This window comes from Ixodes scapularis, unplaced genomic scaffold (genome assembly GCF_016920785.2).
Source record: "Ixodes scapularis isolate PalLabHiFi unplaced genomic scaffold, ASM1692078v2 PGA_scaffold4__175_contigs__length_147842914, whole genome shotgun sequence".
Lineage (NCBI taxonomy): Eukaryota > Metazoa > Arthropoda > Arachnida > Ixodida > Ixodidae > Ixodes > Ixodes scapularis.
In genome coordinates this window covers 56,311,823-56,456,001 of record NW_024609879.1, presented here as the reverse complement: position 1 = coordinate 56,456,001, position 144,179 = coordinate 56,311,823, and the positions used below count along the sequence as shown (strand labels likewise).

The 144,179-nt window shown below is 46.5% G+C and overlaps 1 protein-coding gene across 1 annotated transcript; it reads left to right on the top strand.

Moving 5' to 3' along the window:
- Positions 1-50,480: 50,480 nt before the first annotated feature.
- Positions 50,481-102,672, top strand: LOC8031386 (G1/S-specific cyclin-D3-like). The gene is made up of 5 exons (XM_002405345.4): positions 50,481-50,675; positions 51,289-51,504; positions 72,354-72,510; positions 100,498-100,637; positions 102,472-102,672. Exons 1-5 carry the CDS (start codon positions 50,481-50,483, stop codon positions 102,670-102,672), a joined length of 909 nt encoding a protein of 302 aa, XP_002405389.4.
- The last annotated feature ends 41,507 nt before the right edge of the window (positions 102,673-144,179 follow it).

The window sequence follows — 144,179 nt, the reverse complement described above, 5'->3', positions numbered from 1 at the left end:
ACACACACGGGAAGCCAGCACTTGCGATCAGCTGTCGAGCACCATGTGTCGTTTGGCCAGTTTGTACATGATTATACTTTTGGAATTTTTCGGATGCCTAGAGCTATAAAAGGAGTTATCACCAAAAGCAATCTCAGAAACCTCCTTTAGTGCCCCCCTAACTTCATCGCTGAAGAATGTTGTCCCCGCATAAAGTATAGAGTCCTTTCCAGCGTGGAGTTGTTCGTAATCCCAAAATTTTAAGTTGAATGGACTTCTCCTTGAATGGGCTATAATTTTGCGTTATGTCAAGTACTTGTGAATCCCTAGTGAGTTTCTGTAAATTCTGCCCGAAATAAAGTTGTCAATTCCCTCTCGCCAATGCACACACTTTTATATTTCATAGACAGCACACCAGCCGAATGGAGCAGTCCAGGGTGCGCTGCCATTTCTCTATGAAGTCAGGCAAACGAATGTAAGTGATTGGTCTACTTTTTTTTTCTTTTACATTGTTTTCGTAAGTGATTCTTCTAAAGATTGAACTGCTACTTAAGGCTGAACTCCAATTTTGATCCGCGGATTGTGTGTCGCGTGACGCTGTGTCGCCGATCCCTGCCACTCGTGTTTTGCCCATGGGTGAAGGGGATCGAAATAGGCGAACTCTTTTTTCTGTGATAACCAACATCAAAAGTGTTTAGTCCGGCAACAATAGGAGTTTGATAAAGATAGTTGCCAACCGCCACTCGGCTTTCTTGAATAGAAGGCGTTGTGGCAGAGTGAAATGATCAGTGCATCACCGCGTTTTGTCCTGCAATCTCCTCTCTTTTTTTTCTTTTCTTTTTTTTTTGGGGGGGGGGGGAGGTTTACAGTTTTGTAGGTATCTGGTTTCAAAGTTCTGCTTCAGAACTTGCGGCACAACTAAATTCATCGGCTCTAGCACGATGGCAACATTGATGGCGTCTGCCGAGGAAATGCCTTGCAATGATCATCATAGGTACTGCTCGACGCTTTGCGGAGCGTTCAAGTACAGTCTGACGGCACTTTAACTGCTCGCTCTTACGAGAAGTGAGGCGCGTTCAGCTTTCGCCGTCAGTGTTGTCGTTCTCTTTCGAATGGTGTTTATCATGTGCATTCTCTAATGCTTGAACAAAACTTTGGTGTTCTGTTTTTAATCTGCTGCCAACATCAAGAACTTGTACGATGGCAAGGCTACCTCGATTTTCTAATAAAGGGCGAAAGACACCTTTTTGTGATGTTTACAAACAAAAGATGGAATCGGAATAGAAGAGAAAAACACAACTTGCCCAAGGATTCCAAGAAAATATAAAAACCAGCCGGGCTTTGTGCAACTGGCAGTTCCAATATTCTGGGTTTTTCAGATCAATTAGAGTCCGCGAAGTTGTTACTGGCGCGTATTTTTCGGATTTTATAGGATTTATCCGAAAAAACTATAAGCAAAGGAAAAATGCGTATTTACACAGAATGTGTCATAGGGCTAGGTCATGCGAAAAATCTGCACTAGTTGCAACGTTTTCTTGCAAGGCTGGACCGTTAATCCTTGGACTGTGATGCAGAGTCTCTCTCTTACCCTCCGCCCTCCTTTCCCAGGATATTTCGTGTCGTCGTCCAGGAACCTCCTCCTCCCCCTTCTTTGCCAGGATCTTTCGTGTCGTAAACTGGTTTACATAATAAAGTGCAACCCACTTTGACGATAATGCGAAAACTCAAGACTTCAGTCGTCATAACCGATTATCGTATCTGTACTAGAAACTGATCATTTCCAGTCTAGAAACTCTAAAAACTTATCATTGTAAGCGGTACATTGTGGTATGTGGTATCATAGTAAGTGGTTTGCACTGTAATATTAAACTGGCTTACATGTGAAATCTAGCCCCAATGCGATCTTAGTGCGCAGACATTGTGGACTTCAGCTTTGTCAGCATGACCAATAATTGGCCCTTTTCTTTTGCTTTTTTAAAGTATTATCTCTAAAAATCAAGGCGACTAACTAATTGAATAAATAATAATTAAAGGGTGGTGATCAAACATGTTAAAAGGTTCACTCTATGCCCACTTCTAATATATATATAATTTTTAAGATTAACAGAATACAATCCTAAATTCCATGTAATGCTAAGCAGTGAGCAATATATATACTTCTAGCTAGTAACTACTGATCCAATTTTCTTTCAGATGCCCTGAGCTACTATATCCACCAGCATTCGAACCCCGAAGCTGCCAACCTGCAAGAGGACCACGCTGTTCTTGTGCGGCAGATGAACAACACCATGAAAAACTTCCTCTCGGATCTAGACTGCACCAAACTGTGAATGTTTTTGTTTTTGTTTTTTTCTTCTTTTATTCGCTTTTAAAGGAATTTTTTTAAATTTACGGTTTGATGTTGTGCCACACACTTCGAAGTTTGTTATTGTCTAGCCACACTTTTGAAATCTTTACAGTGTGGTGCCTCGGCCATGTTTGACCAACGGGCGTTGCACCGCACCATGAATGTTTTTGTTGTTCATCCCAGCCAATCCACCGTTGAGACAGCGTCACGTTTCCTTGAGCTCCGCCCAACCAGAATGTAACGTGACACCCTCCCGGCGCTGCATTGGCTGGGGTGATTGTAGCCTCCGCTGCGCTCGGACGAAAGGTGAAACAATGTGTTATTATTAGGGTTTTATGTTGCGTCACACACTGAATGTTTTTATTGCCTAGTCAGACTTTTTTATCTTGTTTAGTGTCTCAAGTATATTTTGAGAGCACCACGCAATGTTTCTCATAGTTCTTGTCTAGTCAGACTATTTTTAGTGTTATAGTATTGCAGGCATATTTTGAACATGCCCGAAAATTCTAATATGAATAAGGCATATCAAAGTATTGGTAAATTCAGGTTTGTAATCAATATTCGAAGGCTCTAAATGACGTGTTTTGCTGTTTGCCTTTTAGAAGAAGGTAAAGCAGGTTATGTGCGAGGTAAAGTTTAAAACAAAACATGTTTTTATTAAATTTTCTGCACTTTAGAGCATGACCTCAACAAAAGAAAGTTATTGGCTCCTGGATTTACCAATCCTTATTATTTTATTTATTCGTGTTAATATTTTCAGGCACATCCAAAATATTACCGAAATCGTCAAGTTTTTGGAATAGAATGACCCTATACAAAATTACTAAACTAAAGTATTGTTTAAAGTTTCAATGCAAATAAAATGGTTGCGACAGTCTATGGCCTGTGTTTTCAGTATGGTGAAACTGGATTTACTGAGCATATGATAAAACCAGCCATACTGGCCACACAGGTGCACTGGCTGTACCGGTTACACTGGTGAAAGCGGTAGAACCGGTGTACCTGTGTGTCCAGTAAGGCTGGTTTTATCATATGCCCAGTAAATCCAGTGTTACCAGTGCATCCAGTACACCCATGTTCGATAATCCAGTTTGATACTGGTCCAGTATCCTCAGTAAAACTACCAGTATTCGCACTATATCCGTTTAATAATCCAGTTTGATACCGGCCCAGTATTCGCAGTAAAACTACCCAGTTTGCCCGTCCAATAATCCGGTTTGATACTGGCCCAGTATGTCGAGTATGGAATTTTTTTCAATAGGGTGAGATGGAGGTTAATGAAATAGGCCTGTAGTTTTTCACATCTTTCCTAGAATCACCTTTGTGAATAGGGACTATGTGAGCAGTCTTCCAGTTGTTTTGCAAGAGACTCACAGATAACGACTTCGCATAAATAAATAAAGATAGAGTGAAATCAGAGACCCTTCCGGGTCCCGTTTGGAAAGAACGCAACTGCAAGACGGAGGAAGAGGGCTTGGCTGTCATAGTAAAACGGAAAGACTTCGAGCCCAATGCAATAAGCAAGCTTTGCGAGGCGAGTCCCGAGAACAGCTGGTTCATTTCGCATACCGCGGAATGAACCAGCTCCGTCAACACTCTCTAATGCATGTCACTAATGCCTTCATACACCCGTCGACGCGTGGACCCAAGATTGCGGCACTATGGTTTCGTTTTCAGCGCCGCGCCGCGGTTCTAAAACGAACCTTCGGAGTTTCGTTACTCTGGGAACCCATAAAGAGCCGTATATGTAGAGAGTTTGGCCATTCGTTGGGAAGTATAGGACACAAATGAGGAGGCGCCATTGGCCGAAAGCAAGCTGGGCGTGTTCCAGGGTGTCTTCAGATATTCGAATGTGACCAATCAGAAGCCGGAAATAATACCCTGGCGGTGGTCGCCAGAAACAAACCTGATAACTGCATTGGAGTAACTCTCGATGGCTGAAAATATGGTACACGTGATGTTTCAATCATGCTCATCCAAAATGATGGTGGAAGAGTGCGACTAGCGGAGCGATCGACATAATCCGTACGCCAAACGTAGAGGGCCGGGAATCGGCCGTCCGAGCGGTCACATTCTGTCCGCGCAAAACAGAGTTGAGCGGCGCATTCGTTTCTTACACCTTTCTGCATGATCATAATCAAAACAACACGTGCACCCTATTTTCAACCACGAAGAGTTACTACACCTCACTCTTACGCGCTTATTAAAACCATATACGAACATAGACCTTTGATCAGAACTGTTTCTCGCTACCACCGCTAGGGGGTTCTTTTCGGCTTCTGGTTAATCAAGAGAGTATGCCAGGCCCTGTTTCCGAGTCTGGTGCACGCCCTGGCTCTGCCCGCGCCTCCCATTGACCAAACTCTCTACATATACGGCTCTGAACCCATACAGTGACTCTAGTTTACATGAATGCGCACCAAGCCCTACGCGATGGTGGCGCGACGCCGTGTTAAAGCTCAAAGTTAAAGCTCCGTTTCCGGCACCAGCTCACCACGTGACCACTTTTTCCGGTGCATCGTACGTGGAGTCCTCAGAGGAGTGCAACTTGCTTTACTGCCCATGGAACGCGAAATGGTAAACCCTGGGAGTTCGCAGCGCCATTTGAATCCCCTGGTATCCGGAGGGCTGTACGAAACTCAGCATGGCGGCACAGCGAAACGAAAGCCAAAATCGCACGGCAGTGCCATTGTGCTTGGATGGATGGGCGGTAGCTTGCGCCACCTAAAATAAAAATAAATATTGTAGCTTTTTATTTTGTTGCCCGGTTTGCGTCTGGTTTTCGCGTTTCAATGCTGGTTAATGTGCGTTGAAACGCACACAAGCCAGCACTGAAACGTGATACCAGGAGCAAAGCAGCAGAAACCTAACAAAGCAACACAAGTGAACATACACACAAAATATGCAATGCTTGTTCTTTTGCGTTCACTTTTATTTAACAGGCAGTAGACAATACAGAAGAAATTTCTCACTATTTTTCACACAACAATCAAAGAAATGAACAGAACAGGGTAAAACGTTAAGGTTACGTCCGACGAAGCTGATGCGTCCTTGCAAAAACACTTCGCAAATTTAAATAAACTCTCTGTAGGTTCGTGATTCTTTTCGAGCTTCTTGGCGTACACTCACAAGCCTTTCGCCGTTCAGCAACAGGCGTGGAGCCTAGAAAAAAGTTGAATTACTAGCTTGATTGGCCTTTACGTGCCTGACATGGTCATAGGAAAACAGCGAGCATATTCTGTACCTTCTTTAAAAAAAAAAAACGGCACTTCAACTTCAACACTGCGACCCTAAATAGCCGTTTCTCCTCTCTGTTTGTCTCCTCCTTGAGTTAAATGCCTCCGCGCTAAATTGGCAATCATTTAGAATTTGGTTATAGATGTAAGCACAAGACCGACGACGGTGTCTTGCACCTAAAGGAAACTGAGCAATGAGGTTAAGAAAAACAGAAGCTCAGCTCTTTGGTACTGAGTCTTCATCGAGAACCTGTATTATTTTTTAATATTATCACTTAAATTTAGGAGTGCGTCACAGCTAAACAAAACGGGAAACCCGTACGGATCGCTCCACCGCTCACCCTCAGTTATTCGAAAAATATTTAGGCTCATTTCCGCTCATTTTCACTCCTCAAGAATAGAAGCGTAAATCGCTGACAACAATCCCAAATAAACAGCTCACTGCAAAAAGTTTACCGTCTTTTGAAGTGAACATGTGCTCGATCTTAATATTACATAGTGGTCGCCAGTTATTTAGCAGGGACATACTTCTCGCGGCGAGTGAACAAGGGGAATCCTAAACAATGATAGGGTTTGGTTCTGTGATTCGAAACCATCGCAGCTATTGCCAAAATCAAACAAATAATACTCACTACCATTGCGACATTTAGGTTCTGTTGCAAATATTTAATCAGGAACTTAAGCAAGAGGAGAAGACCAAAGCAGCTTACCTTTCGTCCATTGGAACTCGAAACCTTGAAAGCATTGGTGTCCCAGCTTTCGGGAGCAATTGTTTTCCCACGAGTGATGCACGCGCCCCAAATCCGAAATCCAAGTTCCCGCGCGTCGGCGAACAGCAAATCCGGCGTGAGGGACGTTGCTAGGGTGACTGTCGTTGCACACTCTCAGAATTTTGAGAATGCTTTTAGGAGGTTATAAACGCGAAAAACGCCCCATTCACTTTTCAGGTTGCCCCAGTTGTCGTTTTGCAATCTTTTTGACGCTTACACACAGTAAAACATCCCCCTCTTTCTTTTCTTTTTTTTCGCTTACACACACTAAAGTAACCTCCTCTTCCTTTTTTTTTTTTTTTTGTTTTTTCGCCTGCCGCGTTTGGCGTTTAGGAAATCGGAAATATGCTTACGGTTCCGTTCCGGTTCTGGTTCAATATCAAATGTTTGATTTCGGTTACAGTTCAGTTCAGATTCAGTTAGAAATAACGGCTTTGCTCTGGTTTTCGGTTTGGTTCGACTCCTTGGATAACAGCTACATGCTAATCGTGCATGATTACAATAGCTGCTTTGTCACGTCTCGCGGCGCCAGGAAAGACACCTTGTCCCTCTACAACTATTCAGTTTTGGCTGCTTCACTGACGGCGCGCCATTTTCATCATCGACGGAGTATACACCAGTGAGACAATCGAGCCATCAGACACCTCCAGTGCAATGATGCTGTTTCAGGAGACAATTTACTAAGAGACAATTTGCCACACCGTAACGGATTGCGCCATTAGCCCGTATGCCCTAAATGAAAATTAACGCAGCTGGCATAAGAATTGAGCCCCACTCCATTTCCACTCCATTCCGGGCAAAATTTATCCATTCCCATTCCATTCCTCCAGCGCTGCCGCCATCCCATTCCGGGGCCCCGAAAGTGCGGAATGATTCCGAAATCATTCTAATTCCGGAGTGGCAACTTGGCAACACTGACGTATATACAATACACCCTTTCTGGTGCCGAGTGCCTAACGAAGGCGATTGGATAAAAGAGTCATGACGAGTTTGAAATCGGAAATTAACAACGATATCGGGTGCCATATTGACGGGTCGGAAGGCTGGCTGTCCGGTTTTTGGGATCCTCCTCAGCAGTCTCCAAGTGAAGGAAGAGCCCCAACAAGCAGGGGTGGTGAAAAGGTGGCGCACCAGCCGTAGAGAGTACTGTCGGAGTGAACCCCAGAAAATCCTGTAAAAGGTGTGGGGGAGCCCGTCCGGACCCGGCGCAAAGTCGGGCTTGGCAAGTTTCACGACTTCGTCAAGATAATCGATGTTGGCCTCTCCGCAGAGCAGATCTTCCCAGGTGTCCTCAGCTGGGGAAAGTCCCGTTGCACAGAATCTAGAGAAGGGGGGAAGGGAGAGAAAAGGGGGGCGTTGGCGGTGGCCATTTTTTTTTTTTTTTTCAAACATTTTCCAAATTATTGCGTGAAGTTAAGCAGATAGTCCTCGTTATCCACAAATTGTTGATTTTGTTGGCGTGTGGCACCGCCGTTGGGATCCGTTCGGAGGTAACGGGATCTGCTGTCGATTGGGATTGGAAACGCTCCACGGCGAACCGCCAGCGATGTAGTACGGAGGAGCTCCATGTGCTGAGCTTTTTTCTTTTTTTTTTTGAATACTGCGGAAGTGTAGTATTTCAGATTACAGCGTTTTGGTGACATTTTATTTCATTTCATTTCATTTATTGCTCCCTTAAAGCGCCCGTGGGGCTTTAAATAAGGGGGGGCTTTGACAGCAAACAAAAGCAAACAAAGAAAGGAAAAACACAGGGTTAAAGGTTTCTAAATATCGAGAAAAGTAGCAAGTGCAGCTCTGAATCCAGATGAGTCTTGAATTGTAACAATATGGTCCGGCAGAGAGTTCCATTCTGAAAGTGAAAATTGCAGTGGAGAGAAATTAAAAAGGTTGGTCCTTGGTGTTACCAGATGAACTTTCTGAGAATGGTCTGTACGAGGAGAAATGTGATGAGCCGCACGACAGTACAATTCTCTCTTTAAAGGGGCCTGATAACACAAAGCCACGAATGAAATGAGTCTGGTCAGTTTCCTTCTCTCCGCGAGCAGTGGAAGGCCGAGTTCTTTTTTTAGCGTAGTAATGCTAGTCTGTGTGTAGTTTTTAAGAATGAACCGAGTTGCCCTGCTTTGGATCGACTCTAATTTCTTTATTAGGTAAGCCTGGTGGGGGTTCCATGTTGTAGATGCATACTCGAGCTGCAGGCGAACAAGGGCAGTGTAAGCTACGAGTTTTGTCTCCCGGTTAGCCATATGTAGTGTTCGGTTCGTCTCAAAAAACCGAGGCTTTGGTTTGCCCTTTACAACGATGTGATTAATATGAGCTTCGCATGATAAGTTTGACGTGAAATGAACCCCAAGATATTTGTACGTGTGCACATGTTCAATGGGTGTATTAAAAAGAGAGTAGCTAAACACTGTGGCACTTCGCTTAGTGTTGAAGTTTAAGAATTTTGTTTTTAAGATGTTGATTTCCATTTGCCACTTTTTACACCATGTTTCTAGGGTAATCAAGTCATTTTGAAGTTGAATGCCATCACTAATGCAAGATATTTTCCTATACACCACACGATCATCAGCGTACAAACGGATGGTTGAAAGAATACTATTGGGTAAATCATTCACGTACAAAAGAAAGAGCAATGGACCCAGCACGGTCCCCTGCGGCATTCCCGATTTTACTTTCTGATGTGATTAAGATTTGTAATCATAACAGACACTTTGCGAGCGATTGAAAAGAAAATTCGATATCCAGTCTATCACGAATGGCTCCACTTGGAAACACACGTAATTTTAGAACTAGTCGATGATGCGGCACCTTATCGAATGCTTTTTGGAAGTCAATAAAAATTGCATGCGTCTCAGTTTTAAAATGTAGGTTACTCTGTATATCAGTTACGAATTCAAAAAGTTGGGATTCGCAAGAGTGAGACCGACGGAAGCCGCGCTGGTTTACAAAAAGTAGGTTGTTTGCTGACAGGCGATTCATGATATTCGAAAATAAAACATGTTCCATTAATTTACTCGGAACACTCGTCAGAGAGATGGGTCGATAGTTCGTGAATTTATTCTTTTGACCATTTTTAAAGACAGGGGTGACTTTTGCCATTTTCCAATCAGCAGGTATTTGGCCACTAGTTAGGGATTGCTCAAAGATAGAACAGAGGAGAGCGGAAGATTCACATTTGCTAAGCTTAAGTAGCTTCGTCGTGATATTGTCAGGACCGGGGGCAGAGTTTGTGGGGAGATGCTCTATTAGTTTCTGAATCCCGCTCACAGACATAGTGATTGGGCACATTTGGGTGGCTATGTCGTAACTAGGCGAATGCTCTGGTAAGGGGAAAATGTCTTCAGAAAACATCTCGCTAAAAAAACGACTGAATTCCTCGCACACTGTACCCACATCGAGCTCGTCTCCCGCAGGATTAGTGAATCGGTGAGGCTTCGACACTTGCTTAGGGTTAACCGCTTTCCAGAACTTTTTGGGGTTAGCTGTCATAAGGCTGCGGAGGTCTTCGTTGTAAAACTTGTTCTTCGCTCGACGTATCTCTGTCTTGCATACTAATCGGAATTCGTCATGCTTTGTCCACGCAGAAGGGGACAAAGACAATTTAGCTGTTTGAAATAGTCTCCGTTTTTTATTCAGTAGTCGTTTAAGGCGGTTCGAAAACCAGGGTTTCTCAATAGAAGACTGTATATTTATTTTTTGAATAAATTGATCGCATAGATCAAGTAGCTTTTGTTTCAATAATCTCCAGTTTCCGTGAACTGTCCTAGAGTCAAAGCCAACCATGTAAATACTTGAAAAGGATTGCAAGCTACGACAGAAGTCATCGACGTTAGCCTTGGAGTAATCATAAATAGCTTTTACCAGCGGACTGTGCTTTTGCGTAGGAAGAGAAAGTTCAATATTTAGGGAGGTATGATCACTGAGCGGTTCCATAAAGTTTACCGAAGCTATAAAATCTGGTACCGAAATAAAAAAAAGATCCAAGAAAGCAGAGTTACGAGTTGTCTTGTCAACCATTTGAAAAAGAAAGAAGGCGTTTATCACATCAACAAAATCCCGACTTTGCTTTGAAAGTTTATACCATGCATCAAAAGATATGACATTTGGAAGAACCGGCCATTTTATTTCGGGGTAGCTAAAGTCACCGGAGAGAACTATGAGATCATTTGGATAAGAACGAGCAAGGGTCTCTAAGCAATCATAAAGTAATGGCGGGAAGTCTGACAAGTGAGGTGGCTTATAACATGCGATTGCTAAAATACAAACAGTAGGCGTCCTAATCCTTACCCAAACACCTTCAAAACTTGATACTATATCACACTTTTCAACATGCAAAGTACTTCTAACAGCAATCAACACTCCCCCTCCCCGCCGCTCAATCCTATCTTTCCGGATGATAAAATACGAGTCACTTAGAATTAATTCGCTATCTGCAATATCCGGAGTTAGCCAAGTTTCACTGATGATAACAACGTCTGCAGAGCAGGAGTGGACAGCAGAATGCAGCGCTTCTTGTTTGGCATAAACGCTTCTAACATTGGCAATAAAAAAGTTTAGGGTTGATAATGGTCTTTTCTGTTGTTGGGAGGATGACTTTCTGGTTTCCTGTAGCTATGCGGGAAGCTGCATAACACGTGCGGTTTCCCGGTCAAAAATATATCGCAAATTTCCGATAATTAGTTTATCGTCGCGAAGTTTGAAGTCACGAGCTTGTGCTTTTGCAAAAGAAATGAGCTCTTTTCGTGCTTTACGGGTCTCTTCCGAGTAATCATCGCTCAAACGAAAATCTGTACCTTTTAGCCTGTTTGCTTGTGAAGCACGAGTTCTTTATCTTTAAAAGAATTAAATTTTACGATGATGGGCCTGACTGTCGTGGAGTTATCTTTGAAAAACCCAATTCTGTGCGCCCGCTCGATCCAAAGGGGGAGTATCTTGACACCAAGATTTTCCTCGCAAAAGGAAACTATTTTTCTTCAGACTGCTTCCAGGTCTCACCACGCGCATCAGGTAAGTTAAAGAAAAGCAACTTGTTTCGTCGCGAGTGATCCTCAAGAGTGGTAAACCTTCGTGTCATTTCTGCTATCGCGGGTGTGTTTGTTGCAGTGATTTTTGATACCGCAGCCACGTTTTCTTTGATTGTTTTAAGGCTCGAAATTTCGCGGTCGATGTCGTCGATCTTAGATTTGAGGGTTGCCAAGACAGAGTCAGTATGACGTTGCTTTTCTTGCATAGATTTAATTTCAGCTAGGATTTCTGTTTGGCCGTTGGATAACTTGCTTAGTAGCGTTATGATTTGATTTGGCGATGTGTCGTCACAAGGCTTGTTATCGAGCCCAGGGTTGGCCTCAATATCTCCGGAAAAGAGTAGTTTTCTTCTCATGCTATCAGCAATTTGACACAGGTCAGACACAAAAGAAACAAGCCTGGAACGCGCTGACGACACACAATCATACACACAAGGTGGGCACGACACCGCCATGATGCACACGTTATTGCATCGGTAGGATGATGATGAAAAACCAACCTGGGAATGGACAGGATGTTTGAGACACATTCCGGCGGCGGTGTCGTGCCCAAGGCACTCAGACGGTTGTGCCCGCTTTTGAAGAAATGCTCCGAGTAGATAGGGTTGCCCGGCTTGCCCCGGTTGCCAGCACCGTGGAAGGGATCCAACTGAAGTTGACGATGGTGGACCGAAGGTTTGAAGGAGTGGCGGGGTTTCTCCGGTGCGATGGAAAGCGGGATCCGGTGCCGACCAAATCGGCGAACCAAAAAGAAGAGCACAGGTAACAGCCACAGCAACCTGGGAATGGACAGGATGTTTGAGACACATTCGGGCGGCGGTGTCGTGCCCCCTTGTTAATGAATGTGATCTCAATGATGTCGATATGAATGAATTTAAGTTGAAATTTTTTTACGACGTTGATGTTATTTATTGTGATTTCGATGCTTAGCTAATGTCAATTATAAATATTTTGAATATATATATATATATATATATATATATATATATTGTCACGAAGGACAAGTGATGAGGCGGCGAATAACTGAAGGAACTAAACGTTTAATAGGGCGAACTTGTGCCCAAACATAGAAAGGAACCAAACGATAACAGCAGAACGTCGCGGGCGTCGAAGTCGGCGAAAGAGCAGAGTCGAACGCTGGGGCGAAACTGACTGTAGATTGCCACGCGGAGCCCCTTATGTACGCGCGTTGGCTTCTGGAATAATCGGCCTAGAATGTTCGGCGACTAGAACATTCGGAACTCGATCAGACGAGAATGTTCTCGAACTGCCGAGAACTCAATGTTGAAAGAATAAAAGAGCATTCCACTGACAGGAATCGAACCCAGGCTTTCCGCGCGACAGTCAAGCGCAATAACCACTCGGCCACGCAAGTGGTCGCTCGCCGACGAGCGTGGCAATATATATATTTAAGCTCACGCTAAGCTCGCGCTGCAGAACCCAGGTATCCTGGGTTCGAGCCCCACCTCTGCCCGTTTCGATCGGGATGAGCATCGTACCGGCGTGCGGTCGTGTATCACTACTGCGTGGTGCACGTTAAAGACCCCAGGCTAGCGGCTGTACCGCACTGGCTAAATTTCTCATCTACAGCTAGGAGACTCGTCGCCCCTGTGAGGCAGACCAAGTTCTAGGCTGTATAAACGCACACACACAACCCAATTTTTTTTTTAAGCTCACGCTGGTCCTGCACACAGTTGACTGCTTTCAGAAGGGGCTGATGACCTCGTCAAAAGACTTCTTGTCTCCTTTTTGTCGCAGCCCCTCAGACACATGTATATCTGAAAATAAAGATTATTATGTTGGTGCTGTCCCCATGGGATCAGTTCTCCATTTACGCGCTAGGAGCGCGATGGTTGAACATTTTCCCCGATACTCGTGAGGCCCCTAAAAATAAAATAAAATTGATTCCAGTGTTGTTGTTGTTTTTGACGTCCAACGTTCTTTGGCTATGTTTTCGTCATTTCGTGAGCCTGGATAAAAGCGTGGCTGCGAGGTTCGACACTGATTGGTTAATGGGTGGGAGACGAGGAGTGGAGATGCTCGTCGCTGATTGGTTGACGGGGGGGGGGGGGGGGGGGGAGTCATGTGACCAGAGGGGTAGCCGAGGAAGAGTGAGTAGGTGAGAAGGAGCTGCACCCCGTATGCGCACTGAGAGAAAGTAACTCGAAAGTAGGGTTGTACCTGAGGTACAAACCTAGGTACTTTCATTTTTCGGTATCTGTATCTGTACCTTAGGTACATTTTTCAGTAACTTTTAAGAAAGTTAAGTTACTTTCTGCAGGTACTTTTTCATTCACTTCGTCAAAATGGTAGCAACTATAAATCTTGAGGTATTGCCACACCACCATGTGCCGTGAATAACATTCAGTTGGGTAGGACCTGGGAGGCACTGACTTCATCGAACGACATTTTAGCGAACCAAGCCCCGCCCATGATGTTTTATCAAACAACACTTTAGCGAATGGAGGTGTTCATTTGAGATTACGGTGGATTAGCGAGGCCGTTCTAGCGACAACAATTTATCGAATCGCTTCGGAACTCTGTTTAGGGAAATTAGCGACCGGCTTCCTTCATCTCAAACCTAAACCGAATTAGTTGCGTTTTTGAAGCTCCCCTGACAGCTATACAAGGCAGGATAAAACTTTAAAGATGAGCGCAGTTTCTGTTGCCTGTATCTTGTCCAGGTCATAGCTCTCTTCTGCCATTAATAGATTATAAAATATAATTACAATCGTAAATGCAATGTATCATCGCCCGTGTATAAAACAGTTTCCACTCAATAAATCGGACTCAAATATTACAGTTATCAAAAGTGAAAAAGGTCAACAACGAAAAAAACTTATTTTTCTTCCGACTAACGAAAGAAAACAACAAAAAAAAACGAGGAAACTTTAAGCCTTTCGCTTGTCGTCGCGAAAGTTAGGTACATATGCACTTGACTCACGCGTTTGTTCATGTGGCCGAAGTCTTCTGGGCCCGTCGACGTCAGCACCGTCTCCGAGGGCAAGAACGTCAACAAGCGAGTTTCGGCGGTTTCGGCATGACATGATAAACATGGGAAGCTTTAGTCTCGGTGAATCACTTGGAGCTTGGCGATAAGGCAAGTTAGGACTCAACTCCGATGTGGACATCGCATTGACACCAATGAAACACATTTATCGAACTCGTTTTTGTGTGTATCCTCAGTATAAAGAGCTTTCCTTCCAATATACTCTGACGAATTTAAGGAAAATAAATACAGAAAGTATCTTTGAAGTAACTGTATTTGCACCTAGGTACATTTTTAAATGGGTACCTAAGTACGTACCCAGGTACCTTTCCGTATGAGTAACTGTTACTGTATATTAGGTACATTTTTGAAGTATACTTTTACAACCCTGCTCAAAGCAGGCACGTAGCCAGGGGGGAGGCCCACGGAGCCCGCCCCCCCCCCCCCCCCGAAATCTTCCATTTTGTATCGGTCCTCTTCTCCCCCCTCCCCCTCATACAGCATTTTGTCATGAGTGGGCCCCCCTGAAACAAAATCCTGGCTACGTGCCTGGCTCGAGGGTATGGAAGGCTCTGGAAGATCGCCAGACTTATCGGCCCGATTATCGGTTGTATCGCTTCATTCTAGGAACGACTATCAAGTGTACACATGTTACGCGTTAAACTATTTGATGATGAGTGCCGTAAAAGTAGGCGTCTGGCGTCTGGAAACTCAGTGTCGCTAAGCGTTTCTGATGCTACAACGTTTCTCGTATGTGAACCAATTGCCTGGCGAATTGCCCTACTTCTCTACTTTTCTTTTTTTTTTTTTAAGGTTTAACAAGATTTGTTACGAACACCCGTTCACCTCGAGGCATCGATTACGAAACTGTCGAAGAAAGTTTACCTCCTCGCTCCGCACGTCGCAAAATCGCGTCGCACTGCACGTGGCTTCGTAGGGCACAGGTATCACTTTCCACTAGAATGCATCAATGTTGGCGGATAACTTTCCGCCTGAGAAACTTTTTGCGCGCCTGCTCGGTACCGAAAAGCTCTGCTACAGATCGCGCACGTGGCCCCGGATTCCAGGAAATAATCGTCCGAAGTGACAATGACCGTCGTCGTCGAAGTCGGCATTATGAATCGGTGGCTGCCCTGCTCTTCGGATGGCGAATTAGTGTTAACGCTAATAAGGGAAGGCTTTGACAGGGCGATGGATGGTGAACAGGTGCTTTAGGATCGTTGGTGACGGCAATGGTGGCCTAAATTTCGCTTTAAATTACACGTAAGAAGTGTAAGTGTAACGCCTTGTGAAAAAAAAAAAAAGATTATGTCGTGATTTGTTTTGTTTTTTTTTTGTTTTTTTTACTGCGCGGGTTGTCTCTTTCGATATGGGTCCGGATGTCTGGCAATTTTCGCATTGGAGTGTTCGGTTTGTGCCCTTTCGTACTCGAATGAAAATTAAAGCCTATTCAAGAAGCTACGTTTTCGTATACGCTTTTGGTAGCGCTACACACTACTCGAAGTATTGGCTTTGCGCGAACTTCTTGGTTTCCAAGTAAAGAAAAACATAATTACATTGGATTGGATTGTGGCGGTTTAACCTCTTGTATCGCACAATGATAAGGAAGGGTGGAGGTGCTGGTGGTGCTGGTGATGATGATGATAGCGGTGACTAAGCAGCGTCGCATGCGAGATGACAAAAAAAAAAGAGGAAACCGATGGAAAACAAACAGGAAGTTCAACGATAATGCGACGGCGAAATATACTTAATCCCGGCCGCTCGTTGTCGGTGTACGTGGCTGATCTAACCGCAGGCACCACTCTTCCTAAGGCCCGTTCCTCCTCATGACGCATTGTCAGATTCAAGCGATCAATGAGCATTTGCAGAAAAGGATCCACTTACACGTGGTTTCGTTCAACGCCGCTTGCCCCTTTAGGTTAGTCAGCTCTCAGATAAAAACCGCAGTTGCACTCGCGCATACATAGACGCCGATAAAAGCCGATAACCGCCGCAATCTGAAAACCTTAAGCAGAAAAAGGGCCACCGTACTGTCCTCGAGGAACAACGACGATGCAGACTACAGTCACTAAATAAGCTACGCTTCAGTCGCCAGTTATTTGAAGCTTTATCTGTAATCATAGGAAACGCTCTTCCGTCCCCCACAAATGTTTAAACTTTTCGTGACAGAGCAAACCAATATCATATGAGCTTCCAAACATTGAATCTAATGCTGAGGAAGTCGTACTTTTGAATCATGACAATCGGCAGTTGCGTCTGCTCTTTACTAAGCTCCAATATGGCGGCGCCCACAACATCAGGAAACAGCAAGTCGATACTCTAGGCCAGGGGTCTCCAAACCGCGGCCCGCGGGCCAAATCCGGCCCGTGGAGGTCATCCGACTGGCCCGTGACTGACCGCAGTCCTTTTACTGAAGCAATGTAAAGTGAATAATATCACGAGAGGGCATGCCTTGCTAACAATTTTCCTATGGTTAATATTATTATTTTTTTTAATGTTGCGGCGTCATTTTTTGACGTGCGCTTTTGCGTCAACATTAACGGGCCCTTTAGCAAGCCTGCTGCTACCGGCGCCAAAGCGTGAGGAAAAAAATGGCGCCGCAACATAAATATGCAACAATTAACAAAAGAAAAAAACAAAAAACCTACTAGGAACATTGTTTAGTAAGGCGTTCCCTCTCGTGGTATTATGCATTGGACATTGTCAACACCAGCACCACCATTTTTAGTCTTCCCTTCATATCTGTGTAACTGCTTGTGGTCAAAATTCCGTTACGTTCCCAAGTGTATTGAACTTAGAGTCCTTTGTCGTATCTGTTGCATAATGTCAGCAACAGTTTCTTTCATTCTCACAAGTCTTCGTCTGCCTTGTGGGAACATTTCAAAGTTTCTATGAGCTTTGATTTATGCCTGGTGGGTTTTTTAACGTCCCAATTATTGATTGTTTTAATAAAATGAAGTATATGTATTCATCCACCGTTGAATATTTTTTACTATAACTTTTATTTTATGTTTATTTATATGCCCTTCCCATATAATTCAGTTCGTTTTTCCTCGTTTATAATGACCTATTTATTTACCGGCCCTCGAGACAGCGAAAGATCCCTGATCCGGCCCCTTAGCCAAAAGGTTTGGAGACCCCCGCTCTAGGCTCTAGTACAGATCAAGGAGAGGCGAAGAGAAATTTGTCGACACTTAAGGCTCGTTCACATATTTCCGTAGGAGTGCGACTGACTGAGTCACAGCCACCTGTAGCCGCTTGCGACGAGAGACCTCTATGGGACCAGCCTGGAAACACTTGCCATTTACGTATAACTATATAGGCTGAAGTTTCTTTAGCATTTCCGAGATAAAAGAATCTACGCACCACATACCGAAGAAATAGTTTTTGAGAAATTGTCAAAATTATTTTGAGCACACCGTAAAAGAATGATGCGTAAAATATCCGTAGATCACATGTGTTTCAGGGCTACCCTATAGGTATCGCCAGTGTGGTCTTTCGCCGTAAGCCGGCCGATTCATTACAAATATCTCCGTTCTAGATTTACCGACTTTGATCCAGAATTGAAGCTTTCTTTTGCACTACTTCAGTCCATGCTGAATTCGCCACCTTGCGCACGCGGGTTGTCCCACACACAACACTAGTGTCAGTACTTGCAAACGTTCGCGGAACGACGCCCCTTGGCATAATGAGAAACGAAGGGTCCTGCCTTCGACGGCGGCGCGCGCGTTCCCGCTTTTTTACGTGGCAAAACTAGACTTGGCATTTTTTTTTTTTTTTTTTTTTTTTTTATGCGCGACGATGCTGGCCGAAGACCACGCTGCTTGAAGCCCGTCCTACACTGGTGTCTCTGCACGTCCTATCCCGCCCAGACGTCGAAATTGGTCCCGCAGTGACAACGAATTGCGTTTCAAGACCGGCGTGTCACGATGTCGTATGTCGTAGTCCTGGCGGTTGGCCGTAGAACTTCTGGCGAAAAAGGCGAGCAAATGCTAGGTTCTCTGTCGTCGCAGAGTCCCGTCTTGTGTCTGACTGCCAGGCTTCAGAGCGACCGGGGTGTAAGATAGGCAGGTGGGGGAAGCGACCACTGACACCTGCCGCATCGCTGCAACCGGATTATGTCCTCCTGGCAGCTTACGCTCAGCAGGCACCTCCAGCATACGATAGATGGCGCGGCGGCATACGGAATGCGATTGGCTGGAATTTGTATGGAACTCTGCAAGAGACCGAACCGCGTCATCGATATCATATAATTTAAAGTTTAATTTACTAAATCCTGGAAAAACAAAGGTACCACACGATTATTCATAGACATTTTTTCTTAACTTAAATGTACTTTCCAAGCCGCGTACTTCACAAGCCGCGGCCGGCAATGTGAAGTCGTCTGCGAAACGTATGCCGTCCTCTGTGCTTTTAGTTTTGTTTCTTTTTCTCCCGAACGCTCCTGGAGCATTTGGAGGTTGCAGACGAAATTGGTGGTAGCAGACGAAATCGGCATTTATGGCCGTGTTTTGGCGCCTAGGGACGGCCAAGAGTCTTGAAGTGTAGGCCGCTACTATTGTTACTATTGTGTTCCGAGCTGTCGGTTGAGTTACAGCCCGAAGAAAGAAAAAGTGGTGATATTTAACGCGGGCGATGTTGTGTTCGCATGACTCTGTCGTGCTGGGCACAGTGTGACCGCAGTGGTGCGACGGCGTATCACTGGCTTCAAATCACGTCGAACTAAAACTTACCTTACTTGCACGTAATCAGCGGAAAAGTGTAAGTTAGATCACCGAACACATCCGCAGGCGAAGTAGACACGACGCCGTCGACGTATTCGCGGATCACGAGCACGACACGCTTCAGCTCCTCAGCTGACTTCTCACCTTGCCATCATTTTGTCACGTTGCGCGCCCCCTTGATTATTTTGACTTGTAATGTAAAACTACAGGCAAAACAGAACCTATACACTAAATATATTATTAACTTTCTCGATTAAACTTGTGTGCTTCGAGCACAGTTTACGAAATAAATTTCCAGTGGGTCGCGTTTCCTGCAAAATAAGTGAGGATATTTTCCTTGGCCGAAAAATCAAAGGGGAAAGAGAGAGTGCAGGCAGAGCCCAGACACAGTTGCTGAAAGTGATGATGATTATGATGATGATCGTTTGCGGCGCTTCCCTTTTGAATCGGGCGGTCCCGTAGAGTTTAGGAACTAGCCAGTGGGGATTCGGTTATCCCTGTTGGTGAACTAGCATCCACCAGTTCACTAATCTTCGCTTCGTGGTTTCCACCAGCTCACGCCACCCTTTGTTGGTTATGGGTGTAGCGTCGGCGTTGTTGTTTCCCTTAGTCCCACCCGCGGAGTTTACCACTGAGCTGGAAGCAGACCCAAAGCCGAGTGCCTCTGCCAGTGCGAGCTCCCGGGTTGCATGTCCACACTCCGCCGGTTGAACTGGTTGCAGACGGGTGCACGACAGCCCAAGATGTTCAATTGTTTCATCCGCCTGACCACACACACGGCATGCTGCAGATTCTACCGTCTGGTCGAAGCGACGGTGATACACCAGAGTTCGCAGCCCTCCTGCGCTTGACTCAAAGAGAAACCGGCAGCCCAGGCTGTCGTCGTATAGCCTAGTCTCTGCCGAAATTTCGTGCTTATATCGATGGTACATATATAGCGTCGACTTGGACTTTGCCGTTTCTGCCCACCGAGCTGCCTCCTCCTCTCTCACCCTGTTTATTAGCTCCATTTCCCACTTGCTATCTGATCTAATAGTTACAGGGTTTGAAAAGAAGCCGTATTTCTTCTCTAACTGATGCAACCGCTTCCTTCAGCAAGTCTGCACTCCCGTGAGATACGTGTAGCCGAAGAGTCTCTTGGCCCCACGGGCCGCGGTCCATGAGACGGAGACGGCTGTCGTAGATTATCTTACTGGTTGCCTCCCTGGCTTCAAATGACGACCACCCAAGATCTGCCTGGACTGCTTCGTTGGCCACCATTCCGGGCGCCCGGAGCCTGCCTCCCGACCTCTCGTTGACGACGTTTCATCACTTCCCGCACTGTGCCGGGGACACAAAGAACCGCGTTGGCGAAGGTTAATTCAGGCACCAAAACCGCCTTCCAGAGTTCGCGATTCACCAGAAAACGATTGCAACTCCAAAGATTACGTTTTCGGAGTACCATCGTACCTCGCAAGGCTGCCTGTCGGAGGTGAGCATATTGCTCGGACAACTACTCCGGCTTGTTGGTCAGTACAACTCCCAGATATTTGTACGACTCCTGTGCCTGTACTTGCTCGCCGCTCAGCATCAGACTGTTTTATTTAGCCTCATCGGAACCGGCTAATTGAAGGACTGCCGACTTTTTGGTGTTGAACCGAAGGCCCAACGTGGAGCACTGCGAACCATCCTGAAACGGGGACACAATCAAGTCGCTCAATCTGCTCTCGTTTCCTATCTTACACCCTGAGAGCGACCTACAGCGCGACAGGCGTCTGCCGCGTGAACCTGCGCTGCTCTGCCGCCGCCAGGATCGCTGCAGGCAACAGTATAACATAGAAAGCCTAGATTGCAGAGAAGGTTCATCTCAAACCACGGAGAGCGTTCGCAATTTAATACCGGCGGCCTCCTGCAGAGATTGTCGCAAATGCGCATGTCCGTTGCGTTTTCGCGTGGCTAGGAGAAAAGCAGGAGGAAGGGCACAGACGCCCGCAGACGATCAACGCGTCCGTCACCTCCTCGCTGCTCGTATTGCAAACGCTGCCCATAAACCACGTGACCCCAATCGAACAGTTGGACACACTTTCCGATACAGGCTCTCTAGCACTCTAGCATGACACAGAGAGCCTCGATTGCAGTGTGGGTTAAGGCCCGTTCACACATGCAGCGCAGCGCTACAAGCATAGCGCTAACCTCGCGCTAAGCGCGTGCTGACGGCAGCGTTCACCAGCTTTGTATCCCACCGTCAAAACTGTTGCTCATGGCATACGATAAGTAGCTGATGGCACGTGAGGAGCGCTACACCAGCGCTTCGCTGCATGTGAGAACCGGCCTTTAATCTCAAATCACGGGGAGCGTTCGCAATTTAATGGCGTACACATGCTGCGGATATTGGTCACAAGCAGACTTGTACCGTACGCATTACAAGCAATCAAATTACTTGTAATCGATTACTTTCTGGAGTAATTTTGTAATCAGTTGATTAATCTTATTAGGCAGTAATCACAAGAGTAATCTGATTACTTTTTGAATTAATAAAATTACTTGTAACCGTTACAATTTGTCCGCGGAACCCCCCCCCCCCCTCCGGGCACAGGCCTTTTTTTTATGTAATGAAAAAAATAAAATTTGCCTTTTCTTTTCGAACGGGGAAAAAAAAAAGATTTTTGCGGAGCTGTAGGAAACGAGGTCAATCTCTTTCTATGTACCGTTTCTGTGGAATGCCCTTTTTTTTTTCGAGCTGGGACTGGGAGTGGAAAGCCCCAGGGAAGCCACAGTGCGTGACAAAGGCCATTCAGGGCGGAGTTTGAGAAGCAGAATTTAGCTTTGTGAGTCCTTCGTTCAAACTAGCCCCCTCACGCACACACACACTGAAATAACGAAATAAAAAAAATTCTGCGTAGGGTAGCTACTCGCAGCCCGTAGGAGAACCAGAACCGAAGAATACCTAAAGCGGATGAAATGAAATATTTCCCCATTTCTCCTACGTGGTCCTTGTGATAAGCAATGTTTCGAGTTGAGAATGCTGCACTTTTGTATAACATGCGAGCTCATCCAATTGTGAATATTAAAAAGAGTAACGCAAACTTTGAGCTACAACCCTTGCTCAAGCTTAACAAGATCTAGAACCCCCTCCGCCCCCCCCCCCCCCCCCCCCACGCACACACACACAAACTGGCGAACGCCCAAATCATTAAACGTCTTCAAACGAATTCTATGCTTGTGTCCGCATTGTGAAGGTGCAACGACCATGAAGAGGGAGCCAGTTTTTCTTCTTCAGTACTTGTACAGATGTGAAATATAGGTTGGAAGTTGTTCATTGTTATGAGCGCTAAAGATGTGTCTTCACACAATAAAGTAATCGGAAAAGTAACGATTACTTCTTTAAGTAATGTCCAATTACTTCTGCCGTCGAGTAATCAAGTAATATAATCGAATACCTTTTAGCCAAGAGTAAGAGTAATTGTAATCGATTATATTTTTTTAGTAACGTGTACAAGACTGGTCACAAGTGCGCATGCGCTGCGCTTTCGCGTGGTGAGGAGGAAAGCAGGCAGAAAGGCGGAGGCGTTTGCTGACGATCAACGCTTTCTAGACCTACTCCCAGCTCGTATGGCAAACGCGGCCCACAAACCACGTAACCCTGCTCGAACAGTTGGAAACTCTCTGAAATATCGGCTCTCTAGCATGACAGGTCTTTGGACAAAAATCAAGGGGCCACTTTTGAGAACGCGGCGGTAAACACACCACACACCAGTGGGAGACGGGTTCCAGGGATCCAATTTTGGTCAAGGTGAGTGCAAGACCATTCTCAGCTGCTGATTGGACGTGGTGCCACAGCTTTCGCGTAATCAACCAGTGGGGCAGTTTTTAACCCATGGCCAGTTCAAAATTGAGCAATCCTTTTGGTGAGATTTGGTGAGAACGTCTTACCAGCCTGAAAATGCAAGGGAGGTCTCGCGGCCTTTGATGTGCTTGTCTGTAGTACTTCTTCAACCACCGGTCGACGTCACCTTGTGTACGGCAGCAGAACTATACTTTGAGGTTTGTGAAGGGAGCGCGGGTTTTCAGTGGCTTCCAGCGTGAAATAACGGACAACACAATTTCCGTATGCGTCCGATTTCACTCTCTGCTGCGACGCTCGGTTCGTATAGCATATGATGTTTTTTTTTGTTTTTTTTTTTTCTCTGTTAGCAAATGACGTGAAGTGTTTTCTCGTTTTATTTACGTCTCCGGATGCGTGAAGTGTTTTCTCGTTTTATTTACGTCTCCGGATGACGGTTCGTAGCGGACGAACCGCGTTATTCACACGCGCTAGCAGACGAACCGCCTACGAACTCTATTTTCGCTCGCTCCGCGCGAGGCGAATCTCGCTCTATACACCTTTTCCGCGTAGTCGTCGCCATCTTGCGTGTTGCAGCGACAGCCGCGCCGTCTGGCGTACGGTTGTTGTGCGCCCATTTTGGTATGCGGAGAGCAGCGTTGTTCCTAGCTCCCGCGTTGTCCCCATTGACCCCATGCATCGTATCTTCATTGTTTTCCCTTTAGTGAGTTCTTTATTTGTTTGTTATTGAAAGTGTGAATTATTCTTGTGTCCTGGCGTGTTTATTCGCCTTCATGGCGCCCGTTGTTGCGCCAACAGCGCCGAGAGGTTCGTCGCTAGCGTCGCCGGTAATCGAAATCGGAGTTATGTTCACTTTTCCTGAGCACGTTTACCAGCGTTTGCTCCTCGCGTGTTGTTGTTTGTGAAGAATGACAGCCTTCTGCGAATGACTAACGGAGGGTTTCTATGCGCGAGCGAGGGCGACCCTGGGCATAGAAATACTCACAATGGGAGTTGGCGACGCGGGCCGAACGGTTTATTGTTATGGTGCACCGTCGAGGTACGATCGCTAGTTACTGGGACATCTCTACTTCGTATGACGCCCAGATGCGTCTGAACTATTCAGGAGATGGGGGTGAAAGGGGGGGGGGGGGGGAGGGCGACGACGATTTTGCGCTCCCTTTTCGTATTGTTTCAATTAACGTCTTTTAACGGGCGGCGCTACCGAGCAACACGCAGGATTATAGTGCGCATCCTCGTAGGAATGAACGGAATGAAAAACAAAACTTGAGTAGCCAATAACAATCATTGGCCTTGCAAAGTTGCCGTGGGCACGGCAACTTTGCAAGGATCACGTCGGTTGACATGCTACTGTTATTTACCATTCAGGTGCTGCTGTTGTTGGCCCAGTGCTCTTCGTCGGCGGCAAAAGCAAACCAAACGAAGATAGGATTCAGCGGAGGCCCCGTATCAGCACCGGTCATCGTTAGCGGAACATCGCCCTGGCATGATGCTGCACCGGTCATCGTCAGCGGAACATCGCCCTGGCATGATACTGCACCTACGGCATCGTGGGACGACGGCCCAGCTGTTTTAAGAACTGTACCAGACGCGACAAGCTTCAGTGGGCACGGCAACTTTGCAAGGATCACGTCGGTTGACATGCCACTGTTATTTACCATTCAGGTGCTGCTGTTGTTGGGCCAGTGCTCTTCGTCGGCGGCAAAAGCAAACCAAACGAAGATAGGATTCAGCGGAGGCCCCGTATCAGCACCGGTCATCGTTAGCGGAACATCGCCCTGGCATGATGCTGCACCGGTCATCGTCAGCGGAACATCGCCCTGGCATGATACTGCACCTACGGCATCGTGGGACGACGGCCCAGCTGTTTTAAGAACTGTAACAGACGCGACAAGCTTCAGTGGGCACGGCAACTTTGCAAGGATCACGTCGGTTGACATGCCACTGTTATTTACCATTCAGGTGCTGCTGTTGTTGGGCCAGTGCTCTTCGTCGGCGGCAAAAGCAAACCAAACGAAGATAGGATTCAGCGGAGGCCCCGTATCAGCACCGGTCATCGTTAGCGGAACATCGCCCTGGCATGATGCTGCACCGGTCATCGTCAGCGGAACATCGCCCTGGCATGATACTGCACCTACGGCATTGTGGGACGACGGCCCAGCTGTTTTAAGAACTGTACCAGACGCGACAAGCTTCAGTGGGCACGGCAACTTTGCAAGGATCACGTCGGTTGACATGCCACTGTTATTTACCATTCAGGTTAGTACTGAAACTTACTCAACCTGTAGAAGTGATAATCGGTACCTCATTGTCCTGCCGTGCCCCAAAGTGTTTTACGGTTGTGTCTTGCATTGCTGTGAAATGATGGTGCTTCTGCTGTCAGGTGATGTCGAGCTAAACCCGGGCCCAGAAACAAGGACTGAAAAAATGATGTTCGAAATGCTAGAAACCCAAAAAAGAATAAGCTTTGACATTAAAGAAATCAAAGAAAACCAAAATAGCTTCCATAAAAGAATGGGCGAACTCACAAAAAACATTAAACAACTTGAAACTTCTGTCAAGAACAGCGACGCCAAAGTCAGTGGCCTTGAAGATACCGTTAAAAAGTTGAATGCGACCATTCAAACCCAACAGGAGAAACTTGTCGAACTAGAGGATTATAGTCGAAGAAACAACTTGGTAATCTTTGGTATCGCTGAGAACCAAGACGAAAAAAACGAAGATTTAAAAGCAAAAGTAGTCACAGATGTTTTCCAAAATCGCCTTGGAGTTACAGTAAAGTCGATCGTACGAACGCACAGAATTGGACGGAAGCAACCCAACGAAATTCGGCCAGTAATTTTGAACTTTGCAGACTTCAATGAAAAAATAGAAATCTTTCGTAACTGCAAAAAATTGAAGGGCTCAAGAATCTCTATTTCAGATGACTTTTCACGGACCACGATAACCAGACGAAAGTTGCTCTGGGAAAGCGCGAGAGCAGAGAGGGATGATGGCGCCCGAGTAAAGCTCGTTGGAGATAAGATGAAGATAAACGATGATTTCTACTCGTGGCATGACGAGGATGACTGCCGCGTTAAACTTAAAAGGAATAGATCCGATAATATTGAAGGGTGACTCGCTGAACAAAAAACCGCGGAATTACGTGTCATAAATCTAAACGCACGCAGTTTAGCTAATAAAGTTATTGAACTCGAGCAGGTACTAATGCTTTATAACCCCCATGTTGTCGTAGTAACAGAAACATGGTTACACCCAGAAATAAGTGATGGAGAGTTACTGCCACCGGGGTATAAGATGGTAAGAAAAGATAGAAAGACGAGAGGAGGCGGCGTAGCATTGATTCTTAGAAATAATATCGACTATGTAGTAATGAAAGACATTCAAGACGTTGAATGTATATGGTGCAAAGTGAACTTTTACAATACACACTACGTAGTCTGTGCATTTTATAGGCCTCCGGATGCTCCTAATTCAGTCTTGGAAGCACTACACGACTACCTTAGTACTAACATTAGACTCGGAACCAGACTAATTATTGCTGGGGATTTTAATTTGCCTGGAATTAATTGGGATGAGCTTGATACAGGACATATGGATGTAATTAATAGCGAACTTCTTCTCGATATTGCGTTCGACAATTGTATTACGCAAGTTGTTACGGTTTTCACTCGTGAAGTTGGAAACAGCTGCTCGTTGTTAGATTTAATATTTGTAAGTAGTCATTTACTCGAGTATGATGTGTCTGTTTACAAGGGTATCTCTGATCATAAATTAGTATTTTCATGTTTCAAAACTGCTAAAATCTGCAAACAAACAAAGTGTTCTATCCAAGTGCCTAATTTTTCTAAAGCGAACGACGAAAGTGTGCTAGATTACCTCGATCTGTCATTTTCTCAGTTTTCAACTTTCGATCGTACGGGTGACGTGGATTTTTTATGGGCTGAATTTAAACGAATTGTTACCTATTGCTTAGAACATTTTATACCCAAACGGAAGAAATCAATAAGAAAATCGAATCCATGGGTAACCCACGAGATCGTACAACTCAAGCGTAAAATAAAACGCAAACGTCGTAAAAGAAAGGAAAACGAAGAAGAGTTCCTAGAGCTTTCATGTCTTTTAAAGCAAAAGTTGAGTTCAGCGAAGGGACGTTATTTTTCTGAAACCCTGCCGAATTTTATGAGATATGCACCCGACAGATTCTGGCGTCACTTAAAACCTCGGAAAGAACGATTAGAATGTATCATTGAAAACAATGAAATTGTGACCGATCCAAAAGATATCGCCGATAGGTTTAATAACTTTTTCCATAGTGTATTTGTTAATACAGATGGCGCTACAGAGGACTTGAGCTTAAATGCGACAAGTAGTAGTATGGGGGATATAATAATCACTGAAGAGGGAGTCTTTTCATTACTATTAAACTTAGACGTAAAGAAGTCAACCGGGCCAGATGAAACACCCAACGAGTTTTTAAAAAGATATGCAGAATGGGTTTCAAAATACCTTACCATTATTTTTCAAACATCACTAAAACAACACCAAGTACCCCCCGATTGGCGCAGTGCGAGGGTCGTACCAATCCTTAAAAAAGGAAGTAAGCATAATATTGAAAACTACCGCCCCGTATCTTTAACGTGCATAGTATGCAAATTATTTGAGCACATTATTTCTAAAGCTTTATACAAGTATTTTGAATCCTCTAACATTTTTCATTCTAACCAACATGGGTTTCGCCTGAAACTATCGACGGTCACGCAACTCATAGAAACATTTGACGATTTTTCAGCGTCTTCTAATGAGAGAGGACAGATTGATGCGATATGCCTTGACCTTTCTAAGGCGTTTGATAGAGTACCACACACTGAACTACTTCATAAACTTTCTTTGCATGGTGTAAATCAGAACGTGATATTCTGGATCAGGGCGTATTTATTTAATCGGGTGCAGTATGTAGAGGTTAACGGTGACCGTTCAATTGTATCTGAAGTGCCTTCGGGCGTCCCCCAGGGGTCAGTACTCGGGCCAGTATTATATTTAATTTACATTAATGATATCGCGGCGGAAATAAATCAAGGGGTTACTGTGCGACTATTTGCGGATGATTGTCTGGTATATTCAAAAATCGAGGAGCAAGACGACCAGCGCAGATTAAGTGCATCTGTTGGGTCTATTCAGGACTGGTGCTCAAAATGGAAGATGAAAATTAATACACAAAAAACTGTTTTCGCACGAATAACTAACAAAACTAAGAATGTTCTTTCTTATACTTACGAGCTTGATGGGAGTTCTTTGGTTGAAGTTGATAGTTTTAAATACTTGGGTGTGACACTTTCTAAAGACTTAAGTTGGAGTAAACACATAAATGAAATATGTCACAAAGCAATGAAAAAGCTTTGGTTTTTAAGACGGAATCTTGCCAGTGCTCCGCCTAAAGTGAAGTTAATGGCCTACACAACGTATATTCGGCCTACCTTGGAGTACGCTGCATCGGTATGGGACCCCTATAGAAAAAATCAAATTGGTGAACTCGAAAAAGTTCAGAGGAAAGCGGCGCGATTTATTCTATCCAAATACAAGCGACTTGATTCTGTCACAGATATGCTGAACAGCCTCAACCTCCCCTTACTTTTTGTCCGTCGAAAAATTGCTCGACTAAAGTTTTTCTTTATGTTTTCTCATCACCTGTATAACATTAACCCGGATTCTAGATTAACACATCGCGCATCGAGAGAACTCAGATACGTTAGCACTAATCAGTTTGAAGTGCCCAAATGTAATATTGACGCTTATAAGTTTTCTTTTTTCCCTAGAACTGTGAAAAACTGGAATGATCTCCCACAAAATATATTGTCATTGTCTGTTTAAATGATTTTGAGAGCGCCCTTTTGAATATGACTGGTTTGGAATGATAAATAGTAGTTAAATATTTTTTGGAAACTTCGTTAAAGCTTTCGAGTGCTGAGTGTTCATTTTGTTGAGTGCTATATAATATATTGAATGTTTGTGCTATTTCAGCCCCTTTATTTTAAGTGAGTGTCGCTAAATGTGTACTGTATTGCAGTCCTGATGTTGTATGTTTCAGTGCTCTTCTATACCCCACACCTGTTAAAGCCCCATACTTGGGGTGAACAGTATTCATAAATAAATAAATAAATAAATAAATAAATAAAATCATTACACCCAGGGTCTTAAATTTGCACCACAAGCTGCAAAATTCGTTCTACATTTGACTTCTCGAGGCCTATTACTGCACTTGTAGATGTCCGTTTCTATTCTGCCTATTTGCTTTTTTTATGTGCTGATATTGCATCGCTTCTCCGCTGATATCAGCGGGGAAGCGATGCAAAGTGTATACGTTGCAGCCGCATTCGCTTTGCGACTTCTTGTGTTCGGTGCACAATTTGTCGCGCGCTATCTTCCGTTTTCAGAAATTGCTGCTGCAGCCAACGACTGCGCAGTGGCAGCCCGATGACCAAATGTGCGCGGACATGATACATCGACGTATTAACCCACCTTATTACAACTCACTTCGCTGTCAAGGGTTTCAAAACCCATTTAACGCGCACCACTTCAGCTCCTTGTCAGCCGGCTAGGCCTGCTCCCGCATACCGGAAGTGTTAGAACCGGAAGGACTATTCCCGCTGTGCGCCGAGTCGCCGAGTCGAGGCTACGCACGTTACGCGCTGGGTCGAGGTTAGACAGAAAAGGTGTATAGCTCGCACTGACCAAAATCGGACCCCATGGCACCGTGTTTGTCGCGGTCGATCGCAAACACGAACGTGTGAACCATGACTCCAGAGGCAATCGAAGAGATTCCAGAACCCGACACGGTGACGTCGATATCTACAGCAGGCAGTCGGTCGAGCTCCGTCGGTTCCTCCGCGCTGAAACACGCTTCTAATATCCGGCTCAAGACTGAGCGCCGCTTAATGCAGACCTGGGAACCACTCTTCTGCTTGACGGGATACGTTTATTAGTGCCCAGGCGATCGGCGTCGCCGTATTTTGTTGTCCGGAACGGACACCTGTGTGCGTGTGTGGGAGAGTATTTTTTGTTTGTTTTTATAGTGACACGAGCTATATACCGCCTGGTGTGGCGAACATCTGCATTTGAATCAGGTGCGTTTGGTTTCATTATCGGCGCGGTTATGACGGTCCTCGGCGTTTCGAATTGGTAGCAACGAAACATCGTAAGCCGAAGCTTCCCTCGCTTTGTGACTGAGCATCGATGCGTGTCTCTGATCATCGTCTCGGTTGCGCGATCAGAACAATGACGTTTCGGGGTAGGGAAACGGGACATGGGCAGGATCCGCTTGCGGTCAAGGGGGGCAGAAATGGACGGTTTCCGTCCGTGTTCTGCATGGAACAAAATTCGGCATGAGGCGCCTCTGTCGGGAACCTAATCTGGACACTTGGTGAAGTCGGCGAGAAATTCGACGGCCGTGATTGGCCAACGCCGCGCTCGACCTTGGCGCCGGCCAATAATAGCCGCCGAATTCCTCGCCCACTTTTTTTCCTAAAGTCTATAGTAAGACCCCATGGAACTCTCGATGATATTGATAATATTAATATTACTAATAATGTGAGTATGCTTATTTAGCCGGAATTTAATAAGCCTCAGTTGGCGTCTGATATCTCAGTTGTAAATGAGAAATTTACCCAGTGTAGTACAACCGCTAGCCTAGGGTCATAAACGCGCAACTCGCGAATACACTCCAAAAAAAGCCCGTGCGTCTACTTTTCTGTACAGCACGCGGAGAGCCAATCACCGCAACTTAGGGAGGCAGCTCAGCGAATTACAATGCCGAAACATATGTTTAGACCAAAACAAAAACGCAATCTGAGTTGTAACATTAAGCAATGCAAAACGTCACGCTTGCGTTGCTTACATGCGTTCAGACACGCTTGCATTGCGAAACATGATTAGACTAAAAAAACGCAGTCTCAGTTGTGACATCAAACTCGGACTGCGTTTTCTGGTCTAAACATCTGTTTCGGCATAGTTATTCGCTGAGCTGCCTCCCTAAGTGGCGGTGATTGGCTCTCCGAGCGTTGTGCAAAAACGTAGACCCACTGTTGTTGTTTTTTTGTTGTTGTTTTTAGAGTGTACTGTTACACGAACACACGCCGGTACCAGGCTCATCCAGAACGAAACGCGCTGGGTGGGGATTGAAATCGGGATCCTGGGTTTATAATATTTACGCTTCGCCTTTCTTCGAAGTACCGACAATCATTCTTGTGTGAACGTGCAAAACGGGGTACTTGGAGGGATCGAGTGCTGTGCCGCCATTTGCTTTTTAAAGAGATATTGCCATGCACGTCGCCGAGCGAGAGCGTGCGTGGCCGAATGGTTCCCGCGCTTGACTATCGCGCGGAAATTCTGGGTTCGGTTTCAAATAGCGGAATGTTCTTTTATTTTTTCTTTCTACTTGTCGTTCTCGCAAGTTCGAGAACTTTCCCGTCTCATCGAGTTACGAATGTTCTATGTGCCGAACGTTCTAGGCCGAGTGTTCCAGAAACCCGCGCCGGTACAAAAGGTGCTCCGCGTGGCGAGCCGGAGTCCGTCTGGCCCCTGCCTTCGACGCCTGCGACGCATCTAGTGCTATCTTCTGTTTCCTTTTTGTTTTCGCCACAAGTTCTCCCAATTAAACGTTTAGTATGTCTACCCTTCGCAGAAGACGCTGACGCCAGAGCAAGCCACCGTACCAAAGGCCAATCCCCGAATTTCGGGCCCCTGTCGAAGAAACCAAAGAAGACCGCGGCGATGACCACTCCACCCGTCGTTGTCCTACCCGTCGCTGCCCGTGCGCCCGCGTCCTTCCATGGTGAGCCCTATGAAGACGTCGAGGACTGGCTACAGCAGCACGAACGAGTGGCCCAGCACAGCCGATGGACGGAACAACAGCGCCTACAGAGTCTTTACTTCGCGCTCGAAGGAACGGCCAGGTACTGGTTCGAAAATCGTCAAACTTCCTTGACCTCGTGGACCGCCTGTAAGGATGAGCTGAGACGGACTTTCACCAACCAATATCGACGGGAGAGGGCCAAGGACCTTCTTCGAATGAGGACCCATGGCGCAAACAAGACAATCACCAGTTTCGTCAAGGATGTTCTGCACCTGGTCGCTCGCGCTGACCCTCAAGCCACCGACGAAAAGAAGCTGCGTATCCTGATGCGAGGTGTAAATGAGGACATCTCCGGAGGCCTCGTCCGCAACCCGCCGACCACCGTCGAAGCCTTCGTCATGGAGGCAACCAACATCGAGCACCCCCTCCAAGCGCGCGCTTCCCACTACCAATGACATCCAGGCATCGCTGTATCAACCCTGTTCAGCGGAAAAACCTCCCCTTAACCCCGGACATCCGCGAAATTATCCGGGACGTCGTCCGGGAGGAACTGAGCAGGTTGCTGGCAGCCTCGAGTCGTCCAGCGGCGCTCTCCATCGCCGAGGTTGTGTGTGAGGAAGTCAGACGGGCGGTACAACCTGAAATTCCCATCAACGTGACGTCGCGAGAAGAACCGACATTGAGCTACGCAGCCATGGCCCGACGACCGCCGCAAGCTCCCCACCAGGCCCCGGCGCCACCTTGAAGAGACGCCCCAATGTCGCGATATCCTCAGCGTCAGGAAGAACAAGCTCAGTACGTCAGCCCGGAGCGACCCTCGACGATGAAGACTGACGTGTGGCGAACGGCCGACCGGCGCCCGCTCTGCGACCACTGCGGGAAAGCCGACCACATCTATGGCGGCTGCCCCTACCGTCGTTTTGGCTGCGTGGCTTCCACCCGAACGACCCATGGCCGAGGTACGGCGAACCCTCTCGCGACATCGAGGAGTACCACCGACGATCGCTTACCTCAGTGCCGTCTCTCCGCCTTGAATCTCGCCCACCATCGCCACGACGTTCAGCGTCTCCAGCGCCACGACCCCGCCGAGAGAGCCTGTCTCCCCTGCGTCACCGGGAAAACTGTGTGCGGCAACGCCTGGAGGTGGCGTTGCCGAAGACGACCAAAGTAAATAGCCTCCAAGAACGCCACAGCGCTCCCACTCTCCCGACGCCACGCATTGCAACGACGCTCCTGCAACGGAGCCCTGGGGGCAGTCGCCTGGACAGGTACCAAACCAGTGGGGGCATGCCCCCACACTTTATGCTGTTCCGACCCCTTTCCCCCCTCTCTTCTCTCCTCCTACAGCCGTTTCAAGTTGTCAGTCATTGTCCAATATGTGCGTTTTCATAAATAAATCTCCGAAGATTGTATCAGACTGCAATCTTCATTTTTCTGCACTGCGCTTCGTCGGTGGTCGTTGATATATATATATATATATATATATATATATATATATATATATATATATATATATATATATATATATATATATATATATATATATATATATATATATATATATATATATATATATATATATATATATATAAAGAGAGAGAGAGGTGAACTACACGATGCTACACGAGCCCCCAGACGCCGCCCCCATACATCAGATATACTTCCAGAGACCCTGGTTGCGAAGCCTCACATCGTTACTGACGACGACGCGCTCCCCGTTCATCGATCGCCATACCGATTCTCCGTCAAAAAAAGGCAGGTCATCCAGGATCAAGTGCAAGGAATGCTGAACGACTACATAATCCAGCCTTCAAGCAGTCCGTGGGCCTCTCCAGTCGTACCGGTTAAGAAGAAGGACGGAACGTTTAGGTACTGCGCGTACTACCGGCAGCTGAACGCGGTGACAAAGAAAGACGTCTACCCACTCCCCCGCATGGACGACACACTAGAGCGGCTGCGCCACTCTCGATATTTTTCATCGATGCACTTGAAGAGCGGCTACTGCCAGATCGAAGTCGACGAAGAGGACCGAGACAAGACAGCCTTCGTTACGCCGGATGGATTGTAGGAGTGCAAGGTGATGCCCTTTGGACTATGCACGGCACCAGCAACTTTTCAGAGTGTCATGGACACCGTACTGGCAGGACTAAAGTGACAGAGCTGTCTCGTCTACCTCAACGACGTCGTAATGTTTCCCGCTAACTTCGACGAGCACTTGCGACGACTCTGAGCTGTTCTCCAAGCCATACGGACCGCCGGACTCGCCTTCAAGCCGTCAAAGCGTCGGTTCGCCTATGACAAACTGAAGTTTATAGGTCACGTGGTTAGTAACGAAGGCGTTCGCCCAGACCCAGAGAAGACTCGCCCCTTCGCAGCATTTCCAGCGCCGACAGAGAATTATGAAGGCCTTGCGAAGGTTCCTTGGGCTATGTGCCTACTATCGACGCTTCGTTCGGGATTCCGCAAGGATTTCCGCATCCCTCACAAACCTCACGAAGGACGCCGAGAAGTCCGAATGGGCCGAGGAGCAGCAGCAGGCATTCAACGAGCTGAAGCGACGATTCCGGACTCCTACTGTTCGTTGACATTTCGATCCGAATTTCGAAAACGACATTTACACGGACGCAAGTAACGCAGGACTAAGGCGTTCCCTTGTTCCCCTTCTCCAGGGATTAATTTCGTCATCGCCTACGCAAGTCGGACAGTGTCCAAGGCCACGGTGTAAGATACACTCTTTAGATGAGGACACGGCGGGACTGAACGCCCGGCGCGAGGAATCAGATAGTGTTCGTTCGACGGGCATCCGAAAGGCTGCATCATTCCGCGGCCACCGTGCCCGCGGCTGACAGTGTCGCCAGCAGCCAAACGGCGAAACTGTGCGAGAGCGAAAACAATTATCTCGTTGCCATGACACTCCGGTACACTGTGGTCTTTCTGCGCGAGCGACAACCTCGCTGGAGCTCTGCGCGTGTGGAGCATGAGGCGGCACGAGCCGCATTTGCCGTTCCCACGGGTCGACTAGAGCCACTCTATATGGCAGCTACGCTGCCATATCGAGTGGCTCTAGGGTCGACGAGTCATCTACCGGCGCCGCGCTTGACACCATAGTGAGAGAGAAAAAGAGAGAGAGTGAAAAGCGAACTTTATCTGCACTGCGCGAGGAACGCGCTGTCTTCACCTGAAGAGTATTATCTTACACCGTGTCCAAGACGGAGAAAAATGACTCCGCGACTGTGAAAGAATGCCTTGCGGTCGTCCTTGCAAGCACGAAGTTTCGTCCGTACTAGTATGGGAGCCCGTTCCGCGTAGTCAGGGGCCACCACTTGCTCTGCTGGCTTGCGAACCTCAAGGACCCGTCAGGACGCCTCGCTTAATGGAGTCTCTGACTACAAGAATTGAACATGACTGTGGTCTACAAGTCAGGCCGCAAGCACAGCAACGCCGACTGCCTGTCCAGAGCCCCCATCGATACACTTTCCGGCAGCAGCGACGACGGTGACGACGAGTGCTTCATAGGCGCAGTGAATACCAATGACATGGCACGACGTCAACGACACGATCACTGCGCGCAGTAATAGAGCACCTGGAAGGGCGCGGAGGTACCATGCCACGTGTTTTCTCACGAGCCCTGCCGACCTTCGCCATTCGACAAGGTGCACTCTACAAAGAGAAGTTCGGGGACAACAACTCGCCATGGCTGCTGGTAATCCCGACCGAACTTTGAGAGGAGATCTTTCAAGCCAGCCACGACGACCCAACGTCCGAATACCTCGGTTACAGCCGGACACTGGCCCGTATTCGTGAAAAGTATTATTGGCCCAAGCTCCCCAAAACGGCCCACCTATGGGAGGGATTCACTGGACGCCATATTTGAGGGCGATGTTTAGAGCGCATGCTCAGAACGAGCTCACATTAATAGCCTGCTAAGACCGGCAACCTTGATGGCGCTAAATGCACGCTCCAAAAGGACTGCGGAAGCTGGCCGTCAGCACGCGCTCAGCAGCAGCGCACACGGATATGGCCGTTAGTGAATACTCCCTATAGGAAGCATTCACTGGACGCCATATTTGAGGGCGATGTTTAGGGCGCATGCTCAGAACCAGTTTACATTAATAGCCTGCTAAGACCAGCAATCTTCATGGTGTGGAACGCAAGTTCAAAAGAACTGGGGAAGCTCGCCGTCACCACGCGCTCAGCAACCAAGCACACAGATATGGCCGCCTATGAATACGTGAATACTCCCTATAGAAAGTATTCACTGGCGGCCATAGCTGTGTGCGCGACTGCTGACCGCGTGCTGATGGCTAGCTTCCAGGGTTCTTTTGCAACGTGCATTCCACACCGTCAAAATGGCCGGTTTTAGCAGCCTATTAATGGGGGCTCGTTCTGAGCATGCGCTGTAGACAGCACCCACAAATATGGCGTCCAGTGAATACTCCTTATACACACGATCATGCCACGAGCGCCAGCGACGCAAGAAACCTCCGACGAGACCGGCCGGTCTCTTGCAGCCAATTCCTCCGCGAACTGCACCGTTCCACAGATCGGAATGGATCTACACCTCCCTTTTCCGCCACCGACGTTGGGAAACCGCTGGATAATCGTTGCCACAGATTATCTCACCCTTCCTTCAGGGACTGCTGTGGAACACGCCACGTTTTTCATCCAGTCCATCGTTCTCCGGCAGGGCGCTCCCGAAGTTCTGATCTCAGACCGTGGATCATCGTTCATGGCATAGCTGGCGCAAGATATCTTTCGTCTCAGCCACACCAGCCATCGTCGCACCACGGCGTACCACCATAAGACCAACGGGCTGACGGAGAGACTCAGCAAGACCATCGCCAACATAATCTCCACGCACAAGAAAGGGACGAGGTGTCGCCGTACGTCACATTTGCCTACAACACGGCCGTGCAAGACACCCACCGGGTGAGACCCTTTCAACTGGTTCATGGTCACAAAGTAACGATAATGCTGGACGCAATGTTACCCCACGAACCGGCTGTCTACGGAAGTGGCGACGCGCAGGTGGTTGCCCAATGGGCAGAAGAAAACCGTCAGCTGGCCAGACTCCGGATTAAAGCCCAACAACTTCTCGGCACTGGACGCTACAACCTTCGTCGTCGGGACGTCCACTTCCAGCCTGGAGATAGGGTGTAAATGTGGACACCGATTCGCCGCCGTGGTTTCAGTGAGAAACTCCTGAAACGGTACTTCGGAGCAGTGTTGGAAGTAACGGCGTTACCGGTAACCGTTACTTTTTTCGGTAGTATAGTAATGTACTCGTCACTACTTCAAAACAGTAACGAGTAACGTACTTACGGTACTTATTTCGAGAAACGGGTAACGTACTTACGTTACTCGTTACTAATTCCCAAATTAAAGAACAGAAACTACGCTTCAATTTCTCTGTGTTTTTAGGCGTCAAGCCACGTGAATTTTCGGTTTTTTCGCGTTTTTCTTGGCTTTTCCTCCCGTGAGTATTTAGGTGAAACCGTAAAAAATGATCAAATAAATATGTTAAGTTTTTCCATGAACATGTTTCTTGAAATATGGCGCTTATGCATACCTGTACTGTCAAAACAGTGAATCCTGTTAACTCATAATTTAACAAAAGTAACGCAGAAGTAACGTGCGTTACTTTTTATCGGTAATGGTAACGGTAACGTGTTCCTAATACTGTGAGTCAACGTAGGTCGATAACGCGTTTCTTTTATTTGCAAGTAACGAGTAACATATTTCGTTGCTTTCTTCGGTAAAGCCTACAACAATGCTTCGGATCCTACAAGGTACTTCGACGACTCGGAGATCTGAAATATACGAGGTGATGCCCGACGGAAAAAGAACATCATCACGCCGCCCACCACGACCTGAATTCGCCCACGTAGTGCCTCAAGCCGCACTATGATTGATAGGACTGTGGTCCTGTGCTACGTTTTATAGGACAGTATTCTACCAGCCTCCGTATTTTCCCATTCTTTTGTTTGGTTTGCTCTGTTTCCTTGCAGGTTGCATCGGGACGATGCACTTTTTTAAATGGGGCTAGTGATGCCGCGCGGGCAGCTGGCCGAGTAGAGCGCGCCCGTGACCGAACGGTTATCGTTTTTGGCTCCCACGCCAAGAGCCGAGGTTCAATGCCTATAGCGGAGGCACCTTTTGTTATTTTTTCTAATTGTCGCATTCTGGTAAATTCGAGAACTTTCTTGCACGTTCGAGGTCGGAACGTTCTACACGCCGAATCTTTTATGCCGACCAATTGCTCGAGAAGCACAGGTGTATACAAAAGGAGCTTCCTCGTGGCGAGCCGTAGTCAGTCTCGCCCCAGCGTTCGGTCCTGCTGTATCGCGCATATCGACGCCTGCGACGCTAGCCTTTCTCTATTTCGTTTTTGGCACAAGTTTGCCCCATTAAACACTTACTTTCTTCAGTTATTCACCACCTCATCATTTGTCACTCGTGACAATATAACACGCGAAAATACGCCCACGCGCGCACATTCAACCCAGATACAAACGGAAACCCATACGAACATATTGTCGCGGACGACAAAAAAGTACACGGAGTGAAATTTGAACCTTATCATTTAATGGGGTGAGCTTGCGCCTGCAACTGAAACGAGAGGGGCACCGTGTATACGTACACGCATTCCATGACGCTGTTATAGTGCGAACAAAGCATCGGCGGTTTTCTCTGCCTTTCTCTCGGCATTCAAGGACTGTAATTAGAACTACTATAGCGGTGCTGAGCTGAGGCCCTAACTGGTAAACTTTGATGACCGCCAGTAACCTCTAAAAGTCAAAAGCTTAAAAGCGTCGATGTCGTGTTCGTGCTATTAGCCCCGAGAGCGAACACAAGCGTCGCTGCGGTCGCCGCGCCCTGATTGGGTGAGGTGTACCGTGACGTCAGGGTGATGACTCCGCTCCGCGATCTCGCATCGGCTCGCTTCCCAATCCCAGCACCGGTTTCCTGCTTTGGCGTTGTGTGCCGCAAGCTCTTCGAGGAGCTGGACTTCGTTAACCTGGTGTACAAAACGTTGAGTCAGGCTGATATTGACGTGCTTCCGTACATTTTATAAGCCTGCTTGTCCCTTTTACCTTTAAAATTGGGTTACAAATCCCGAAAGCTATCGGCGGAGGCCATTCCGCCGATGAACCTCCCCGTCCGTCCACACGACACAAGGCAATTTTGCAAGGTTTCGGTGAAGCGGTGGCGCAAGTGTTTCAGACGCTGCAATTCTGTTCCTTGCATGTTCATGATTTAGGACGACATTACATTCCGCTTTCAAGGTATTTGAGGTGGCATTTATATCATAGGCCTTTGGGTGGTGCGGCAAATTAGCTCGCGACCCCGACTTTGCGCTGCCACTCTGCATGGGTTCGCAGATGTTTTAAAGGCCCTGTGTCTGATTATCTTTGAAGAGCTCGTGGAACAGAGTTGTTTTACGTAAATGTAGCTTCTTCGTGAATTAATTATATAGTTTATACACGTATACAGGCATATTTCTTAGAAGATGCACAACTACTGGAAATTAGTATGGTAGCAGCAAAAACGGCCTAATTGCTCTAGTCGCCTGTATGATATGTATTGAACTGCCCAAAATATGCAGAGCAATAGTGCCGTAATTTGGAATGTTTATACTTTTTCCTGACATTTTTATTCCAGCTTTGGGTATTCGTAAAATACACCGTTTAGTCTGAATTGTCATTTCCAATTAAAAGAGACTCTGCTGCAGGTCTCCAAAAGCTTCCTCAGCCTCCAAACTCCCGAGAGCTGGACTCTCTGACAACGCAGGAAAACAGGAGTAAAAGCAAGCATTCGAACGTCTGCCCAGTGGTAGATGCAGCCCTAGTAGCCGAAAATGTGGAACCTGGGAAGGGCGACAGTCTGCGTGAGGAAGCTTCTAGTATTTTAACTTCAGAACAATTCGATTTAAGTAAAATCTCAATTTTAGGGCTCAAGGGACTATTAACGAGCTAGACACCTTCGCTTACGTTTGATATACACTACTTGAGGGTTGATAAAAACAAGTCCGCAGATATTACCCGTATAGTCCATTGAAATACTATCCGAATGCAGCAAAGTTTAAATGCGAGCAATATATATAATAAATGTTTCTTGTTTTTTTTTACTTTGACCCTGCACTTGGGCTGTCTTGTGATTCTGTCCCCATGGCCCAGACTATATTTAGCATGTTGCTCGAGCGGTATGCAGCTTTTCTGCTTCGGCGATCTTGTTTAAAAAGAGAGATACAAAAAGAAAATAGTATACATAATCTGCCAATTCATTCAGACCATCAGCAGCATTTCTTGTGCGAGATGTAAATCTATAGTGATGCTCCTGCAATTGTGGCCATATTTCTTTATTTTCATATACCAGTTGCGATTCATGCGTTGCCTGCCCTGTCAACCATGCTTAAAATGTTGGTTGAAGTATCGCCTGTAGCTACAGACCATACCTTAATAAAGGCACATATAAAAATTTACACTTCCTACGAAAAACGCGCAAAAAAGAATTTAAATAGAAACGAGCGCGCCGACAGCTAGCGTCGTCACGGCCTCCACAGGGCGAGCAGGGCGAGTCGGGGAAAAATTCTCTCCTCGCCGTGACGTCACTCCGGTTTGTCATAAGGGGGCGCCACGCGAACTTCTCGGGGCTAATGGTCAGTTTCAGGTTAAGAGAAGTATTCGAGGGAAAGGAGGGCTGGTGAGGAGGAAGCAAACGGAATGCTGAAAAGGAAAGAAGGAAACCTCCTCCTCTCTCCAGCGTTCCATCTGGAGAGACGGAACGCTGGAGAGAGGAGGAGGTTTTTCACCAGGAAACGTGGGACGATGACTGACCAGAACTTCCAACGACAACTGCTGTGAAAGCTTAGTAAGGGGTGAATGACAAAAAGAAACGAAATGTAACCACTTTGAACACATGTATGTAGAGTGACCACCCGTCCCGCGACTCGCGGGACTGTCCCGCATTGAGAGCGCGTGTCCTGCGTCCCGCAAGAAATACCAAAATCTTTAAAATGTCCCGCATTTCACATTGTCGTACCATTCACTACGCAAATTATGGTGCTTCCGAAGAACGGGCCACGGGGTAGCGCGGAGGTCGCTGATAAACATGTGAATATCGATGGTATGCCATTTTCTATACAAGTCGTTCTTGCAGGAAAAAGGCGCGCATGTGCCGTTGTGCCTCTCCCCTTGATGGCAAAATATTCCGAGCGAAAATTGTTCGCCAAAAGTTGCAAAATAACCTATTGTAAATATTTGCCAATCATACTGTGTCATGCCCAAGGGTTGTTGTGGAAAGCTCTTTTTTTTTTAGTAAAGACGGCCACACAAAACAAAAAACCTGCAACTCACAAGGGTCGAAAAAACAACAACGTAAGGCTCTAATTTTGTGTGAAAGCATGTTAGTATAAGAGTAAGTATCGACAGGATACAATAGGCCGCTAAAGATTTACTATTTCTTATTTCCATTTCATGCATTGGGGTCTGCTGCAGTCAATTTTTATGTTTTCAACTTAGACACCCATAATAAAATATTCACCATTAAAATTACACAAAAATACATCACTGTCAATGAAAATTATTGTAGCTTCATTGCCGCCACACAATTTTCAGGTATGCTTTCGGAGAGCACAGGATATCGGGGTACGCGTGATGGTGAATTTTTTTAAATACCTTTTTTCTTGAGGGATGAAAATAACGTCCTCCTTTTACCTTCCCCGTCCCACCCGACCCCCTCCTGCTCCTCCCCTCCCTCCCTCCCTCCCTCCCTCGCCCCCCCCCCCCCCCCCCGCCGTTCATTGTGTCCCGCATTTCGCCTGCCAGAAGGTGGTCACCCTAAATGTATGCCTTTTTTAGAGCGCAGCTCTTAGGGGCCCGTTCCCGGCTTGAGCGGCGTCGCCGTCGGCGTCGGCGTCGGCGTCGGCGTAACCGCAACCCTCGTAACCCTCGTGAGGGTTACGAGGGTTACGAGGGTTAATCTCATGAGGGTTACCCTCACGAGGATCACGAGGGCCACGAGGGTTACTTACCCTCGTAACCCTCACGAGGGTTACGAGGGTTTGTTACCCTCAAAAGGGTTACCTTCACGAGGGTTACCCTCACGAGGGTTACTTACCCTTGTAACCCTCACGAGGGTTACGAGGGTTAGTAACCCTCGTGAGGGTAACCCTCGTGAAGGTAACCCTTTTGAGGGTTACGAGGGTTAGTAACCCTCGTGAGGGTAACCTTCACGAGGGTTACCCTCACGAGGGTCACGAGGGTTACTCACCCTCGTAACCCTCACGAGGGTTACGAGGGTTAGTTACCCTCACGAGGGTCACGAGGGTTATGAGAGTTACCCTTACGAGGGTCACGAGAGTTACCCTCACGAGGGTCACGAGAGTTGCCCTCACAAGGGTTACTAGGGTTACCCTCACGAGGGTCACGATGGTTACCCAGGTCGTGACCCCCCCTGGGGTCACGTGACCTGGGGATACCCCCCGAGGTCACGTGACCCCCCGTTGACGTCATAGGCACTGATGACGTCGTCAGTGACGTCACTGATGACGTCACCGGCATCCGCATCGTCATCGTCATCATCACTGATGACGTCATTAGTGACGTCACTGATGACGTCACCGGCATCCGCATCGTCATCATCATCACTGATGGCGTCATCAGTGACGCTACTGATGACGTCATCGGTATCGTCACGTGGCCCCAGGTCACGTGACCCCCCGACGTCACGTGACGCCCCAAGGTCACGTGACTCCCACAAGGTCACGTGACCACGTGACTCCACAAGGTCACGTGACCCACAAGGTCACGTGACCCCCAAGGTCACGTGACCCCCCGCCCCCCGAGGTCACTTGACCCACCCCCCAGTACCCTTCCCTCCTCCTCCTCAAGAGCTGCGCTCTAATTCGGCGTTACAGGGAGTTGTAAACGGCTTTCATTTTTTATTTCGTAATGTAAAGTTAAAAAAAGCAAAGTGTAAAGTACCCAATCAATTACAATCTGGAATTGTTTACTTTTGTTACTTTTTTTATGCTGTAAGCGATTACTGTAATCAGTTACAGTTTTCAATAAATTAACTTGTATTTGGTTAGTTTTCTTCAATAACGCATACACTGATGCGTGCACATACGAACACAAACGGTCACACAAACATCACGCACTTGGGCATACATGCATGAAAAAAAAATGAAAGCCGTTTACAACTCCCTGTAACGCCGAATTAGAGCGCAGCTCTTGAGGAGGAGGAGGGAAGGGTACTGGGGGGGGGTCAAGTGACCTCGGGGGGCGGGAAGTCACGTGACCTTGTGGGAGTCACGTGACCTTGGGGCGTCACGTGACGTCGGGGGGGTCACGTGACCTGGGGCCACGTGACGATGCCGATGACGTCATCAGTGACGTCACTGATGACGCCATCAGTGATGATGACGATACGGATGCCGGTGACGTCATCATTTACGTCACTGATGACGTCATCAGTGATGATGACGATGCGGATGCCGGTGACGTCATCAGTGGCTATGACGTCAACGGGGGTTCACGTGACCTCTGGGTGTATCCCCAGGTCACGTGACCCCCCCGGGGTCACGTGACCTGGGTAACCATCGTGACCCTCGTGAGGGTAACCCTAGTAACCCTTGTGAGGGCAACACTCGTGACCCTCGTGAGGGTAACTCTCGTGACCCTCGTGAGGGTAACTCTCGTGACCCTCGTGAGGGTAACTCTCGTGACCCTCGTGAGGGTAACTCTCATAACCCTCGTGACCCTCGTGAGGGTAACCCTCGTGAAGGTAACCCTTTTGAGGGTAACTAACCCTCGTAACCCTCGTGGCCCTCGTGATCCTCGTGAGGGTAACCCTCATGAGATTAACCCTCGTAACCCTCACGAGGGTTACGAGAGTTGCGGTTACGCCGACGCCGACGGCGACGCCGACGCCGACGCCGACGCCGCTCAAGCCGGGAACGGGCCCCTAAGAGCTGCGCTCTAAAATACAGACTCACAAACAGGTACGTACGAACACAAATACCAACACGTAAACAGACTGACTCCACAGAGAGACACACACAAAAACACTCAGTCTCACGAATGCAAACACCGACAAAAAGTACCCTGTTAAGGTGCTTTCCAGACTTGTGCCTATCTCAAATACTCTACTCAAGATACTGTATTTCAAATACTCTTTGAAGTATCTCGGTGTCTTGCAGATACTTTTGATCGAGAGTATTTGATACTCTTCTCTTAATAACATTTCTGAGTGTCTTGTACTCATTATCTTAAATACATTTTTGACATTTCGCTATTTTCCAAGTTTTTCGGATGAAGTGGTGTGGGCGTGCCACGCGCAAACGTGAACATTCTTTCGAGCAACCAAATCCTGTTGCTAGCTCCGATTAGCTACGTAGACTTAGATTGAGCTCGTGAAAACATCGCTTTTTTAACTCTTAATTCAGCCCAAAATTCGTACAATGAAGTTTTTCCCCTCGCCTTCCCAAAATCGCCTTTTGTTTCCTAGAGTTTCCCCCGAAAAATCCTCAAACAAAGGGGTGGTTTTACACAAGTAAAGATCGCCAAACTAAGGCGCAAAGCAGACCAGGAGAGGACCTACGACAACAATGCAGACTTGAGTGCCAAGAAAAAAACAAATAGAGGAAAATAAGAAGTGAACAAAAAACTTTTTTTTCATTTTGCTTTTTGTATATTTGACCCCGCTACGGCAAACGTCAAGGTTTTCTTCTTTTTTTTTTGTCGTCAGTTTGTCATTTATTGGTCTCGCGAACACTGTTCCCCAACGAACATTGATAAGCAGAGAACAGGACAGGAAACGAAGTATGAGCTGGATGGCCTCTCAAAATGCCAACAAAGCGTCCCCCAATGTTGAGAGCCTTTCTGAACGCAAACTACTTAAAGAAGGTGCGAAGACTGCCGTGGCTATTATGTGGGTTCTCTTTGTTATTCATTCACTCATATCCGTATCCCAAGTTCGTTTATAATTAACTTCCCATATAGGGAATATGGATTGTAGTTAAACGATGCGTCTAAAGTGCGCCGCAGGACGTGATATTCAGCGATGTCGTCACCATTGGCGAGGCGCTCTAACCCGTTTGTTGCGCTATACACCTCGTTGTTTACCCAATACAAGGCCCGTACACATGCCCACAGGCCTTGTGTGCATGTTCATGTCATCTTCTTTAATAGAGCGCGGGGCACAGTGTAATGTAAAAACACTAACAATAAGCGAAGTGGCGTCAAGTGCCACATCTCTCCCCAGAGCAGTCGTCAGAGGATGCGAGCTTGACCTACTTGGGATTTTGTGCTGAGCTGGGCACTTTGCATGCTACATTGTTCATGCAGGCCGGAATGGTAACAAAAGAGACCCTCCTCCCCCTCACCGGAGAACACGAACTCTAGAACATACCCGAACGCTGACGCCGCGTTCGGGTATCTCAGCCGAGCACCGAGTCATTGTATTCGTTGTCTCGATCCGTGTAGTCCTCAAGTTAACCGCTTGGGGCGCCACGGTTTGATATCCTCCGCAATAGCTAAAGCGACCTCTTTCTTGTTGTCCCAGGAATGCTTTTTAACTAGGATTCCGTGTCTTATGGGTTTATTTCTCGTGAAATTCGGAGGGTGTTTTCGGAGTTTATTTTTCGCTGAGAATTCGGGGTTCATCGGAGTTTTTTTTGGTGAGATATCCAATTTTTTTTTAAATTCCGAGTTCTTTTTTTATTGCGTAAAGTTAAAAATAATAATTAAAAAAAAGGTCCGGGTACCATCACCCGTTGTCTCGAAGGAACCTCGACGTGTTTCAAGGCAAACCCCTCTCGACAGTAGTTCTAGATTTCAAAGGAAACTGAAGTGAAATCTCCTCGGGACCACTGACCCAGTGCTTTTATAAAGTTTAGTTGTAAAACTCCGTCTTTTTTGCTGTTTATTTTGCCGCTACGACTTCGAAATTCTGAGATTTTCGCACAAATCCTAATTGACGCAACATATACCGGCGAGTGTTTTTTTTTTTTTTTTTTTTCGGATTTATCCGAAAACACAAAAGCCTATTTAGAACATGTATCAGTGATTGCCACGCGCGTTGCCGAGCGAGCGCATGGCCAAATGGTTACCACGCTTGGCTCTCGCGCGGAGTCTTTCGGTTCCATACCAGGGGAGCGGACTCCTCTTTTATTTATTCTTTCAACGTGACATTCTCGTAAGTTCGAAAACCTTGTCTTTTGATCGAGTTATGAATGTGCTACGCGCCGAATTCGTTCTCCGTCGAACGTTCCACAAACCCACGGGGGTACAAAAGGTGCTCCGAGTGGCGGTCCGGACTCTCACCCCAGCCCTCGATGCCGCTGTTTCGCCGACATCGACGCCTGCGACGCTATTCTCTGTTGTCTCGGGCACAAGTTCGCCCCCTGAAACTTTTAGTTTCTTCAGTTGTTCGCCGCCTCATCATTTGTCATTCGTGACAATGTCCTGCGTCTTTTGCGTGCTAATGAACCATTCTGGTAAACCAGATTTGCGCAGATGTATAATTGTCGTTGTTACTGACGTCGATACAAATTACGCAATGCGGAAATATCTTCAAAGGTAATTGAACTACATTTCTATGTATTTGTACTCTACTCAAGATACTTTACACTGAAAGTAACTTGAGCAGTATTTTACATACTTTATGAAGCAGGTATCTAGTAACTTAACTCGATTACTTTTCTCGAGTATTTTGTCCAGCACTGGTGTTTTCACAGCGGCGTTGGAATCGCAACCGCGAAGCGGATCCGCTTGTTTTCGTCATCAAGCATGCGTGGAATTCTATTGGATCTTTAAGCAACCGCGTTCGCATAGACCATTCGTTGTCGAGCAAAGCGGAAGGAGAGTACTCTTTCACGAAACATTTAGGTTTACTCTAGTTGAGAACCGTTATTTATTACGATCCAACCAGCAACTTCTGCTAAAAAGACCGAAAAAAAGAACGACTGTCAACGTTAAAGCGAGGGATTTATTAATTAGACGATGGTCGCGACAATCCTCGACTGAGAGCCGCGGAGGAACAGGTGCGGCGCATAGTTTCCCAACGCTGCCAAGGTAACGCGTACGCACACCCAGCACAATACCGTTTCACCGTAACGTACGCGCAAAGAAATTGAAAGCACAAAGTGCACAATAGTGCTCTATACTCCGTTTCACAGCGAAGGCACAAAGACCACGAGTGCCATGAAGATGCCCTTATGGCGAAGCTCCATTAGCTTCATGGTCAGGTAGAACTCTCAAGATTTGGCGAGCAAAAGAAAATATTTATCGGTCGTGCTTCGATTGCGTGTCATTACGCTTTTTCACATTGCTCGCGGAAGGTTAGCTGGCAGATCTTTATTGGTGAAGTAAGATTTCTAGGAAAATTATATCGAGAAGAAAAAGAGCTGCAAGAAAAAACACTATTGTCGTTTCCACAGCGCGAGCACCATTATTGTTTTAAGCCTGTTGCGTTATTTCGGATGTTCTGTTACCACGCGAGAATAGATGCTGACGCACGCTTAATTGTGAACGACCGTGACTCGTGCGTAATGGAATGCTGCACTGAAGACTGCTGCAGTGCACTGCAGTGGCGCCATGGGCGCCCCCTGGACGAGAGGGCAAGCCCGTTGAGTAGTAGCGTCGCTTTCAGTCGGACTTAAAGTGAATCTAAGTACGCGCCGAGAAGCTAACGAAGAGTAGGAGACGTGAACTCGCAGGTACGTCAAAACGCCGAGCTCTGGAATGATTGGAATGATTGGTGGGTACATGTAGGGTGCCTTCATGTCCGCTTCGCCTCGGGATGATATGCCATCTGGCCATTTTGTTCCGAACATTTTTTTTTTTTTATTCGAAGGGCGTGATAAAGTATGTCCCTCCACGCGCTCTTGGCGTTGACCGTGCTACGGGAACATCTTCTTTTTAAACCATTTCCTTGTAGTTTTCCTCCGAACGCGTGCTGTCGGCATCGGGCACTACAAAGGCTGGCATCACTCTAAACAGAAGGGCATTGAGGCATTTTCGGTAAATCTAAATCTTAGGGCTGGGCGTCCATTAAAAGTTTTAACCCGATTAATCGCCATCCTTTAATCGATTAATTAATCGATTAATCGGTCTGGTTCATTTTCCTGCATAATATTTTTAAAAAGTCAAAATTAATATTTGTTTCTTCTTTTTTTGCTTTCGCTGATTATGGGGTAAAGGCCACAATATACAATTTTGATTGTGAATCAACCTCGATGTTTAGTTAAGAACATGTTCAAAGGTAATTCACACACAGATTATTACTCCTGCGGCATGAGGCGAAGAGGACCGCTGGCATTCTCCGGCATGAGCGACCTCCATTGATTCTTCACGATCGTCTCTGCTGCGCTAAATGGGCACTCGACCGGCGTTCAAGTGGCCGGAACACGTGTAACCTTCTGCACTGGTGATGAGTTACGAATCTTGCCTTTACAGTTTAGCTTAGGCAGAATTTTGACCTAAAGTGTGCCCTTCATACAGGTATACTCGTCCGTCTGCTTGATGAAAGTCTGTAATTTTTACTTTTTTTGATTCGTAAAAATTTTACCGGTTAACCGGTTAAAAAAATTAATCGCGTTTAAAGCATTAGTCAATTAATCGTTAGGTTAATCCATCAATTTCCCAGCCCTACTAAATCTATAGAATATTTACTGGACGCCATATTTGAGGGCGATGTTTAGGGTGCATGCTCAGAACGAGCTCTCATTAATAGCCCGCTGAGACCAGCAATCTTGATAGTGCCGAATGCACGTTGCAGAAGCACTGCCGAAGCTCGCCGTCAGCCTGCGCTCCATTTCACAAACAACTGCAGTGCAAACAAAGGCATGAGCACGAGCGCGTGGCTTTGGAAAGCGCCTCCTATATGCACGAGTTCTCGTACACACAAGAGCATTCGGCTGAGCTATATAGGGTCACGCGCCTGTGCCTTTGTCTTTGCTGCAGCCATTTGTGAGATCGAGTATCGGACTTTGTCTCCGTCGAACGCAACAAAGCGCCGACCGCTGGCGTTCGGCATTTCGCTTCCGCATTCAAACGCGTTCGACGAGTGCAGTGGAGAAAAACGCAGCTAGCTTTCTGTCTACCCCCTAATCATTCCAATCGGAGCTGGCCGTTCTGACGTCCGGTGCGCGCTCTCGTTTCCTTCTCTTCCTCAGTTTTTGCGCGCATATACACTTCGTGAACTACGATGAAATCAGGTGTCGACACATAATTGACATCAGTGGCGTAGCAACTTGTTTTTGAGTGGGGGGGGGGGGGGCGCAAACCAGACCCCCCCCCCCCTTACCCCCCCCCCCCCCCCCCCCCCCGGACAGGGGACGGTGCCCTAGGTATCCCTGTGGCGCCGCCGGCTAGTGTTTGCCCTGCCCAGTGGTGGCTGTCTCAGAGGGGGGGGGGGGGGGGGGGGGCAAAACACATGCCTTCCCCCCGGTTGGTACGCCCATGATTGACATCCTAGTGTGAGCGGCACATCCGGGTTTTGTGTCGTTCTCGAAATAGCAGTCGTCGAAAGCTGTCTCGAATTGCACGAAGGTTCATAGGTGGAAAACGGGTCTGCCTTAAAAATGGAGTCTGCTTGTCTCAGTACACTCGTTTCAACACCCCAAGAAACAACATTCGAGTTCGCCATTTCTTCGGCACGAAGCGTCGCCGAACACCGACTAGCAAGGCACTCGCTCTCAGTATACGAGCTGCGCCAATTTCACGCCGAACGCTTGCACGGCCCTTGTGTCCACTACATGCTCAAAGCACAGGCCCTAATAATGGCGGACTCGGACCATTAGCGCAGTAGCTACTAATGGAGCGGAATAGAGCCACTAAATGAGCTACGCTTAGAGTATCGGCACTCCGTTCCCTGACGTTGTTGTCGGCGCCGCCATATTGGTGCTTGTGCAGAACAGGCGTAACTGCCGATAGTCATGCTTCAAAAGTGCGACTTCCTCAGCATAAGAGTCGGTGTTAGGAAGCTCATGCAATATTGCTTTGCTTTGTCGCGAACTGTTTAAACATTTGTGCAGGACGGAAAATCATTTACTGTAATTTCAGATAAAGCTTCAGATAACTGGCAACTATAATTTCAAGCCACAATATGGGCAAGTGTCGTTACTCTGAAGCGTGCCATATATAGTGGCACTAACACGGACTTTTGAAGAATGTATTTTTGAGGCAGTATTTCGTTACATATATGGAACGTATCACGATAAAAGAAAAAGAGAAATATCGCAGCACAGAGTCAGTGTAAACGAGATATCCACAGAATGTCGATAACGACTTCAGCGCGACGGTAGAGAAAGATATCCTAACGGTAGGAGCGGTTTCTTTGAGCACTTGCGCGCAAACGCCTGCGCAACTACACATAAAAAAAAGAAAAAGAGAAACGTCCCGCGGAGCAGCTTGAATGAAAGCGTACAACTCCGTGTACACGTTCTTCTCTCTTCCTCGTACGGACCAATCAGGAGAGAGCGCCGGCAGCGCCCCCCTCTTCATCCTCCTCCTCCTCCGTGCGAGCGCCAGGAACGAAAAACGCGAGCAAGCTCGCAGACGACTTCGAGCCGCCGTCGTCTGCTGTCGCGAACCTCCAGCTCGGCACGGCACGGCTCATTTCGACCGGCTTCCCCGCTACTTTGGATTACGGAAAGGAACACCGGTTTCCTCGCCTCTTCTCTTCTGTGCCCGCGGCGTTCTTAAGCAACGGCAGCAACCATGGACCTCATGTGCATCGAGTCTCCACATTTCGGCAAGGTTTTGAGGGCGCCGTCTGACAGCACCATCCTGGGTGACAGGACAGTGATGGCTGGCATGTTGGACCTCCAGTCCAGGTACACGGTCACTTGTGACTACTGCCGACAGATTCAGACCGAAGTCCTACCCCCGATGCGCAAAGTCCTCGCCCAGTGGATGTCCGAGGTAAGCACCCCGAAGCTTTATTTTGTTTTCTGTCTTTTCGATTTCGAAGTTTTAAAAGTAGTCTGCGGTTTTGGAAACTTTTTTTTTTTTTCGAATCTAATCGTACGACACCGTTATCCCATACTGCGCTTGCGCAGCAACGGGCAGCCGATGGAGACGCTTAAAAGGGCTGGATTCGTATGGGCCGATTGAAAATTGAATAGATCATAGTGACCGATCGAAACATAATAATATTAGTAAAAGTAATAGTAATAATCTTTAACAGCTCAGGAGAGTCATGGCACCGCAAAAAGACGACAGCCCGTGCCACGGTGACCCGCGGTGCCACGTCTAGTGAGGGTGATTTTGAGATGATATAATATACGACATGCAAGATGAGGAAGACTTGCTCTTGTAGACGTCGCCCGAAACCGGTGCGCGAATCTCGGGAGGTTCGGTGGCGGTTCATGCGAGTCAAGGTAACCTCCGTGGGGCTGTACGATGAAGGTTCAAGATGGTAACGCTTTGGTGGTTTGATGGCGGAGTCGCTCACTCGGGTGAAGGTGGACATGTTCTAGCAAAGTGCCATGGAAGCGCCGATGAACTCACGCGTGTTTTCTTTTTCTTTCGCAAGGTGTGCGAAGAACAGTCCTGCGAAGACATCGTGTTCCCCTGTGCGATGAACTATGTCGACAGGTTTCTGGCGAGGACAGACGTCAAGAAAAGCCAACTCCAACTCCTCGGTGCCGTGTGCCTGTTGATCGCCTCCAAGATGAGGACGTCTCGACCGCTGGCCCTCGAAGCACTCGTCTACTACACGGACTATTCGGTCACGGCGGAAGAGCTTAAGGTGAGCTTCGCTCAACTTCTGTTACCCTGACTAAGCTATTTATAATTTCTTGTCGGGGATGTGTGTGTGTGTGTGTTTGGGGGGGGGGGGGGGGGAAATAGGTGGATAGGCAATGGTGGCCTAGTTTCGAATTTCAGCGATTCGAAAAATCACTTTCGTGACTGGTACGGTTACGTGGTGAAGGTTTCCACGAGTATCCCTTGTAGGAATTGTACAGCTTCAGCAAAACTAACAGCGAAGTCGATTTCGCAGGCGCGTTCATGTGGTTTTGAACGACGCTGTCACTTGACGAGCGCGCTCGCGCACCAGGTTCGCTCTAAGCGTGGCGCCCGCCCAAGTACTATACTCCGTTTCACCTTACGTTGTACCGCAGCGAAGGCTAGAAGCGCGAGCTCATAGCGTTGGCAGCTGCCCTTGGTGCACGAGAGCTTGTGCCGCCGAGATGTGCTCTAGAGCTAGGAGCTCGCGCTTGTAGCCTTTCCTGTGGTACAACACAAGGTGAGAGAGTATAATACTATGTATTTTTATATTTTGTTTTTGCTGCGTATTGGCGTACACAGCCTTTGAGCTTTCGTTGCGTTCACAAATTAAAACTGCATAATCTATGTTCTCCGAAGAGACACAATTAACGATGTTGCCCCGAAAAGCTTCTTGAAACAGCTGAAGCCTGACAGTACGTAGTTTTTGTTTTCAAACTCAAAACATTACACGTCCAACAAACAACTCCCCCCATTTACGCACTTCTGCTACGATCACAGACAAAGAGAAGAGACAAAAGGCGCGATGAACGAAAGAAATGAGGCAAGAAATAATCAAGAACAACGCACAGACAGCTTCAGCTTTGCAATACCGTAGAAATCCAGCCACCAGCACAACCCAAAACAAAACTTTTCGCTCTCGGCGCGCCCGGCAACAGTGCAGCAATGCCAGTGCAGAAGCTGGCCTTGGTCTCCGCCACCGTGGTTTCCCCCATTCGTGCGGCACGTGGGCAGGCACGTCGCGCCCTTCTGAAGTGCTGCACCGCCGTCGAAGCACCACCGTTTTTTTTTGTTGTTTTTTTTTCTCTCTTCTCGCGCGTACTCCTAACTTTGTTTTTTCTTTTCACTTATACGTTCAGATGAGTGCAAAGTCCGTTCGCGTTTTCGCCGGCTTAGCTAGGAGAGGAGTGCAGTACTAATTAGCTGAAAGCGCTGCCTGCGTCTCCGAACTTTTCGGCGCTCGTACGGGACAGCTGTGTGCTACGTGGAGCGCGCTTCGTATTTATATATGATGTTTTAGTATATACTTTATCACAAAGGTGTAATGTCAGAGATTATTACTAAAAGGGTATGAGTGGTGAGACTGATTGTTCATCTCGTAGAACATTATTCGACGCCCGTAACCGCGTTCAACTGCTTTCTTTTTTAAGCAGAGATTTGCAGTTTTGATTTTACAAAGGAAGAGCAGAGCCCAGAGATTTCTCAACCATACGAGGTATAAGGTGATCCCATTGAGACACACTACAATTGCATCGTTTTGTTTTCTTTGTGGCCAAAGCAATTTATTTTTTAATCTTAAAGGTCGTTCGTAGCTTGGAGCTTTCTGTTTAGGTCGTTTTGTTGACTTGTGTGTACAAGTAAAACTGCATCATCGCAGATGCCTGGAAATTCGACCGAATGTAACCCCAACCCGTTAAGTGCGAGGCTGAAGCTTCCCTCGATGCTCAAACTAAACGCTCTGACAGATTTTGTTTTGTATTATTATTAAACAATGTAATGCAGGGTCCGCAAGTTGATAATGAATAAAAACTGACGCACAATAAGGTACGTCAGCTTTCCTTTTCGGCCGATTACGTTGCGATGATATCGCGATGTTATTGAACGAGCACCTGTAAGCAAATGATGTTATCGGGCGACGTTTACGTGACTCGCGGAAACTATAGCGGTGAACGGGATGAGCCCTTCCCACAAAGTCCTCCACTCATTCCACCCTGGCAGAGCGAACACCGGAGAGGTGGCAAGGAGAGACTTGCCTCCGCTCTAGCGATCGCTCTGCTCAGGTGGAAAGGGTGTAGAGCTTTGTGGGACCCTCCATAGGACATCATTACTGCCGCTTTCATTGATTATTCTTTCCGTTGCATACAAATCAAAAGAAGCGCCATTGCTATTTTCTTTCTAAATCCCCTGTGAACAGCAACGAGGGTAGAGGATCTTCAAGAATCTAAAGATGCGTTCGTTCAAGTGGCTTGCGATTAACTCGGACGCCTTCTTCCAGGACTCGGGGTTCCGATGAACCGGAGTTTGAGCCCTCTGCGATGGCGCAGCCCAGCCTGGAATGCTTCCGCGTCGTGCCACACATCCACTGCGCGCCGTACTGAAATGTGCAGACATTTTTCGTTGTTACCTTTTTTTTTTTTTTTTTTTTTTTCTGGCGCATTCAGCTTTTGGTTTCCGTCAGCTGGGCGACTCTTTTTCACTCTTTGGGCTTATCAGTATGTGACACATGATCGTATTGAGAAATCGTCCCGATTTCACGAAACGTTGAGTATCTGCCGTTTTTTTACGCAAGACCTCAAAAAATATAAAAATAAACGGAATGCGTGCTTTAAAGTTTTTGCCGACCTTTTCTTTTATTGTGTATTAAACAACGCACGAGATGGTTTTGTTTTTCTGACAATCTGGTTTACGGCTGCGTAGCACAAACTTTTGCGTCCATGAAGCCTCATCGTTCTTTTCTTCTTTTTTTTTTCCCCTCTTTTTTCTTTATGACCTAGTTTTTCTATAAAAACGAACAAACAAATGTCTTAACTATGCTTAGTTTGATCTTTCCGTGTCCTCTGAGGATGCTGCCCTTAAAAAGCCGACTGAAGCGTAGTAATTTCTTACCGATCGATGGATATTCACGTGGTTATGAATATGGATAATGTCGGGATTATCGAGCGATTGATAATTCTGGTATTACCAATCTATGCACAATCCTGCGATTATCAGTCGATAGATTATCCTATCCTTACTAATCGATGGAGAAATCGGGAACTATATCGATATTAACACATGGCTATGAGGGGATTATCGGCGATAGTGTGGGGATTATCGACAGATAACCTGAGAATTGATTCGCCGATGGGTACATGCATCCAGCATCGTGTAGTTTCTGACGCAAATGAACTTTATTATTAATAATATTTATATTATGTGACAGTTCTTCGGCGGTGGTTAATGCGACCTGTAGGGATCACGGCAGGGAAAGCTAAAGGCGGGCTACAAAGATTGAAAGAAAAGATAAGCGTATATTTTTCCAGCTAATCGGCACATGTGGCGGACGCGTCTTGGGAACATCACGATTACGTTATCTCGACCATCCGATTTCCCACCAGCCAGGCACCCTCCATTCCGCGTTTCGTTGTTTTAGTAAAGCCCTACGAGACCTCGCAGACTCTGCAAACTTGATCGAATCTAGAAACTCGATAAAGAAACACGGGACTCGTGATTCGGAACTAACCGATTAAGGAATGCGTTTTCACGCTGCGTCAATTATAATTTCCCCATACTACATGCGCCTAAATATGCGGTCGCTTTCGCTCTTAGGCCTATTTTCGACAGTACGATTATCACGTGGGCGCTTCTTAGGTCGGTGTTTAGCAGAGTTGTAAAAAAAAAATAGAGAGGTGCAATTTTTTCGGTTTTTTTTTTATGTAGTTTGCCGGGCGCGTAGTGCAGCTCTGCTATACTTCGTTTCAGCTTTGGTCCGAGCGTGGCCGATGTTATGACCCAAAGGGCCAATCAAAGAGCGCTAAAAGCGCAACGTCATGGCGTGCTCTCTGCGCTTGATAGGACTAGCCGGCAGAAGAGCGCGCACAAAGAGACGGCGAATCCCGGCTGGTCCAATCAACTGCAGAGAGCACGCCATGACGTTGTGCCTCTTTCGCTGTTTGATTGGCCCCTCGGCTCATAACATCGGCCGCGCTCGGACCGAAGCTGAAACGAAGTATAGGAAAGCACAAGGCCGCTTTTGCCAGCCCTCTTGCTCGGCTATACTCTTGGCTTAGATTGGATTGGCTTAGATGGTTATCTAAGCCAATCCAGTGCCGCGAGTCATGTGACCTTCAGGAGGGGCGCAGTCACGTGGTACTTTCAGAGGCGCGTAGCGGCTGCAGCCGGCACATATGCTGCTAGTATTGGCAATATAAAATAATTGTAACGAAGAGAACTAACGAGTCGTAGATCAAAACGCGTATACGATCTTTGGCCTATTCACGCAAGGCCGATGACTAACGAGAATGGTGTATCTGACGACGATAATAGGCGAGAGTTTTGACAGATGGCATTAAAAACGGTATACGTGAAAACGCAAAGTAAGTTTATCATATTAGGGAGTTCTCGTAGACCGCGTTTCTCCCTCCGCTAAGCCGTCCGCATGGAAGAAGCCGCTACTGCGCCTGCGCGCCGATGGCCTTGACTGTAGACTTTCGGTTATCGTAGCGAGTTACGGAGAGCGTTGCGGGACGGCGAAAACCATCTACGAAAACTCCTTATTTAAAGACGTCATTTGCGGGAATTACGAATGGTAATGCTAGTGATGCTAATGTTCAACAAATGATAATTTGAGAGATCGCGCGTTTTAATGCAGTTTTCTCTGATTCTTTCGCGTATCTTAAATTTCGCTTTTATTACGCGTGCAATGTTGTTGTTTTTTTTTTTTTTTTGTTTTTTTTTTTTTTTTTTAGCGTGATTATTTTTTGCGTTTATAAGAGCGGACTACCGGGCGACCGACCGGAACGCCTCCGCGGTTCGCATCGGACCCGCGGGGGACCCTGCCTTTTTCCGAATTTCGACCAAGTTCGACTTATGGGCAATGTTGTCCGGTTTCAACACAAAAGTGCAAAATTTTCGGGGAAAAAAATAGGAAGTAGTTTATTTTGTAATTTATAAAATGATTACAAATATTTACGCGATATACAAACAAAAAAGGCGGGTACTTTTAATGTTCTCGTTAGTCGGTAATGCGAACCAGCGAAACCATACACGCAGTAAATATTACACCTTTCCTCAGCCTGGTGGCGTCAGATCGTTTTCAAGTTTTCGCGCACGTGCACCGAAGTCGGCACTTTAGTCGAGCTCCACGTTGGGAAAGTTCGACAAGTTCGAACTCGAACCTCGGTAGTAGGTTTCGCACGCGACTCTGACGTCACGCTGCCGCGGTGGCACTGCTGTCGCTGCGGCGCAGACGCGAATCTCGTTTTTCCGCACGACGAGCAGCCCCTCATGTGGTGTGTGCAAAACGCTGTATAATTTCAAACAGCTCGTCGGCCTATGGTCTCGACTTCTCGAGCAATGCCTGTTGCGGTAGGCACTGTTGTTGAGGAGGGTACAGCCGCTTTGCTCTCCTGGCTATTGTTTGCTTTTCGCGCGAGCAGTCGTGCAGTCAAAACACTTGGCGCATTCGACGCTGCTGCGCGGTATATACCCGTGGAATGAAGCGTAACGCCACGCGCGGGAGTATCTTCGCAAGTGATGGATTTAGCTCCGTCCGGCACCGGCGCCTGGCAACCCGGGTCGCGCCGCTAAAAGAGGGAGAGGAGGCGGCGGGCAGACACCATGGCGGAGCGCGCGCCTAGTTTCGTTTTCGTTTTATCGCCCGCGTCTTTATTTCTCGCGACAGCCGGGCGCGCGCGGACCTCTTTTTCTTGCTGTTGCCGTCGACGCCGCATGCACCTAGCTATTCGCGCTCAGCAGTGCGTCATCTCCACGAGGTCATTGCACCGTTGCTACCCCGTTTGCGTGTTTGTTTGTTTTGCACTGTCGTCGTCGATCGACGGCTGGGAGCCATGCCTCGCGGGTTTACGACGGCTTGGCCTCCGATTGGCCGTTGGACAGGGCGGCACTAACGTTGTTACAGCACCGACATCCTGTTTCTACCCGGAGGGGGTTACCCATTCCCCTTGCACTCGAGTTTGTACTGTCCATCTCACCTTTGTGGACGGGAAGGGTTCTTAAAATGCCGCGCGAAAAGATCGGCATCTCTTTGTCGCCCGATAGCGAGGTGGGACAGGAGTGGTGGTCGTGACACTGAGGTATCTGGAGCGTCACGTGGTCTCTAACAGCTGACTCGAGGGTCGGTTTTTGTTGTCTTCTGGCCTTTGTCGCTTCCGTTATCTTGAGTTTCGGCAGGTGAATTGGCCATTGTCGATATGCCCTAAGCCTTTTGTGTGCCGCCACGCTTATTTATTTTTTTGTTTTTCTTTTCTGGAGGAATGTTTTGGTGCAGTTAGTACTCTGAAAGGTCGCTGCTCTCATCAGTCAAATGGTTTGGAAGCTGTCTTGGCGTCTCTTTCCGCCGCCGACATCTTAGAAAGCCAAACTTAATTCCGATAAAAAAAAAAATGTAAAAGTGATATCTACTGGACGGGATTGGGGGCGTTGGGGACCTGATCGCTTTTTGGCGACGCCCTCTTATAATTCCTACCTGCGACGTCATTGCCATGATTTGCCTCAAGGGTTGTGTTCCTGGATACCCATCCGAACAAGTTCGACAGTGTGTGCCACGAACGTAGTGGTAGCTTCCTGTAATCATTAGGTTTTCGTCAGCCACACCGTTGCTGCGTTCCACGCATAGACAAGACGCCGCCATATTGGTAGTTGGTCGTATAGACGATTGCAAGCTGGGCGACTGGCCGCCGCCATGTCTCTGCTCGAGCAGGCACGCCCGTGCGATTACGAGCTTGCCAAAGCTACGTTCACCCACGCGTTGCACGCGCTTGCACGCATGGGGCACCACTTGTGGCGCCATGCTTGCAATTGTCTATAGGCAGGCGCCAGTTGACAAGACAGCTCGTACTCCGCTCGCGCAAACCTTCAGCGGGGATGTCGCGTGTGTAGCAAATAACCACAGTTCCCACGGTGCGTGGCGGTAGCGGCTTGCTTATAGGCATAGCCTCCTCTATACTCACAAAGCCTGGCAGTTCGACGACGGAGCCATGAGTGCCCGGTCGCAGATTTGGAGCGCGAGGATCTCGTAGCGGAGAGCATTTCTCAGGGAACCTAAAGCCCCTCTATCCTGGGAAAAGTGGCGTCATTCATTGTTGCGGAAATGCTCGAGACATGTGCCGCGCGCCACTTCTGGAAAGAGCATGGCGTCTGAAATCTAGCTCAGTGCTGCGCTGTGCCGCCATGATTTTCCTAAGGGCTGCTCGTTGCACGTGCCTCGCGCATCGACGCACCTTGCGCTACTTTTATAACATTAAGGGGCTTAAGGGGAACCGGGTATTCAGCGCTCAGCTTTTGCAGCAGCGAGGACCCGAAACATCTTTTTCAAACCCTACGAGAAAAGAAGCGGTAGCGCGGCGAACGCGAGGAGCACGAGCGGACATTCCATCGCTCGGGACAACTGTGTTTCGGCGTGTGGCCGCAGCGGGGCGCCCGTCACGTGGCTCTCCTTTGATCTGTTGTCTGCCGTTCTACTTTTTCACTTTCGGCGGCCGCGTCTCGTGGTGATCTGCCAGGCTTTGTCAGTATAGAGGAGGCTATGGTACAGGTCATAGTGACCAGTCATGCAGTGGACAGGTCACTCATGGAGGGCCGACCACAACGACGATTTTGGTCGCGCAAGTCTGGATCTTTTTTTCCCGCCTCTGTTGGTTTACGCGCAAGTACACGCGTTGTACCAACATCATGTAGGATAATCAAAGCCTGCGAACAGCCTTCTTTCCTTCCACGTAACATCGTCGCGCTCGAATGGCGCCCACTGAGCAATTAGGCCCGAGCCAGACGTCCTTCGACGCACTCACTGGACTAGAGGACCGGCCGAAAGCTTACGCTGCTGCGCTCATGTCCAATCAATCATTCAAGCTTGATCTCACTATGATTACGTCGAAATGCCTTTGGCGAGGGTGCAGTGGCTTGGGTGCACGGTGAGGGCGTTATCTTTCGCACCGAGTTCCAGTTGCCCCAAAACGCCACTAGGAGGCGCGAGCTACCGCCTGATTAACTCGATTAAGTGGAGAGAGCCTCTTTAACTCTGGCAAGCCCGACACGCATGTTCACCTATTGGATTTTGGTTGTCGGACCTATGCTATTTTCGAACAAGTTTAGGGCGTACGTGTGTGCGAGTTGTTTGCTTGTTTTCCTGTTGAGTGCTCTACGGTGTTAGTTTCGAAGTGAAGATATGCGAGAATGACGATGGCACTGTCGAAGAAGAGCTTCTTTTAATCCAAGCTGGACTAACCCGGGTTCACTTCCAGAGTGTGTTCATTCTGCAATGGTCGTAGAATATAATCAAAATGGTCATGGAAAACCTGGAAGAGTCGGGGAAACGGGGAGAAGTAATTTTTGTTTATTACATCCGCTGATTAGTTAATCATCCGCTAATCCTCGTGCATCCACCATATCATGTCGTGGAGGTGGCGATTCCGACCTTTCAGACGACTCTCTCCCTCCCATTGATGAATGGAGCTTTCTTCCGGCGTCTCCGTTAGGCCGATCCGTATCTACATCCGGGCACATTTTCTCTAACGGCGAACGGGAGTCCCGCTTAGGTACAATGTGGCGAGGGAACGCACTATTAGGCTTCGATTATGCAAATTAGGGGTTCTTTCCAGCTCATGATCTGCGATAGGGAGAGACCTAGTCACGTAGGCTTTGTCTGGTCGGAACCAGGGTTACAGGGAACCACCTGTGCTTCCGCTTGCAAACATCTTCGTCTTCAATCTTGACGTCATTTCCTTTGTTTAGCATCATGAGGTCGACGTGCGAGAATCTTTTGATGTTACTTTGTTTTTGTGGCTGTCTCTTACGGTGTTTCTTGTCGGTTTCGACGTGGATGGGTGTTTTTAAAGCGAAGCGTGTTCGTGTCATCACGGCCGCATGATGCAAGTTTGACTCCACGCTTTGGAAATCATCCTGTACTGATCATAGTGTACGCTGTTAGAGTCATGTGACGTCCTTTCCATGCGGACTGATTCCGAGCCTAATTATGGACTATGGACATGCATGTGCCGAATTTAATTGGGACATTGTGCCTCACCCTGGGAGATCAGTTGTTAGCAATCCGTTGCTCACTAAGATTTTTGTTTCTGAGCTAAGATACGTGCGAGCCATTAGTTAAAAGATACGCAAAGAAGAAAACAAATTAAATGGCCTATATGGAAAATGATCCCATATAATAAATTTGCAACGAAAAACAGTCACGTGGTGCTTGAACTCTCGGGAGCTTCCTATAGGTTCTAAAATGTACTTTTTAATCTTTTTCTTTTTTTTCACTTCTTTTTAACAATTTTTTTTTTTCTTGACGTTTGAGAACCAATGCGAAAATCGTCCCTTCCGTTTTTACTCATACGACTCGAGCAGGACCTGCCACTCGCCGGCAACGCTGTCCGCAGGCACATCGCTGGCCTCGGAGCTTACCGCGTGGAGCTTCGCTGGTCTTCGAGGTCTGTCCTTGTACGGACGAAGCCCTAGCTGCTTGATGCGGTCGAGAAGTCTACGCTTCAACTCCGTAAAATCGCAAAAGACGCAGACTACCACTGCTACCACCACCAGCACAGAAACCCGAGAACACAGCTTGCGCCGAAGTTGAGCGGAAGTCGCACGGGGCTTGTATACGTTTGTCATCCGAGTAGCCGAGCCAATCCAAGCGGCTTACCCTCCCCCCCCCCCCCCCCCCCCTCCACGCTGAGCGCACAGGCGGGCAATTAAAAAGTGGAAAGGGCTTGACCAAAAATCGTCTCGCGCTACAAATATGTCTAATTTTTTTTTTCGTTCGTTGTAAATTTGTTTTGTGGAATCCTTTTTCCATTTAGCCTGTCTAATGTTTTTCCTCCTTTGCTAATAGAGAGTTTTAGTAGATCGTGTTTTCAGGCCACGCTAATCGTAGCGGGAGCTCGCGCTGCCACTTCGATGCATGCTCTGAAGCGCGCGCTCGCAGCGGTAGCGGGCCTTTGAAAACGATCTACTAAAACTCCCTATTGTCTTTGAAGCTCTTGAAGATTTTCGTTTTGCTTCGTCAAAGTCAAATTGGACGTTTAGTGTTTATACAGTGTAAGGTTGGTCTGCCAGGATGAGGCGACACTGGTTTACACTGTAGATGAGCAATTTTGCCAGTGCAGTACGACTGCTAACCTGGGGTCTTTAACGTGCTCACGCAGTAGTGATACACGACCGCACGCCGGTACGATGCTCATCCAGATCGAAACGGGCAGGGGTGGGGCTCGAACCCAGGATCCCTGGGTTCTGCAGCGCGAGCTTTCGCTCCACGCGCGTCGAGCTGGGTGTGCGCTTCAGCCCACTCGGCCACCGATCCCCCTCGTTTTGCTTCGTATTTGGGCTTCTGATCACCTAGAACTGGAAAACGTGCCCCAAATCAAACTGAAAATCTAGGCGGACTAATAGGTATGCCTGAATGAGCTTGTACACTTGACACAACTTGGATGCAGACAAAGTGGCAACATCTCTGCACTTTACGTCCTTGACACGGTCCCATACCACTTGTCTAGCCGACGTCATGAACCCTAGGGAAGGTCATCCTATACAACATCGTCGACCTCCAGCCCAAACTTAGCATATTTGTCGCTTGTCATGTCCACGACATCTAAAAGACCATGCGCGGATATCGGACCCCTAGTTACATCCACAAGAGGTTATGACCCCTTCAGAACCTGAGGGGGAAAGGAGGGGGGGGGGTTGCTGCTGCTGCTAGGGGCGGGGGCGGGTCGTCATCAATCAAGTGGGCTGGCGGCGTGGCAACAGCAGGAGTAAAGACCGCACCACGTCTACATGCATTTTGCGGTGGACTGAACCCAACTGCGTCGCCCAGATCCTCACAGCTGTGGCGGCCTCTGGCGGCCCACGAGGGTTTGCCCCCTCTGCCCGGACAGAGGCACCTGCTGGCCGATTGTGCTGCCCATATGATGGAAGACACCTCTCTCTGCAGCAGCGGCAGAGCCACCCTTGTCCGCAGCTTCGGCTGGAGGAGCAGACGTGCGCCGGAGCCAGTGGGTTTCGGCGCCCTTTCGATGACGCCGCACTGGCGGACCGAGTCTTTGACTCTTCGGTGTGTACGCACGTCAGAGTTGACGGACATCGGGATTCGGCTTTTGTGACGTCCGGCTTCCGGCACTTGCGGACGCCGTCGGGTCTGTTTCTGGTCCGGTCGGGAAACTGCAGCTGGCTTCTTTTGTTCTGGAGTTTGTTTTGGGAGGGTTCGGTTTTCCGACCTGTCTTTTCTCGGAGGGCCTGGGTTGTTGATGTGGATTTTGTAGGACAAGTTGTGCGCTGCAATTGTCTGCTCTTGACTGGGCCCGTGGGGCATTTGATTCAACGGTAGGACCAGAGTCAGGAGACAATAAACTACTCTCTTATTTAGGTGTACAACGAGACGCGTACTTGTTTGGGGAGGCTGATTGTTATTTTGTCGGAAAGGGAAACGATGATTAGGGGGAGAGCAGACGGAGTAGAAAGGGTTATTGGGAGACAGAGAGAACGCACACGTTTTCCCATCGGTCCGAGACACAACTGCACATCGAAGGAATGTTTCGGGTTAAACCAGCTCTTGTCAAATCGATTTGGACAGACCTACGAAATGTGTCTCATACCCTAGTTACACTAGTGCTCTTAACTGTCATTAAGCAAACGACAGTTATTGCGCTGGGCCGGAGTTACACGGCGGCGCCAACTGTCATTGAGCCGCTAACGATCGGTGAGTTCAACCAAGCTGCCTACCTCAGTTAACTGATGTAAGTTCACCCGAGTAGAGCTCAAGATGGCGGCGTCCGCCCCATTGACGTCCATGGCCAGCGCCAGCGAAGCATTTCCTATTACAGAAGATTGGGGAAGGTATCCAAAAAGTGTCGTCGAAGCAAATATTGTCCGAAGAGGTACGATTCGAGGCCAGAGCCGCCGCTGGAACGATCTCGGCACGTCGCGGATGCCGAAGCTCGGCGAGGGCGGCCAGTGTAACGCCGTTGCCGATAAGGCGTATCGTTTCTTTACTCTAAAAACAAAAACAAAAAAGGTGTTTTTTATTTCGTTCTAACCGTTTATAATGAATGAAAAATGTGCATATAATGCGTCTGCATCACTATTTAAAAAGAAGAAAAAGACGATAATTTGACGTCAGTGTTGGTTTCGTTTCGGTTTCAAGTTTGTCCCTTGACGCGCATCTCATCCGAGGTTGTCATGCCTATATATGTACCATGTAATACCGGACAACTTAGTTGACTTCAGCGAGAGTTCAGAGATATCAACGATCGTTCAAAAAAATTGGGTTGTGTATATGTTTATACAGCTTGAAGTTAGCCTGCCTCAACTGGTGACTTGTCTCCCAGCTGTAGATGAGCAATTTAGCCAGTGCAGTACAACCGCTAGCCTGGTGTCTTTAACGTCCATCACGCAGTAGTGATGCACGACCACACGCCGATATACGATGCTCATCGAGGTCTACACTGGCAGGGGTGGGGATTGAATTCAAGATCTTTGGTTCTGCAGCGCGAGCTTTCGCTCAACGATCGTTGTCATCTCTCAACGATCGTAGAGCGCTAGTGTAACTAGTCTAGAAGTGCATAATAGCATATTTCGTTATTTCTCAGTTTCTATATAATTACTTGCTTCCTAAATCGCGTTAAATACTTCCTCCATTCGATTATATATTGGTCCCCGTTTCTGCTCTGTGTGACGCTGACTCTTCAGCCGGAGTCACAATATACATCGTGCAAACGACATTCTGCAGTCATGTCTGCCGCGTACAAGGCACACAAAAAAAAAAAATGTTTCGAAAATTGTTTTACACGCGTTCGCCGATACTTCTGTCAGTATGTCTGCAGCGGGCTTCGTGTATTTCGTATGACGTATGAGCGTCCTGAATGGGGCTTTCAAAGGGTACGGAAACGAAATGTTTGCTCTTGTTTGTTTCTATTGATATGGTCTTTGTTGTGGCGGCAGCCCAGAAACTCTAGTCTATACACTTCTTTTTTTGTGTGTATGTGTAAGGGGAAGAGGGGGAAGGGGGCTGGCAGTAGAAAGTTGAGAAAGCTAATTTTAAAACGAATGAACAGATTTGAAGATTGCGCCTGGTGGCAGTCAGCGAAGCACCGATGGAATGCCGCCACGTCGTCGGCCTCTTAGAAGCAACGCCAGTTCGCTGCACTATATGGCACTATATGGCAAGTCACACTCATTCCTGAGTGTGACTTGGCGGAGAACGCTAACGGGTCTACTTCGTTGTGTATGTTACCTTCCACGGCGGTTCTGCAACGTGAATTCCACACCTTCAAGATCGACGCGTTTTGCAGACGTGTGGTAGGAGCTTGAAGACCTTAGGATGCGAGGACCTCTGGCCTGGCAAACTGTTGGTCTCATTGACCTACACTACATTTTTCGATCAGCTTAGTCCCTCTTGACCGCAAAACATTTATTTCTAACTGCGAGGGCTGTCAGTTTTAATGTTTGTTCACACGCTATATGACAGGCTTCCCGAAAAGCAGCCAAAAAGTTTCAGTGCCGACAACTTGGAAACGGGGGAAACGTCACTTTGTTCTCGTTTTTCTCATAGAGTCCCACCCATTAGCTGGTATATCAGGTGATGGATGTCGGTGGGACCACTCCACCCCAGCAGGACGAGCCTCGATTCGCGATCCAGCCTACTGCAAGAGAGATCCGTGCTCATTTCAGTGCTGCGCCGCCATTTGCTTCCAAGGGCCGCTCGAGACACGGGCCTAATGCACTGGCGCCTTTGACGCTACTTGCAAGACAAACGCGAGCACAGCGAGGGGCTTTAGCCTCCCGTCGTTCGACGCTTCATCGTTTTGGGGGAGACGACAGCTAGGGCAACCGCAGTGTATCCTATGGAATACGTATGTTTCAAAGCACCCCGTATACAGATGGCGTTTCAACGTATATACTCTACTAGAGGTCCTGTATATAGCTAACTACGGTAGCAAAGTTGCGCATTCAGCCTTCGGCGGGTGGCCGTAGCGTCGGCTTTCCTGCACGCCCTGGATGCTTTGCTCGTCACGTGACTAAATTTGGCGAGTATCGGCGCCGCGCGCGCCGCCGGTTATGGAAAACAGAAAAGGCCCTTGGAAGGGAATGGCAGCGGAGCACTCGCACCTATAAAAAAAAAAAAAAAAAGCGCAAGACACCTATAGATGTCTTGCGCTTTCGCGCAACAATGGTTGGCGGTACTTGTAAAAAAACTCTAATCGTGAATTTGATGGAGTAACTTTACGGGACGTGGAATGATGGGAATGAAGGAGAAGTACCCCCTCCACGGGAGTACCTCAACTGAGGTAATCTCGCTGGTACAGCTACTAAGCCCTTCTTCCTCTGTATTGCCCAATATTGAAACAGGAAGATCTTGAAGAAGTGTCAGAGGACAGTGTGCCTCCGCCAATTGTTTCATCTCTGTTGTTGTCACGCTTTTCGCCGTCCAGCCGTCAACATGTACACTTCCGCGTGTTGAATCGCGCATTCCCGCTGACCGCACTCTCGCCACGAACAAGTGCTGTCAGCGACGCGAACGAGCCGCTCCGCTCCGGATAAGCTACTGCACAATGTAATACACTGCACAATGTAATACTCGTATTATCTACCACGCGTTCGAGTGTTTGTGTATACAGCGGCCGTCCAGGCTCGTAGTCGCCAAATATTTTCTTCACGTCACGACTCGCTGTCAGAAGCTTTACGAGAACGAGGCATTGTTAGGGCTCGGTTCAAAAGGATTGGGGCAACAATGAATGGCTCAAGTTGGCGCCTGAAACGGTTCTGACCACGGGAAGGCGTTCTTTTTCGCGCCTGTCCTCGTATAGGCGCCGCCGACATATAGTTCAGACGCGCACATATGTGTTGCAAGCCGCCTGAGAAGGAAGACGCGCGTGTGTAAATCACGCGTCTAGACTTTGTTTCTCTGGCTGCAGCGCCTGTTTTGGTCACCCTGGCTTCTTTTTTTTTTTTTTTTTCTTTTTGCTTGTTTTGTCGAGTAGAGTTTCCACTAGCTAATCTGGGTATCCAAAGTCCCGTTTATAACAGCGCGAAAGACACGGTTCGGCGATTGAAGCGAACTCCGCTTAGTGCCAGCAGAAGCGATATTTTAAAATTTAAAAATTTCGCTCGTCTACACTTTTTTTTCTTCTTTTTCTGTAAAAAAAAGCGTTTATTGGGAACACAAGCTAAAAGCGCTATAGCATGAAGAAAAAAATGTTTACTGACAATTTGTACGTCGCGTGACTGCGAGTAGTACACGTTTGTTTGCTCCATTATGGCGACACCTTTAACTGTGGAACGGTGACAAACATTCGACTAACTTTGGCGAAAGTTAATTGTGGTATGCTTATCTTTAGACAGCCGGAAGTTAGTCAGCCTCAGTGGACGTCTGATATATCCGCCGTACCTGAAAAACATAGTCGGCCCAGTACCACTACTAGCTTGAGGTCTTTAACGTGCCTCACGCAGCAGTGATACACGACCGCATGTCGCTACAAATGTTCATAAAAAAAAATTAAAAAAAAAGATTACATTTTAGGCAGCGTAACGTACACGCTTTAGGTAGGAAATTTAGCCCATGCCGTTTGGGGTCCTTGACGTGCATCACGCTGTAAAGATACACGACGGCATGCCGTTGCAACGCTCATCAAGATATCGAGAAAAAAACAAGACAAAAACGGGCAGGTGTTTAAACCCAGGAACCCTGGATTGTTCAACGCGAGCTTTCGCTCCACGTGCTCCGAGCCGCGGTGCGTTAAACAGACTCGGTCTCTTCACGAGATTGTTAATTCTTGGAAGAACTAAACCCCCTTTGAACATGAAGGAGACGCTTAAAGAGTCTGTGCCACGACATTGGATAGGAATATTTCTTACTTTACACCAGCTTCTTGGCACTAGTGGGACCCAAGAATACTCGAAAGCAACAACACTGACCAAGAAGCGTCTTCGTCACGGCGGAATCCAAAGGATGAAAGCGGAGCTTTTCTTTCCGTCTCTCCTTCGCGAAATTGGATGAAGGAGCTGTGGGGACAATGGCAACAGTACGATCCCAGGGAATGCGTCATCGAGCTTTGCGGTGACGATATTCAAATGCTGCTCACACAGTGGACGCGAAGACTGCCTACGCATTCAATCTGGGCTCGTGACAATCGATGCCTCGACATGCATTCGGGTAGTGGCCCGTGTCCAATCGCTGCAACGACGACAGTAGCCGAGCCATAACAATGTCTGGAACTCAGCGTGTGTCCTGTGCTTTGCCAACCCCAGCGCGTGGCTATGATCAACATTGGCGGCATATAATCGGCTCCAGATCACGTGGCCGCTTGTTCTGGCGGCGAGTTGAGGGGGTGAACGGTGCTTTTTCTTTAATTTTTTTTCTGGAACTTCTATTGCGTGGGGTGAAAAACGAACGCGTGTTTTATAGGTTATTCACGTCAGGGGGATCCGTTTTAAGCGGTATTTGCGCAAAGTACAAAAATTGTTACATCGCCCCTTTAAGTCGGTTCACGGGCGACTGGCTGCAGAACTTTCTCGCCAGCGCAGTTCGGCCTGGCGTAAACAAGTGGTTCTCCAGCGACCGGCCCAGCGGGACCTGGATTTCGCCAACAGATATTAATCGGTCTTCGTTGAGAGAACAGGCGTTCTGATTGTTAGCGTAGGTTATTGTACTTTGTTTGAACTCGCTCGCCAGATACACGCGGCCATGGCCTGGATTTCACTCCACCTTGCTACCCTTTTTAAAGAGCGAACAGATGCTCCGCGATGTTCATTTTGTTTTTTCTCTCTCTGTTCGTATTCTTTGTATCCTACTTGTTTCATTCTTTCCTGCGCTTTTTTCTCGAGTCTTAAAAAAAAGAGGAATGGCTTTTTGCGGTGTGCCCAAGACGCTATCGATTCTTTGCCTCCGTTCATTTCTCTAAAATTTTTTTTGTCTCTCGTGTTCGTCTTTTAACGCGGTGCCGACAGCAGTGGCTCCAGGAGGGGAGGTCCTTTGTTATGATGAAGCATTTTTTTTTTCTCGTGTTTGTGTCGTCGTGCGGCCTACGTTCCCGCGCAAGGTGCATGGGGTGATGAAATGCCGAGCCCCTGTTGTGTGGAACCTGTTGTGTGCCGTATTTGCTTCAGCTAAAGCGAGATACAGAAAAGCTTGCACTTGCCGTTGCTTCTCCAGTGTACGGACCATCTGTTGGAAGACGAGCTCGCTGTGGGGAACTCTCTTTGGGAAAAGCGTTCTACCGCATCTTGCAAGGTCCCCGCAAGCATGTGGGATCCTAACTTTCCCCCTCCGTTTCTGGGGGTTTTAGGGGTCGATGGGGTTACGATGCTCTTTAAACTTGGGGCAGAAAGGGGGCTGCAGGTTGTCGAAAGGCGTGGAGGTTTAATAGGGGAAAGGTCAGAGGTTGAATGCACTTGCTGGTTTACCGAATCTCAAGCGGCTTTCTTTTTTTTTTTTTCCTCGAAGGTATAGGCTTGCACGTAATAGCTGCTCCTTTTTTGTCACGATATATATGGCCCCACATTGTGCTTGCGCTTTGGGTGTCGGCGAGGAACAACTTGGGCCGCATCTATTAAGCATCGATCTGAGAGGCATATGCTTCTGGTGACAAGTGTTACTCGATCATTTGTCTCGTGCGGCGTACAACTCCCCAGTTTCTCCGTGTTTTATTTTTTTTTTCTCTTCCTTTTTTTCTTGTTAGTTTTCACTTGAAGCCCGCCAACGTGAATATGGTGGCGCTGTGAAGGTGTACATCGCACGAGCCCTATTACTACACCGACGTATTTTGTTTTTTTTTTATTTCTTTTCTCGTCGCAGGCCCGACGTGCATATTGTATCGTTCGGTTTTATTGTCCAATCAGAATGGCGTGCCAAGGTATTTTTTTTTTAATTGTTTTCTGGTTTTCTGCTTTTTTTGGGGATCGTCTGCGGTGGGGGGCCTGGACCATCGTCAAGCTGCTGATTCCGCCCGTTAGAAATATGAAACCAATAAATGTTATTATTATTATTATTTATGTTGGTACCCTTGCAATCGGCGAATCGGTCCCGGTCTCGGGTCGCCAGCACATGCCACGGGCGGGGGATGGCGAAGTGCGATTGGTTTGTCTAAGCGAGTCCAGCGCCGTAGGAGTGTCAGCTGATGCGTTCGCAGTGATGGATTGGCCGAGCTGGCTAGCAGCGCTCGCCGCGGTGTGTACCGTAAGCTGAAACGGAGATTAGTGCCTGGTGTTTACCGCTGTAGTAATAACAATAACAACAAAAAAAAGTGTTATTTTGTTTTAATTATGTATATCAGATGTGTTTTGTTTAGATCAAATTTCTTTGATTTAAACCACATTACTTTTATTGAAACCACCGTACCTAGAAAACAGTGAGTCTCTACCACAATCTACATTTCTAAACATGGCAGTTCGATTGACAACCTTTTATTGTTGTAACGTAATAGAACAGAGATCGCTTAATTTTTCGAGTGTCTAAAAAAATATTTTTTATTAGTTCTTTTTTTTTTCGGCAATAGTGTGTTACTTAAGTGACGAACGAAGTATAAAACAGAACGCTTAATATGTTCAGGTTTTTTCTTTGCTCGTGTTTAGCCTGATGTCAATCTCTCTTTGATGTTTTTATTATTATTATTATTATTATTATTTCGGTACAAAAATTAAAGGCACGTACAAAGCGTCAAATGATAGACACTCTTTAAATAAAGATTGCCTATCATCATCATCATTTTGCATTCTTTTTGCGAGAAATGTTTGATGCAAATCGCAATTGAACTGGTCCGATTTAAATAATAGTTTAGATCATCTTGACCTTTACTGTCCACCCTGGACAGTAGGCACTCTTCAAAAATCCCATCGGGCAACGTTGGTGGCCGCCATTCCTTGGGCACGAAGCGTCTGGTTGTTTCCGAGTCCTCCTGCTGGGCGCTAGCACCCGCACTCCATACGAGCTGAAACGAGCTCGCGCGCAGCATTAACAGCCCTCGTGTCCACACGTGTGTTCAGAACACGGGCTAAAAAGAAATACTGGCGGACTTGAGTAATGGACTACTTCCATAAATCCCTTACCGCGCGCGTTGCATTCTGGGAACCTGTGGGCTATATAAGCAGAGCGCGTGTAGTATTTTTTTTTTTTTTTTTTTTGCTTCCCAGTGGTCCTTGCTATGCATAACGTGGCATTACGCCGCGGTGAGGCGCTTCGTGTATCGGAATAATTCTATTGGCGCAGCAGCTACTAGATTGTGCGCAGGTTTTAAAAATAGTCTATCTGAAGGTCTTTGGGCCGTATATATATAGTCGCAGAATATCCATCCGCGTGATGCAAACGTTTCTTGCGACGACTTGGGAAGGAACTTCCTCGGAGCGCTTCAGAGCGCCAGCCCGATTTCGCTAAGAGGTTTCTTCGGGCGATAAGTTCCGAACCAAGTAGGGACTAAAGGGCGATTCATCATTCACACACTCGCGTCGGGTCTGGACCGAGCGCGGCTTGCGGCAGATACGGGTTGCCATGGCAACAGCTGCATCTAACAAAACGGGGTAAAAACCGGCGCTGTTGGAGCCGACGGAGCTGTTGCCATGGCAACCCGTACTAGGGTCGGACTCGGCGCGAGTGCGTGAATCGCCCTTTAAGAGACTTAATTGACCGATACCTTGCGTTCGATTGGTCGAAGACGCTTCAAATCCTCGAAGAATGGCGAATTCGCGTGGTGCTTTCTGCACGCTCTCGATCGCTCTTTCCAGAGCGCGCTAAATCGGGTGGTGGAAAGAGAGTGGCCTGATCGGCTGGTTCATTCCGACGGCGCCTCTCCCTGTCAGAGCGCTCCTCAGCGCTCCGTCGGTAGACGTCGGAGTGCGAAGCGGCGCATGCGTCACGTGGTACTTGGACGGACGGGGTCACGTGGTTTTGTTGACGATGGCCGGCAGTTGTCTGCGGTGGTGTGCGGGATTGGGCGAGACGGCGATTGACGAAATAACGAAATGTTTCGAAATGCTCAGGTTTGGTAAAAGTGCGTTTAAAGGTTTCGGTTCTAAAATAAAAGGAAAGAAGGGAAGCACACTCATTTGTGTCACATGGCGATATGTGTTATAGCCTGCTTGCACATTATTTCACCTTGAGAAAAATACGGTTTATTAACCATTTTATATTTGCCTGCTCTGCCGTACGCATGACCGCTATCGCAGCGCGTTCACTGTCGAAAACGCGATGAGTTAACTCTTTCCACGCATTGGCGTTCGTTCTGTTCCGCAAAAACCAATTTGCGTACTGCTGTTTTTTTGTTGCTGTTTTTTTTTTTTTTTACATGCTGATGCGTGAAACAATTTACCTCACGACCGTTGTTTTTATCACGTTGCGAGCGCACATTTTGCTGAATCGTCCACCGTATGCTTCAAAATCTTTTTTTAATGCATTACTAAGATGAAGAAGTTTTACTTCCGTGATTGGTCTGAGAATCTCGGAGCGCTCTGAAGCCAGCAGTTGTGATCGGCTGAAAAGAATCCCCGAGTAGCTCTGCTGAATCAAGTTCAGAGGAGAGAGGCGACCACCCGAATTCACCAAAAGAGATAGCCCCCGGCTCGTGAGCCTCTAGCGAAGTGCTTATAAGGTGCAGGAATGGATATTAAAGAGGATTGCACTGCTAAAGGCTGTCCTACAGGCCCGCTTCACGCACGAAGGGAAGAAGGTGTGTCAGGACAGTCTTGCGGTGCTGCAGACTCCCGGCGGGATGTATCCACTGCTACTGGTATACATGGAAGAAGACTTCACGAGTCTTAGGAAACGATTTCCAGGCGATCGTTGTCCGTATATACGCAGTACAGCTCTATGACCTTGCGATGTTTCATTGCGTGCCTGCTTCTTACTAAACCACCTTTGATTCACTTCTTTTTTTTTTTTTTTTGTCCAAGGCCTGGGAGCTGTTGGTGCTCAGCAAGCTCAACTGGGACATGGCGTCGGTGGTTGCCAACGACTTCGTGGACCACCTCCTGTGCTGCCTCGGAGTGTCCGGCGACAGGGACACGGTTCGGAGGCACGCCAACACCTTCATTTCCTTATGCGCCACCGGTAAGCACTGGCCCTGCTTTCTTTTTACTTTTTTTTTTATGCGCACGTGTTTTTTGTGTGTTTTTTTGTATATTCCGATTAATAATAATAAAAACTTTATTCATGACATATATGCGTATGGGTGAGGTCCGACCGCAACTGACGCAGCTATCGGCTGCAGCCAGTCGGGCAGTGTGAAAAGTGCATCGTAACGGCGCTATCCTCGGCTAAACAAATCGCGTATTGGCGGCTACTTGCCCTGTGAGTGTTTCTTTAGATATATATGTGAATGAGTGATTTAAGGAAGTTGGCTCCGACCGTGCTCAGGGCACCGTCGGTTCGAGTTTGACCGGATTCGATCGACTTTTTCAGATTTTTTAACGCCAAGTTCGTGTCGAAAGTTCGACTGAAGTTTGAGTATTACGAGCATGCGTGGAAATTGAAAACGAGCTAACGCAGCGGGCGAGGGGTGCAATATTTATGGGCTAAATATCTTTTTTCTCCACATTTGCAAACTAACTGGATCGTTGAAATCTCGTGTTAGCTTTGGTGGCGTGAAAATACAAAACACACTCACGCGTAAAAAAACTTCCACAATTTTCCTTTTCTTTTATATTTTTTTTTGCGTAGAGATCGAGCGACACTGTACGAAAGTCGGAACTTTGCCAAAAGTTTGCATGTTTTCGCCGAACCGGTTGAACTTGAAGTTCGACCAAAAGTGTGTGACATCCGTATACCCCGCTCAGCCCTAAGCTGACAGTGCGGTGGAAGCTAGGCGCTCGCCAGGCCAAGTAACAGCCTCCTTTTCATCACGTCTCCCCGATCTCTCCGCGTGAGTACGGGCGGAATGGGGATCACGGAAAATTCGGGAAGTCGGTCATCCGGTGTCTTTACTGTACAAGTGAACAGTTTAGCCAGCGCAGTACTACCATTAGCCTGTGGATCCTGAACGTGCACCACGCAGTAATGATGACGTGAATGATGCATATTAAAACGTACGGGGGTGGGGATTTGGCTCACAGATCCCTGGGTTCCAGGGCGCAAGGTTTTTGCCCCATGTAGCACGATAGGGACATGCCTAGCTTGCCGAAAGTTTGGCATTCCTAGAACCCTAACTTGCGCCTAGGACGGTTTTGCTCCAGCGTTAGTTTAGTGACAATACTTGGGTGTTCCGAAAGCTTTCTTTTTTTTTTTTTTCTGGTTCGCCACATAATTGCCAAACTGCCAGACTTGAGCCACATATGCCACGTATACGAACCGAAGGACCAGTGGTAAAGCTTTAATCTGGCACTTCGTTGGCAGTTGTGACCCGAAGATGCCAGATGAAAACCGAACAAGCAGAAGGGAAGTCTGACTTTGGGGCGGATTTGGCAATATAGGCCTAAAGGTATACCAGATGACGGCAAAGCTATATACTAAGAGTGAAGCCTCACTTTGGCACTGGTTTATTGAATTGGGGCCAAGATACCGAGACTCTGGCCAAAGAATGACAACTTTGGCTATACTTTGGATTCTTCGAGCTTTTTAGCGCCCTAAATTCCCAGACAAAAACTCACATTTTAGCCCAAAGAGCAGTGCTCCGCGCCACAGTGTGAACACACACAGCTGCCCACACCCCGCAATCATGTGGTAAAAGACAGACAATCATTGTCCAACGGGAACATAGCTTTCACCGCATTGCCTGCGTAGGGGTAAACGAAGTGTATAGTTGTATTTATTTATATATATATGTATATAACCGAGCGTTTTGGTGAAATATTATTTGCACACGAAAGAATAAACAAATAGCCATATATGGGTAACTTACTTCCTAAATGTAATTTAATTACAGTTACAATTACTTTGCTCCCTAAGTAGTTTAACTGTAATTACAATTAGTACAACGTGAAAATTCATTACAATTACAAATTACTTTTAAAAAGTAATGAAATTACTTTACAATTACTTATTTCTGAAAACGACTCAACTTGGGCCACAAACTATAAACAAGTTGTTTAGAATGCAACGTTTATTCATTCCTTGCCCCTGCCGCTGTGTTTGAGGAGGCTTAAGCATCGTTGTATAAATATCACTTATTGTACTTTCTTTTATTTGAATTTTGTTAAATTAATGATAGAATTTGACAGTTTCGGATAATGAAGTTCTACATTCTTATATTTTCAATAAATAATAATGAATTAGGTCATATACTCGAAGACGCCAGATCGCTAAAGTAAACTTGGGTTGACACACTTGTGTTGGCCAGGGAAATAAGAATACGACAATTAGTCATATCACAATATATTAAGCGGTAATACAAAACTACAATCTACACGCGCTATTACGAGCAGATTCAAATACAAGCGTTTGATGTTATTGTAAACTATCTACATTGGGTTGAAAACATAATGGCTCAGAAATATATACGAACCGAATCGGGGCTCCGGAATCAATGATGACAATATTGACAGTTCGTGGTGTCTTAAAAATGCTTATGCGAATATTATCCGAAGTAAAACCAACAAAAAATAAACTTGAAAAAGAAAATAATATGAGAGAGTACTGAAAGAGGGACGTGAAAACAAATGACAAAAAAAGAAACATAACTTTACATCGATAATTAAAATCTCCTATCTCGGCTGAAAGCTGAAGCTCAGTCTTGTTTGTTTCAGTATTTTGGCACGTTTACGGGGTACTGTTTTCTGTTCACACCGCAGATGGCGCCGTTGAGGTTGGCTCCAAAAAGGATTGTCTCTCAGCCCGCAGTGCAAGCAACAAAACAACATACAATGCGACGCTATTTTTATTGTGCATCCGTGTGAGTCCGTGTGTATGTGTGCGATTGTCACCGAGCGCTAGGGCTTTCAGAGAGGTTCCGTCGGCGCCGCAAAGTCTCGCGAGAGTAATTGTAATTGTGCCTGAAATTTCGCAGTTCCTGATGCAAGAAAGTAATTGAATGTCAATTACTTTTAGCCGAAATTAATCGATTATAATTACAAATTACAAAGAAAATAATTAAATTACAGTATTTCAATTACTCTAATTGAATTACTGCCAAACTATGCAGATAGGGCGGAGCACGGAGCACGCAACATGTTTCACTGAAAGATGTTGCCCTATATGTTTATGATTTCGCGCGTAAATAGAGACGCAGCTTTGGCCCTTAGCCAAGCCTGTCGGCATCTCCGCTCAAAGGTTCAAATCCGGCGCGATGCAGTTGCTAGGTCGTTTGGAACGCGGACGAGGGGCGGCGGCGGCGCGGCGACGTTGTGCCTTTTTTATCGGGGAAACATTGTAATACACGTTGTTTGTCCGCGCCGTCCCTATCGCCCGGAAGGCAGGAGGGGCCTCTTGGGAGGGGGGCTGCTCGGGGGCGGCTGATAATAACAAACGGGACGAGGCAAGCAAAAAGCCAACACTATGGCTCGGCCGGTATACGTATGCGGGACTCGAGGGGTCCGCTGTAGTATTCGCACGTGTATCGACTCAGATAAGTGCCGCCAAGCATATACTTGAATGAAGTAGATACGTCAGTATGGGCATTCTGGATTCGATCCGATTCCAAGTGATCCCTGAAGTGTGCGACGCAATCTGCATGAAGTACATTCCTTTGGAGCCGATCTCCAAGAGCATGTGTCCAGCTGCTAAGGGTGGAATGGCAATCAATCAGTCAATCAGCTTTATTCACTTTCAGATTGCGATAAAAATGAGGGCGCGATGAAGTATATGCATAAGTATAGCCACTCTGGGTCTAATCTGTATCTGACTGTTCCTCATGTTTGCCGACGCAATCTGGATAAAGTACAGTCCTAGCCGTTCTCAAGGGCATGTATCCAGCTGATAAGGCTGGCGTACGTCAATCAATCGCTCAATATTGTTCACTTTTTAATCGGAATAAAACTAACATAAGAATGAAGTATCAATAGTATAGACATTCTAAATTCTCGATATGAATCTGACTGATGCTGTTGTTTGCCGACGAAATATTCATTAAGTGCATTCCTTCGGAGCCGATCTGCAAACGCATGTGTCCCGCTGCTAATTGCTGGAATGTCGATCAATCAGTCAGTCGACCGGTCATTCAACCAATCATTCAGTTTATTCACTTCTGAATCACGATGAAGGCGTCGCCTAACGCGTCTGGATCGGTATAGCCCATTCGGCTATTCTTGGATCCATTCAAATATGAACAGAAATAAGAATGCGAAGGTTTCCCAGCTTGCGTCGTACAAATAACAGCAATGTATTACTCACTCATTGGATCTACGTAGAGCTTTTTTGTGAGTTGTAATGAACGTTTGGCTTTTTGTATGCGCTCCACCCTTTAGTCCCCTACACTGTCATTCGTTGTTCGTACACATTGCGAGATAATGGAACGTTGAAATTGTTTTTAAATGGACACTCTTCGTCATTCTGTCCGATTGTGAGAATATACTCGGTGGCACTCGTGTACTAGTCACTAAAATTTGCAACAGGACAGCAGTTTCATAATCGCGTATTGAGCTTCGGGCAACATCGCTGAGTGTTCCCTTTTGTAGGAAAAAATCCGTCAGTGTAACAAAAACAAAAAAGTAGAGAAAGCGGCTATCGGTGTGAGTCGACGGCCACATTTTGGCAATCCACGTTCAGTACGTTCGATGGCTGGTCTATTTAATCATCTCGAACTATTCTTTCCCTCGAACTGATATATCGCCTGTGCTGGACGGATTCGTCAGCTAATCTTTGTTGTCGAGGGTTCTAGAAGTCCCTAACTCTATGAAACGTTTTGCCGGCATTACGCAAATGCTCATTAGTTGCAGAAAGCTCGTGGTGAGTGCGAGAAGACTCGACGCGGCATGCGCAAGTTAGACTATTTGGGGTTATTCTCCGTAGAGACGTTGCTTCAGTGAGGCATGTCATTGGTTAGCTTCGCGCCACGTTTCGCTCATACTCGTATTTTATCGTGGCGATCCCGGGCGGTTCATTGGTTAGCGACATTTACAACGGAAAAGGTTACACAGACACACACACACACACACAATCAGCCCGACACGAAACGTGGAGTCCGGGCCCGTGGCACGAGCCCCGGATCCAGGTGCGCTGCCTGGTCGGAACCCCTCGGCATCCTTCACGCAAAAAAGAAGCTATAAGAGAAGATCGAGTCCCCCGAAGTGGCTGAGTCACTGCGGAAACGCGCACCCGGCACGAGCGCACAAACTTATCCAACCAGTTCCGCTCTCTGTCTTGTACCCAAAAAGCGAACGACCGCTTGTTCTCCCGTCACGCCGCTAGGGGGCGCACCATGTGGCGATGACGCGGTCGCGCGTACGCATTGACGCGGGTGGAAACCGTGGGTGGTGGTCCTTAATGTTTTTTTATCCCCCCCTTTTCTTTCTTATTCCTGGCCACTACGTCTTTGCTCGATGCGTCTGCCACAGCAGCACTATGTTACCCAGACCCACCGCACGCGTCGCCAGCGTCGCGCAACCGCGTGTACATCCATCTATCCGAGGGTACGGGAGGGAGGAGGAACCTAACAATGGCTGCCGCCGCATTGCTTTGCACCTAGAACACCTGGATTTCTCCGGCTCGGGCACAATAGGGGCAGCCGGCACACGCTTGGCACGCGTGCGCAGTAGAGCCGCTTTCTTTCCGAACGCCTTTCGATACCGCTTTTTTTTTTTATGTTTGGCGGTGTTCGGGAGGTCTCTTTTGTAGGCTGTCTTGCGTCTGCTACCCCGTAGTTGAATGGCCGTGGGGGCGAATTCGGGGGGGAGGGGGGGGGGGGGGGATCCCTAGTCTGTCTTTGGAGGTAAACTCGGTGGGGGCATGTGTGCAGGGGGGTGGGGGGGGGGGCTTTTCAGAGTCTCTACGTGGAGAGAGAGTGAGATACTGATTGGGGGAGGGGACGACGGAGGGAGGAGGAGAGAGTGCAAGGTTTTTCGAATCTCCAGCTGTTTCCGGTTTCTGGGGCGGTTTATATTGATTTTGCGGGGAGGTGGTCGCCTCTTGCGGGATCTCCCCCTGCCCGGTCTTACCGGGTCTCGTTAAAGGGACGACTAGACCCCCCGTGACAAAGTGCGGAGCTGCCGCTGCTGCTGCGGCGGCGGCTCGCGATCTCGACTCAAATGGCGTCTGGGGGAGAAGCGGCATACAAAGGGACGGAGGATGTCCTTTCTATTGTCCATGGTCGCGCAAGATTTTTTTTTTTTTTTTTTCGAAGGTTAGGAGAGATTGTGTAGGGGGTTACTAGGAGGGGAGGGGGGTTCGTCTGGTGCGGTCTTGGGGAGAACCCTGGGTGCCTGTCTGACCGGTCAGTTCATGGCTGTCCGTTGACCCGAGCTCGGTGCTTGTCCCCCGCTGACCACCGTTAGACCACTTTCACCTGGGGGAGGTAACTTAGCGACCGGGTTGTTGTGTCTGGACGGTGTTTATTTTTGGATGGATTTTTTTTTTATTGCTTCTCTCGGTGTGTCTGTTTGTCTAGCGTAACCGATAGTTTCCGGGAAGCCTGTGTGGATATGTAAATAGCGGCTCTGACAGCTATATTATTTCCAGTAAATCATTGGCTCACTCGTGTAATTTTTTTTTCCTTTTTTTTTTTTTTTAAGGTACCGGGGAAGTACCCAACACCGCTTCAAATGGCATCCGATGAAACGACGTTCAACGAAACGGGTTCATGAATCGATGTTTGACCCATCAAAACGGCGTTCTATGAAACGACCTTCGACGAAACGGCTTTCGATGAAGCGTCCGGTTTCGGTGAAAGGCACCCAATAATCCGGCGGAAACAAGTACGCGTCGCGGTAATCTGTGGGAACTAGAGTCTAAATTTGACATTCGTCGAGACTTCCTAAATTAAGGCAAGACTTCCTAAATTAGGGTGCGAGCCCTTCGGACTTGCGCCTTAATTTAGGAAGTTTTGCACGTGGTGCTGGACCAGAAGTCCTACTCGTGTCACTCGATTCAACTTCCGAGCTTCGTGCCGAGTAGCAAACGTTAGTGACAGGTTAAAAAACGCTTCTTGCTTCTCCAATCAGCCGAATTCAATCGACCGAAGCCCGGGAGCGATGATAAGATCCTTGGGCAGGGACGTAGCCAGGGGGGGATGGAGGCGGCGGCGGTGGCATGGGGTCCGGGACCCTCCCGGAATCTTCCATTTTGCTGGGGCCTCCTCTCCCCCCTCCCCCTCATACAGCACTTTTTAATGGGCGCCCCCCCCCCCCCCCCCCCCTCCCCCGAAACAAAATTCTGGCTACGTGTCTGTCCTTAGGGAAGGCCACGAACTTAACTTTCTTCAGTTTGCCAGTGACTTGATGGAGCAACTAGAAGATACCACAGCACTCCAGGTCGCCCATTCGAACACGACGCGAGTGAGGATGATGGGTCGTCGAACGCCCCTGAACTAAAAACTAACTGACGGCGCTAGCGGTTCAACACCACACGCACGCACATACATCTACGAACACGAGTGTTTGCCCGGTCATCTTTTTAAAGATGACCAGGCAGCGCACCTGTCCTAAAAACGGTGCCAACAAAAAGAACTGGACCGGGCGGTCTTGCCTTTTCACTGTTTCCTCGCGTAGCCCTTCTTTTCTTTTTTTATCAGTTCGTGTTGGCGTACGCGGGGCCTGCTCTCTGATTGGGGACGGGGGGCTTTCCCCTGCTGAGCAGATGGGAATCGTCGGAAAGGGAAAGAAATAAAAAGAGGGAGATGCCACTTCAAGTCGCCAGGTGAGGCCGCTGCTGCCATCATCGCTTACGCGGTGTTTTATAGTCTCTTTGGGGAGAGAGAGGGGCGCTGTTGAGGCTAAAGCCCTTCGCCTGCCACTATCGAAATTCGGAGCATTTGTACAGCCGTGTTTGCGACGCGTGCCTTTACTCTATCGCGTGTTAAGACATCTTTTCTTTCGTTTTTTTGTTTATCTCGCGTCGTGTGTGACGGCGGTGTTCCGTTATCTTTACAAGAGCGCCGCTCTGGCCTTCCGGCTACCGCTTGGGATTATGTTTTGATCAGCCGAGTACACTCTCCGCCGATACGAAAAGACCTATTCTACGGGGGCAGTTCCAGGCGACTGTGCTGGACTCACGGTGGGCAAGCCCACATTTCTTGGGGGTGAGGAAGTCAATAAACATTTCATCTGTTCTCTTTTTAAAACACAACGCGCGCCTGGTCAGGACATGCAGAGCAGCGCCTCATAAACTGTTCCGGTGAATGCCTGTTTCATATTGGTGAAGACAATACGCCGATAAAGTCTAGTAAACAAAAGAAAAAAAGATGAAACTTGTTTGTTGAGGCACGCAATAAGGAACCGGGACACTTCTCCGCTTCACAAGCACACTGCAGATTATCCGTTTCATGTAGTGTCATGGGACAGCGTCACGTGACATAGAGGTGCCACGGGACACCGTGGAAATTCGTCCGTTAAGTTTAGCGGATAAATTTCGAGCGCAGCACTTTGACGTCACGCGACACTGCGACGCGACACTGACGTCATGCCACGACTTACACCAAACGCACCCCGACATGCACTGTGAAGCCTCGTCAATGGCCGCGGTCGCCGTACATGCGGCGATAAATTACGAAAAGCAGTCAACCTCCGTGGTGCTTTGGCGTTAGTGCTCTACTTCGGAGTTTGTACCCGGAGTAAACATAGATGCGATTCCCTAAAAAGAAGAAGCCTTTGATGAGATTTATATTTCCGGCGTTTGGTCGAATTTCCCAAAAGAAATAACCCGCAGATATGCAATGCATTTTCGACTCAACATATGATGTTCAAAAGCTCGCAGAATTTCTCTCAACGTTCGGGGAGCTACTATTGTGTAAAATGAGCTCGAACGAGCAATCGTTTTTTTTTTTTTAGTTTTTTTTTGTGTTAGCTTTAAAATCGTGTCATCAACACTGTGCTTTTTGGGTGGAGAGTGCCCGTTCAAGCACCGGCCTTGGTAAATAGTTCTTTGTGCTCGTCAATACTAGTTTTGATAGCTAAAGGCTTGTTCCCGCTAACTGCGAAACGTAGTCTACATAAAGCGGAGAAACCTGCTCATATTCAACGGTTTAAACTTACAAACCAAACTCAGCTGCATCCAGAGAGAGAGAGAGAGAGAGAGAGGGGGGGGGGGGTGAGGGGAAGAAGAGGGGGCGTGTCCGTACTGTCGGAGGTGGACAGCTGACGCTTTTTTTTTTTTCTTTGCACAAAAATGATGGCGTGTACGAAATAACAATCAAAACCTCTGATTGGTGGTGTGGGAGGCCGGCGCGTGCCGCGTCACGCCTGACGTCACAAATTCCAGCCGGCCCCAGTTCTACGTGTCGTTGTCCGAGCCCTGGCCAATTCAGTGTCCGGGTCGGCAAATGCGCCCGCGCGCGTGGCATCACGGGAAGTGGCAGATGGAAATGGCGGACGCCGTTGACATGAATCCGGATTTTTCATACCTTTTTTTTTGCTTTTGTTGCAAGTGCTAAGTCCGACTTTTATTTATATATATACAAGTCCTGTGAGCATGTACTTTCGGAGAATGCTTTTTAACAAAGTTGTACGGTTGTACGGGTTGTTAGTAGTAGTAAGAAGCAAATGGGTAGTTACCTAATTATATTATGCTTATTAGACTACAAATTAAGATTTTGGTCGTACTCATATTCAGAAGATCGGAGAGTACAGATCTATGAGTTTAACGAATAGCCGGACCATGCTATCTACAAGTATAAACGAAATGCATAAAGAGCGATGCGCTAAAGTTCGATAAATTCAGAACTCAACTGATTGTGGAACAAAGTGACATACGTTTTCGGAGTAGTTTCGGTCCCCTACACTATAGTGACGTTGTTTGTGTTAACTAGTATCCCTCCAACTCCGCGGAAAAGAATTCTACACACTCTATCTCTAGAAGGTAATTCCAGCCACGTAGTACTTCGCGCGCGCACGCACGTACGCACGCACACACGCGCGCACACACACACACACACACACACACAGAGCAAAAAAAATATATATATATTTGTTTATATAGCTTTTTATATAGTATATAAAGGTACGCACCGTTTCCTGCATTATATCCCCTTGTAATCATTGAGCACTACAAAGATTTAGTGTTAACCAACTTCACCTTGTTTTTATGGTTAACAGAGATATTGGTTTCACGTCAAAATATGCCCAGGAAGTCAAAACTCACACACAGTCCTGCGCCGGGGCGTGTCAGATTTTTGACATTGTTGGCTTTTGCACTCCAAAGCACCAAATTTCGGTTTGGTCAATATTAGATGTCGCAAAGTCCGCTAAAGTCTTTAGTGGCCACATTTTTATATACAAAATTTCTTCCTTTGACGGCATTAAAAAAAAATATATATTAAGAAGACATCCGTGCGTTTTTCTATTAGGCGGCTCGTAATTTGTTTCTTAATTATTTTTATAAGGTTCCCATTATTTGGCACGATCCGCATCATATGTTGGCACCTTCGTTCACGACGCCGATGATGTCTACAAGCCTCCTCGATTCGTCCCGTTAGAGTCTCTGGACGTCTGTCCCACAGAACAGGAAGAGTTGGACGAGATGTGTTGTGTACCTCAGTGTTGTCTACCTCCCCACGGGTTCAACGTATCGAGAAAGGGTGTTCGTCCTAACCCTTCGGCAACACTCTTTCCCTCCCCCAATCATTTCTGGGAAAGGGAAGAACAACACGACGTCTAGCGGCGAACAGATGGTACCCCCTACTCTTTGCTGCGCCGTTTTTATCTGTCCCCTTCAGTTTGTATATGTGGTTTTCTTTTTTTCTTTTTTTTTTTTTTGTTCGGCAGGGCTCGGATTTGTTCTGATTATTATTAGTTAGCGCGATGTTTATGGTTGTTTTTAACGTTACGGTGCGGGCGCATTGTTCATTTCGTTGCGCTGACTGTCGGCAGATGGCGCTGATTGTGATCCGCTTCTTTAATGATCACGTGGCTCCTTCCTTTAGCATCCTTTTTTATGTTCTTATTTCAAGGCGGAGTAACGCGAGCTGTCGTTAACGAGGTCTTCCTGGAGTTGCTCCTGTAATCGAGAACGGTCGCGCACGTGCTTCGAAACAAAGACAGGAGTTCGGTTTTAAGAGCATATACTTAACCATGGGTCCGTACCAGTGGAGAGAAAAAATCGTGAATCGTTAAAGAATTTTGGGAGTTTCGGGAATTTGAGGGAACTAATAGGAAAGTTGGCGAAGAAGCGAGAAAGCGGGGCAGGGAAGACTAGTAAAACGTTTTGTGTAAAATACCCTGCTGTTTTAGTGTGTGTGTGTGTGTGTGTGTGTGTGTGTGTGTGTGTGTGTGTGTGTTTTTTTCTCACACAGAACGTGGTGACGGTTGTTTTTTTATGCATCACAATATTTGTGAAAAAAAATTAGCGGGTGTTTTAACCTTGAATAAAATTTTCGAGTTCCTTCAAAACCCGCAAATATCAATGTTTTTTTTTTTTATTCTTATTTTAGCGGTTAAGTTAGAGCCTTAAAATGTCCCTTCCTGCTGTTGACAACAACAAAAGTTTTTATATATATATATATATATATATATATATATATATATTGCAGCTGAATCGATTTGACCAAAGAGTAGCGGGAAGCATTTCCCCGTTGAATTTAGCGGGGAGGTTACATAAATCTATAATAACACGTCAGTTCAAGTTTTCCTGCTAACATAAGCGGGGAAGTTGTTAGTTTCTTTTTTTTTTTTTTTTGCGTTACACTTCTATATTTTTTTATGGCGCTTATCTTGACATTTTATATAAAACGATGGTGAAACGAAAACGAAAAGCAGCTCACGCCTGCATTTGGATGACCCGTGTTCCCTGGTAAGCAACTCAATGCGGCGATAGAGACAACGCCAAGGGGACATTGCCTCATCCAGCTATGCTCATGCTGGGTTCCTGAACCCCCTTAAAAAAGATGCTCCAGGTGGCACCGCTGGCACACTGGCCGCGTTCCTAATTTGGGGTATACGTGTCAAGGCCACGCTGGTTGTTGGCCCTCCCCCCCCCGCTGAGAGATTTTGGGCAAACCGATTCAGCTGCGGCCTCATCCGTCGACACCGATGCGACGAAAGAGCCTTCTTTTTTAATGAGCGCCACGCGGCTCCTCCTGCAGGTGGACGTTAGTGGGATGCGGTAGGCAAGGTATCTACACACACAGATCGGGGCAGAGCACTCTGGCGGTTCTATCTGCTCGTTCTTGCCTTTATTTTGTTGTTGTTCGGGGTTTGGGGGTCTCGAGTTGGAGCGGCTCTTACGTTGAAACAAATGCCGCGCAACGTGCTGCCAGGGCGAGCAAGAATTGGAGGGGGGCGGGGTAAGAGGGGTCAATTATGTCGTTTCATCGGTTCAACTTTCAGGTGTAAGGGTTTAACGACCTCGTTTCGAGGCTGATCGTTTATTTTTTAGGTTGTTTCTCGATGTCACTATCAGGCTTACTGGTGGCTTATCTCCGTTTCTCACTTTCCGTCTTCTTTTATGTGACGTTCTCGAAGAGAGTGTAATCTTATTATTTTTCCTTATTTTATCTCTCCGACGTAGCGAACTCTAGTCTCTGCTCGACATTAATATTTATGACAAGCTACCGCGAGTGCCTCGAAAGCTACGCCGCTGTCTTCGTTGGCAGTTAAGAAAAGTGCCCAAATTTCCGCGTTATTTGTGTGCTTTGACTGAGGGGGAAGAGGGGAGGTAGGTTTCACTGAAAGTGATCAACCCCCGCATCTAATTATCGGTCTGAGGGCAATGCGGCATAAGTCGATAAGAACGAAGCGGAATGAATCACGGAACCAAGGAACGTGAAGCCATAAAAGCCACACCTTCTGTTGCTTTAAGAAATACCGTGTCAGTGACTATTGGAGATGGGCGCGTCCAAAGGCGTCGCTGTGGTCGGCATTTTATGATTGGCGAAATGCCTACTGTAACGTCTTTTGTTGCTTTTTTTGTGTGCGTGTGTTTGTGTGTGTGTGACCAGCGTGACAGGTTCCCGTCCATACGAGGAGGAAACACTCTTCAGACGGCGTCTGCACGCTTGCTTTGGTGTGACGTGTTCGCAGTTCGAACGCGGCTTAAAGAGGGAGCCACCGAACCAGGTCGTTTGCTAACGGTCGGGTTGGTCGGGCCCTCGTAGATTGTGCACAAGTTATAAAATTTGTCGGGTATAATTACGGCGTAGGTAAGGTGTGCCTCTCTAAATAAGCGGTGCGCTCCGCCCGGTGTCACGCGAAAAGAGGCCCTTTAATCCCAGCTGTAAAAATGGCGACGGTTATGCGAGGGAGGCCGTTGAACGTTCTGCCGAGTTGAAAGGGGAAGGACATCTGCAGAATGGTTGGATCGGGACGCAGCGTGGCTGGTGACCTGCGCGTTGACCGGAACTCTTCTGTCGTTCAGCTGCCGAAGGTGGTGCGCATCTGGAGGCGGAGACCGTCGTCGACGCTGAAGGCAGCTGAAGCAGCCCCCGTTGCGTCGTGGCGCTCTGCGTTGGAAGAAGCAAGTGCCGCGGGGACGGCTGGAAAAATAAAATGGCCTCCGCGATAAATTAGAGGCAGGTTGTTGGATTGGCCTGACGGGTTAAATGCCCCGGGGCGTTTGTAGATTTTTGTTCTTGTCTGTACGCGACATCTGTCGTAGTAAAGACTGCGCATCCAGAACTGGGCAACTATACCTTGGATGACACACGGGCGTGCACGCTGCGAAAGCGCGAAGAAAGACAACGGACGCGTGGTGTAGGCCTGGCAGTTCGACGGTGGAGCCATAGAGTGCCCGGTCCCAGATTTGGAGCGCGAGGATCTGGTAGCAGAGAGCATCGAAGAGCCATTTCTCGGGGAACCTGGACGTCAGCGCACAGCTTGTGCAGTGGCGACGACCCGAAACACAATAGTTCGCTTTTGCGTCTCACCGCAGCCGGGCGCTAGTCACGTGGCTCTCCTCTCATCCGTTGTCTGCCGCTTCTCGTAGCGATCTGCCAGGCTTTGTCAGTAGTAGGAGGATATGCCAGAACAGCGGGGACTGTCGGTCACGGTGCTGCCGTTACCGCGTGGTTCTGCTCGGCGTGTTCGTACATCGTGCAGTTTTAACGGAAATTGCGAGTGCTTTCAAAATAGCAACTATATAGTGTTCCGCTTCCCAAGTTTTGAAGATCAACATGGTCATCGCTTTTTTGTTTTGTTTTTTCATCGCACGTTAACATTTTCGTTACTTGTGATATGCCCTTACGGCTTGGTATGTGTAGCCTAATTAATACATTTCAGCACACTAACGTCAGCGAGCAGGCGCACGGGAAATCCTGGAGAATCTATCCCCGTCTCTTCCGCCATCTTGAAGCTACCGTCCTGACGCCTATAGGGCGTAGGACTTGCGCATAACCGCTATATAATTTACGTATTGTGAAATCGAGAATACCTAGCCCCCGCTGCTGAGTTGTACCTTAGCTGAACAGGGCCAACTCGCACACCGACCTTTTTTTCTGTGAGCCGAGCCTCGTTTCTCTTTGTGTTACTGTGTGTGGGCGTAATTCTTTTAGCAAATTTCACGTTGACACAGACTGTAGCCAAACAACGAGCGTGGCATGTTATGTTACGGCTTCTTTATGTTCATTTTTTTTCCGTGATTTGTTCCTCGACGTTTTTATCGGCGCAATGTGCCGCGATCTCATCACGGTTTGTGCGCGAAATTCGCACGAAAGGACGCGTCTGCGCATGCGCGGTACCGACAGCAAGGCCATCGCAGTGGTGTGACGTCGGAGGGTTGCGTTGGTGTATACGGCGAGCAAGTGTCCCAGAATGTGCCTTCGGCGCGTCGGAGCGGAAAAAGGGGGAGCCCGCCAACCAAAGGGCGACGTAGGGAACGCGCGACGACGAGGCAAGCCAAGCATGCGTCGTCATTTGATGAGGCCAAGGGGGGCGACAAAAGCACGCGGTCGCGTTTGAGAGGTAAAAAAAAAACGCACGAGGTGCGCGAGGAGCAGACGAACTTGCATGACGTACCGTTACCGGCGTGAAGTGTCAAGGCCTGTCCAAGGGCAGGAATCGTGAGGCGACAGGACTCCGACATAGGTCGTACAAAAATCCGCTTCCGTCCGCTTCTTTTTTTTTTTTTTTTTTTAACAGCGAAGTTGTTCATGGCTAGGGATTTGTAGATTCTTCGTGTGCGTCAACAAAAACTCAGAGAGGGCTCGCACCGTCCTCTCTTCGTCATCGTTCCAAGCGCCTGCGTGCCTAGTCTCCTTTCCTTCTGCCGGGTGACATTCCCGTCGCGCATGTCTAGTTTTCTCCGGCTCTTCGGGGCGGCGATAGTCCCCGACATGTGTGGGCGTACCTGTCGTCGCGATGACCACCGATCAAAGCAACAAGTCGGTTCATACCTTCCTTCAAAATTTGGTGTCGCGTCTCTGTGATGTGCTCAACACCTTCGGTGCTGCTTCACCTTCACAAAATAAGAAAGCTCGTAAGTTTTTGTTGTTTTTTTTTGCCGCAAGAATTTTTTTTTTTTTTTAATTTTGCCCGTGTTCTTTTTAGGGATCCTTGAGCATGCTCATCACGTGGATCCGGACAGCCACTCACGAGCTCTGTTGGCTGTTGGTCGAGTCCCCCCTTCTCTTCAGGTCCCGAACAACGGAAAGGGAATGGCTGTGTTCGAAATCTTACTTAAACAGATCCGAGTCATTCTGGCGGATCGTGTCGGGTGATAAAAGAGATAGAGCGACACTGGACGCGGGTAGGTGCTCGGACTCAAAGGTACAAGAAGCCCTTACCCTGGAGTAATATCGAGTACATTCTGGAACCCGTCCAAGGATACGAGGGCCCGGCAGAACAGATGGACAGCTTTGGCAGGTGGCACGTGGGACGTCAAGTCTGACGAGCGCCGAGGTCACCGAAACGCGGAGGAAGCCGGGGGGAAAATCGTGCTTTTGGCTCGGTGGTGTTCCAACAGACTGCCGGACGCTGCAACTTGGACAAAACGATCTTTGCCGGAATCGCGTCGCCTCACGATTTCTGAAGTGTCCTGTTTGGACAGGTCGTAAGGAGTCTTCGGATGCCCAGCCTCTGGCACGCGCTGTTTGCCTGCCTCCCTGCTTTGACTACCCTTGCACCCATGAAGCTCACGAGAGGCACAAGTGTGATCGTAGGTAAGAAGATCGCTCTGCAGGCGCGTATACCCAAAGCGCTGGCCTCTAAAGCGGGATAAACACAAGATTTTGTTTGCCGACAAAATAGATAGAGCGCTTTACAACTGTCATCAGCAATAATGTTGGATCACAAATTTGAACGTCTGTCGACTATTCGAGACTCCAGAGAAGTGATGTGTCTTAACGAAGCGTCGCGGCTGTCTTCAAGATCAGTCTTTCCTTTTTTTTTCCCCCTTTCTCTTTTTTTTTTAGGTGGGGCGTTTCGTGCGTAAAGAAAGTAACGCCGATCCAGTCACATTAAAATAAATCGTCAATGGCCCGTGTCGTGCCAAAGAGACGGTATTAGTCAAAATAAAACGAGAAGGGCCATCTTCTCGCGTGCCTGCACAACACCACCATTGATGCCCAACTTAAGGCCTCATAACAAAAAACAACTAAAATATCTAAAACAAGCAAAATTCACTTTCATTGCCAGCTCCATAAATCAGTTGTTTTTGGACTCTTCAAGAGGACGGGACCTAAAGGGAGCGTCTGCGGTCTTTGTATCACCTCTGGTGGTGTCCATATGGCGACCGGAGTCGGCTTTTTTAAATGGCTCAAAAACTACTATCGAAAAGGGGTGGCTTTCATTTCTTTCTTCTTTTTTTTTTTCCCCCGTTGGAGTAGTGAGATTATTTACGCGTCGTGGTCTAAAAAACAACTTTTTTGTATGCTTCTTTTTTTTTTTTTTTTTTTTTTGTAAAGGCGAATGGGTAGTTTGTTTAGAAGCACTAGTTTGTGCTTTGTGTTCTTCAAACAGCTTGCCTGGGGTCTGCGTTAAGAAGCGTGAGATCGCCATTGGACACTCAAAACCTTTACGATTTTTTTATTGAACTTTTTTTATAAAAAGATGGCTATATATTAAGGCCAGTTAACACATACGCTACAGCGCTACCTCAGCGCTATCAGTTAGTACTGGAAACAAAGCTGACCTTGCTGCTGCAGCGCTGACTTCGCGCTATACCCAAGAAAAAACAACCGTGTTTTTCGGCCCGTGTAAATTAACTATGCGTTCCAAAAAGATGAAGCTCCGTGAGGATGTGACGTCACCGCCTGGGATAGAACGCGAAAAATCGGAAACATGGCGGTTGCTTGGAACAAAAGATAACTGAAAAGAGCGAAATTTTTTTATGAGCCGAAGTCTATCTAAGCCTAATGTAGCCAAAAGAAGAAATGGCACTGTGGGTCCCTGTAGCGTCTATTTCAGTTAAACAAACTTGACAGTAAGAAAGAAATCAATATTCTCTTTCTTGGTAGCAACTGTTTTTCACTGATATAAATCTCGCAAGCTTTCACAATATAATTTCTTGTTTTGACGATATTAGGCTTAGCTGGACGTCGGCTATAGAGACATTTCGTTTTTCTCAATTATCTTTTGGTTCGGATCACGTTCTCGAACTTTTCGCGTTATATCCCTACCTCTATTTTGACGTTCTCACGTAGTTTGAACATTTTACGATGCCTATAGTTTATTTCGATCCGGGTCGAAAAGCACGGTTCTCTTTTCTCGGGAGCTCCCTGTATATCGGTAATATAGCGCTGATACGGCTCTGCATCAGCGGCAAATCACATTCGAGTCAGCGCTGCTTCCGCGCTATTCCGTGTGCCGATTTATCGCTATATAATACGTACGCGTGAACTGGCGTTTGGAGTTCCTAGGTTTTGTGAGTGTTTGCAACCACTCGATCAAGGTCACGTGGTTTGTGGGCGCCGTTTGCAATGCAAAGTACGAGGAGGAGGAGGCGAGAATGTCGATCGCTTGCAAGCGTCTCCGAGCTTTTATGATTCTCGCTGCCCGCTATTTGCTCCTCCCTGACCGACGGCACAAGCATGCTTACGATCAACCAATTTGCCCAGGAGGTGACCGCCACTCAATTGCAAACGCTCTCCGTGGTTCCAGTCTCTCTCCCTCTCTGAAATGCATGGGTGAAGCATAAAACTCGAGAGTATTTGAATCGTGATTTAAATATTGATCTAAACCATGATTTAATAAGTCGGACAAGTTTTCCGACGATGATTTTAATCGAACCTTTACCGCTAGAATAATACCGCATTTGTTTTTCCCCTTCCCGTTTCTCTATAGTTTGAAACTTTCTATGCGCATTTGGAGTTATATTTAAATAAATAAATCATCGATCAAGAAGGATTTATATGAGGCTGAATACGAGCAAGAAGGGGTGTTTTTCTGGGCATATCGGAGTGGCTGAGCTCGATCTCTACGTTCCGCTTCGATCGCCAGTGGTGTAACGTCCGATTGCCACAAAATCAGAACGCAAAAGAAAGAAACGAAAAATAGGAAAGCAATGTTCTATTGGAATTGAGTCGGAACGCGACATGCAAATAAAGCTTTTTTTCTTTTCACTAACTAAAAGCATCAAGCTGTTTTTCTTCTAGCATGACCGCGTTGACACCAATAAAAATTTGTTCCTTAAACTGTACTTTTAGTTTTCCAGTAATTTTTTCGTTCGTATTGTTATCAGTTACTGGACGCATTAATCAATTCATCCGTCCTGTTAAGAAATACATATTGTGCTAAAGAATCACTATATTCTTGCCACATTGACTTAAACCGAAGAATGCTGATTCACTCGATGTAAACATTTGTTTTTCTTCTCCAATCTCCTTGTGCTCTTCTGGTACACATGCGCACCCGATGCGCCACGGTTGAGGCGCGTACAGCCACCCCCTGCTCAAGAATTGGCTAGCGGACAACACAGACCCGTGTCTGTGTTGTCCGCTTTTTATCCTCAGGTTTTACAGTGTCGACGCTTTATTTCCTCTCAAGATATAATTTTCGGAATTTCTCTTTTCTTTTCTTACGTGGCTCCACAGATAGGGAAGTAACTCGGGACGAGGGGGAAAAAAAGAAAAAGATCGGTGGGAAAGAAGGAACTGGAAGGTTAGTACCCCGTAATGTGCGTTGCGAACCTCTATTGTTCTTAGCACTCTCCCATTTTGCATTGAGTTCAGGTAAAGAGAGAAAAAAAAAAGGAAAGGGACGTGCTTTTACGATGCTTTAAAATAATCACGATACGGCGAGTAAAAAGCGTAGTATTCCAAAGTTACGCGGCTCGAGAAATCCGCGGCTAAGTCTAACGTATCGTTTTGCCGAATGTTAAACGAGCGTCCACGTTCGTACTATCGCGTACGTATGTGAGTTCGGGTTGAAACCCTTTTGATCGTGCCAAGGCTTTGTCCGAGTGTTTTTGTAAAAAAAAAAAAAAAAGAAAGTGGGGAGGGGGCACCGGTCGGTTAGAAACTTGCGGAAGAAAAGCTTGGCGACAATAACAAACTGTTAACAATGGTCCCCGCCGAGGAGTCGGGATTCGAGAAATCCCTTTGACATTCCTTTCGGCAGAAGAAGACTCGGGCCATTTCTGCTTCTCTTTTTTCTTTCGGGCTTTGTGCTCTAGTGATTCTGGCTAGCTCACTGTTGCAGCTCGACATATGCAAACCAGTCAGCCAAAGAAAGCGAAAGGGCTACGCACTCTATAGTTCATGGGAAAAGTATGACTGGTATGTTCCCCGCGTTTTTGATTCAGTGGTATTCTCCGTTTGTAGGCTCCAAATCCAGTCGGTCTTCCCTCGCCGCTACTATACGCTCGACCGTTTAGACTGGCGACCCTTCTTTTTTTATGTTGTACTTTTATGCCTTTTGTCTCCTACCCGGAATGCCGGGCAGCGCGGTCGTACACCTCTCCTACGCCGATGCTCGCGGTGTTCCTTTTGTCAAATCTCGCAGAATGGATGGCTGAACTGGACAGCTATACATGACCGGGTGCTAATTTTTTCGGGAAGGCTTATATTCGGGATGTGCTTCTTCTATTCACGAACTTTCCGAGTTGGAAACGTATCGCTGGTTACAGTACGCTTACCTTTTTTTTTATGAATATTTTTTGGAGGAATTTGTGGAGAGGAATTGAGGATAGACTTGAAGTGGTCTTTCGCGACCATTCAGTTGCTGTGACTGTGGCTGGACAATTCGTCTTCTAGACCATTTATTTTTGTTCTCGCGATTTAGTTTTTCAGAAAGGGTTGGTTTCGTTTTCGTCCGTTGCACATTTGGAGCAAACCGTGCTAAGGTTATGAATTGAAAAGCCGATAACGAGTTGGCGGGGTTTGCTGTTTTTTTTTTTTTTTTATCTACCTACATGTACGTATGCTCGGCGTGTTCTAAGCTCTTATACGCCGTTCGCTTTTTTTTTTTATATATAGTTTTATATATTTCTTAGGGAATTGGCTAGCCGCATTTCACGACTTGTATCCCTGACAAGAATCCGCTTACGAATAATGGAACGGCAGAATGAACCGTTTACGGGTGCGGTTTGTTGGACGGATACAAATGTTTGGTGAAGTCTGCGGCCAAACGTCATGCGAGGTAGTAATCCCCGACTTGCCTATCCGGAAAATCTAGGATTTGTGGAATCCGTGAAAAGGCATTTTGTGGTTCGAGATGATGCTTTTGTGCGAGATTTCGAGAGGGTATGAAAGCGGAATGCGGTGAGCCCAACCCCGATTCATCTTTAGTCGACTGGGAATAACTCGTTGACTTTTGGATGGCGCCGCCCGCGAAGCCCAGATTCCGGTTTTCTATGGAGTATTGTTTCGCAAGGTTTAGCTGCGGTGGCTTCTGGAAAACATCTTGAGTCCCAAGAATGGAGCAACAGCCTTTGGAGAAACATTTTTTGTTTCCTTCGAAACTAGAAATTTTTAGCGGCTGTTTGGGTCAAATAAAGGCGAGAATAGAAGCGAAGCATTATGACTGGTTAGACGTTCAAACCGCCTTCCTTCCTTGGAGATATAAAAAGATAAATTGGCAGGAAAAACGAGGTACTCGCAGTTAGTGCTTGTCTGAGATTTCTTTTGTTTATTTTATTTTTGGTTACGCTGCCTATTCGGAAGATATAAATATATATACTCCCAATTCCCCCCTTTCCCCTTTCTTGGACTTCTTGTGTTTTGAAACATAATGTGATGTGTAATCTGCTACGACCATAGACGGATATTTTCTTTTCTTTTTTCACTTTCTAATGACATAATTGGGGTGGCGCTTTGCATTTATAAGAACAAAGAGCACGCTCTCTTCATAAACGTATACTGGCCATTTTATTCCAGTCCAAACTGGTATGGTCACCGCAGCATGTAGCAGAAGCGCGTTCTTTAGAGGCAAGCGAATTAATTCTCGAGTAGCAGGCAAAATAAAAGCGAAAAGTAAAACAGTTAGAAGAAGACAAAAAGTCTTAACAGGTCCTTTTTTTACTTTTTTTCGGGCACAGAGAAACCGCGCTGCCGCTTCGAAGCGTGCCTCGAAACACTGGCCTGAAGGGGCATCTGACCGGCGAAAACGGTTAGCTAAATCTCCCTAATGACCATTCACCGCGCGAGTTGCAGTCGTTCGTAACATCCGTCGGCCTTGGCAGTTCCTTCGACCGGACTTCACCTCGATGGGAGGAACGAACGGTAGCGCAGTCACTAACGGGTTCAAGTTTACCTTCGTTTCCTTTTTAGTACTACACGCGACGCTAATAGAGGATGCCCTAGCGGTGTATCACGGGGCCCCTGCAGAGCCGTATCTGCGTAATTACGGTGGACGGAAATGCTAAAGAACAAAAATGGCGTCCTCTAGAGCTAACGGGAGCATATCGTCGCGGCAGCAGATGCGAATGCGCGATTCGGCGCCGCCGACTTGCGTGATTGCCTGCCTGCTGGACTCCAGATGGCAGCACGCTCGCCCTCGCGTAATATGAAACATTGTCCGCTTAATACGCCGCAATGTCCCTTAGTGGCGACTTCATTTGGTGCCTATGCAAAGTAAGCTCGGTTTATGTGTTTTAGACCGGCTAGCACCTCCTGCTCGGTGTATTGTTTCTTTGTCTTGGAGGGACAAAAGCGATAAAGGGGCGTTTCCATTGAGCGGCGGACCCCCGTGGCTACAATAACAAGGCGGTGCGGTTAGCTGACCGGTCCGAAGGTCGGCTTGGCCGGCTCGATGCTCTTGCATGGGAACGTGCGCGATCACTGTCCGTAATTGAGACTAAACGACCGAGTTCCTCTCGCGGGACAAACGTCAAAGCTCGTCCGGCCACGAGACTTTCCGGCTACCCGAGAAATCGTCGTCATTACACCGTTTGGTCACAAGCATTGGTTGTGGCCATTTGATCGTGTATAAACGTTCAAAACTAATTTCTTTAAGAACAGTTCGAGTTTTCAGTTGATCGGAAAACTCGGCTGGTCGGTTAAATTTTGTCGAAGAGAAAGGAAAAGTAAAAAGGCGACGCTTTCATTACGCATACGCGTGGACGAGTACAACTGTATGAAGGCGAACTTTAGGGGAAATTACGACCCGAAGAAAGCTAGAGGGACGAGATTTGTAACCCCAAAGAAGCGGAAAAGGTGATATGGTGTCCTAACCACTTCGACGCTGTGCGAGTGTCCGCTTCGCGGAGCAGAGAGTACTGTGAACGATCGAAGGAGTTCGCTATTGCTGGAGAGTATCGATTCGAACCTCTTGCCTCTGAGGCTAGAGTAATCATTTGGGAGTGTGAGTGTCCTTTAGTTGTTCTCAAATACACCTCAAGGATGATTTAAAATCTGAAATTCTACGTGTCGCCGTTCTTCAGGTAATCAACAAAAGCAATACAATAATTTTACCGTTTTTTTTTTAACAATTTGTATGGGAATGAGCAAAACCTATTAATCGATGAAAAGGTGGCGATTCATTGAGTTAAAGTTTTGAATCGACGCCACGCCCTACTAATTTCAATGATTATTGCATGGCCTTGCCATACAATAATCGGTCACGGAGTAGAAAATCGCCTGCCTGGTGTGAGTGTGAATGGATGCAAAAGATTCCTCTGAGCTGCGCTTTCGCTGGACTATTTGAAGGAGCCTCGAAGTAGACGGCAAGTGTCTTGGCGGTCGACGACGTACATTTGCTGATGGTACACCCCCTCGATCGGAGCTTGGCTGCTTCACAAACCAACGATGCAGGCCTCCCAACGTGTGTCGGTGGCCACACAGTTGATGGAGAGTAAGTCCCCTGACCGGAACTTGAAGACGAACGAGAGAACAGTTGGCCGCTTCAGTTCTGTCGAATACACGGGCAGAAAATCTCCAGTTTTGAAAAGTGCCGTCGCCGTTTGCTCGCGTTTTCTGCTGCTGGAGATCATTCTCTTCCAATCAATTATTCCTGGAGCGAGTAAACAACAAAAAAAGACAATGCATACATTTTTGGTCTTTTTTAATACTTTTTTTTTTACAAATCAAAAACACTGGTCACATTAAAAACACTTTTTTTTTTTAATTTGTTGCGTGTCCGTCTAGACAGCGGGGAAGTTAGTCAGCCCGGATGGCGTCTGGTGTCGCGGTTGTAGATGAGAAATTTAGCCAGTGCAGTAGGATCGCTACGCTGGGGTCTTTCACGTGCATCATGCTGTAACGATACACGACCATGCTCCGGTACGACGCTAAATAAAAGTTTACATCATCATCATCATCATCATCTCCAGATCGAAACGGGGCTGAGGTGGAGATTGAGTCCAGGATTCTCGGAATCTGCAGCGCGAGCTCTCGCCTCGCGCGCTCCGAGCTGCGGTACGCTAAAGCACTTGGACACAGAAACGCAAAGGGACTAATTAGAAAAAAAGAATGTTACGAATGCCCCTTTCAATGTCGCTATATGCAACTCACTCCGCGAAGCCATACTACGTCATACACGAATCGAAAATGGCCTCTCTGGGGTGTCGGTCAGATGGTCCCACCGGACGTGACGTTGATAGGAACTTGCTAGTCCTGCTTGGAGCGGGGGATGAGAGGGGGGGGGGGGGGGGGGGGGGGGACGCACTTCCGGAAGAACAGACGGCCGGAAACTTTAAAAATGGCGGCGTGCAGGGAAAGAATCTTTTCAGCTGCTCCCGCCAAAAGGTGCGCAGGTGGTCCCCCCATGCATCAGCGGCGGCGTCGTTCGCGGGGACTTTTAAATGGGTGGGGCGCGGGAAAAGGCACAAAAAGATGGAGGCCCCCTTGCATCCGCCCCGAGGCGCTCGAGGGAAAGGAGGAAGGGCCCTCTCTCCGTGTATTTACCTGTTTTAGTTGTACTTCGTTTTGTTTTTCTTATCGGTTTTGTTTTTGTCGCATTGGAAAGTTTTGTTGTGTTCTGGTTTCAAGAATTTAGTCTTACGCGCGAGTGTTTTTTTTTTTTTTATTATTATTTAGAGCGCACATGGCATGGTGGTTGTAGGGAGGATGCGTCCGCTGTTGGGAGATTTAAAAATGGAGTCTCGTCCTTTTTGGACGCCGTTTCTTATGTGTATATATTTTTTTTATGCTTATAGATAATCTTTTTATTTTGTTTTGTTTTCTTTTTCGTCGATCTTGTTTCTCTCGTTCGGCTCGGAAGAACGACGTACTGGTAAGAATCACAGAGTGGACCGAGGGGCTTTAAACGTGGCATGCGCTTAGCCGTCACACTTGAAAAAAAGAAAAGAGAAACAACTTTGAACAAAATAATATATATATATTTTTTTTTGCATACTTAGCACGCGGAGTTTGCACCGTCCAAGTGAACAAACGCGCTTGTTTCTGAACAATATTGTGCGCAGGACGCCGTACTGTCGTCGGCATTGTTAGGGTGACACAAACCTGAGCTCACTTACCACATTAAAGAGGCGCAGCCGCACTGCAAACAAAATAGCAAAACTTTTTTTTTATGCTCACACGGTACGATTGTCACGCAAGGAAAAAAAAAAAGCATGTCTCATACTGTGTCCGCTCACTGTCTTTTTTTATGACTCCTTAACTGTATTTCCGCAGCTTTAAAGTACCTTAGCCATACATGGACATCAATTTAAAAAAAAATGGCACGTCTTTGTCGACGTTTAGTCTGATAAGAGTTGCGATGTTCGTGGTGCGATTCCAATCGCACGTGGTCGAGGACGAGCCCTTTAAAAATGGCGGCGCATCCTTTTCCCCTCTCTTTCTTTTCTACATTTCTTTTTTTTTTCGCCCACTCACTCCGATGCTTCGGGAGAGGGGAGTAATACGGGAGGGCGTTGCCAACATCTGTCGTCTGGGTAGACGACCAACAACCCCAACGTTGTTGGTCCTTTTTCTTTTTTCTCCCCTTGTTTGCTTTTTCTAATGCTGGGCAAGACGTGAGCCGATTAGCCAGTGCTAGCGCTATAGGGGCCAGCGTTTTGGTGCCTTCTAAAAATTTGACGCCGTTTTCTTTTCTTTTTTTCTTGTTTTTTATAAACGTAGCGGCTGGTGACCTTGACGACCTATGAGCATATATGTGTTTTTGTTTGTTTTTATTTGTACGTTGTAACATGTTTAGCTCGATGACGTGTCCTAATTCCGCAAGACATCTGCAACCTCCCTTAACCTCTTTTTTTTTTTTTGGTGAGGGGGGGGGGGGGGGGGAATTGTTCTTCAAACAAGTTTTGCCCAAGCTGAAACGCTACGTTCATGCTATGAGCTTGTCTCCTGTTTTTGGACGTTAAAGCTGTCCTATTTTTCTTCGCAAAAAAAAACAAATCAATGTTACGATTGTCGTTCGTATTCGCAATCGGTATTATCCTTACCGAAAATATTTCGTTCCGTCGCCGTGTTGAAGATTCCTTGCGGTGCCAGACCGTGGCTCGAAGCTAGTTCACCTTGAGATGCGCTTTAATCTTGTCCGGTGCAGTCCCGGCTAACTCGGGATCATTAGCGTGTCTCAATGTGGTTATACCAATGTCCGCAGAAACGCCTGTATGTAGACGGGCCGTTTCGACGTGGGAAGGAGGTACCCTCACTTGCGCTTTCGTCCACGGGCATATGTAAACATACAAATCGTGCAGATATAGTAATAATACTAATAATAAGAGCGCCATTCACCGTGTAACAGTGACAGTAGCTTACAAAGAAAATATTCTCGAGGTTGTGGGCGAGAAAATATTATATAAAGAGCTTTTTATTAAGGAACACACATAAAGCAATAAACAACGGTTGCAATTACGTACATGAAAAAGTAATCCCAAAGGTCCATTGCAAGAGATTATATGAAATAAAATGGTTCCCTCAAATAAAAATATAAAAACCTTAAACAAAGTAACAAAAACAGTGACAATCCCGTAGAAAATCGCCTCGAAGCTTAGCCTCAGGAATTAATTATACAACACAAAGTAGTTTCCTCATTAAAAAAAAAAGAAGAAAAAACTATTTAATTATTGTTCAGAATTCAAAAGTGAACAAAGCAGCACCCTAGCTGTCATTATTTTCGCGACCGCAGCGCAGTAATTTCTAAACGTACCCACAGCCTTAGTTTAAAAAATTCTGGAAGAGAAAAAAAAAAGACGTTTTGGCAAACTTGCGAAGAAAGGATCGGAAGCTTGGACGAAATAGTCACCAAAAAGGGGAGAAGAAGGCGCGGAAGTGGGGAGAGCGGAGACGATACCTCCGGCCGGAAGCTGGCGGTCTTCTTGCATCTCTATAGTTGCGTCTATGTACGTTTATATGGTGGTACTCTTCTCCCTCTTTTTGCGGACTTCCTCATTTTTTCCTCTTTTACGTCTTTCCCTTGTGTGCTTTAGGAAAGAGGTCACCGCGGTGGCATATGATATAGGCAGCAGCCTTAGAAAGAACGATTTCAACTCCCAAGAAAATCGTACTTCCCTTTTTCCCTTCCGATTTTTTCCCCTTCTTTTTTTCTTGCCTTCACGCGGTGTTTTACGGATGTTCCGCGACAGAATTGTTCGTGAAGACCTCCTTCTTTTTACAAACGTGGCAAACCTTTCTCTCTTTTTTTAATCTTTTTTTTTTTAATTGAAATTATTGAAATTGAACGTTCGGAATCTTGCGAGTAATTAAATGATGGTGCGTGAAATACTTCCATCGTTCTTTGTATTGCGATCATAGGAAGTTGAAACAAAAGTACTGCAGGAGAGGATCCGCTTCAAAGCCCGAAAATAAAAATGACGTCGTTTCGCCACCCAGTACGGGGTTGCTATTTTTCTGGCGTCATCCATCCTCGCCGGCCTTGTTTCAATACTGCTCTCTAAATAAAAAATAAAATAAAAAAAACTTTGTTTAAGTGCACGTAAGCACATTGAACATTGAAAATATCACGCATATATATGCAAATTGGACATCAGACAACGCTTTGTCTTTGGTAGCGATTTCCTGTGCGCTGACACAATCAACACTTAAAATGTTTCCCTTTTTTTTTTTGCAGGAGGTTATTTGTTATTTTATTAGCCCGCATTTATTCCTCTTGTGGTTTACTTTTCGGCCGCCAGGTCGCACCCGTTTTCGCTACACACGTGGACAGGCGGAGGCTCCCTCTCGCCTTCGCGTTTCTTTTCCGCTGGGTAACGGTGCCTCCCGTACGGTTTCGAAGAGTTCGGTCTCTTCGTAGCTTTTAGCAGTATTGCTATAAAATGCTCAGTGACCTGAATGTTTTCTTCTTCAAGAAAAGGCTAACTGTCGACAACACTGGCTAGGTGGCGCAAGCTGCCGCCTAAATTTAAGGTTTCATTCGTAGCATCCATTCATCCATCCATTCTGATTATACTCGTTTTCACCTCAAGAAAAACGAAGTAAGCTTTACGCATTGTTCATACGCCGCGCGCAAAGTAGTTCTTATAAGATTTGGTTATGGGACGAAGAAGCGCTGCTTTTGGCGTTTGAAGTGTGTACGTGTTGATAAGATCAAATCGGTCTAATCCAAGATGGACCTACGTATATCCTAATTCTGTACATAAAACGAGAAATTATGAATGCCCCGCAAAAAGCCGAACATATTTCTTTTTTGCGGTTCTTTTTCTGCGGTTTTGCCCGAGGCCAGTTAGCCTCCGTCGATACCGAAAGCGTCCACCTGACCCTCTCCTTTGTGTTTGTTCCCCGTGGCTCAGAGTACCGGTTCACGAGCTACAGTCCCTCCCTGCTTGCGTCGGCCAGTGTGGCAGCCGCCATCCACGGCCTCAACCGGCCGCTCAGCTGTCCTCGGAACGAAGTCGTCACCACGCTGGAGCAGATCACGCACGTCGAAGCGGTACGTTGACGATTCGATGCGGCCAGTGTCATCGAAAGTCCGCTCGTCGAAAACCAATTTCTCGAAAGTCAACTTGTCGAAGGCCTACTTGTCGAATAGGCCAACTCGTCGTAAGGCAGTTCTCGGAAAGGGGAGATCGTCGAAAGGGCAACCTGTCGAAGTTCGTCGAGGCCTTTTCGACGAACCGCCCGCCGAAGCGTTCTGTTAGGAGTTAGGCTACTCGATAAGTTTGCCTTCGACGAGTTGCTCGTCGACCTGACGGCCTGGACTTGTTAACAATGCGATGTGACCTTGACACCGCGCGCTGTGCCTTCTTTTGCGGGTCTCGGAAGGTCGCGGGGTAGGAGTTTAGCCCGTGGTTAAAAGAGTACGCCGGCGATATTTTTTTAGCGACCGCTAGATTTTTGGAATCACAGGCCCCTTTCCAGTATGCTATTTAGTATCGCGAAATTCAGAATCGTTATTGTAAAATCGGCAAGTGAGAATGATGCCAAAACCAACCTTCAAATATAGCCGCGCTTTTCAGTGCCGTGACGTCACGGGATGGCAGGGTTGCGGTCCGAGCGGGCGGTCTAAAAATGAACTATGCCGAGCATTTGTTTCGTGCAGCTGCTTGGATACTAGAGCGAGCTTTCAAAGCATTCACATGACACCATGAAACTGAATGTAATCAGTTTGGAACAAAGTCTACAGTCTAAAGAGTGAACCCCCTGCCCTCCGCTGACGTCACGTTTTCATCGTTGCCAGTAGAGACGTTCACATTAAAAAAAACACACAGCAAGGGTCAGAAATTGTAATATCAATACCTTCGCGACGAGAAAAAAACAAAAACATACAGCATATTTTGGCCCAATACCTGGGGATCTATTTCAGCGATGTTTGTTGGTGTGTTTAGCAAATTATGAGGCAAATCGGGAACGATGGCGAAAACACCGGAGTACCCCTTTAATGCTTCACGTGACCACTGTGGGCTCGTGTGCACACATCGCGACACTGTTAGCACGAACAAGTGATGGCCGATTTCTTCTGTTTTTTTTTTTGTTTTTTTCCTTTAAAATTGAACAGCCGTCATAAAATATACTATAATTTGATGGAACCTTCTCATTCAGGGCAGCAGCCCGAGCAGTAATTGTTTATGGCCGTGAACACTCAGTCTGAGTAAAATACAGAAAAGCGCCGACATCGTGTTTGCGGTAACAGTGTCGCGCTGTGACCGGTCACTGTGCGACACAGTTAGTGCAAACAGGAAGTCGACGCTTTTTTTTTTTAAATGTTAGTTGAACAGGGAGTCGATAGACGTCCAACTTTACTGGCTGAGTTGGTGTCTACTCGTTTCGATGACTACTCATTTTGATGACAGCGTTTCGCTTGAGACATAGGAGCAAGAACCGGTACCTACTTGTTCTCACTGACAGTGACAATCTCTCTATGTGCTATATATGTAGTCGTGTGATGCGAGGCCAACGTTTGATTGGTCTTAACGGCATGCTCATGTCAAGTATATTATTAAGTGAAATTAAGACATGCGTTATCTCAAATGAATCCACCAAGATGGCAATTTTACGTGTTCGTTCTTCTGTTTTTCATATATTAGCTACGTTTTAGTACTAGCCTCTCTTTCTTATTCTTTGTCTGAAAACAAAAAGGTGATAGAAGGGTAATATTTCCGGCATTACAACCCTTTCTACATCTTTGTTTTGAAAACGCATGAAAACGACTAAATTACGTTTATCATGACTACAGATTTGTGATGCCAAATAAAAAGATCCTCCATGTTTGAGAACCGTACAACTAACCTTCGCTTTATCCTCCCTTCCTTTTTATTCCTCCACAGGACCAAATCAGGCAGTGCGTCCAAGACATCGAAGTCCTCATGGCAACCAGCTTCGCTGCATTTCAGCAGCCACCCCATTCCAAAGTCAGCTCCCCGAGCACGGCCTACGCCAGCACGAAGCTAAGCAGCAACAACGTACCCTCGACGCTCGACTCCAGTCAACCAAACACGCCCACGGACGTCCAAGACGTCAACTTCTAATGCACACCACATAGTCGCCCCTAATTCAGACTGTCCATCGGACTCCGATGACGGCAGCTACCGTCCCAGCGTTCAACGAAAGCGAAAACCTTAACGCCTCGCGTGAATTTTGTTCAGAGTCAAAGCTATAGGTGCCGGCACGAATAGATCTTTGAATCTTCATCAAAAGGGTGTGTTAGTGGTGCAACGGTTCTTGTGGCGCCATCTCCCGATAGGTGCAACGTGCGGACGAGCAGCTCGTCTGCTTTCGACTGAGTGCATCGTCTTCTCGCTGCGCCTATCGGGAGATGGTGCCACGAGTACAGCCGTCGTCAAGTTGGTCGTCTGCGTCGACGTCTGCTCTTGATCCCGGCGCGTTTGTTGACCGCAATAACATACGCCTTGTAATTTCAAGATGTGAAATGCACCGCTGTGACACACCTTCGATGAAAATTGGACATTGCTGCGCGCGGGTGCCGACATTTCCGGCCGAGTTTAGGGCCCGCTTCGGGATGTATGCCACCCTGTATTTGCGCCGAATTCGAGCATTACTTCTTGCTTTATGATCGCGTTTTCTAACGGACGACTGCGCATTGCTGATGCAACAAAGAAAGAAAGTGTTTGCTCTTACATATTCGAACGTGTTACAGTTTTTTCTCGAAGCGTTTTCAAGGTTGAATCTTTAATCGATCCGCTTGACGAAACCATGTGGGTTGATCGACGTTTCTTGCTTCAAAATGTTGGTTTCGCCGTCTCTTCAAAACAAAGAAGAAAATTATATTACGTTTGTTGGGGGATGACTTTGGTAGAAACGCCAAGGAATGTCGGGCTTTGTATATACGAATGTCGTGGGCGGAGCGAAGTATCTGCACGACATGTGAGCAGGTCATTTTGGAGCCATTTGCTCCGGAAGAGAAAAAAAAAACGTGCGATGCCATGAACAACAATTTGTTTTGGTCATTTACTTCCCCGTAACTTGCCTGGTGATGATATACATATATAAATATAATATGCACACACACACGCACGACGGAGTGGGTATTATGTTTTTTATGAACTCGACCGTTCTTATGAGGGATTTAACAACAAAAACTTCTTAGTAGGAGGACAGCCCGTTTTCCACTAAAGGTGGGCCAAAGTAGAACTTAACGAAAAATGAGTTTCAGTGCGAGCGTATATTTTTTCCTTCGAATTATTTATATCCTATGTACTAGTCTATTCCTCAATGCGTTTGCTGTGGATACATTCAAGACGCATTTGATCTCAAGGTATGGTTAATCCTCCAACTCGACGAGAGAATTAAACAGCCAAACATATATTCCAAAACCTCGACCGGTGCTAAGAGTTGGAGACAACGTACTTACCTTTCTTTTTTTTTTCTATTGAGGGTTTTTGTTTTCTTTTAAAACTGCTCCTCGGAAGTCTGACTGATCTAGAACAGTTTTTTTTTTCTTATTTGATTATCACATATGACACGGCTCTATACTATTCAAGACTGGACTTAATATATTATTGCGTCGATATATGTCTGACCTTACATTTGCCACGTGTTTCTTGTTTTTTTTTTACTTTTTTGACACGTAATTTATTATTCAAACTGCCTGGTTGTTTGTGTCTAGTCGGTGCCTTATGGGGCACCATGTTTCAAATATCTTGCACCAGCCGTTTTATTCACATGCAGTGGTGATGCCTCGTATAACTACACACCAAATGTACATAGAACTTTTTTTTTTTTTTTCAGAACTTAGTGAACACGTCATACTCAAAACCCGACCCCCTGCACTTTGCACACTTTTGAGCAGACATTGCTGTTTGTGCTACTACTTTTTTTTATGTGAACTCTTTAGCACATTGCCAAAGATGGAGCGTGCCGATTGTTACTGACACATTCCAAGAAAAAAAAAAAACCAAAGTATACCGCGGGTACTACTACTGACACTTCCTTACTTGGCGTGCTAGCACGCCATGCATTTATTAAGTTTCGATGTCAGGTTGTGCAAGCTCCCGTTGTTTATTGTATAGAGTACCCGTTGCTCCAGCTCATCTGTTTTTGTTCCGCTGTTGGAACACGTCGCAAACTCCTACGCCGTGTATCTCTGTACAAGTGGACAGCAACTTTGAAACTTCCATTTAAAGGCTTCGAATGATATTTTTTTTTTTTTTCTTACGCATACCCAGAATATTTTATGCGGTTCACAACTTTGCCAGTTTCTTCACTGCCAATGGCGTACGCAAATAGTTCGTGGAATGTTTTGCGGTTCAATTTGTTTGCCCTTTGAGAGTTGCGTGATCGTTGTGCCTGCCTCTCGGAACGTCTTCGTTGTCAAGTGCCCCCCCCCCCCCCCCCCCCTCTTCCCGAATGCCTTGCATTCCCCAGTTGTTACCCTGTTCACCTTGGAGGTTTGTAATTCATGAGTGCTATTTGCTGAGTTTTACAGCTTCCGGTTGCCTAACTTAGCGCTCAAAAACCCTTTTCCCACATCTTTGCTGCAGACGAATTTCGACACGCCTCTGAAGTTGTCACGTGCGACCTCGTTGACTGCGCTCAATCTTTGGGCTCGGTTTCTTTTTGTCTGTTTGTTTGCACATACCGTCAAGCCGACCGTGTTTGTGTCAAGTTTCCCTGAAAATTTGTTATCGACGATAACTCCACCGTTGCTGCTGTATTCCGTGTATACAAGCTGTGAGTGCCTCATCCGAATTTCGAGAGCAATAACGTTTCTCGCACACTTTTTGACGTCTGTTAACATTTCTGTTCTGGTATTACAGTTGTGATTGAAACGTTGTTCTTGTTCAAACCTGACGCCGCGCGCCAATGTTTTTTGTGTCTCTTTCCAGAATTTTCGTTGTTTGGGTCTTTGGGCCGTTTACCTGCAGAGTATGCAGGGTGATCACGTGGTATTGTATATACACAAGCAGTGTTCAGTTCAGAAGGAACGTTTTATATATGTTTTATATATATTTTTGGACCGCGAATTGTTTGTCTAAGAGGGACGAGAGAAGAAAAAAAAAATTAACCTGTCTTTCACGGAGATTCATGAAGCTGTGAAAAGGCGAGTTTCACCTGTGAAAAAGTATAATAAAACTATTTTACTATTACACCGGTATTCCTTTCTCGCGTTTTCAGCGATTTCCCTGTTTCTCGTATCATAGGCTAGGTGGCGCAAGCTGCTGCCCGATACGAAAAGCATTGCCATTATCATTCTGGATCCACGGTCCACGGTCCACGTAGGGCAGTCGCTGCCCCAACACCATTTTGTCTCATCTGGCTAATAAATAAACCTGGAAATAGTTGAGGTAACCAAATGGTTCTTAACCTTTGTGTCGCATGTAACCAGATCTGTTTTACAACCCTCCAAAAGCCAAAAATCGCACGTTCGCTATAGATGAATGTAGAGCCATGAAATCAGCTACGCTTCGAAGTAGCGACACTCCAGCCGCCTGGTGCTTCAAATCATTGTTGTTGATTATCTGATGTCTTATGTGAAATCCTAGGAGCAGCAATAGAACATCGCGTGGGCTTTCGGATACGGAACATCTACACTCCGTCTCAATGTAGACTTGCAGTACAGCTAAAGCTCTAGGGGAGATCGGAGATAGGGCCGGAAAAACACGAGGACAAGAAGGTACGTAAACACTGGCGCACTCGCAACGAACATTTATGGAAAAAAACGAATCCCATATATAGCCGAGAAAAAACCCTTCGTCATGACAAGCCTTGTCAGGAATGCAGGTACAGACATGTGTTCACTACCATAGCCTCCTCTATACTCACAAAGCCTGGCAGTTCGACGACGGAGCAATAGAGTGCCTGGTCGCAGATTTGGAGCGCGAGGATCTGGTATCACGCAGCATCGAAAAGCCATTTCTCGGGGAAGGCTAACCAGACGCTAAAGCAATGTGGCCAGTTGGTATTGAGACGACATAATGAAGAACAGCGCCCAAAGGACAGGACAACAGCAAGAAAAAAACCCACATGGGACACACAAGTGCTATCGAAGGTAAGAGTGAATTTTTGAAGGTATGAGTGTTACTGAAGGTAAGAGTAAAATTTTTATCGAATGTAAGGAGCTTGCGCTGAAGGCAGGATAACTGAAGAATCTTCCCTGCCGTTTTCCTTTGTTTCGCTGTCAGTAATGAAAACTTGGAAATGGCTTCATCTTTCGTCGAGTCCAATATACGTTCGAAAGACGAAAGGGAAGTAGGCCAAATGGTGGGGAGAGGGGAAGTAGCGACGCATACCGTGGGAATTTCACGCTTGAGGTGCCGAACGCTGGCTGACGGCGTCATACTCATTACGCGCCGCCGACGAGATCGTCAAGGTCGAGAGGCTGTGGGAAGAACAGAGCCACGGATGGGCGATCCGGGCACACGGCGCGCCGAGGCCTTGTTTCGGTAATCGCTTCTGGTTTGCCATCGCCACACGAGAACAGGTAAATGAGATTCGCAAAGGAAACGAGCAGTACCCCGGACAACGCAATGACGTATTGAGGACATCCTGGGGAAGTCCCTAACTTGTCCTAAATAGGTCGATTTGTCCACCCCAAGTATGACCACAGGACGCCATCAAGCTGTCACGGTACACCGCTGAAAAGCACAGTGAGCTGTGCTGGGTAGATTTAATGACGTCAAATAATGTAAATATAGGTGCTGAACCTACAGATAGAGGGAGTGGGCTCTTCAGTGATGGCTGCATGATGATTGATTTCATCATGCAATCATCTTTTAAAAGTACGCTCACGAAAGACCTTCATGAGTATATCTGCAATAAATTAAAGCAGACACCTAATAATACGCTGTCAGCTAGTTCAGGTTTCATTCCAAAATATTTAAAGCGAAACAGGCACAAAATAAAAATATATCAAGGAATGCCAAACTTGTTCATATAACGGCAGAGTTTGGCAGGAATACTCTTTTCCTTATAAAAAATATAATTACAAACGTTGTGGAAAAGGAGCACCCCGCATTAACCACCTAGAAAATGTGAAATCTTTACCACGTCGAACTCTATAAAAATGGAACAGTTTCCTCATGTAGACATGCTCTTCACATCTTCAGGCATATAGTAAAACGAACAAAAAAAATTAAATCAAACAAAAGTGCCACGTAAATTATCTATCATAGCTGAGTAATGAATGTTGCTCCTTTAACAGCCTAGACCTCAAAAAGCAACGATAGAGCTCAAAACGCAAATATTTCTGAAAAACAAAATGTTCGTTCTGAAAGTACAACAGCAAAGTCAAACTCTCCGCCGGACACAAAGACTTCTAAGAATAACAAGGATGTTAACCCGGCCGTATGATTCCGTTTTGGGGAAAACCCTTAATTCTCTGAGGCTGGCTCCTGCTTCTGCAGCTCTTCAATCCTTCGCCGCATGCTTCTGTCATGTTTTGATGATCTCGTTCACCACGTGCTTGTTTGTTTTAAAACGTTATTTTTTTCTTTAAGGCTACTGGAATCACAGAATAACACAGAAGATACAGGCAAGCATGGTCAACTTTTAAAATGATGAAAACCACGATTGTGCAACTAATTTCAGGCACAATGTTGACCAGCTACCTACATTGAATTATGGTAAACTTAAAAGCAAAGTAACTTTTTTAATCAGCTGAAGCGACAGAAAGTTTGTGCTAATCACAGCCCAGCAATAAAACCGAGATGAGGCTGCTAAATCACCTCAAGAAGCGCAAAAAATACAAGGACGAGGAAGTAGACAGACAAGAGCGCACTCGCAACTGGTTTTTATTTGTGAAAATAAATCATATATATAGCTTCGAACAAACACATACTCTCTCCTAAGTTCTGCTTAACCCCCGTAACAACGAAGAATACTCATTCCCCGATAAGGAAAGGGACGTATCATTATGCATTTTTCGCCCTTTGCCTGGATTTCGAAGACCTCATGCAGTTCTCTAAAAACCCTTTCCGGGTATCTAGCCAAAAACCTAGTGTCGCCAAATGACGGGGCACGTGGGCAACGACTGCAGTGAGTGGCAGGATCTCCCGATGGAGTGGCCTTTGTCGCCGCAGTGTGTTCTCGTGCACGATCATTGAAACACCTCCCTATCTGGCCTAGGGTGCCTACATGTTTCCGCTGCTCCGCTGTTTAGGGTGGCGACAACGTTTGTGATACCTGTTGCCGACAAACCAGTGTTGCCTACCTCGTCACCATGGCAACCTCTGCTGTTTTCGTCGACCATTTTGTCACACTCGCCGGTCGTGCGCTCGGACTACGCCCCTAATTCTCGTTATGGCTAGGGAGCGCTCGCCGCTCTCGTTCCGACGGCGAGGTTTCGGCGTTCAATGCCGGTCTGTTGCGTTCCATTTTGTCGCGGGAACTCGCGTTTCGATAAAAGCAACGTACACTTCCTGCTCGCAACTTCAATATATGAAACACCCGAATAAAAAGAGCGACAGCCACGACGACCGCCATCCCGCTGAGCCTCCCACTCCTCTTATGAACGGAAACGGAATTGGCCTCACAGTGTTGCCGGTGTGTCGAGACTACAGAAACTCAACGTTGCTCACGTTTAGCGAAATAAGAAGTGGGAAAAAATGGCGGTGGGAGAGGATCTGGGAAAGGGTAACAAGAAGTAGGCGCCACCCTAAAGCGGAGCGGAAACATGTAGCAGCATGACGTTGGAATTTCGTAGACAACAGCCGTAGTACACTCCGTGTAGTTTGTGCGGTGCCTGGTATCACAGGGAGCTTTCTATACAATGGGACTGTTCATCCTACGGCACAGCCGCCCCAGCTTATTGGATGAAGTGAACAAAACAGGCACATCGTAGCGCGAGGCCACTTTCTAAGATTTTGCGTGACTGTGTGCATATACGGGATTAACACTGGCTTCGTCGTAATCCTGTCGCGGGGCTGCCTTTGTCATCCTTTAATATTCTTTACCGGGCTCTCTGCCGCCTCAATCAGAGTGCCCTGAAGGAAACCCGCTCTCTCAAGCCTCGCAACCTGTTTATCAAAACTTTATTGAGCACTATATGCTTGCAGGATTTTTTAAAGGCCGCCTCTAGACACATTGAGGCAATCCTTCTTTTCACAACTTTCGAATGTTGACCTTGGCTGGTACGTCCAGCAAATGTGGTCCTTCTTGAGACTTAACAGAAGATCCAGGAACTGCAACTGCTCCTCTTTTGGCTCTTCATGATTAAAGTTTAAACCACTGCCACAAGTCCTAAACACCTCCAACGCTTCCTTGACTTCATATTCTAGTGCGTCAGCCTGATTACTCAGAATGAGGAAGTTATCCACAAGTATGAATATTTTGAACCTGCTAGAGACCCGTAGGTTCTCTAAGATGGCTCTTCCGCACGCACTGAGAAAAATGTTGCATGCACAACACAGGTGCCACACAAGAGCCCATACCGATGCCCCTCTAAATCGCCTGGAGACTGACCGCTCTACTTTGCACAACAGGGTCTGCCTATTGTGCAGGCCCTCCGCGCGCAAGTGTTGCACTTCTTAGGCTGATAACCCCGTGTGCTGCATGAACGCGGGGAGCAGAGGTATGGTAAACATTCAATGCTTACTTCTCAGAAAATACTGCAGGTATGCAACTGCTTACTCCCTGTATAGCTATTCGTCCTTTTTATGTTTGGCAACCAACTCAGTGGCGCCATCTATTCGGTAGCCCTGGCACACTTCCGGTACGAGTATATTTTCTAAATTTGTACGCATCAAACATGACATTCTTATAGGAAAGTTACCATGGTATGGAGTAAGGGGAATCGCCCTTAACCTTATCAAAAACTATTTATTAGATAGAACTCAATTTACTGTCCTGAATGGTTTTAGATCGCAGATTTCCCGCATACAGTACGGTGTTCCACAAGGTTCCATCCTTGGACCTTTGTTATTTCTAATATATATAAATGATATTGTTAACGTGCCGCTTACTCCCTATATTATATTGTATGCTGATGATACTAACGTGTTCTTTTCCGGAGATAATCTGCAAGAGCTTGAAAAAACTGCAAATAGCTGGCTTAATGAACTATCTGTATGGTTAGAGTCAAATCAGCTAGAATTAAACACAAAGAAAACAAAATATGTAATATTTAGATCAAAGAACAAACCATTATACTATAAACCACATATCCACTTTCTAAATTCAACAATAGAGTCTACTAGGGCACACAAATTTCTTGGAGTATGGTTTGAGGAGATTTTAGGTTGGACTAATCATGTAAATAACTTAAGATGTAACATCTCGCGTTCAATTGGATTGCTGCGCAAGCTAAGGGAACTACTACCAAACTGGCTCAAACGAAACCTGTACTACGCTCTTGTATATTCTCGGTTACAATATTGTCTTTTAGTGTGGGGCACAACAACGAAAACGAACACTGAGAAAATATTCCTCTTACAAAAGAAGGCTGTAAGAATTATTGATAATTTAGGCTACATCGAACATACAGCATCCTCATTCGAAAACTATAAGTTACTACCAATAGAACATGTCCTCTCTCATAAATTGGCAATCGTAATTTTTGATCAGATCAAGCATGATGAGGCACATTTCCTCGATACTTATCTTCATAAACCTGCGGAATACGATCTTAGGCGTACCAATTATACAAAACCAAATGTTAGAACTAACTATGGAACTCAAAAACTAGAATGCGAAATTCCTAACCTACTAAATAAACACCCCAGCATTGTGCAAATAGCACAGCAGTGTAGAACAACCCACCCGTTCAGGAAAAAAGTTAGAGCATATTTCCTTGAAGCTGATCGCCTACCTTAGATTATTTAATGTGGCTTTTATGCATTCTTATTGCAAATATAGTGCCTTTAATATGTCCTTCTTTCATGGTGTTATGAAATGTTGTGATGTGTAAATATCAGACGTGCGTTGGATGATTTTGTTGATAATGACGATGTTAATGTCAATGAATACAGTTTTCTCTGGTTTTTGTTTCATGATTTGCTTTTTTTATTTTTATTGTGACGCATTGCTTATGTTTATATGGAATGTATTGATTGGAATGGTTTACTGATGCCTATGTTTATTTCAATCTTGTTGCAAAATTCTTGTATGCGGTCTCTGTTGACTGCTATGGGCAGGGAAGGGGGGGGGGGGGGGAGGGGGGGGGGGGAGGCTAGCGGTTTCGTCAGAGGGCTTTTTTGCCTTCTTTTGCTGCAGACCCCCAGACTTATGTATGACACATGTATGTCTGAAATAAACTACTCTATTCTATTCTATTTTATTCTATTCTATTCTTTCATCATAAGACTGAATTATGTGTAAGAGTGGCATAATTGACCATTTTCTGATATCTGCGCGTAGCTTTATTTCCGAAAATACTGCGAAACCCGCCGCCTAGTTGGGAACCGGAAGGGTTTGAGATCTATTCGGCACACATGCACCACCACGTTTCAACTCACGCAAAAAAGAGCGAATAAATGGCTCACAATCTTACCTTGAGTGTAGCATATCACTCTAGTACTAAAACCTGTAGCCTGTAGCCTAGGATTCTCGTGCCCAGATACTGATAATTGACAATATTTTTGAATGTAAAGAAAGATGAAAGAACTCGACAGAAGTCTTTTTTCTTCTCCTAATTCCCAGTTTCCAGAGGCTCAACATTTCTAAATATTCTGGAATGATGTATTGGAGTTTCTTTCAATTATCACGATGTCATCATAAAGACACTTTTTCGTCGCAGTGAAACCGAACAACGGTATACTTACAATAGATGACGTACGGACGCTCTATAGCGCTTTGAATTTCCTTCTTGTCCTCTGTCCTAGCCAACTAAAGTGCACGGCCACTCTCTGTGTCTCCTCCAGCACATGTAGTGCGTGTAGTAATGCCCACTGTCTGGCCTCCAAGTCCAGCCTGCTGGTGGATCAACAATACGAAATTAAAGTTTGCAAGGTCACACAAGGCTCACGATAAGACTGCCGTCTTTCCACATAAATCCAATCAGCTAAAAAAAATGGGGCCACTTAAATTGTCGCATTTAAAATTTATCCAAAGAACGCCGATAACAACGTTGTGCGAGACAAAATGATACTGGGCCCACTTCCGAAGTGTCCCAAATCGTCCTCCGAGTCTTGATCAGTGCGCAGGAGGTTCTCCAAAGCATTCTCCTCGACGATGTTCCCGTCAGCCTGGAAGAAGTGCTAACCCTGCTCGTTATGATCACATAATCCAGGGCCGCGATCCTCGCTAACGACGCCACTGTCGCTACCACCGCTTTTCCCGCCACTCAGGCTGCTGGTGTCTTCCTCTGAAGAACTTAAAATCTCCCAGCCTCTCTCACCGGCAAGTAATAAAAAAGTCGCTTGAACAGATCGATTGAGCTCGCGGAAGCAGCCTTTTCCGACATGTTTACTGGTTCGTTAAGACACGCCCAGTAAATTAAAGTGGAAATGTTCGCACGCAAAATTAGCTTCATCAATAAATTTAGCGTGGAAATTGAAGTGGTGTATAGGTCCGCGACAGAACATAACAATATCGGGCTGGGCTTCTTAAACCGTATACCAATAAAGCTTTGGATGCGGCATAGCTGCACTAAATACCAAAATGGCGGAACCCACAAGAATAAAGATAAGCTTGTCTCTATCATTCTGACGAACTCGGGGACCACGGAATGTGTCGTGACTGAGTAAGCGTGCGTTAAGGCCCGTTCACACTCTTGCAACCGAGTACGACCGAGAGAGACGAGAGCTGTTAAAACTTGTTAAAATTTCTTAGGACGAGAGAACACACTGGCACGCTGGCGCCATCTATGCGGTGACCTTGGAACTGCATTTCACAAGAGCGAAGGTTTCGCGGGATTTCCGAGGTCAAATGTACGTAATACCTATAAGAACGGCTCGATTATAACGTTGATAAAAAGTTTTCGAGCCAAGAAAGAAAGGATAATGCACGAGAGAAATAGAAAATATGCCGGACCGCCAAGTTTACACTGCTACGCAATAGATGGCGCCAGTGTGTCCTCTCGTTGTAAAAGGTTTTAAGGGACCCAGTTTTAAGAGGTCGCAAAAGTGTGAACGAGCCTTTATGGTTTGTTATGCTTGCTTACGGGGAGCTCTCGGTAGTTTCGGATGCTTGCGTTGCACGCACGGCACACTTGTCTGCTCTCCAAGTTTATCGTAATCATCAAAACAAATTGAAATTTCGCGGCAGTGGAGAGCACGAGGTGTAGATTTATTGAAAAGTTTCAGCGGTTTCTACTTTTTCGAAAGGTGTAGGTGTAGCCATTTTGAGGTCTTACTCCTCTTAGATTGGGAGGGGCCCCTTGTGGTATAACTGGAGTAATCGCGAGGGGAGATCTGTTCATATCGCGCCCGCAACGCTATTGGCTGCTTTGCGAAGTCGCGTTGTCATAAGCCCTCTGCGCTATCCACTGGTGTGTTATGATTCTTATGGATAATGAAATGAATAACGGTACGCGATACTCTTCCCCACCTTTCCGCATGCATCGTATCATTATCGGGTATTGTTATCGTTCGTTTCACGAATGATAATTTCATTTCATGACCCCTAGGGGTGATTTTGGGTTCGGATAAATAGGCCGGCCTATTGTTTCAAGACCGGAGGCTTCGCTGCGTTTCCATAGGAGTTAAGACTTTTTCTTTGTTTACTTTTTCTTCAACCAAGTTCTCTCTTTGCAAATTTTATAGAAAACAAAATGTACCACCTGTTAGCAACGCTGAACGACATTGTAGCGCGATAGGTTTATAGACCGATTTTTGTGGTCGATTTAAAGAGCCTGGCCGCCTTTTGAGACACTCTGTGGAACGTTCCGATGACCCCCGCTCCCCCGATAACGATACCCGATAGCGATACGATGCATGTGGAAAGGCGCCGGCAGAGTACCGGGCATCGTCATCGGAGTCACCGGAACGTTCTACTAAAACACTTAAATAGCGGTATGGACTACGGAGTGCCGATACCCCCCAGCGTAGCGTAGCATTTTTAGTCGTTCTAGAGCGCCCTCTGGAAGGAATGTCCGGTATACCGAGAAACGGTGGCGCCTTTCGCTCGGAGCGCGGTACTCGCCACTCTTCCGCTCCAACAGGACTCTGCAGGTGCGTGCCTGTAGCAGATCCGCGTGGTATCCGAGTGACATTCCGCGGCAACGACGCTGCAGTCGAGTGAATCCACTCGCATCCAAAGCCGCAGCTATAGCCAGCAAGGAAATCGGGCCAAAGGGTTAATGGGCGAATGGCATGTCCGCTCTCTTCCGAACCTTCTCCGGGCTCGAGAGAATAATGCTTGTTTATCTCTCTCCCTTTGTTTTTCTTCTCTTGGAGCACGTAAACAGGCGGGGGGAAGGCAAGGCATGCACGTGGGTCACGTGGTGTTTACCCTCTGAGAAAAAATCACTCGAGTGTGGCGCAGGCAGTGACCCGCCCCCAACCTCCCACCCGGGCCTGCGTGGAGAGTCACTGCTCGGTTCACTGCTCGGGGTGAGAGATGCTCGACGAGGAGGCAGTTTCGTTTTCTTTCTTTCGCTATTTCTGCTCGCTTCTTCCGTCCTGACTCAAAGCGAGGGGCGAAGGCAACAGGACGAATTAGACGTCGCTTTCCTACTGTTCGGTCTTTTTTTTTTTGTAACTTTTTGTTTGTTTTGCTGCCGTGTTTAGTTCTGATGTTGTGTCGGTCGTTAGATGTGAATATCATGCGAATGCTAGAGCGCGTCTAATTTCGTTCTTCATACAAACTACCCTGTATCCAAAGCCACTTTTAAGGCAGAATTTTATTTTTATTTTCTGTGCTCTCGATACGTCGAGCGCAGACCGCGCTAAAGGGCGCGTTCATTTAGGACTTTTTTTCTTCTTGGGGGGGGGGGGGGGGGGGGGGTTATAACATCCTTTAAAAGAAAACTGAACACATGTTTTTCTTATGTTTTGCCTATTTTTCCGTCATAAATTGGTTCGTTTATTTAATAACTATCGCTCAACTATGCAATCCACCAAACCAAACATGCAGCAGTGTGATTGTGCAAAAACAATTGAGCGAAATTTCGATCTGCATGTCAGCCACATACCCTAGAGTCACTGTCGTGTGGGTATACACTAAGTTAACGCGAATTGTTGAAGACTGTGCACCGCGTGTTACAAGAAAAACAGTGTGGCTTACTTCGGCTTGCGGTGGCCATATTGGTGTGCCAAGTATACCGCCGAAGCCCACTGTCAGCCTACTGTCTATTTCTTATTTTTTTATTTCGTGGTTTATTTTTTGCAGGAAATAAACTCTCATAGCAAATAAAATCTCGGGAAGCCCCGGTGCCTGTATATTCTGTCGTTTTTCGCCGGCATCGCATTTAGGCGGTGTTTAATCGGATAACCTCTAGTTTACGGAGGTATAGCAAGGACGTTATTTGTCCCGACTCCCGACTCACGAAAAAAGCGTTGAAATGGGCGAACAGCTCAGCGAAGGGGCCTTAAGGTTGTCCGCCTTTGGGCCCTTTTGCTGATCGTTTCACCTATTTCAACGGTTAAACCGTGAGTCAGGATACACATAACGAGCGAGCAGCGAACAACATCGTGTCCACGACCTTCGCTGCAAACGCGATGACCTGCGGAGACACGTCAAGCACGTTGGGAGCACGTCTTCTTCATGCATATGTGCGCTTCCAACATATGTGTTCAGGCTAGAGCGCCACACAGGATGGAATTTCTAGGCCGAACCCGACCCGGCCCGGTAGAGGCATTTCCCGGGCCCGGGCCCGGGCCCGAGCTCGACACAATTTTCGACATAAGCCCCAGCACGGCCCGAGCCTCACAATTTTTTTTTTAAATATGAGTTTGAGCCCGGCCCCAGTTTGGCAGATTATAAACATGAGGCGAAAAAGTTTGCAGGCTTTAACCTAAAAATTGTCTAAGCATAAAGCGCTCACTCTCCCACTATGGTGGCGAAGTCCATAAGTTTGCGTTTATCCGCTTGAAGGCTTTTCGAATGCAAGCGTTACTTTTTCTTTTTTTTTTTCTTGAACGGCGCCGTAGTGGTTTTGCACTTCTCTTGTTTGTTGTCATTGAAGCTAACACATCAATGAGCACACTTTTCGTTATCAACAAGTTACAATTTGCGGCACATGACTGTCCAGGCACGGCCTCAAAATTTTTTTGTTCAAGCCCAAGCCCGGTCTGGGCCCAAGAAAATGCGTGCCGCCCGGCCCGAGCACGGCCCGTGGTTCGGGCCGGGCTCGGGCCTTTGGGGCTGGTTTTGGCCCGTGTGGTGCGCTACTTCAGACGTCGTTTGCATGACCAATGAGACGGGGCCGTCATCCAGGACGCAGAAACACGCCTCAGACAGTCGAGAGTTCTAGGAAACTGTTTTTGCGCACCCGATACGCTACGATGCTCTCCCCCCCCCCCCCCCCCCCCCCCCTCACCCCGTTACAAACTGCCCATGTACTGCCGCAGAAACCTCTTGCACATGCGCAGTTCTAACCGGAGGGCCTGTCGCACCGCATCGGACGCGCAAAAAAGGTTCACTAAAACTCTCTATAGTGTGTGCAAACTGTTTTTTGTACGATTTATCAGCAGTGTGCCAGTGGCTTTCAGGGTGTAAATTTATTTAGCGTGCGGGCACAGACTCAAAGCTTATAGACCTTTTCATCCTCCTCCGCATGGGCGCTGCCATCTTGGAATCACGTGACGCGGCAGCCATTAGGTTGCTTCAACTTGCTGCTCCGCTCTCCCCTCCGCGCCTTAGCGGACGCGTTGTATTCGTGTCGTTCGTCGCGTTTCACCGCGCTTTCTTGCCTTACTTCGGGAACTGTAGTCCGATATGTCTTCTTGACGAGACATTACGAGGGTTCAAAGGTCCTTATGGCAACTGAGGTTTGTTTACTAATAGTGGCGGAACATTCTCAGTAAGAAGCGTGTATATTTGTATCGCGCATTTAGGATCGGACGGCGTAAAAAATAGTCAGCGCAAGGAGACTATCTGTATTTCCTGAAAGTATCGTTATTTGTATACATAATATATCGAAAACAGTTTCTTTAGATTATGTGAGGAAACTCGTGGTGGAGATAGGCAACGGACGTTTAACTCGTATTTTATCCGAGGCTAGAAGTAATGGTACGTCAACATCAGGCGATTTGTTTGTTCATAATATTACACCTACATGTGTATGACGTTCTCAATCTTTTTTTGTAGTGTAAACATTCGGTTGGTCGGTTTACTTACGAAGTTTAAGAAATTGTATACAGTGCTGGCTCCCATTTCGAGAGTCATTTAAGTGATTTATTGATATTTAGATAACCAGTGCCATCCACTTAAATTATTTTAACACAAAGGTTGAGACGTCCTGCGCAAGAAACTGCCACAGACACTTAACAGTATCAAGTTTTAGAATAGTGTGCACAAAACATAACGTCCTTTCTATTTGCAAATTCAAAACGCAGTTTGGGTTCGGCGCATGCGTAGTAATAACGATTTTTTTTTTTTTGCGTACGTTGTTTTAATTTTGTTAGTATCCCGGTTTCCATAGTATTTGACGCCGAAAAAAAAAGCCGTCTGCATAACAATCAATTGAGTCCAGGGTTGTCGACGGCGAATAGTGGCTTACTTTTGGTGGCTGGCGACGCCAAAATTTATAAAACGAATATGTTCAAACAAATAAATATTTGTTCACATAGGTCCGTGAAGTGGTGCCTCGCGCTAGAATTCAGCCAAACTTTCCGAGGTATTTCTCCTCCTGTGCAATTTTATTTGGCCATTTTTACGAAAGACAAATGCCAGATTTAATTTCACGCGCTTGTCCCTTATATCACATCTTGGAAAAGCAAATGTTGATATAAAAATGATTTATTTCCTATGTCCTATATCGCGAAATGCTGCTTATGAGTACTTTAGCAGGGTTGATAATTTCAGAAATTTTCTACTCAGCCTGTCAAAACATGCTCAAATACTCTCTAGAAAAAAAAAAAAAGAAGCTGAGACGATATTACTTGTTTATATCAATTATCTGCGTCATTACACGATACGTTTTTAGTCTGCGAACTTCACTAAAGGTTGGGTGCCCACGAAAACCAAACAGTGAGTAGTAAACTCGCGAGCTTATCTGTTCTGGTCGATCCAGCACATTGCAAATCAAGCTGTCGATATGATTCTTACGTGTTAGTCTCTTTATTAGTTTGTTTTCTGAAAACTGGTGTCATCGGGTACGGCCGTAGACGATGGTAATCTTCCCTGTTCATCAGTCAGGCGTTTCGCAACCAAACATAGTCAGATACATCAAAGGAGTTGGTAAAAAAACCCGCAATTTAGGCTCAAAAACACCTCGTAGTCCTCAAAGTGGCTCATAACAGCTGTTTCATTCGTTGTGTGTTACAAGGAAAATAATCTAATTACAAAATTGAGCAAAAACAACGTAAAACAGCAACATATAGCCGCGTTCACGTTGAAACCGGAACCAACCAAATTGAAGCAACCTAATGGCGCCGAGTGCGTCAGCGCCCTCTATCCGCCGGTGAGGCAACTACTGAAATGAAAAGGTCTATAGGACGCCTCGCTCTTGTCGCTTTAGCGACCGTGGACATGTCATCGAGAGTCCTCCTGGCTCGGACGTTGTGGCTCGAGAACCCGTGCTCGGACACCCGCGATGTCGCTCGGGGGGCAGTCGACTGAAGTCACGCAACCGTGCCCCGAAATGGGGTCGCACGCTCTTCTCACGCGCAGAGGGGGCAACGGGGGACCCGCTGTCCGAGTCGGTTCTCAAGCGAGCCACACAGGCGTCGCGCCTCGCGTGACATCCGAAGAAAAAAAATGTACCCGCTGTGATGCGAGCGTGAGCCGCGCCTGCTGCCGCTTCTGGTGCGTATATACAGCGATACTCCGCCCATATGTAAGCTGACAGTGCTGCGGAAGCTACGCGCGCTCGTCGGACGAGTCGTACACGTCTGGCCTTTGGCCACGTCATTACGCTTCCGTCCACACTCTAAAAAAAGTTGTGCGCCTACTTTCACGCACAACACTCGGAGAGCCAATCACTGCAACTTACAGGGGCAGCTCAGCGAATGACGATGCCGAAACATATGTTTAGACCGAAAAACGCAGTCTGAGTTGTGACATTAAGCAATGCAAAACGTCACGCTTGCATTGCTTAATGTCACAACTCAGACTGCGTTTTTTGGTCTAAACATATGTTTCGGCATTGTCATTCGCTGAGCTGCCTCCGTAAGTTGCTGTGATTGGCTCTCCGAGTGTTGTGCGGGAAAGCAGTCTCACGGGCTTTTTTTAGAGCGCATATATATAGGGTTCATCGGAAGTCGTGTCAGAGTGCGCACGGCGCATGCTCGGAAGGAGCTCACGGTTATATAGACCGCTTTCGCGTGAGGGCCGTTGCCACGTTGAAAGACGACGTGGTTGGACTGGGCGACAAAATCTAAAATTGTTTAAGCGGGGCTACAAAAAACAAAGATAAGAAAGTACTACAATCAAGAAAGAATTATAATCATTGGCACGAGCCCCTCAAATTCTATCGCTTTCCCATCGGCAAATAAAGTGATTCGTTATTTATTTTCCCAGCTTAGCTACGTCCAAATTCAACATGGCAGCCACCGCAAAGAAAAGGTCTCTAGGCTGCCAAGGTCGGCAGCCTCGATGATCTGGAATGAACGCTGCAAAACGGAGCTCCCCGTCAGCTCGCGCTGAGCAGCCACGGACTCAGCTATGAACAACCCCTTTTGGCGACCTCATTAAAGTCGACGGCACCTATAGCTGCTAGCGCGAAGGGCTGTAGCGGTAGGTTCGCTCGACAGCTTTCTCGACCGAATCAGGTACTCACAGCCCCTGGCGACCTAAAAGCGAACTATTGAAACTAGAGAGTGCAAGCAACCTGGTTCACTACTGACATGGAAGCGCAGGAGTGGAAGAGAAACGGGGCGAAAAACACACAACCGTGGAAGTATCTTCTGTAACTCGCGATTAAAATCGCCAATAGGATATATACATAAAGATGTGAGTTGATGAAAGGGATTGGCTGATTGGACAGGCGAGGGCGTAGCTCTCACACCACTGTCAGCTCTGGGCTGAACGAAGTATGTACAGGGATCATCGGTGTCGTCCGCTTACAGCGACGATACATCTTTTGCGCCTTCTTTGTTGCGATTTGCGTTATTCTTTTTGCTATTTTGGTGGCGCGGTACTTTCAGCCTTCTGTCGTGGGCCTGCTGTTTCGACGGGGCAGCTGGTTGTCGTTCCGTGCTGGGATTCGAATCCGGCGCATGATGTCGCCGTGCGAGGGTCGGTGGTGGGTCAGGAGGGAACGCCTCCGTGACAATCATCCGAATATATATGGGGCGACGAGAGCGTAAACCGCTCGTGTTGGAGAATCCTAAAACCGTGTGTTCAACAATTTCCTGCCGGTTGTTTTATTCGAACCGTTATTGCGGCGGGGGCGTGTGGTCGTGTGAGCGTTAGTTTGAACGATGTCAGCCGTCACACGGAACTGGCGAAATGATGCTCTACTGAGCTAAGAATCGCCAGATCTCAAAAGCAGATTGAGACCTCGCTGTGTAAATACAAGTTGCGTTTTGTTTTTTTTTCTCGTTGCATTTTTTAAGTTATGTGACAAGCTTCCCTTGAACTCCCTGTCAGAAATTTTCATTAAAACACCTTAAAAAGCTTCTTTCTTCTTTTCACCTGAACACTGCGTAGGACGCAACATTACCCGGAAGATTATTGTTGTGTAATAATGCAATATAAATAATACAAATTAGGGACTGGGGAACGGATTTATGGTTTATTCCTAAGTTAGCCTCATTTGTTAGCATCGGGCACTTTATGCCACTTTTGGAGAATCTTGAACTTCTTCTCACCCTGTTGAAAAAGCCTAATTTTTCCGACGGTTGCAAGAAGGTGAGGCTTGCGGCAAAAACCAAGACTAACATTTCCCTTTTTTCCTAAATACCTTTCAGGAAAATTTTATATTGCCTACAGTGTCAGCCCTGTAGAGTTAAAATTCCCGCCTAGGATGACACTCTGGAGCCGAACGGACATGGTCATAGGATGGATGTTGTTGGTTCTAACACCATTAACATTTGGACACAACGTAGGTCTTCTCATTGAAGGTAAAACAATCTGTCTGGCAACGTTGGAAAATATCTACTTACCAATACAAATTGCCTTGTTAAAAAAGAAAAAAAAAACTCCAAATGAAATCGTTTTGTTTGTTACATACTCGCATTCGTACACATATTTTTAACAACGCGATATAATAGCTGTATTCTACTAAATGGCGCTCAGCGATAATTTTCAAAAAAAAAAAAAGGCTTTACAGGAATTGTTATGCGCGCACGCAAACAAACCACGCACAAAATACAGAAAGTACACCATATCAAAAATAAAAAGTGCAAATATTCTTACTTAGTTCAGTGCCTTTATGGTCTCATCCTTCGCAAGTTATAGCATATCCGAATATCTATCTAACAAGAAAAGAAAAAAAAAAGGAGAAATAAAACTTTTTGGCGTTTTTCTAATAAAAACACAGACATTGTTGAGAAAAAAACAAGAAGCTTGTCTCGTGATTTGGGAGCCAGAAAAAGGTGACCCACCCACCCACCTTACCAAGAAACCGAATGAACGACTTTCGCACGCTACGTCAGGGTGAGCATGAATGCCCGGATGCGTGTAGGTGAAGTTCAAGAGAGTTCAGCGGCTCGCTAGGTCACCTGAGTTGCGCGTTCGCTTCATGGTTTGAGTTCTACGTTTTGTTTTTATTTCGTTGCCTTTTTCGTCCAATTAAAGTGTGCACTCGTTGTTACAAACATAATACAAACACAACCGGCTAATGTCGAGGGGGCAGAAAGAATTTCTCTACGATCCCTGTTCCTTGAGACGTTTTTTTTTTTTTCTGTCTTTCTACGGGGAATCATTTTGCGTACCGAGATGTTACAATGACCACCGAGCGTGACTTATATCACGTCACCGCTCAGTGTTGTCGTTCTTCCCGTTATTTCCTTTTTTTTTTGGCCTGAATGGTGCTTTTCTTTTCTTTTCTGTTTTTTTTTTTTTTTTTTTTTTTTACGTAATTAGTTGCTGCTGCCCCCAACCAGAAGAGCAACAACTCTCCAGAGAAGAGTTTGAAGGAGAGGATATTAGGGGGGTGAGGGGAGGGGGAAGGGGCGTGGCCTCGGCGGAAGGTGGAGGTCACGTGATCAGACCGTGTGACACCTATTAGGTCGTCTAATTGCTCGTTCGCCCGCAAACATCGTTTCCGGTGTAAGTGCTTCTCCTCTCTTTCGTTTTCTACCCTTAGTTGTCTGTTTCGACTTCTCGGTATGCATTTCTTTACTTCGCTTCTCCTAGATGTAGGCGCATGCCCGAATAGAGTGAAAAAAGAAGCGTCCTGAGATCTAGAGTAGGTAACCCCACGCTTCCGGCGCGCTGGGAGTCTCCATGGCGGACCGGAAGTCAGCTGACCTTGTAGGTCAACGCGTACTCGCCAGAGGGTGCGTGGACTAGCTCATCCCACAATGAACGCGTATACGCGAAGAACTACGAGAATGGAGCGCGTAATTATTCGTATTTTTCCCTCTTTTTTTTTTTTTTTTCGTCCCCCTTATTTTTTTTTACCTCGTTCTATTGTCTCTGCGCGTAGTCAGGGTCAGCTTTTGAGAATGAGTGAAAGTTGAGTGCCCTTTATCTCGCTGCTGCCACAGTTCATGGACCCTTTTCTGTTTGCAAACAAGTGACGTCACCTTAGTCCGCCGCTTAGCAACGAGAAGTAGCTTCGCATCTGTTGTCCCCGGGTTCATGTAGTGTATCTCGTGTTGTGACGCCATATTGAATTATATGCGATCAATCCTGAGAGAACACGTAGCGACAGTCTATAAGAGACGCTTGGCGGTCAATGGCCGATGTCGCCAAGTGTTCTGAAAAGCGAAGTCATCGATCATCTATTGTTTTGAAAACGAGCCTATTTTAAAACAATGAAAAAAATGGACACGGCAGATTACGAACGTTCTATTTACCCTACACCTTCAGTGTTCTATAGTTCTTGCTGGCGGTCTCTTATCTGTTGAGTTCAAACAAACCCTTCTCAAAATTTTGATGAAATGTTGCATAGAATATGTGCGGCCGCCATTAGTTGGTCATGCCCTGTGAGCACGCGCTGGACACGAGCGCTTCGTCAGCATTCAGAGCGTGCTCGGACTGAAACGCATTCCACACGAGTGCTGCGTCAATGCTTGGCGCGAACTCGGACCCAATCGTGGGCTTCCCGCCGGGAACGACGAGACCAACTAATGGCGGCTGCGCATAATCTACGCATCACCTCACAATTTCGGAAAGGCTCTATAGAGCCAAATCCAGTGGGTCGGATTTTGTTATGTCTGCTTAATAGTTCCACTTTGTGGTTGATTGTATGCCCAGCAAGTTTGCCTCGAAATAAAGAGTCGCAGCAATCGCGAAAATCTCATTGTACATTGAGCGACACTGTTTGCGCGAACATGACGTCAGTCCTCTTTGGCGTTATAATTGGAAAGAGCATTAAAGCTCACCACTTGTCCAAAACACCGCTTTGCACCCCACCGGAAAAAAAAAGAAAGAAAAAAAAAAACTTGCCGAATTTTTTGTGGATATGCTGTCAGAGGTACGGGAGCGCGCCCGTGCTCATACACACCTTATCTCTTCGGAAATTCAACAGCAAGTTGTCCACGAGTTTAGTAATTTTGACAACACCTTAACTCTACGAAAAAAAAAGAAGAAAAACGACGATTGTTTGTTTGCGCTAACAGTTTCACGATCTGAACTGCCCTCAAGCAATGGGTTAATGTGGACTTTTAGCGAACTGATACCGTGTTCCGCGTACCGCATCAGGAGAGCCTTTGAAGCATGCTTCAAAGGCTCCTCCGGTTGTGCGGTACGCGAAACAGGGTAACGGTTTGCTTAAAAGTCCCTACTACCTACACTTCGAATGCTACCTCCTCTGGTTTTCGGCAGTTTCAGAACCTGAATAGCTGTTTCGTACAAGAGGCATATGAAAGAGTCCTATTACTGACCGAGTGCTAATGTGCCTGTCGATAAAGTAGTCTAGAAAATGAGCCGAGAACTAGGACGAGACACCTTTGGGCTGGTGCGTTTAACTGTCTGCCATGCTACACATAAAGCTACGTGTCATTAGCAGTAATTTTATATAACAAAAGAGCTATAAGACGTGAATGGCGGTGGTTTTTATGGTGGGTGGGAGTCCGATTAATATAATAATCAGCTCTCGCATCTTTGAGAATAGATAACAAGGATATGTGTTATGCCAAATTAACTCTAGATTAGGGGGAACCATCCAGCTATAAGTACACAAAGCTACAAAAAAAAAAAAAAAGGAGAGAAAAATATGTTGGATGAATTACATGGCTTAATCTTATAGAAAACCATTCTTATAAATAAATTCACATTCCTAATCATTTTCCTGAAAAGTCTTCAAATGTACAAAAAATTATCGAAGTATAACAAATAAACTAAAAGTATGCAATTGTTACAGCACTTCTAGATATCAAAGACATTACCGTTCAAATATTTTGTGACCACCTCCCACAAAAATTGACAATTTTATATATATATATATATATATATATATATATATATATATATATATATATATATATATATATATATATATATATATATATATATATATATATATATAATTTGCTTTTAGGGCGGTGGTCCCACGGCCCCAACCATAATACCGGTGGCAGCTGCGCTAACGTTCCTGTTTGCGGTGCAAACGTCGCGTCTGTGCGCGTGCCAGGTATTTTGTTCTTTTTGCAAATAAATTGCCAATTCATCATCACTCTTTTAGTGTAAAATGTGATATGCACTTTTCAAAACTGAACGTACAATAAGAAAACGAAATGTGCAAGTTTTGATATTTTCAAAGACATACCTCTAGGCATTCCAAGTTTGTAGACTTGTAATGCATCCAAGACACATTCTTATTTTTTTTATTGAATAGAGGAAGGTCTCATCTAGTTCCCTGAATGCGTGTTCTTCCTAATTAGCGCACTCACATTTTTTAAATATTTATTCACACAGAACCTTTTATGCTACTTTGAAGTGTCGTAACTCAGTTTCACGTCATAAGGCACCGACGACAAGTTAAGTAAGAGAATGCTCTTGGTAAACATAGAAACTCCGCATAAAAAGTATTGGAAGTGCAACCCTTGCAGTATTTTTTTGTGAACACCACTTTATTGTGATAAAGTTTCAAAGAATTCCCTTAACGCGTTCTTTGTTTTCTCGGTTATCGTTCTGGCATCTGATCTCATTTTGTTTTAATTGTGTGCTAGAGGAACTGAGCTGGTTCTCTGTAAGGCTCGTTTTGTTGTATTTATATTGAGATTTGTTTAAAAAAATTTAAATCACAAGACCAATTTCAAGGAACCGGTTTCGGAGAAGAGGACAGCTATTTAAGCGACGTTTTTTTAATTAGAGCTTTTCTCTTTCTAGTTAATATAATTATTCATGATTGTAATTTCTTTAAACCGTACTAATTGTCTTAAACAATAAAAAAGGACTTATGTTGGAGCAGACGGCGCGCACTTGCGCCATCTTTTGAAAGGTGCCTGAAATTCGAGGTTGAGAAGTTCAGGCAAAGTGGCGCTGATTCTGTCCCTGACGCAGAGGATTTTTTTCTCATATATTTCCTCGCGCTCCTTCCTCGTTCCAGCAGTGAATCGGTTAGTCTTGCGAGAAAAAAAAAATAATGAGAAGCGCGTCACAAGGGTCACGAACAAGTTCTTCAAAAACATCTAGTGCCTATAAATAAGCTATTCAATGATGCCCGCCATGATCCGACTCCACGAGCGGTGCAAATATTGAAGTACATATGATAGCGACGACGTAGGGGAAGTTTTTTCCTCCTCTTTAAGATAAACGAGCATACATTTTTTTTTTAGGCTCCAGCTTTCCAACCGCGCCGGTTCTGTTTTGTTCGCCATCGTGCAGGGGTTTGAGATGTTCAGTTTTAACGTTACTCTCCTCGTAGACAACTTAAGCAGAGCGTAAAGGCTGGTTCACGCCGTCCCATTTTCGTACGTTAAGTTACGTTACGAAACATTACGTTGAAGTCATCGGGACCTCAGTGCGTCATATTAAGCGAGGCTACCAGTTCAATGGGCACGGCAGCGTTACCAGCATGAACACCTCCAAACCATGCATCCTTTTTGTGCAGATCCTGCTGGGCCTTCTGCATGCCCGGCCAGTTCATCGAAGCAACGATAGTACCACGTTAAAACCAAGTGCACACTCACTGTTTCCCACTGACGCCCACGTGCCGACGCCGCTGCCGGTAATATCAGCGTATCTCGGCAGTCTGCACGGCAAGGCTGCGACACCGTCGGATTGGTTGACACCTGGGACATCAACGGCGCCACCTAACAGCTACCCTATGAAAGCGGATGATTCCCGGGACGGCGGCAATGGGCACGGCAGCGTTACCAGCATGAACACCTCCAAACCATGCATCCTTTTTGTGCAGGTGAGAAGAAACTACGGCAAGTGTGTACGTAGCGACAATCTCTTCCTGTTTGTGCTGCCGTGCCCACGGTCATTGTGCCCTTTGCTGTGTGATGCCTGTTCGTTTATCAGGGATTTATTATTGCTGGGAGGAGATGTTGAAACAAACCCCGGTCCTGGCATGGAAAAGATTCTAGAACAGCTTAAGAAAATCTCAGATGACCTTCAGGAAATCAAATCAGAGAAGATTAAAACGAACGTAAGGCTCCTGGCGATCGAGCAGAAAATGGAATCTATAACAGCTCTTGAGGGTAGAATCACTGCCTGTGAGGAACAAATGTCCGTAGTGGCTGGGACTATAAGAACACTCTGCTAAGATAGACGATCTTGAAAATCGAAGTCGAAGGTCAAACCTGATCGTTTATGGAATGCCAGAAATCGTAAACGAAAGTAATGAATCACTTGATAGTTTTGTTACCAAAAAAATTTCAAAGAAATTCTCGAGGTTCAATCTGCAGGTTTTGAGAGGACACATAGACTCGGCAAAAAAATGGAAAACAAAACTAGGCCGGTCATTTTTAAGCTATTCGACTTCAGAGACAAGGCAAAAATACTCAAAAACTGCTACAAGTTGAAAGGGACGATCTATGCAATCAGCGAAGACTTTTCCCGCGCCGTACAAGAAATTAGAAAAAAAAAAAACTGTGGAATAGCGCCAAGGAAAATAGAGATAGAAGAGAAAAAGTGCAACTAGTCTTCGACAAAATCAAAATCAATGGCAGTCTATTTGTTTGGGACGATATTAAGAACGATAAGATTCCTCTTCAAAAAAACGACCAAGCCAGCGCAAGCAAAGTCTCCCACGGAACCAACCTGCGAAACTAAAACTGATCAATCTAAACGCAAGAAGCTTGTTGAATAAAACTGTCCCTTTTGAATGCGTACTTCTTGATCACGAGCCTGACATTGTCACTGTCACAGAAACTTGGCTATCACCGTTTGTGCTTGATCATGAAGTTGTACCACCGAACTATGTTATCATAAGGAAAGACAGGCAGTCACGTGGAGGTGGCGTAGCCATAATCATTAAAAAAGGAATCGTTTTTACACGTTTGCCTGACGTACCTGACGTTGAGGCCGTTTTTTGCAAAGTCATATTCAAAAAGAATGCGATATTTGTTGGTGCAGTTTATAGGAAACCTGGCACTGAGCTTGACAGCTTGACCGCGTTGCATGATTATATGTCTAGTCATCTTAAAGATTGCAAACTTATTTTGTCTGGCGATTTTAACCTGCCTGATATCAATTGGTCCACCTTTCAGTATGACACAACCTGTTCTGACGCACTTTTTGACATTATGTTAAGTTTCAACCTCACGCAAACGGTTCACCAGCCTACACGTGTCGACGGAACAACTAGTAACGTTCTTGATCTGGTATTTTTTAGCGACCATCTTCCAGAAAGTGAAGTACTAGTTGATGTTGTAGACGGCATATCTGACCATAAAATTGTTGTCTGTTCTTTCCCAATTCGCGACACCATCCGCTTTTCTTCTCCATCATCTGTGCTTAACTTCAATAACGCCGACGACGCGAGCATACTATCTCATCTTTTTCATGAATTTTCTTTTTTTACGGAGTATGCCTCTAGCGATAATTTCAGCATTAACGATTTATGAAAAAAGTTCAGAGATATAATTCATTACAGTGTTACTAGATACACACCTACAAGAAAAAAGTTAACAAAAAAACACAATCCATGGATCAACCGCGATATCATCCATGCTAAGCGAAAGATTAAAAGAAAACGAAAGTCACTGAAAACAAAAGCATGCCCAGAGGGTAGACTTGCCCTTGCTGAATTGGTACAAGTGCTAAAAAATAAAACAAAAGAAGCAAAAAAAAAAGTATTACAACGTGACTCTTCATGAATTCTTAAAGAACTCTCCAACTAAATTCTGGAACCCCCCCCCCCCCCCCCCCCCCCCCCCCCATGTTAATCCCAAGAAAACGAACTCTCCCAGTCTAAACCCTGAGGAGAGCCGAAATAGGGCAAATGAGTTTAATAGTTACTTTCAGTCCGTTTTTACAGAAGATAATGGTACTATCCGTAATCTCGAACCTAAGGCTATTGCTCTGGAGCCTCTAGTAATAACTGAACCCGGAATTTTAAACCTCTTACTTAACCTAGATACAAAAAAAGGCAGCGGTCCTGATAATATTCCTAACGCCTTCTTAAAACGATACGCTGAATGGATCAGCAAATACTTGTACATAATCTTTAATAAGTCTCTTAGCACGTGTCAGCTACCCGTTGAATGGAAAAAATGTAAAGTCATACCTATACACAAGTCAGGTGACATCACCAACCCTTCGAACTTTAGACCGATTTCTCTCACCTGTACTTGTTGTAAACTACTTGAACACATCATTCTAAAGCACATTACAACATTTCTTAATGCACACCAAATTCTTTCTCCTGAACAACATGGATTTAGAAGTGGTCTTTCAACAGTCACCCAACTCCTTGAAACTTTGCATGACGTGAGCCTAAGCATTAACAACAGAAAGCAAGTAGACATACTACTGCTCGATTTCTCGAAGGCATTTGATAGAGTTTCACACCCCAAGCTAATCATCAAGCAAAAACATGCTATTGGCGAAGGACCTATAGTCAGTTGGATTGAAAACTACTTATCAAATCGTTCCCAGTTTGTGCAATATGGACAAGAGGCTTCAGAAACTGTCAGAGTTACCTCCGGAGCTCCGCAAGGTTCTGTCCTTGCGCCAGTTCTCTTCCTACTTTTCATTAATGATATTACAACTAACATTGATGCTAAAATTAGATTATTTGCAGATGATTGTATCATATACCGGGAAATCAACACATCGGATGACCACCTTGAAGTAAATAGCTCTCTCCAGTTAATCAATACATGGTGCGCTGATTGGCAGATGTCCCTCAACGTGAGCAAAACTGTTTGCATGTCTGTAACAAGAAAGAAATCTATCTCTGAATTTGAGTACGGCTTTGATGATGTAACGATTTCACGGATGACTCAGTGTAAATATTTAGGCTTATTTATTACTTCAGATTTAAGGTGGGATCTACACGTAACTCATGTAACGTCAGAGGCATTAAAAAAAACTTATGTACATAAAAAGAACACTCAAGCTAGCCGCTACACCCACTAAACTCTTAGCATACACTAGCCTTGTTAGACCAACACTAGAATATGCAAACATCGTTTGGTTTCCTTACACGAAGAATAATATAGCTAAGCTTGAAAATATACAGCGCAAAGCAGTAAGATTTATTTTTAACAAATACAGGCGCACCGACTCACCCACTGAACTTCTTAAAAAGTGTGGTCTTCTTACACTAGCTAACAGGGCAAAGCGACTTAGGCTTAAGTTCTTGTACTCTTTGCTGCATGATGCTTTCAAAATTGACAAATCCAAGTACGTCTCTTTTTCAAATACTAGACAGACCAGGCACAAACATGGTAAAACCTTGACTGAATACTGCTTTGAAAATGACTGCTTCCGCTACTCTTTTTTTCCTTTAGCTACCAGAGGATAAAATTAACTAGATCCTGTCATTACTAACAGCACCTCCATCACATCATTTCTATCTCAATTGGATGTTTTATTGCACAGTGACGTGTAATTATGAATGACTTTAATTGCATTTTTTTTACGTGTGATTGAACAGTAGTTGTTTAATTTGGCTTTGGAAATGTGTGTTAACCCATGTGTATTAATCTTAAAGGTATTTCTACTCCAATTTATATCCCAGTGTTTATTGTACAATTTACTTGCATTTTTTGTTGTAGATTTGATGAAATGTGAACGAGTGTGTTCTTACTTACTTTTGTGTGCTCCTACCTGCGAAAATCCCTAAGGGATTGGCAGTATTTTAAAATAAATAAATAAATAAATAAAAGCATGACGCGCAATATTCGAGACACGAATGTTTCGGTGACTTATACTGAACGTAAGAAAATGGGGCAGTGTGACTGAGTCTTTTATGTTTAAACTGCACGGACTGGGCCCCACTGTAAGGCAATCAACAGCTGGTCATTGTGGCTCAAACCGAGGGCTTAGTTAAAGCAAATAGTTTACTAGGGGGAATACATTCCACTCCTCTCAAATACAATAGCCTCGGCGCGGACAGGTTTTCTGGGCTTGGCGAGAGCCATCTATCGTCGGGGAGGTCTCGACTATCGATGATACTGATGTTCTACATACCAAAATCATTGTTGTGGAAATGCACGAGACACGTGCCGCGCGCCACTTCTAAGAATAACATGGTGTCTGAAGTCTAGCTCAGTGGTGCTCTAGTGGGTGCGCTAAATACTTTGCTGCGCTGTGCCGCCATGATCTTCCCAAGAGCTGCACGTTGCACGTGCCCCGTGCATCGACGCACCTTGCGCTACTTTTGAAATATGAAGGGGCTTTAGGTGGAATCGAAGACGACACCGCCGCGGCCGCCGCGAACATTCACGTGCGCATGCGCGTGGACTGACGCGGACCTCCATTCCGTCAGGGCTGGATTCGACGCTGTAGGCGTTCTGTCTTATGCAAATGAGCAGACTGGAATGTATTCACCCTAGTAAAGCAGTTGGTTTAAGTTTTTGGCTAAAGGGTCTAATAAACCCCTCTCCCAAAAAGTGCGCTATGAAAAGCGTTGCACATGGGCGAAACCCTCCCTACGTCGTCTTTCTTTGGATCACTTTTTATTTCATTTATTGAACTAAGAATAATGTCAGCCGATCAACTTTCACGGTGTTGATTTAATAATGAAACGACTCCAAGCCAGGGGCGGATCCAGAACTCCGTTTTTCTTTTCTTGGGGGGGGGGGATTTGTTGGGGGGGGGAGGGGGGCAGGGGGGGGGGGGGGGGGGCAAGCCGTGCTTTGAAACCGCCGCGGCGGACTTCAGTCTCAGTTAAAGCGACGGAGTGCTTCTCCAAGTTCAGAGTACAAGTGCGCCTGCTAGGGTGCGACGTACCCTATTTTAAACCCTCTTCCTTGAGTACCGAGCCTTCTACGACCTTACAGGCCAGCAGTCGGTTTTAATTCGGGGGGTCCACCCATGTCAAATTGCCCTCCGAGAAAGGGGGGGGGGGGGGTCGACATTGTTTGGGGGGGGGGGGCGGGAAGGGGGGGGCGGCCCCCTGTCGCCCCTCCCCCCCTTGAATCCGTCCCTGCTCCAAGCTTTCACTTTGCCCTTTACACCAATCGTGACTCTTGCCCTTTGCAACTAATCATAAGCAGCCAGGGTCGACTTGCAAGATACAGCTTCTCGGTTGAGAATGGGGGAAAGAAAGCACGGCCAAAGCCAGCGCACGAGCTGAGTGGGACTCAAGCCGCGTCTCAAGACCCACCCTTTGCCACCCCACCCTTTGCAGTGCTTTCTTTCACTCAGTGTCAGCTGAGACGCCGTTCTAGCAGGCTGGTCCAGAATCACCGACTCGTGAAATTTCCTCGCGCTTCCCTTTCGTTTTGGGGAGTTCCCGCAATCGGCGAAATAAAATCAAGCCAGCGCTCAGTGCTGCCCTGCCATGTCCTTCTATGACCGGGCTAGGGAGTGGTTTCACTCGACTAGGAGTAATGGGACTTCTATAGCCGCGTGGGGGTGCGACCGCATGACATGCCCTAAAGCCCCTTTATCCCGCAGAAGTGACGTCATTCATGTTGTGGAAATGCTCGAGACACATGCCGTGCGCCACTTCTGGGAAAAAACATGGCGTCTGAAATTTAGCTGTGTGCTGCGCTGTGCCACCATAATCTTCCCGAGGGCTGCACGTTGCACGTGCCTCGCGCATCGGCGCACCTTGCGCTACTTTTGAAACATGAAGGGGCTTTACTATGCCCAACACCGCCTGAGCCATCCTGAACAACTGTCCCCCGACCACTGTGATTGAAAATGTGTGCAATTATACTTGCTTGAAATAACTCTATACGTAAGCCGATTGAAGCAAGTTTCGGCTTACGATAATGAAATGCTAGTCAATACAATCTCGTTTCTTGAGGAGACGAAGAAAAACCGCATCTCCACGTGGTGAATGATGTTGATTGGGGCGAAGCTCTGGTGGTGCTTGTCTGCGTAGACGCTGAGCCGCAGCATGCCGAGCCTTTCGTTCGTTTTCATCCATGTCACGCTGCGGTCAAATGCTCAAATGCGTATATAACCACGTTCCATACCACACATTCTCTTTCTGACATGGATGAAGACAAACGAAAAGCTCGGCATGCTGCGGCTCACCATCTACGCAGACAAGCACAACCAGAGCTTCGCCCCAATCAACATCATTCACCACGTGGAGATGCGGTTTTTTTTGTTTGTTTTTTTTGCCCTACACGAGCACAAGAGCACGTGCCCACATGCTCGTGAGCACGTGAGCGCGTGAGCTCACGAGCAGGAGCACGTGCACCCGACGGCGGACGGACATACGGACATGGCTAGCCCCTAAGGAGCTTCGCCCCTAAAAAGAGGTGTTCCGCGGAAGTTCCTGCAGGCAGACAGCGTCATAACCTGTGGGTCTAATTACTCTAGAAACTTCTCCAAATCAACCCCGGAGGAAAGAGGACAACACGTCGAGGAGGAGGTGCCTTTCACAACGAATTAAAGCGCTGTGGGTGCGGTTAAAGTGACTTTAGGTGCGGTAAGGTTCCATCAACCCCTTCGAGCTCCCGTCGCAGGGAGCAAGTGCTCCCCGTGCACAACCTGTTCACTCTAGCCTAAAGCCCCTCTATTGGCGACGTGCGCGACCGAAAGCGTCGCTGTGGTCGGCCTTCCACGATTGGCCCAAAAGCTGATTATGACGTCGGAAAGGGTATACCATTGACGGAAATAGGAGGAATGAAAGAACTTCAATTTCGACGGTGTTGGCAGTGTTGCTTTGACAGCGCAATGATTTCAGGCTTCCACCATGCTATTTACAAACACCATCGAACTTGTTGTTCGCAAGGTAATGACGTCACAAGGGGGAACCATAGGAGGGCGCCACCAAAACATCTCGCCGCTAATATGTTTCCGCTTATCTTGCAAGTAGCGTCAAATGCGCGACCGCACGTGGCCCGTGTCTCGAGCGGCCCTTGGCAGCAAATGGCGGTGCAGCACTGAAATGAGCGGCCCTTGAAAGCGAATGGCGGCGGAGCACCCGCTCGTGGCACGTGTCCCGCGCATTCCCATAACAATGGTTGGCGGTACTTGTAAAAAAAACGCCTTTATCAAGGATCTTTACTCTAGCCCGGCCATTGTTCTTCCAACTGCTCAACGAGGCAAGCCCATGTTCATTAGCACATTCGGCTCCAAACCTAAACACGTCAGGAGAATAAAGGCCCGTTCACACTCTTGCGACCTCTTAAACCTAGGTTCCTTACAACTTCTTAAACCAGAAAACACACTGGTGCCATCTATTGGGAAGCAGTGTAAACTCGGCGGTCCGGCATATTTTTTTTATTTCTCGCGCATTATCCTTTCTTTTTTGGCTCGAAAAACTTTTGTCAATGTTATAAACGAGCCTTTCTATGGGTATTACGCACATTTGACCTCGGAAATCCCGCAAAACCTTCGCTCTTGTGAAATGCAGTTCCAGGGTCACCGCATAGATGGCGCCACAATGCCAGTTTGTTCCCTCATTTTAAAAACATTTAACAAGTTTTAAGAGAACTCGTCTCTCTCAGTCGTACTCGGTCGCACTCGGTCACAAGAGTGTGAACGGGCCTTTACGCGGAGGGAAAACTTGCGCTGCAGAAGCCAGGAATCATCGACTCAAACCACGCCGCCGCCCATTTTCATCTGGATGAGCATCGTACCGGCGTGCTAAATTTCTCACCCACGTCGGAGGAACTATGTGCCTCTTAGGATAGCTTACCTTTCCACTGCCTAAACATCCGACAACAAATTACTTATGGTGTATTTGCACAAACGTTTTCTAAACAGAAATAAGCAGACGTTATCGCGTTTCGAAGTCATATGGCTCAGATCACGAATGCTTGCCAATTCCTGTACTACGCCACCTCGCCGACAGCTGGGGATTGTAACACCGTTCCGGCAAGAATATAATTATGGTATTTTGGTCTGGGGAACGACGACAGCGGCGAATTATAATAAAATTATCCTTTTGCAAAAAAAGGATCTTACGAATGTGTGAAAATTAAAAAGGGGATACCCAAAAATTTAAGGACACAACCACTCTTCGTAAAATATAATATGCTTAAGGCAGATCAAATATATTACTTTAGACTTTTACTATGGATACATAAAAATAGACTTTGCACCACACCAGCGAACAGCCTATAAGTGCATATCCGATTAGATATCCAAAGCGAAGGATGCCGGCCATAAGAACCAACTATGGTCAACAAACCTAAATTTTCAAACAACTAAAAGTCTAAATAGAAGGGACCTCAACATTAACTTTAACGACACGTTTTCTGATTTCTAAAGGGATTGTAGAAGTTTCTTGGTTGGCAGTGAAATCGCATTCTCATTTGGATAGTGTATTTTACCAAGAACATAATCACTAGGTATAGCTAATTTCAAAGATATATGTTCTCATTGTATTCCTTCATGTAAACTTTATGTTGATGCTGATATGTCGGTGGTATATAATATTGCATTCTGGTTGTTTTTGTTTGTTGTTACTCTTTGTTTTTACTGTTTTCGGTTTTCCCCGACCAACACTTACTGACGTTTATGGTGTTTTTATGCAAATGAATGTAGTGTCTATTTTCCCTTGTTTCGTTGACCTGTTTTTCTCCTTTTATTTTAACTGTATAATGTTTTGCTGAATCTGTTATTATTGAACTACTTTGAGCTGCTGAACTTTAGGGGGCAGAGGCTTTGTCAGGCACCACGCCTTTTTCTCAGCCCCCTACGCGGCAAACCCGCAAAACAAAAAGAAAAAAACAAAGAAGAAATTCAATGTTTTGCATAAAAATAATGGTGTAAGTTTGAAGTCGTCACCTTCTTGCACCAGCAGCGACAAGGTTGAGTCTGATATTGGGATTAATATTTCCTTCATTGACGTAAATAGGAGCACCGTCGGACTGTCAACTTCGACGTTGTTTATTGAGAATGCAGCGACTTCAAGCATCCACTCACGATTTTCACAAACATCAACAAACTAATCGAACGCATCGTTAGACGCCATATTCCTTTACATGCCGCTGCCATGTTTCGGAACATGCTGACGCTATGTTTCGGAACATGCTGCTGCCATGTTCCGAAACCACGAATGGTGAAAACCTTGAACTACATATGATAGCAACGACCGAAGTGGAATTTATTTATCTTCACTCCAAGATAAATAAACAGGCATTTTTTTAAGGTCCCAGCTTCCCAACCGCGCCGGTTCTGTTCTGTCCGCCATCTTGCAGGGATTCTTCCGCTTTTCAACCTTACTCTACTCGTGCACAACTCGCGGAGAGTGTTATGTCTAAAACTCAGTGACTGCGCGTCACGGTACGACAAAAAAAGCCAGTCATCGTGGCTCTTATTTGGCACTCGGAACAAGAGTAGAATAAACCACTTCCTCGCGACGTGCGCAAAAGATAGGCCAAAAGCTCATTGTGCCATTTTCCTGCTGATTGATTTTTGTTTCTTCGATTTAAATAAAGGCACCATCGCTTTTATCACCGCAATTTTCTCGCGGCCACTTGACCCTCTAGGCCTTGCAAGCGCTGCTTGGTGCCCCCCAAAATTCAATTGAAAAGAAATTTCTCTCTGTACACCTGGGTGACTAATTCAATACATGTTTTCTCAAACTGAACGTCACAGGCATGCCGGTTTAGTGGCTCTAATAGAACAATATTTCTTTGAGTTTAGAAACCTTACATGAAGTGAAAAAAGTAATGAATTAGTAGTGAGACATTACTCAAAAAAGTTCTTCAATTACAGAATCGTTACAGCTCAAGAAATGTAATGAAGGTGTTACAAAATGTCTATAAAATGTAATTGACTATACGTAACTTGTAACGCGTTCCGAACAAGTCTGCCCGCAATCCGCACTGCGCGATCTACGAAGAGGCCCTAATAGGGCCTTCTCGTAGGTCCTAAACTGCGCAATGGGGGCCCACCGAACGTGTGCTTTGCACTCAATGTTATGGCACGAGCTCCAACTGGTTCCCGCTAGCATCGCATAGCTTTTTTGAATGGCCTAAAGATTCCTCATGGTGATTCTGCTCGCTATTTTCAGTTGCGAGGTCTCTCGTGCGGCGAAATAATTGTAGACGGAAACTGCGGTGCTCGACGTCGAAGCGGATCATTTCAAGTAGAATCTGATTATGGAAATCAGATATAACAAGTCAGCGTTTTCTACCGGTTGCAATGTTCAACGTCACCTCGTGTCTCCTGTTTACACTGAGGTAATTGAGCCTGAACACCCATTAAGTTTATTAATCTTTGGAGGCTTATAATTATTTTATCACAATTATCGTGAAGACAGCGTGCATATACCTTCATGTGGTCTACGGTTCGTTGTGATTTGAAAAGAGAAGACGGTCTAGGGTGTTTTGCCATTTGAACGTGAACGTGCAGACGGCCATAGGAACGTGTAGACACACTGAACTTAGGACGATGCAGACCGCTTGGCAGTTCTCCCGTGGGCATGTTGTGAAAATGCAAATAAATATTGCAACAACGAGTGTTCGTGAGTTTATAATAATCATAATCTTTATTTCCAGACATGCATGTCCCTGAGGGGATGCGGCCAGAGAATACAAAATAAAATTCGGCACAGGCAGACTACACTTCTTACGTATGGGGATGCGAAAGCATTGTAGTCCCATTGGTGAAATGTTTTCAGTATATGTTCTATACATGCATTAAAGTTCTTTATGCTGATTCGGTGTGACGTGCGGGAAGCGGAGCGCTCATTTTATACACTCATGATGTGCCGCCACCTCCTCCCCATTGGCTCCGCCGTCAAGTTCCCATTGTCTCACGCACAAGGCAACACCTTTAGTCAGCCAAATGGCTGTGACCTGACGTGTGCAATTACGCACGTACTAGTTACACCTTCAGTAACCAAAACCGTGGAGCCGCCGTGGCTTCGGGGAAGTGTGCCAGTCTGGCACCCCGGAGGCCCGTGTTCGATTGCCACCCTGACCGAAGTGTACTAAAGTTTCTTTCCAAAGAAATTAATTTGTTTCGTTTACAGGAACCACCCCGGGAAATTTGACCTCAATCCGAACATTTTGTAGCGTTAGCTACACTGGCCGAGGTTGAGCAGTTTCACGTGGCCCTCATAATGAGTCGTGCTCATTATGTGGAGCGCGCGGTGGCGGCCGCGGAGCTCCGCATAATGAGCACGGCGCATGGCGCCGCGCGCTCGGGATATTGAGCACGGCTCGCATAATGAGCACGGTTCATTATGAGAGCCACGCGAAGCCGCCGGCGCGCGCTCCGCCGCCGCCGCGCCCACCTCGCCCGCCTCGCCCGTCTGCGCGTTCCAAAGGAGTGACGGCATAGCCGCGGCAGACGCACTGGCGCCGCCGCGTGCCCAGCTGTGCGCCTCCGTTGCGCAGTAGCCAAGTCTGACGCTGCAACGGAGCCGCTTGATAGCGCCTCTCATTTTGTGCGCATAAGCTCACGCTGCGTATATCCTGGCATAGCCGAAATAAGCCACCGCAATTTTTTTACGTATTTTGCACTTTGCGCCGTAGGCTATTCTTCCTACCGTCGCTCGGTTACGCCGCCGACGACGCCGGACTTTGGCGTAATGGGGAAAAATAATCGTTTCGCATTAAAAAGTCTTCTGACGAGGCCATGAGCCCGTTTTTACAGCATTCAACGGTGTGCAGGGCCAGTGTGATCATAAAAAAAAAACAATTATACAAAAAATATTCAAATTGGCATTCGCTAAGCATCGTAATCACAATAATTCATATCAACATCATCAACATCATCAGAAGTTTCAAATAGAAATCATTCACATTGGCATTATTGAGATAACATTCATTACCATACCATGTCAGCGTTAATAAACAATTCTCCATTTCTGTCGCATTCGAACAGAAAATATATATAACGATACACGAAAGACATTACTATATTTTTACATCAAATTATCAATACTTTTTATTATTAATAAGAAATAACCAAAGCATTATAAAAAAAACACTTCGAAATGTGTTACTCTTTTGGGAAACAATTTTTCAGTTCAGGTCACTGGGGCTAAAAAATACGCTTTTACTTTTTTCTTGGGCATGCGGATTCTTCAACTTTCATGTACTATTTCAACAATATTGGGGTGGTTATTTATAAGGTCAGATAACTGGTAATCAAGTTTATTCAAACTATCATCAAAATGAGAAGTTTTATAGAGCGCCTCTCTGAACACCCGTCTTGAAGAACAAATTCTGCTATTTTTTTGTTTTATCATAAATGAAAATACAGTCAAAGACTGCAAGGTAGAGAAGCACAAACACGCATACTAAAAGCGCATGGCCATGGTGCGTGGTTGGCGCTCGACTGGCGCCCGGTGATAACAAACACACTAAAAGATGTCAAGCTCTGTGACGTAGTGCTTTTTAGCTCTGCTTGATTGGCCTCATTGATCTGTTATGTCGGCTGCGCCCTGCCTTACAGCGAAAATGAATTTAAACGTTTATGTCGTGCAAAATCTCTTTCGTTCACGAAATTCTGACAAGGCATATCTTATATATGTTCTTTATCGTTTGATAACATTTTAGTTATAAGCATATAAAATAGGGCAAAAAAGACAAGGATAAGAAGTATACAGGACAAGCGCCAACGTGGAACATAAGAAAGGGCCCAATGTTGAAGAAATATAGTTTAGTAGGGTACGTTGTTTGGCTAGTTGGTTCATCTTAGTTAAACATATAAAATACTCGTCTACGTTAGCGCTTGTCCTGTATACTTCTTGTCCTTTTCTTTTTTGCGCATTTTATATGTTGAACTAAGATGAACCAACTAGCCCAACAACGTACCCTACTATTTAATAACATTATTCACTGATTGATTCAATATGTTTTTAATTCTTGAATAGTTAAAACGATAGTATACTGGCTCGTGAGCCTCTAACGAAATCGCTCAGCGCCGAACGCAGCCAGTATCAAAGAACAAAATTTGCCCAACTTGGCACTCTTGCTCGGGTCCCGGCCGGACTTGAAGCGCGCGCTCTCTTTCTCTTCTTACAGCCTTTGCGATTGGGGCAATCGCCACCTCCCGCCGCAATTCGCGGGGGCGCTGTCACCTCACCCCTGGGTTTAGAACAGAGGTTTATAGTTACAGCTCAAGGTACTCGACTGGAAGGGGATAAGGCAATGCAGCATATAGGGACAATGATGGCGGAAAAATTTAAAGACCGAAGGAATGAGGCACATGTTTTATCGCAGGAGAACAGACCGGTAAGTGCTATGGATTCGTTCGGACAAAGAGAATGGGAAAGGGCAGAGAAAAGAGTTCCTAGTAGCACCTCGACAGGCCCTGACGGTATTCCCATTATGTTAATCAAGAACTCGGGCCCAAAATCTAAGCAAGCATTAAGAGAGGCAGTGAATAAAATGGTAACAGATGGGAAAGCCCCCGATGAATGGAGACTAAGCAGGATGAGCATGATATATAAACGAAAGGGGGACAAAGCGGACATAAACAACTATCGTCCTATAACGGTGACGTCAGTGATTTACAGGGTGGTGATGCAGATTATAAAGGATAGACTGCAGGCATGGGTGGACAGCGAGGGGGTGCTGGGGGAGCTGCAGAATGGGTTCCGGAAGCAAAGGAGGTTAGAGGACAATCTGTTCTCTTTAACGCAGTGTATCGAAATAGCAGAAAAGGAACAAAGGCCCCTATGGCTAGCGTTTCTGGATATCAAAGGAGCCTACGACAGTGTAATTCAAGAGAATTTGTGGGGCATACTGGGTACATTAGGGGTAGAAGCTGGAGTAACTAATCTTTTAAAAGATATATATAATAGCAACAAGGTGCTTATAAAATGGGAAACAAATGTATCGGAGCCTATAGAGATAGAGCGGGGGCTTAGGCAAGGCTGCCCTTTGTCGCCTTTGTTGTTCATGTTATACTTACAGGGATTGGAGAACAAACTAGAGCGGAGCGGGTTTGGCTTCAACCTTTCTTTCATCAAGCAAGGTGAATGGATTAAACAATCACTACCGGGGCTGATGTATGCAGATGATATAGTGCTAATGACCGACAACAAAGAAGATTTGCAGAAATTAATGGATATCTGTGGTACAGAGGGAGATAAACTAGGTCTTAAATTTAGTCAAGAAAAATCGGCAGTGATGATTTTCAATGATAAAGATGGTGGCGAGCATAGGATACAAGAGGTCATGTTGGAGGTAGTGGATAAGTACAGGTATCTTGGGGTATGGATGAATAATGGTGTTGAGTATCTAACGGAGCATGAAAAACATGTAGCGATGAAAGGTAGCAGGAATGCAGCCGTCATGAAACATAGGGCTCTGTGGAATTACAGTAGGTATGAAGTGGTGAGGGGGATTTGGAAAGGGGTCATGGTTCCCGGCCTGACCTTCGGCAATGCGGTCCTGTGCATGAGACCAGATATTCGAGCAAAGTTAGAAATTAAACAGCGGGGCGTAGGTAGGCTTGCTTTGGGAGCTCATGGAAATACGCCGAATCAGGGGGTACAAGGCGACATGGGATGGACGTCATTCGAGGGCAGGGAAGCTAGCAGCAAGATAGAATTTGAGGAGCGTTTGAGGGAAATGGAGGAAGAGCAGTGGGCTAGGAAAGTTTTCAGTTATTTGTACATGAGGAATGTAGATACCAAATGGAGAAAGCGAACTAGAAAATTATCAAGCAAATATTTGGGCGGCAGTGGGGGCGCCAACCAGGAATTACGGGTTAAGAAAAGGATAAAAGAAACAGAGAAGGGTCTGTGGGAAACGGGTATGCAGACAAAACCAGCACTGGAGACGTACAGAATGTTCAAACAGGAAATTTGCAAAGAAAATATCTACAATAATTCTAGGGGAAGCTCTTCGTTGTTTGAGGCCAGGACAGGAGTATTGCGGACTAAGACGTACCGGGTTAAGTACCAGGAGATGGACACTTTATGTAGTGTGTGTGGGGAGCAGGAGGAAACGGCTGAACACTTAATACTTTTCTGTAAAGGGCTTCACCCAACAGTTAACAGTGACCGGGCGGATTTAATCAAAGCATTGTGTTTTAAAGACAGTGAAGGGCAAATAGACTTTACACGGGTAGAAATAACCAAGCGGAGGTTATCAGACTGGTGGCTAAAATCGAGGCAGGGGTGAGATTTAATCTTAGAATTCAAAACATATAATTATATTTATAATGTTGGCTAGGTGGCGCAAGCCACCGCCCGATTCACAGGGTTTAGCCAGATCCATCCATCCATCCATCCATGGGCTACCCTTTGTCGTTTGCACAAAGCGGTTCTGACAGCGTATCTCAGCGTTGTCGCAACTTGCGGCTGAGATTTTTATAGCCTTTGACACCTGATCCTTACGTTGAGACCCTCAGCCACTATCTAATGCGCTTCTGATTAGCCTAAAACGGTGAATATTTGACGCACATCTCCGAGATATTCGGGAGTAAAAAGTAGTAAGTAGAGACAACGAATGCAATTGCGAAAAAACTATACTCGTCTTTACCTTTAGGACTTCTGTTGCAACTCAAGAACAGGAGGAGACGGACCCCTTCTACGCGGAGGAACTCTAAATGATAAATAATTCGTACACTCTGGTGAATTGTAAGCAGGCACAATCTATCTATTGCCGTGGTCTGCATCATCATTTCATAGGCGGCACACTAAGTCGGTCAGCTGCTCTAGACTAGGATGTAGTAGTCTGTACAATATTCGCAAAGTGCATATTACAGCCTAAAGTGCTTCCTCGATGGCTTGTGCACATATCCAGCTGATTTTTCGTTTTTGTCCGTGACCGTCTTTGCATGGTTAATCAGAAGTATTCTGAGGAACCGTTGCTAAAACAACAACCTACGAAGCTCGAACACCAGCGCAAAGCAGCTCGAAGGGACTCTCCGAGTGGGGTTCAGTGGGGTGAGGTGGTTGCGCCCCTGGCGGCAGGCATGTGAACTACATACGGAGAAAAAATGCCATTGACTCCTGGGCGATTGCAAAGGCCGTAAGAAGAGAAAGAGAGCGCGCGCTTTCAAGACGCTTTGCAGCAGCTGTGCATGGGCCCCACCATAACTGACCTTCAGTTTTTGTTTCCCCTTATTACGTTTACTTTACTTCATTATTACCATAGCAGGCTAGGTCATTGTCATCCTAGATTTTATTCTGTCTTTCTCCCCAGCATTGGCCTTTGTGGAGGCTTGTCCACACCAAATTCAGTGGCTCGGTATCTCGGTAAAACTAAAGTCACTGGATCCTGGGAAAGTAACGCCAAGCTCCCCGTGTGGTCGCCATCTTGGTCCGTGAAATGAGCAATTTCTCTTTGACCACTTCGTTCTTGGTGAGCCGATCTAAATTCGCTGGTGACGAGTAGCTTTATGGAGGCGTTTATTGTATACCGAGAGTTTGAAATCCACACACCGGCGAAACAAGCGCACATATTTGTACCACCACCACGTGCTGGGCGGTGCTTGGAGGCACTGAAAAATAAGTTTACTGTCTTGAAATACGCAAGATGAACAATACAATAGTAAGAGATCCCTGGAGATATGCATGATTAATAAGTTGATCGCATACGAAGTGCCAAAGACTCTTAAATTGGTGGGGAACGCTTCCAGTACGATGATGCTCCATGGTGATCTTGGCGCGACTGGTTTAGAACGACCCCCTGGAGTCTTCGAAGATTTAAATGGACCAAGATGGCGATTTCCATGGCAACGTAGGCCGTTTCGTCTACGTTGTCAGCGGCGCCATGACACCCGCATCGCCGGCCCAGCCTACGAAGGCGTGTACGTTCGATGTTTCCTGCCCGCCCGGCGCGTCGGTGGATTCTATCTTCGACGCGGCGGCGGCCATTGTCGGCACTGCCGAATTGTTCTCCGTGCAGCATCTGGGAGGCAGCAACTTTCAGATGTCTGTTACATCGTCATCGGCCATGAGCCGAATCGTCAACGCCGGGGC

What these genes read in the sequence shown, in the direction of transcription:
- LOC8031386 (XM_002405345.4), top strand. Translation starts at nt 50,481, where the DNA reads ATGTGCATCGAGTCTCCACATTTCGGCAAGGTTTTGAGGGCGCCGTCT. An exon ending in TCGCCCAGTGGATGTCCGAG is followed by an intron (nt 50,676 to 51,288) that starts GTAAGCACCCCG and finishes TTCTTTCGCAAG; the next exon opens with GTGTGCGAAGAACAGTCCTG. An exon ending in AGATCACGCACGTCGAAGCG is followed by an intron (nt 100,638 to 102,471) that starts GTACGTTGACGA and finishes ATTCCTCCACAG; the next exon opens with GACCAAATCAGGCAGTGCGT.